This window comes from Amblyraja radiata, chromosome 2 (genome assembly GCF_010909765.2).
Source record: "Amblyraja radiata isolate CabotCenter1 chromosome 2, sAmbRad1.1.pri, whole genome shotgun sequence".
Lineage (NCBI taxonomy): Eukaryota > Metazoa > Chordata > Chondrichthyes > Rajiformes > Rajidae > Amblyraja > Amblyraja radiata.
Genome location: NC_045957.1, coordinates 61,440,241 through 61,578,232, shown reverse-complemented (window position 1 = coordinate 61,578,232; position 137,992 = coordinate 61,440,241). Strand labels below are relative to the sequence as shown.

General features: G+C 40.8%; 4 protein-coding genes and 1 long non-coding RNA gene across 10 annotated transcripts; 1 reads left to right on the top strand and 4 right to left on the bottom strand.

Moving 5' to 3' along the window:
• Positions 1–3,724: 3,724 nt before the first annotated feature.
• hoxa9 (homeobox A9) lies at positions 3,725–13,086 on the bottom strand. 6 transcript variants are annotated; one of them, XM_033047590.1, is made up of 4 exons: positions 12,720–13,086; positions 5,739–6,305; positions 5,432–5,536; positions 5,007–5,121 (listed from the first exon to the last, which is right to left on the bottom strand). In XM_033047590.1, exons 1-3 carry the CDS (start codon positions 12,757–12,759, stop codon positions 5,460–5,462), a joined length of 684 nt encoding a protein of 227 aa, XP_032903481.1. In that variant the 5' UTR covers positions 12,760–13,086; the 3' UTR covers positions 5,007–5,121; positions 5,432–5,459. The 6 variants fall into 6 exon arrangements, with proteins under 6 accessions (XP_032903454.1, XP_032903474.1, XP_032903460.1 ...); XM_033047598.1 differs by having other exon boundaries at positions 5,036–5,121; positions 5,436–5,536; XM_033047563.1 differs by lacking the exon at positions 5,432–5,536 and having other exon boundaries at positions 3,725–5,121.
• A 251-nt stretch (positions 13,087–13,337) lies between these two features.
• On the bottom strand, positions 13,338–20,040 carry hoxa10 (homeobox A10). The gene is made up of 3 exons (XM_033047542.1): positions 17,810–20,040; positions 15,926–16,950; positions 13,338–14,225 (listed from the first exon to the last, which is right to left on the bottom strand). Exons 2-3 carry the CDS (start codon positions 16,683–16,685, stop codon positions 13,951–13,953), a joined length of 1,035 nt encoding a protein of 344 aa, XP_032903433.1. The 5' UTR covers positions 16,686–16,950; positions 17,810–20,040; the 3' UTR covers positions 13,338–13,950.
• A 5,739-nt stretch (positions 20,041–25,779) lies between these two features.
• On the bottom strand, positions 25,780–30,349 carry hoxa11 (homeobox A11). The gene is made up of 2 exons (XM_033047552.1): positions 29,187–30,349; positions 25,780–28,027 (listed from the first exon to the last, which is right to left on the bottom strand). The coding sequence occupies exons 1-2, from the start codon at positions 29,833–29,835 to the stop codon at positions 27,795–27,797; spliced, it is 882 nt and encodes a 293-aa protein (XP_032903443.1). The 5' UTR covers positions 29,836–30,349; the 3' UTR covers positions 25,780–27,794.
• A 10,503-nt stretch (positions 30,350–40,852) lies between these two features.
• Positions 40,853–43,310, bottom strand: hoxa13 (homeobox A13). The gene is made up of 2 exons (XM_033047538.1): positions 42,585–43,310; positions 40,853–42,186 (listed from the first exon to the last, which is right to left on the bottom strand). The coding sequence occupies exons 1-2, from the start codon at positions 43,231–43,233 to the stop codon at positions 41,942–41,944; spliced, it is 894 nt and encodes a 297-aa protein (XP_032903429.1). The 5' UTR covers positions 43,234–43,310; the 3' UTR covers positions 40,853–41,941.
• An 11,025-nt stretch (positions 43,311–54,335) lies between these two features.
• Positions 54,336–114,300, top strand: LOC116990005. Its single transcript, XR_004416390.1, has 3 exons — positions 54,336–54,629; positions 55,042–55,116; positions 114,110–114,300. It is a non-coding gene; the product is annotated as an uncharacterized LOC116990005 (long non-coding RNA).
• Positions 114,301–137,992: the final 23,692 nt, after the last annotated feature.

Here is a 137,992-nt window from a genome sequence, read left to right as displayed (position 1 = left end):
TAGATAGATAGATAGATAGATAGATAGATAGATAGATAGATAGATAGATAGGTAGATAGATAGATAGATAGAATAACAGACAGACAGATAGGCAGAGAGACAGACAAGCAACGAGACAGTAGGACAAATTCACTATGCTGGATTGCCACATAATGTTTTGTAGAATATCTGGCAAATGTCAGAACTCTGAAATCTATATTTTTTGGATATTCCCGCCGGACAACGATGGGTATTTTTCCATCGTATTCTAACAAATTTTTATAATAGTTTTCGAAGCTGCTTGCAAACACACGCAAAAGACTTTATGCAGCATTAAGATGTTGCACAGCAACAGATCATACTGAAAGTGCAGCTGGGAACTTTACACTTCAATAGACATAGTAGAAACGAGCACTTGATCACGGAGCATATATTGGAAATGCGATTGAATAATAATATAGATCATGCCTGTCAGCATATTTTGAAATACATACATATCAATTCCATTACAAGTCATTTGCTGTAGTTGGGAATCTATTATAAGGCTGTAAAACTACCACGTTCCTCTGTGCAGCTTATTAAAAGAATGGGGAGGCTAGTATTTACAAATTAGCATTGCTTTGTTGCAATAATGTGCAAGCCCACGTATACACATATAAACATGAAAAAGAATGAGTATTATTTAAAAAAACAAATAGTGAAATAATTAGCCTTCCTATGGTGATAATTATGGGATATTCGGCGAGATTTTAAATCCAATTAAACTGCTTTTCAGTGTGCTAAAAGACCTCTATTTTGGTCGAAAGGTAAATACAAACATATTACCAATAAAGAGCTGCACGATGTTAACTTTGAAAATAAACGATTTAGATATTCCGCATTCCGACAAGAAATCAACACTATTTGAGGCTGACCACTCCTTCCTTCACTCATCCCAAGATCAATATGGAGGAATTCCTTCAGAGAATGCCCTTTAAAAATTATATGCTTAAATGCCGCAGTTTGACCCAACGATAAATATTATGCATGTGACAGTATATTAAAAAAATGTGTATCCTCCTAAATTACTTTCTTTGGTCACAGTTATTTGAGTTATTAATGATTTTATGAGAATTCTAAAACTAAGTTAAATACATTTATCCTGCATTTCACTACGTACTTATTTCATAACTTTCTATATTTAAAATCCATTAACGTTTTCGCATAGAAATATCAATTTCGCTCTCTCAAGTTCTCTGTGTTTACATAATGCAAAATTATCCCTTATCTTTACACATTTCTCCTTTGCATGCAGTTAAAGAGGAGTCATTTATATCCACATACTCGTGTATCATTACGATAATTTATTCTGCAGCTGGCTGAATATATTTTTCTGGCACTAGGGTTGATTTAAAAAAAATGTGTTATAACAACGTGAAGTCTAAGCACAAAATATAAACAACTAAATTAATGATATAAGTTTGATTTTCTTGCAATGAGTTACATATAACAGATGCCTCCTGCTGCTCTTGAAAAGAAAGGCATTAACAACGTAAATACATTCATATGTATGTAACTGCTTGCGTGTATGTGTGAGTACATGCAATTGTATTATATTTGTTTGCATGGATGTACATGCGTATTCGTGCACTCAGTGTATATGCACAATTTTATGTGGGGTTATAAAAGATTCATTCTCAAGCAACTTTCAATCGCAATCCATTGTTGCAAATAGCACAGTAGGGTTGAGGAATGGATTGGAAGATAATCAATTTAAATCGTCTCAGTATACATTAAAATAAAACGCTGAGATACAAATGGTTTTCTAAACCTTGTTTGAAGTGGAATTAATCTATTCACAAATTAGTTGATGGATACAAAATGAATATACTCCGTCGACCACAGTCCGATTTTACAAGTGTCATTTGTCGTGCATGTTTTCATCCTATTTACAACCTACTGTATAAATAAATCCCAGGATATAGCAGTTATTGCACTTTTTGGCAGCTTGGCGGCACTCTTTTTAAACTCTTTTGTGGATGAATGCTGCCATCTTCTGGTTGTAAAGAGATCCTGCTACGAAGAAATTGCTGACAAGGAATGCCCAGAAAGCCTTTTCAATTCTGTGGCGAATTTAATAGCTGCATAGAGTTTAATCAGGCATTTTATTTTATTTAACAAATTTAATATCAAGTATTATTAACAAGGCTTAACATTAACTAAATGTTGGTTATTTGTCTACTAGACGCAATAAATTGGTAAAGAGATATGTGAGGGGCCCGTGTTAGAGACGAGACTAATAAAGGTCGTTATTTCCGCAGACCCTTTTGTCTAAGCAGCCAGACAAAACAAATGGATGGCCTTCCCTGGAAAAATACTGATTGTAGCTGGACAGTTGTAAACTCATTAAAACCTGAATTCCAGACGGCTTGCCAGACCCTTTATTTTATTGCAAGTCTCCCTGTTTAGTCTTTGAAGTTCCACATGCAACAACAGAGGGCGTCGCATCATTATAGTCCTCCAGACTGAACATTTAAAAATAAAATAATTTCAATTTACCGCTACTTTTAATATTATAATAAAAAATATTGCAAATACTGCAAAGCTATTCACGCGTTTGTTCCAGACGCGGAGAATACTTCGATCGTCAGTGTCGTGTTTATGTACTTCGCCCCTTAACCTCCAGCGTTTTACACCCCATAAACGCTTACAGCAGTCATTTTCTTTTATTGCGGTACACCACTCTGAATTTTACTAACGACAGCCACTGCCAAGACTTGCAGCTACTCGGGCCTTTCCGTACAAATTCCAAATCATTTGAATCTCACTAAATCCATCCAAACTGTCTTCGGGGTTTTAAAAAGTTACCAGGGATCTTACAGTTAGAAAGGAAGTTACATAAATGGTCAAATCGTGTACTTTTTGTTCGTGGTGAAATGCCTAAGATTATTTAACTTTGTTTGCTTTCAAAGGCTCCGACTCTCGTGTGCGATTTGTTAAAGAAATGGCGGCAAGGATTTGTGCCAGGCTTTTTTTTAAATGTATATATAATAATTCACTTCATTATAATATGGTGAAATCCCATAACGTTCCAGGTTTTTTTCACGGGCAACTGGATCAAGGTTATCCATTCCCACTTGGAGAAAAGTACAGCATTTCTTGCATAGGCAGCCCACAACAAATCTTATAAATAGCCAGCCACATTGGAGCATGGCCAAGCGACAAATGCAAGTTGTTAGTGCACTTTTGCAGGTTCTCGGGTTAATTGGTGATAACTGGGCGTTAAGCTCAACTGTATTCAGACTCTGCGTCATCAAATCCGCTTCTAAAACAAAGTTACGACTTCACCGTTTATGAATCCTTCGAGAAACCTCTAACGTTCGTTTTAGTTATCAACTAAACATCCCATGTTTATTTGGAAAAATCTAAACAATGGATTACATTTTATATGTCAGAATTTGAGAAAGGTATATAATAGCTGTGTTGACATTAGAGATTACATTTTAGTAATGAATGGGATTTAAAAAAAAATGTATACATATTATTCTATTTATGGCATCATCCGGGTGTTGCAAAACTTAGGGTGATCTTAAGAATTGAAATCGAAACCATCTGTAAAGAGGGCAATGAAGATCTTGAAAATATTAGTGTTGAGTATGGTGCGTTTCAAAATTCTGAAATTGTGGCGGAATTTATTAAACATAGGCGTGGACGAAATACCGTGCAATGCATTTCCATAAATTGAATTGTGAGAAGCGAAACCACATGTTTTATGTAGTGAAACATATATTTTATTAGACAACAAATAAAATGACATTTCATTACAAACAGTATAGTTTGGTCAATATGACACGAGGTATTCATTTCAAACGTGTACACAAGTTTAAACGTGTTAGCTCCGCAGGTTTACCGAAACCCTATTTAAAACACATTAGTGGTATCGGTTCTTTCTATTGCACCCAGATATTTTCCTTGTATTGTACACATTACATTTATTGACAATATTGTTTTTTTTCCATAGCATAAATGCATCTAGACTGTTTTAAGAGTGACATTTACACACAAAACATAGGTAGTTACTAGTTATACATATAGGTAGTTTTTAAACCAAATCTTATACTTTTCTTTGCACCACAACACCGATAAATACAAAGTGTCTGAGAACTTTATTCGTGCTTTCATCACAATAGACAATAGTATCGTGTAGCAGTATGTTCAGCGCCGCTCTTTTAAATAAAACTTATATTAGCATTCTATGCAATTCAGTTTCATATATTTGCTGAAGAACAACACAAACGTCATGCACCCAGGCAAGGCCGTTACTCAGTCTCACAAAGACAGCATAAAGCCTGGCGATTTTACGTTAATTCACAGTGAAAATAATACAATATATGTCCCAAGTTCACCACGAAAATAACATTTCATATCCAACACATAGCCTGTTAGTTTTATATTAAACATCCTGAGTTGAATTGAGATTTTTCTTTTGTTTGTTTACACGATCTTTACTCAGACACCGCCTAAGCACAGAGGCCCAGTCACAGAGATAATCACAACAGACACATGGATTCAAGTATATAGGCAGCCTCGTTTGCTGCATGTAAAACAAGTAAATATTAAACGAATACAGTATTACTGAATTACTGTCCGCATAGAATAGCGGTGGATTAAGAGAAGGTAGTTTTCATGTAAAGGTAGATTCCGTAGCCACAGACTTAACCTTGCCGTAGATGTCTCCCTCTTTGGTTCCCATCTAACAAGTGTGTGAGTCTTTCCCACCAAGTGTAGTCCAGAACTGGCAAAGGAATAATTTGTGCTAATGGTATGATAAAATGTTCATAATGTCTTTCTAACCAGGGCCCGTTCCGATAGTAATGGTGAAATAGTCCTTTTTTTCTCTTCGAAGATATTTTAATCCATGTCACCGGTCGTCTTTAGGTCGTTCCTTATTAATTTTTTTCATCTTCATTCTTCTATTCTGAAACCAGATTTTAACTTGCCGTTCGGTGAGATTGAGAACCCGGGCGACCTCGTATCTGCGGTCTCTTGTGAGGTACATGTTAAACAAGAATTCCTTTTCCAGCTCCAATGTCTGATGTTTGGTGTAAGGGCAGCGTTTTTTTCTGGTAGATCTTGCATGCAGCCAGTTCGCGGAAGGGTTATCTGAAAGTATAAAGGAAACACATTTACTATATTTCCCTTTCCATGTTGGTCAAATATTGTAATATTCTCAGAATCAAATCACCTTTACACATAAAAGAGGGTGGGGATTTCTGGATTCATGAAATTGTTTACTGAAAATTCATGTGTTTACACAGATTATTATACTCTTACACGCATGGCCCTGGCCAATGAATAAAGTCTATGAATCGAATTCAAATACTAGATTAAATGTCAATGTTGAGACAATTTATAAACAAGGTAAAACGTTGTGCATTTTTCGATCCAGTGAACTTATCTCCATCACGTTTACTTGCATAGGATGCACTTGAATTACGGAGTCAGCAATTACTATCTCCCCTTCCTCTATTATAACGAATTAGTTCAGTATATTCATGGTTTCTGTCCTTGACAATGCCTAAAAGGTACAACATAAACCTGAATCAAATATTTATTTTTATTTTTATACAACCACATACAAAACGGCGAATTGAAAACAGATAAGTCATTGTTTTAAACTATTTTTTTACATAATGAAGATGTCAGTTTTATAAAATGGTTTTAATTTATATGCCTTAGGTAGAAAAGTAAAACAAATAAAAGGAGAGATCCGTACTTACTTGGATCCATGTGCAGCTTATCTGCGTTTGATTCAACCTCTCCATTATTTTCAGAAAAGGAAATCTCGGCCAGACGTTTATCACCAGGAGATGGTCCACAAGAATATTCTGAGAGGGCTAACGTGTGTGTATCAAACGTAGTGCAGTCATTTCTGCGGGCAACTGCAGGCTCAGGTTTGATGCCGTAGTGTCTACTGGAAGGTAACCCGGGAAAGGACAAGGTCCCCGGCATGGGTTCTAGCCAGGAGCGCATGTACCTACCATCAGGCGTAGCGGTAATAGGTGCCTGGTGCATGTATGGGTGATAAACAGTGGGCATGTTGGCAGAGGTCTGAGCATGCACCGGGTTCCAGGACGTGCTGAACACAGTCGCTTTAGACTGGAAGTTACAGGGGGAAAAATCGGGGTGTTCAGTAAGGGCTGCCTGCCTGGAAGCCTGAGCCAGTGGACCCGACGCATATCTGGACGCCAGCAGATCATCGTTCTCATGCATTATGAGAGAGTCGACATAATAATTGCTGATAGTCCCCGATGTCGACATTCTCGGCAATGACACAGCAAGCGCCTCTGAAAATATGAAAGAGCAGAATTCAATATAACAACTTACCGCCGGGACAAGTACAGTCCGCTAATATGGTGCAAGCGCACTTCCACCCCATTGGATACATCACCCACGTGATTCAAAAAACAACAATAAAATATAAATCAGTCCGCAGCTTGTAGCAGGGTCAATCTTTTATAGTCATAATTTTATATAGCAACTCCATATGTTTTTTTATGCATTGGCATATAATCACTTCTATATAAGGAAGTTGATTTCTTTCTGCCAACTGAAATACAAGAAGAAAACGGTTGGATTTCTTTTCTTGAGGGACTACTTTATATCATAATCAATCTTCCCATCAGATGCTCGTTTTTTTTAACGAACACCTTATAATCGTTAACCTTCTCATAAAACGTTATGGAAAGAGTGAAACTATAAACTGCAAAAAAAAACAACGAAGAATAGAATAGGGCCGGTATTTATTATTCGAGCTCAGTAAAAACTAAAATTCATATCCAGTATTAACAAATCAAAATCGTTAACGAAGTTTTAAAGGCCACCACTGAGAAGTGGCGAGTGTACCTGCAGCTGCTATGAATCTTTCATTTTAAAAATAAGGTACACATTAAACCCACTGTGTCAATCTCCGTTTTATAACAGGTTAAGCAATAAAACTACATGTTAGCAAACTATAGCCATTGCAAAACGACTCTTTACCTACAATAAACCATAATTAATTACAACTTCCGCATTCAGCGTGCTATTTTGGTTGACAGATGCAGATTCACGGATGATATTAATTTGTTCGGAAATCCAATAGTTGCCACATCTTTCTTTTCGGATTCGTGGACGTTGTCCTTCATGCATTCACTGGCGAATTATGTGGGGAGGAAATTGCAAAGCTTTCCCTCACTGACGGTATTTGGAAATCTCATCGCTTATACGGTTAACACATATTCCTTTCAATGGTAAATAAAAGCAAACCGTTAGACATATCATAGATTTAAAACGTGTGGGCATTTCTGTGGATTTCGCCAGCATCCGTATTAATGGTTGCATTTATCACATGTTATGTCTTCGCGGCATATTAAATATTACAACGAAGCACTGTGCTTTAATACCTAAATAGGCCTAGTCTTCTCTCTCTCTCTCTCTCTCTCTCTCCACTTTCCCTAACACACATACACAGACACACACATACAGGCGCATATTCTACGGATATATGATATATGTGTGAATGTGCATGTTTAAAACGGTGGACTATTTCACTTTAAAAGAGCAAAAATAACATAAACGATACTTCCGAAGGACGACATCATGGCCTGGTCCACTTTTTAAGTAAATAAACTTGTAATGTATTTAATATAAAATCGTTGAAATAACTTCAAATACATTTTGTAAAGTGATACCCGTTATCTCTATAATAATTTTCGCGTAGAATAACTTATCATCGCTAATCTCATATGAAATATTTTATTGTGTATCAAATAATCAGATGCCAATGCATTTGTTTTTATAGCTTCATGGCGCAGTATTTCGCAGAGTACTATGGTAACGTTTCACTGTTTCATTTGGACACAATTTAAAAATATATTTATATGTAAGCAGCATTTCCAAACCTGTAAAAGAATTAATAACAATTATTTCAGTTTTGTTTTATTTAAAATATCCTTGGATTTTTCAGGCCAAATATTTAGATTTCCCAGCTAAAGCTGCCGGTTCCTATCTGAGCCTTATAGGTCCAATTCTAATTTTCTCTTAGTTTGGCGATTTGACCAACTATATGTGGAATGCTTTCTTTCTGCTGCATAAAACGAAGCAGGAAAAAACCTCGACAGTATAAACAGCGTAGAAATTCAACGTCTTTCCTCGCAATTAACGTGAAGCACTTGAACTGTTGCGTTATATCCGATTGCTCAGAAATAGTGATGAAACAAAGGCAATTATCAGAATAGACTTTAAACCATCGTGCTCCCGCCGCTGTGGTGAATAGCTTGCTCTAAAATACACCCTCCTCAACACAACTGCCCTCGACACAACAACTACCCGCTGATTGTACAAACCTTAAGGTGCAAATAACTGAAATGCAACGTCCTTTTCTTGCTACTTGTTTTTTTTAAATCTAAAACAAAATATTTTTGTTCATTCTTCTTATATTTTTTCACCAGTTTGGGCGATTTGGTCGGAAAAGAGGGTTGTGGTGGGTGGTTATGGTGGGTGGTGGGGGGGGGGGGGAGACTAAAGTGTGAGTTCTTGTGAATGTTGGCGGGGGGTGTCGGGGAGATTCAGCCGTCGCTGGCGTGCCGACACGAGAATCTGAGCAGCGGACTGTTACAATGAAACCGGTGGAGTGATGAGGTCCAGAGCAGAATCAAGAACCATTCAAGTCCAGTGTTGAACCTTAGGGAGAAAAAAAAGACGCTTTGCGTTTCCTGTGCAGATGGCCTGAAATTGGGATTGAAATTTTGATTTTATATATAGATATATATATATATATATCTATATATAATGAAGCCACGAAGCCCTGACTCTGCACTTTGCTAAAAAGAGCTGTTCATCTCATTAAAATTAAGGTTTTTATTTGAAGGAGATTTATAAAAACGACTAGCCATTAAAACAAAGTTGGAATGCGCCGCGTCTAGCTGTGATACTAAAGATTTATTGTTTGTATGAGATGCTTGATTTCAAACTATATACTTGAATTCGTTAGAAAAGGTATAGTGATTACTTAATTCCTCTCATATCCAATCCATTCCCTACCCCCACAACCACATAAAAATCATAATATTTTTATATAGTTTGTCCGGGTGAGATTTTCAGTTTCGACTTTTGTTTGGGCGTTCAAAACGGGAAGAATATCTGTTACTTGCAAGTTACAGCTCTCAAGCAAGGGTATTTCAAAGCAGCAGAAAGAAAGAAAATAATCTCGTTCTTGGATGAGATTCGCTATAATTCCTCAATCAATTGTTATTATGCAGCATCGATACATATCATCCGCATTATAGAGGAATGCAGTGATGCACCTATTTCAAGTTTAAGATATATTTGGTAGAGGGATCCATCATATCACATTATACAACAAGGGGATGGGATCAGGAATAAAGCAACATTGCTCTTTTCGTGCAGTGCAGAGTTCGTCTGATTTGCTTTTACTTAGTAATTACGGTTGTTGCAAATAAATAGAACAATCTTTATTAATTCGTGCAAAATTATACCAATGAAAGGTCTGTCAAAAGTGTTGTATCATTGATTTCCTGTTTTATTTAAAAAAAAGGTTTGTGGAATTACCCGGATAAATAAGATATTCATTGAATACACCTTGTAACCAGAAGCATTTGGCAAAACTATGATATAGCTGACTGATAAAATTTTCAAGGATGACACAGTCAGAAATGTGGCGTTTCTTTTGGCTTTTCGGTCCTATCATTTAAAATAACGCTGACGCCTTTATTTCCGTTCAGATAACATCTGTGTGAAATTGCAATGCTCAATTTGTGGAGACACAGTGTGTGAGGAGGACAGAGATCTTTAATCGCTTTCGCCTCTAATTTGCCGTAAGCAAAATAATTTGACAAAGATTCACCTGATAAATAAAAATAACAGAAAGGGGGAAATCAAATCCTGGAATGTCTGCAAATAAGAATCATCAAAATTGGTCAGATCGCTTTGCCACTAAACATTCACGACGCCCTATAGTCTGGGAATCCAAACGTGATATTGGGCTGTTGCGTTTTTACGAATAATTAGACCATTTTTAGGCCATTCGCAGCAATCCAAAATTAAATGTTCAACTTAAAACTATAGAGTTGGGCAGCGTGCATTGGTCTTTGTCTTTAATGTAAGTGAACATTCAATTGAAGAGAACTACAAAACTGTAGCGAATCCCTTTATATAAGATTATAAATATATGAACCTTGGTGATGATAGCAAGCAACGCGCAAATAATAACATTTAAGGTGCAACCAGAATGATTTTCAAACAAAACATTATTTGTCCTGTTAAATTTGTCAAATAAGTTATATGAGGGGGGAGTGTGCATTAATAATGTTGCTTATATAAACAATATTCGTATTTATTCCGATGCGCAATAGTTAAAGAAACATCTCCAATTACTTGGCAACGTATTTGGTCTATAAAACTAGGCAAATAAAAGCGAATGCGTTGAATCGAAGGGCTGGGTTGTACAGCGTTTTAAACAGGGCCTGGCTGTAACCAGAAGGGATGTTTTGACCAGTACAAACTTGACTTCCTCCGTGGGTCAATAAACCTTGCCGACGATATTTTAAGGTGGTACAGTGGCTTCGGGAGAATATGAACCTGCAATGGTATAACAACGCACATTTTTCGGAACATGTTCATTTATATTTAACTGAAAAAAAAAATCAAGATAAATATTTCTGCTTTGCGTAACACTTCCATCTATAACATGCCGCGTGATATAATTTAACATCACAGATGAATTTTTAGACATATTATTTGAATAATGTATCAATATGTTGCTTGAAATGCTCATTTTAAATCGCTTACACGAAATTCTGGAAAATTGTAGGTTAATACGTTTCCTTTGTACAATGTGCAAGTATTTCGCATTCTGTCGGTTAATTTGTTCGGCTTGCCTTTACCATGGAACGATATCATATGTGATTGTTATATGCAATGCATTTAATTCTGAATTCATAAATTAGGACAAGAATCAATCTAGACATGATCCTTATTCTGCATAATGGCACTGAAGCATCAATTTTAAATAGTTTAATTCCAATGGTTGTTCAACTAACTTGACCAACAATATAAAGTGCCATTGTGCATGTTTACTTGCTTTGCTTCGATTAAAGCTTCTGTTTGTCTCGTCTAGAGAGCCCAATATAATGGGGCAAGTCTGCTTTCTGTGTTTAGTCTAGTTTCTGCAGAGCATGAGACACCGACCAAGCAGCGTTTCCACTACGCTCCGCCGAGGTCGCTGTTTCCAAGAACAAAACAAAATTACGCGCCCAGGCGCCATGTAATGATCATAACCGAGGCCTTGTGCCTTTCAAGTAATTTCTTTGTCTTGCACATGGTAGAATACATAGGTTTAAATGCGTACCCTAAATCATTTTGCAAGGTTCCTTTTAATTCCGATTTTCACCTCGAATTGCAGATGAGCCATGTAAAAATGTACAAAAACAATTATGTGACTTTTTAAGCGATGTTAATATAACTATGGAATATTTATCACTAACAAAATCGAAATCTGCAATGCATCAATTATACCGCCGTACGTATGTAACTGCAGCAATTTACAGTATAATGCAACAGATTAACACCGATCCTTTCAACTAATGGCTCCACAGCGCATATATATTGAAGGGAAATCGAAATGGATCATATTTAATTTAAACATGAACTTGATCCTTATTAGAAAAAAAATCTAACAGAAAATCTAAGGTAAATGATTGTATTTAGGACATGCCAGTTCGCCACATCGTTCGGAAAGCACAATCCACGGTTAGTTTGCAAATGTAGAAGATTCTCTTCTGTTCTTTGAAAAAAATACACAGTTCGATTAATTTCGGGAGGGAGGGGGGACTTGCAGAAGAACTAACTACCACGTCTTTGTATTACACATTCTTAATCCGATTGTAGAACGTGCCACTTTGTGGCTAGCTGTGTCAAACCAAAAGCTTTTACTTTTTCGGAATTATTTGAGTATCTGTGGTTTCTTTCCAAACCAGCACAAGAACTCACTGGCGATGATGATAACTGCAGTAATTCAGACAGTCTCGTGTTGTAGAGTTAGACTTTAGCCCCAACAACATGAAACTACCTAAATCACACATCAGTTCTATCTCAGCTCTTTAGATTCCTATCACTGTACATTAGTAGTGGGACAATCTATATCCACATTCAACAAGCTTACTATAATAGAGGTCATAATCATTGCGCTTCTCGTCAAAACCTCGCATGTATTTACCAAAATCGAAAAGCACTCCTTCCACATGCAAAGCTGTTTGTCTCTGAAATCATTTTCCAAATTATTGAGGGGATTTCGGGTTTCATACCGAATTCCAATTCAAATGAATAAATTGAATTGCAAATTCAGCACAATAATACATGTTAGTTCCCACTAAATATGGCGGGGTTCTTTATTATCTCTGAACAGGATTTCACGCGATCTGAATACATGTCATTCATTCCAGTAATGATAAGCCATTGCAACTTGTGTGCACAGCAATAATCACGAGTTCAAGGTTTGCCCGAAGAAAAGAGCTAGTCAGATGACAGTCAATAGAGAGATATATATATATATATATATATATATATATTTCTTTTCCCCCACGTCCTCCATCCCCCAAAGGAAAATAAACAATGCAGTAGTTTTACGTTTTCTCTGCTAACGCCACCGATTGCATTAAACATATACTAAAAGCACAAGTTTGTTAGAAATGATCCCTTACCTATTGGTCTAAACAGAGGATAATGGATCTCGTTCTTCATATAGATCTCACCTTCAATGTGAATGCTTCCAGATGTTTTATCTGCTAAGATTTTTCGATTCTTCAAACTCTTCTGATTATTGCAGATTAAAAGATCTGGTGCGTATTTTGTTCAAAGAAAATCAATTTCCTACATCCGAGCGGTGCTCTGCTTCCTCTGTCTTCGTGGCTGTTCGCTGAACTGAAACCACTCGTCCAAGACAGCAACAACCCAGATATACTAGCAAGTCATAAAACTCAACAAAAGCCGACAAACGTTACAGCACCATCGCTATATAGCCCAGACAAATTACGACCGTCTAGGTAATATTTAAATAGATTGCAACGGTAATTGCCAGTCTTTAAACCCACCATTCCTGCAGTAAACTTCCTCAACAGATAAGGTAAGAAAAAAACGAACACAAAATGAAGTAAAAACAATGTGCATATACCTATCTCAATGGACTGCGACGAAATACGTTTTATTCACCTTCCAGGAAACACAAGTTTTTGTTAACGTACAGAGAGCAGCAGCAATAGGTCTAAGCATGAGCTGAGTTTTCCAGTACGAGTATTTCATCTTTTCGAAACCAGAATGAATCAATTCTAATTGATTTTATTTTCTTTTGGAAGTGAATCGACGGCATTGAATAAAAGGTCCGACATTCTACTCAGTTATGTTTGCAACAAGGTTTCACATTTAAATGTGCTATGGTGTTTCCATTCATGGCATGTGATATATTTATGTAACAACACACTTTACAGCATATTCACATTTAACTCTTTTTATCAACATGTCGGTATATGGGTAGTAACATCATCCTGGAACTATTTTAACAGCATTAAATGTATTTAAATATTACAATGTTCGATTTACGTAGCTGATAATTGGTAACTAGCACAATTAAATGATTGTTGACATGTTCACCCCCCCCCCCCCCTCACAATCCTATCCCTCCGCAGTTGTTTGGAAAATCCTCATATAGGTTGACAACTTCTGTGCATGCCTTGCTTATCATTGGCAACACTTATTATTATAGATACAGAAACAGACTAGCGCCACAAATAAAAACAAAAACACATAAATCGCATTTATCTACAATCAGCACAAGGCTGAGAAGTCAGAGGTAAGTGGAAAAGTTTTTAGTCTTTCAGTAACACTAGCACAACTTCCCGATGTCCGAGTAAATAGGCAAACCAGTGTCTGTATTTATCATGAAAAGCTGAAGTTAGCTGTGAGCTCCCGAATCCTGTTCTCACGGTTCATTTTCTTGAGTTTCATTCTGCGATTTTGAAACCAGATTTTGACCTGTCTGTCAGTCAGGTGGACACTGCGGCTAATCTCTAGGCGACGCTCTCGAGTCAGGTACATGTTGAAAAGAAACTCTTTCTCCAGCTCCAGGGTCTGATGTTTGGTGTAAGGGCATCGTTTTTTCCTGCCACTCTTTGCAGTCAGCCAGTTAGCCCCATTTTCAGCTTTCACTGCCCCTATTAAGTAAAAAAATGATAGAAAACAAAGGAAAGAAAAAAAACAGACATGCAAAGGCAGAGAGGGAGAGGCAGAGAGGGAGAGAGAGAGAGGCAGTGAGAGAGGGGGAGAGAGGGAGGAGAGAGAGAGAGAGCGAGAGAGCGAGAGAGAGAGAGAGAGAGAGAGAGAGAGAGAGAGAGAGAGAGAGAGAGAGAGAGAGAGAGAGAGAGAGAGAGAGAGAGAGATCAAATGAGCAGAGAAAGAAAAGAAAATTTCGTCAAATAATTTTCAATGATAACTTAATTGTGGTAAAATGGACGTTTTACCTGTGTTCATGTTATTGTGCCAAGAAATAGGTACAATATATAGGTATAATATCAACTATTAAAAATGCTATATTCTCCATTTATTTTACATTTTAATTGTTAATACAATGGCAATATTGTTCCATTTTTGTCCATACATTGGGTACATACTCGCATGGAATGGAAACAATAACATTTTGAACTATATCAAGGTTTAATCAGATTTCTGAAATGGGGGATGATATGGTATTGTAATGAACCATGAGGGCTATTAGGATGAAGATGGCATTGGTTTGAAATCTGTATGTTAATGGCATTGGATATATTTAAACAATTGTCAAGAATCTTATGTACTTGGAGTAACACTGTCAGATTGATTTCACGTCATTCAAGGGTCTTATAATTTTTCGCTTTTAAGATGCTTGGTTAATACCAACGCAATTGGTTATTCGCAAAATGAAAAATTCTCCTGCGATTATCGCAATATTCAATATTTTGCTTTGCACCAGTAAGCATGTCTTTCCTCCTGCTATCATGTACAAAGATTATGTTCTCAGTCCTATTTCTCGCCATGTTCCACACCAAACAAATCCTATCTTCATCCATGACAATATCCAATGAGATTGAGCGGAGTTTTTCGTTTAAGAAAATAACTTTAAATGCAACAGATCGAAATGTATTCGTCTTCAATGTTTTAAGGCTCTAGCCTCTTCAACTCCTCAATTTTCTCACTTGAACTAGCTCACTCAAATGTTTTCTTTGGAAGTTCGTTAGAGTTGCAATTAAACTAATCGGTGGACATTTTAACCATTTTATTATGGTGCTCCCATGTTGTTAACTAGATGGATTTCAAATACAGTAAAATAAAAACTAGGCATCCCCTAAAACTGTCTTTTAACATCTAAGTTTAAACAAAAGCATATGCAATAAATCGACATTGACCTAAAAGCACCAAATGTCTTAAAGTAAAATATGGCAGTGATATATTATATTATTTTGAAAACTTTTCTTATTTTCATTTCATTTTTTTTCTGGAAAGACGCGCTAGATCATAAAACGTTCCTGGGTTCCTTTGAGTATTATTCATTGGCTGTCTTTTATTTACTTTGGACCCTGTGTGCAAATATGTGCTTCTATGCGGTACACTTACATAACTGCAATAAGGATTCGTGGTTTGTAACTTATCTGACAAGTTTAGAATGTGAGTACAATTGATTCCGGAGCGTGGGCTCATGCTATAAACTATAGTAGGCATTAATTTTTACAGCATAGCTCACGCCCAAAAATAAAAAGTTCACAAGGTCAAAATAAACCCCCCTTTGTTAGGCTTGTTGGCTGTACCTGCCACGTCTACTCTGATTGTTAGCTTTTGATTGTTCGCTCTGTAAATCGCCCACTGTCTATTTTGTACCTACCTTTTGTTTCTTTCTCAGGAGAGTTTTTGCTGCTTTCTGAATGGACTGGTGAAGATTCTTCGTTTGGTGAAGATGCCGGAGCTTCTGCCTCTTCTCTCTCCGAGCCGCAGGTTAAATGGCCGGGGGATGTCCCCTCGCTTCCTTTTCTCCCCAATTCACTCGGGGTCGAAGCTGAAGAAGGAGGTGTTCCAAAACGGATCTGGGACTGAGGCACGAACGGAGAGGCCCCAACCTGCCCAGTGTTGGTATAAAGTGTCTGTTTGGTTGTCGGATAGGCTTGGGACAGACGGAAATAGCCGGGCACAGGAACCCCGCCGCTAGTAGTAGTGTCAGTATTGGAGCACGATTCTGATGTTAGCCTTGGAAACGTGGAAAGATCTGTTGCTGCCGCGCTTTTTGGACATTTCTCAGAATCATATAAGCAATATGCATTTTCTTCTTTTATATTCTGGGGGAAGGAACATGCTGCTACTTGCTGGGTTGCAGGTTGCTCCATGCGACAGGACCTGGGAGGATCTGACCAGACCTCCATCCCGCTCATGTAGGGATGAGAAGTCAGGACCATACTCTGAGAGTTGTTCTCACTGCGTTTGCTCAGAGATGGGAAAAGTCCACAGTTTTGGATGCCGTATGATAGATCAGAGGCAGGCGGCAGGTATACGCTGTTGTTGGGGTAATAGGTTCCTTCCCCGCCACGGCCCACGCTGATCAGAGAATCTACTAAAAAGGAGTTTGCAGCCGGGCTGTCTGAGCATGACATTGTTGTGGGGTAATTTGGCGAAAGCAGAAGATATCCAGTTCAGGCTGACATTTCTTGTGCAAACACGTTGAATATGATTAGAGATACCTCCGCAGCACGACAGGCGGGACGAACCAATCAAATGGCATAGCTGGCCATAAGCCCCTCCTTCGTGGTGGGGCTACGTCACCAGAACGGCAATAAGGTCACCATATGTGTTCGGTAAACTGCAAAAACGTCTAAATGCATCTTTATTTATTCAGTTCTACTTTATTAGAATCACGTCCTTCAAATAAAATAAAAGAGGGGCAAAATTGTAATTCAATACTACAAGTTTCAGCAAAATGTGAAGCTACCTAACTGTTTCAAAGTAGCAATTATTTACATATTTCCAATTATTCGCACACGCGGTTGATAAAAAGAACAAAGTTGTAGTTCTATATTGTACACTTTTAATCACGCGTTAAGTTTCGCAGGCGGATACTTGCAAGAAAACAGAAGTAATCTTGACTTTCACGGGTCTGATTGTAATTACCCAGCCGCCTGCTGCAACAGTTTCACAGTGATCACTGTGATTCAGACCCACAATGAGCCTTTCCTTATTGTTACTTCTGTTACCATTCCTTGTATGCGCAGGGTTGAAGAATCACTCTTGAAATACAAGTCCGTGATTGTATATCTGGCCTTTTTTTGTAGTTTAGAGTTTAGTGGGTTAATGGTACATACTGCATCTCTGTAAGTTAAGTGTAGAAGGTCGGGCACAACAAACTAATTCTACAACCACTTCCTTTTATCCATTCATCTATTTCCCGAGCGAGGCTGACTGGGTTGTGGCAATTCTTGAAATTTCTTACCAAATAACAATTTCAAGAAATAGAAAACATTTGGTTCGAAATACTTGATCATGTGTTCTTCAATTGGCTGGGCCAAGAACACACATCGTTTACCACATCTATAAAATCGACCTCATCATATCGTCTTAAAAATAGAATACACTGCAGTTAAACAAAATTTACAAGTATCTCAACTACAATCGGGTCAAGTTTTTTTTTAAAGCGCGCTATAGATGCCTCCTCCAGAGTATGTCACTCCATCCCATCCAAAGATAACTTAGAAATGAAACCAGAGGGGTGAAAATGCTTTACCTTTTTCCATGGGGCCTTCGATTGGTGAACTTTTTATCTCCAGAATTTAAGGTGGAAGATAATTATACTCAATCTACAGCTATTATCATAATATCAGTGCAGAAAGAAAGTAATGCAACAACGATAAGAGCCCCCTCCAAATACACGCACGCACGCACCCACACACACACACACACACACACACACACACACATACATAAATCCTTTGTGATCCAAGGCAAGGGAGGCTTTTAACAGTGTATTTGTGGCATATTTCTTCAATATGTCTCAATGGGAATCTGAATACGAAACTATTCTGTGTGTCGGTCATATTGTATGTATTTTGATCGGCCATCTCCGTAATAAAATGCAGCGCAGCAAGCAATGCCGCCGTAAAAGTCGTCTTTAGATTTGGATGTAATATTAAATCTCTAACATTACTGTGTTTTTCTACGAGCCATCTTTTAGCCGCACTCAAAATGTGAACCGTGCCGCCCCACCCCCACCCTCTTCCCCACCGCCACCACCACCTCTGTACTATTATTCCAATTGCAGTTATTTTAACTTCTGGCGCTGGATTAAAGCTCAGAAAATGTTGTTAATCTAAAGCAGATTATTTAAAATATCGTTTTAGTTAAAGTCAGCGGGATATGAAGGCCGGCTTTACACGCACCGTGTTTGCTAAAGGGCCGTCTCGGAGGATTCCTTATGCATGCTTGTTTTTAAGCACAAACGACTGTTTAGAATTATCACGGCCGTCCAAAAATCATATAAAAACCTGAATGTTCTTTATCGAAAATTTTGAAAATATTCCCGTTTGCAATCCCTCTGAGCCAATGACACGTATGATCATGGGAGCAGACAAAGATTTAATGGGTGAAAATAACAATTACCATCTCTGCCAGAGTCTCATATATAAAGGTCCAGGCTACTGTACAGCAATGCTAACAAGCGGCGCATTTATGTGTTGGAGGCATGATATTTATCTGGTTCTTTTTGCAAATGTTTCATTGCTTAATAAATTGATACCATATTTGGATAATTTTATTGGGGCATTTTTGGAAAGGTTTAAACGTCTATAACCCAATTTTCCCAGTAAAACTGTAATGGGGATGGTGGATTGATTTCTCCTGTTTCTAAGATACTGCAGGCCTTTCTCAACTTTATGGATAGGAATGGAGCGAGGAGCTGGGAGTCTCATGTGAACATTTAAAAAGCCCACACCAGGAAGTAATTGAAGCAGCAAGGATTTGCGGGAAAGAAGTTTATTTTCTAGCTTCTAGTGTGTACGTGACTGTTAATTGCGACATTGGTAACAGTTAAGAAATGTGTTTAATGCCGAGGAGGTTGGGCGAGATGAAATAGCTTTATCGCCTATTTCAGGAATATGGCTAGGGGAAAAATTAAATTAAAGAAATAGCTTTAGAAAGTGCATAGTTATACAATACTTTTAACGGCCATTAATGCGTTCCATTTGGCATAAGAAAGAATAATGAAGACACATTTCTTTGCGCCAAGCTATGTCGACCGTGGGTACTGCAAGATTTCTACATTTCTCCATCAACGCGTAAGCAATAAACACACGTCTTACAACGCTGCAACAATCGAGGTAAATAATACATAGTCCAGTCTGTTATAAAAGGACGAGCATAGATTGCAGTGGCGCATGTATTGCTTCTTCAGTAAATAAGCGATTTCAATGTCTAAACTGAGCAGGCTGCGCCCACTCAGAGCTCGGGCTCGTTGTTAGCCTAGATCGTGAACTTAAGACTGAAGGCCAGACTGAGTGCCTTTCACCATGTTTTCCGGATAAAGTTCCAAGAAGAAGACTCGTATGCTCGCCACCTACACCACCGAGTGAGATTGCTTATAATTATGTAGTTCTTGTTTGCAGTCACAAAATCTATCCAACACTTCGTGAACTTCAAAAAAACCTCCTCGCCCTTCAAGTGTATAGGCCATTGTATGTGCGCAGTGAAATCTTTTCGTAGAGGGGCCAGGGCAAATATTTGCCATCTACGGCGCTGATTTAACATACATAGCTTTTTCAACAAGAAGTAATAACCATTCTCTGTAATTCGCTAAGATTGCTGGAGAAGTTGAAAAGAGATCATTATTTTATGTCTTCGAGATAAATCTGAAAAGAATGTCACCCTTTAACTGTTTATGTATTCAATAATGTTGTAAGCAACCACTTCGGAATCACATTACTTTCAAAATTATTTCTATTTCTTGAAATATTTAGGTAAAGATATTTTAAAATAAAATGCACCAACTGTAAAAATCGATGGTAAATGGATAAAATTGAAAATTCGCTGCATTAAAGGGCTTGATTTCTTTATATTGGACACTTAAAGAATAAAACACGTTGAAACAGAAACACTGTTCGGTAATTTTAGAAAGCCATGCAACACTAACTTTTTGCACAGTGTACAATCAAAATGTAAACTAACGTCTATCAATCGCAGACAAGAAATCTAAAAATCAAGGATATCAAACCTCACCAAATGTTATCATCCTCTAAATCTACAAATTTAACTAATCTGGCTAATTGTTACCACGGAATTGCTATTGAAACACTGATATTTCTTGCTGGATAGTTTGTGATATAATGCTTTATTTCTTTAAAAAAAAAGATAGCGAGTCTAACACTTAAATTTAAAGACATCGTTTACACTCGCATTTGAATGAAAGAGAAACGGAAATCCAGCCAGAAAGCAAAGGATGTCAGCAGTGAACAATAAGTCTGAATGAAGTGCAGAGTAATAACAGAAATAGACGCATAACTGTTTTATCGTTTGGAATGATAAAAATATTAATAACCATATTTTTCAATTGCCTGCTTAAAAAGACTTCCGTAAGCATGTCTCGAACAATTTAAAACTGAGACAAAAGACTTCCATTGAAACAGCGCCTTTCACAACCTTGGGACGTCCCAAAGTGCTTTACAGCCAATGGAGTACTTTTTGATGTGCAGTCCCTGTTGTAACGTGGGAGACCTAATTCGTTTGTTCTATTTTAATTTCATTTCAGTCAGCTATTTTACTGTTATATAGAATTATGTTCCAATATACCCTCTAAAAAATAAAACAAAGAAAGCGCAATTGGATTATACGATTTCAAATGAATAATCGACTTTGAACGTGAACAATGAGCAATATTCCGCAAGGTAAAGGGTTTTTACTAGTGAAATCAAGCGCTTGTATTTATAATGAAGATTACAGCGATGTACACTTCAATTTAGGCCTTATCAACAGTTTATATCGACAAGATTGAGCAATTACAAGAAAAAAGCAGCCTAACAATTCAAAAGAAGTCCAGATAAAAATAGGATGGGGATCTTAAATTTATTTTGTGAATCGAATGGAGTAAATAGTTTATTGTGAATTGAGAGATTACTTTTAATATAAAGTGTCTTAGGTAATCCTAATGTTAATTTCGCTTTAAAGATTACAATAAAGAATGCTTAATTTATGCGGAAACTACGCGTGCAAAATAATTGCAAATAAACACAGAATTGCGCAAAGTCATATTATTCTCCGTCTTTAAAATTAACGAGATATTTATGTTGAATAGATTTTCTTGAAATAAGGAGCCAGATTTTATTCATATGAAATTGTGTTTTTGTTAACTTATATCGTTTTTCATAATCTGACGAACAGATTTTAATTTTACTAATCGTGATTCTAAGAAAACGACGGAAGAGTTTTTGTTTTCACGCTGACAGAATAGCTCACTAGCTTTATAACAAAAAAGCGGCAATTCAGTTGCACAGGCCACGGTGAAGGTGACGCAGCGGGGGTCGAGTCACAAACCAAAATGGTCCATGTTATGTACCACGTTGAAAATAAAGAGTTGGCGGAAAATGTACAATTACAACACATTCCTCACATCAGTGCCATACTCTGACGAGAACGTTTCATTCAATAACTTGATACCTTTAAACAATGAAGGATTCGTGGTATTAATGTTCAATGTAACGCCGTTCCATTGCCTAGCATTCATTTCATATTAAAACAAACACACTGTTCTTCAACTATGAAGTGCACACGCTAGTTCTGTTTTATGTACAGCTTCCACGTTCCAGAATAAACCGGTAAATTTCATTACTGTACCCCCACCCATCTTGTCAAATAAAAAAATTAAAAAACTGTCTGCCCAAACTCTTTCGTATTTTACAATTTGCGATCGCAGAAGTAAACTTTCTTTAGGTAATTTACTTTAAAATATGTTCGAATGTTTTGATGCAAAAGGCTATGCAAAGGGATATCTGTGCCCTGGTTCAATTAAGCAGCGAACTGCACACAATGAACATTATCGGAAAGTGTTTTGTTAGACATAGAAAAAGAAGAGATTGGCCTTTTTAAAACAATGATAAGCCCAACCGAGTTGTCTAGACTGTTTTATTGTCCGAAAAGTTGGGAAGTTGGAGTTCGAGCTCATGTTTATTTTTAGTTCATCCTAGCTTTATCTATTCATCCTTCACTGGCCCACATTATTGGCAATCTCACTCAGAAAATGCCTACCTTTCCCACTGTTTATTTTTCAAGATTTATCCGGTTACATATTATCAAATCATTAGATATTTAATCAGGGTTAATATTTGATGATAATTGAAAGACATGTATTTCAGTAATTAGAAACTGGCTTGCACTAGTTTCTGAAGCACAAATCCTGCCAAGATAAAAAAAGAGGTTGTTGAAATTGTCTCTTTTTAAAAGATATGCTCTTTAACAGATAGGCTGCCGTTGACATTTTGCGTATATCGTTACATCAAATACTAAGATTTAAATTGCCCTTAGAAACTAAGATTTATTTTTCGTTTTTTTTTAAATTAGGATCTGGCTATTAAATTTATTTAGTACTGCAATGCCCGAATACATTTTATACAGCAACCAAGAACAGAATGAATGACCATTGTACTGTGGTGCAAGTGCCAATCCTAGACCCAGAGGGCGCTATGGCCTAAGGTTGCTGGAGCTTTCAAATGGTATGCTTTAAATATTCAAGTTGTACTGGTTCTTGATAGGGATGCATTTCATGGCATTCTTGATAACACGCCATTAAATAATATGAAGATAATAATTGGGAGTAGCCATTTTAGTCAAATAATCTGAAACAAAGGAATGAAGTGAAAGGAATACTATTGGTTGGCAGCATTATTCAAGTTATAGTAAGTAAGAAACATATTCACAGAAAAATTCCATTGCTAACAATTAATGAATATTGACGTTTTAACGAAACCCCTTACTAACTTATCACAATCCCATAATGCAATATATATATTATTTACATCACACACACACACACACACGCACACACACACACACGCACGCACACACACACACACACACACACACACACACACACACACACACACACACACACACACACACACACACACACACACACACACACACACACACACACACACACACACACACACACACACACACACCAAAGCATGCAATGAACTACACTACAGTATATTCATCCACCACGATAATTTAACGCAATAAAATTTGTCACAAATATCATGTTTATACATTGTTCAGTCAAACTAGTTTTATAGGACATCGTTACCGAACCGCAAGTCTGCACAAGACAATTTAAATCTCAGTATTCCCACAGGAAACGATCAGCAAGTATGAACTTCATGTGAAATTTACTTAAAAATGCACACAATCGCGTACTTATTCTTAGTTTAACAAGCTCCGACATAAAAATAGGGTTTGGTAAATTTTACATAACTTGGCACAGTTGCTAATTAGCTTTCTAACCTTAAAAAAACTGGTCAACGGTCATCAACAAATAAGAGGTATAATCTGGAACAATAGGTTTATTTAATTTCTGCGTTAACTGTCAAAATTAAGTAATGCGAAAAAGAATCAATCGAATATACTTTCGAAAAAATGCACCAATGTTTCAAAATCTTTCGTCATCATTTAAAAACGAACAGTTAATTGAAATGACACTATCCCGCAAAAAAAAAAGAAAGGAAAGCGGGCAAATAATTAAATCTCGCCAGTTATACTTTTTGGTTGAACTGTTAATGTTCGATCAATATTTAAGAAACATAAAGCCACCATAATTTGATTGTTACATTTCAACGAACTGTTCGATATTTTTGAAACAGACATATATGCGCATTATTTCGTTAAATATGAGAAACGCATAAGAACAGAGAACAGGAAAACTGCAAAAGCGCTCTGAATCTTAAGTGCCAAACCAAAGATCCACGGTTCAGCACATTTAAACCCTGTTAATGCTCAGAATAATACATATAGTCATTGCGGGGATAGATTTCCAAAAGCTGCATTATGTGTCGGTTGTTGAGGAAACAAATCAAATTTGACAATTGCCGATCAAACGTCAAGATAAAATCACTTGGTGCCCCATGATAGTATTATGTTGATAAAAGAAACCATGTAATATCAAGCAAAAACAGAAGGGATAAATGAAAGAACGAATATGAGCAACCCAGTTCCAGGAATAAACCTTTTCTTCCTAACCAGCAAATCGAATAGTGCACATATTGTATCTAAATATAAAATGTGGTCCGTGGTTTATTCAAGAAGCAAATACATTGTATTTTCTAACCAATTTCCAATGACAATTAAAGTATACTGTTTCTGAAATGAATATCCTACACTTTCCCTTTTCCGGAGGTTTTTTTTTCTTAATGAAACAAAAGCGGTTTAACAAAGAACTTTCACTCCATCCGAATTCAAATCTTTCGTTAGTTGTAACGTACACTGTCGAACCGCTCTTTGATAATTGTGAAGCCACATTTCTCAATTCAAGAATCCATGTCGTATATACATGGATCCCGATCACCTACCTTTTGTTAGAAAGATTGGTTATTTTGGAGCTCTTTAAGATATTCAATGAATATTGAATTTAAATTGTCAAACATATAGGAACTATATTATTTTGCCTCAAAAAAATAACATACCTCTTTAACTCGTACTTTGGAAGAGCGACAAAGTATTTTTCATTATAATTATTTTTGCTGCCCAAAAGCGGCTTTGACATTGATCTAAATGGCGCCACCATGTGGACTGAGGGTCCAACTGGAGGAATTCATTGCCATAGCTCCCTGGTGCAGCAGTGCAGAAACATTGAACGAACGCACAACGGTATTAAGAGGGAGAAGAACTAAACTCAAAATATGTTTACGTTCATAACATTAGGATTATAAAATCTACTGCGGTAATATTCAAAAAACAGATAGCCACAAATTTTTTTTTAATGACTTGTCCCGCTGTTAGTAACCACAGCAACAGAGACGATCCCATGTCATTTGCCTTGAATGCCACAGCCCCTTAATATGCTACTTCACTGGTCTCAACTCCCTCTTCTGCAGATATAAAAGCTTCCACATATATTTAACCACCTCCAGTATCACTCATTATTAAAACAACCTCACACGCAACATTGAACTTCCATGATACTAGAATATGTCTCGCTAGTTTCTCTGCCAATTCAGTTGATCAACCTCTTATAATCTGTTTTGGTCTCCCGTCACCTCCGGCGGGAGTCTAACCAGAGAATGTAAGCTTCAGGGCTGATTATCCCTTCACCCCCAAGGTTAGAGGTGACGTCCACGGCGCAACAGAAGTTCAAAGCCAGGAAACAAACAGGAAAACAGAATGAAAATCGGCATTAAAGATATTATAATACAACTGCAATGCAATGCAATTGTTTCTAATGTACGCCCCTATGTATCCAAACAAACGTCGTCGATAATTTGCCAAACCGATAGTTTTGATTCACAAAATTTCCCAAAGAGAGTTATTTGTGCTGAATAAAGTTCTAACAAATACAATTTTTGACATCTTGGCTAATTGTTCCCATTTGAGCATGCGATTATCAATGTGAAATTACTATAGCCCGTGCCAAGGGAAAGATAATTGTAATTGCATTGTCCGAAATTTGATATGAATGCCTCGGCTTCCAGAAAATAAACTAAAGAAAAACGTACCAATGTATGTAGACAGATATGAATGTTATCCAGCTTTAATGGTTGCTTATTACGTACATGAAACGAACAATATTACAATACTTTGCAGGTGTTTTAGTTTTCGGCTTGAATACCCAACGAAGTTCGCCCTCAAGAGAAAGCACCTTCATTACTTTTTCTACATGAAATCCAATTGTGCGCTCTCTCAACATGGACATGCACATTTACCCCACTTTAGTCAAATTGATAAATATAAATTATATACAAATGTTAAGCAAATGTCGATTTCACATTTAATAAAACAGCATCTGATTGCTCTTAAAATAATTGGTGCTACATTTCAAAATCTAAATGCTTAATGTAAAAAAAACACCACTTCTGTGGTGCATATTCCAGCCTTTTAATACATTTCAGTGTTTTGCAAAATAAACTAGAATTACAAAAAATAAAGATAACGGCGAGCAGCCAACCGCTGTCATCTGTCATTTTATGAGAATGAACAATAAAATAAGCTATTTTGATGATGTTAATGACAAAGGCCACAACGAAACATTGAATTTAAACTGATAAAATAAACAAAAGTGATTTTGAAGGCTGGTATATGTCGTTAGGTAAAGTGTGGGTGATTTTTGTACAATACGGCCTATAGGTATATCGGCCTATAAAAAGCTTAAATGGTGAATGTACAGCAAATGTTACCATTGTGCAATAAACACACTTATGTGTTTAATGAAAATATTTTTCTGTCTTTGGTTCACACGGATAAAGATGGCTTCAAAATGGTGAATAATGTAGACTTGTTACCCTTTGGGGGAATCCGTGAAAAGGATAGATGCATGAGCAGCAGCTTTCAAACCCAATTCCTATACACATTCATAATGTACCAAAAGAGCGACATATTTACAATACTTTGTGCTCAAGTATGCCATCGCGGGTAGCATTTCTTCCTTTTGAAAATTGAAAAGTAAAAACCGCATTTGTAAATTACGAAGCACAATGGGTCAAGTACAAATAAACACACACGGATTGCTTCAGCGAGCATAAAATAGCCGGTTTTCAAATATCTTATTATTCCGAGCTATGTATTAAATGGTAAGGTGTTTATATATCGAGGCCAACAGCTAAAATATACAGATTTGTACATGTTAAACAGAATTTAACCACACTTGTTTATTTTAATGACTAATATAAATTCCACACTCATTAGAAACGGTGTTTCTTTTTGCTATGAATTTCAAATTGGATATTTGCATGCATGTTACCTTTTGGGGTAATAATGGAGGTGGGGGTGGGGAGTACTGATTGATATGTATGGAAATAAATGTGGATCTATTGTGGAGATGGAAGTTGTCATCTGCCTTTTCTAGAGACGAGTTTTAGTATGCTGAACAGCGATAAGCAGGCATTATTTGTAGAACTGCTGCGCTACGTTCCCTCCTTTCAGAAGGCTCAGTTGCAAAAGAACGAGACTGCTTGCTACTAGTTGTAACCGAAGATAACAAATATATATCCAATGAGTGCCACTGTAATGTTCCTAATCTAAAGCATGCGCTTCTTATCGCCTTATTTTTAAAAATACGTTTATATTGCAGCTGGTCCACAACAGTCCACTCCTTCTCCCAGACCTTCAGTACACGTGTCCGTTCATAGATAGAAGCTGCCTTCTTCCTTGAATTTAAAAAAAAATCGGTTTCGCTTAACTAAGTCCAAACGTTCACCTTGACATCTCAAAAGTTAATCTCAAGAGATACTTTATGTATTAAATATATAGAAGACGTGTGTGTATTAATAAGTGTGTGAGTGCGTGTGTCTGTGTGTGGCTGTGTGTGAAGTCAACGATGAGCATTAATTCCAGTTACTTTTTAAAGTTGAAACTAGACGTCCCCATTAGTTTTGAAAAGTTGTCTGGCCCGTCAGAGTTGTATTAAAGTGTCTGCTCACAAACTCGAACTTGAGCTTTTTTTTACCTCTGCCTTCTGGCCTGGCCGATTTCATCGTAGAAGTTAGGAAGGTGGAATGCCTCTTTGTAAACTCAGTCTAATCTCAGAGCAATGGATTCGTAGTGTAATATTGAAGGCGGTCCCTGTTCAACTTCTTTTCCTTCATCCTCCTGTTCTGAAACCAAATTTTAACTTGGCGGTCGGTTAAATTGAGCATGCGGGAAAGTTGTAGGCGCTTCTCCTTATTGATGTAGACACTGAAAAAAAATTCTCTCTCCAGCTCCCTGATCTGGTACTTGGTATAGGGGCATCTTTTTTTACGTGTACGCTGGCCACCTGTAACAGGTAAACAGTACGTTAAAACATTGATAAGTCAGAGTAGCCAATGTTTTACTCAGGAGCAACATATACTTTGCTGTAATTCGGAGCACCTCTACATAATTCATACTTTTTACACAGCAATATCTACCACCAATGACGATATACAGAAGACTTCGCGAAAGCTTTAAAGCGCATTTTAACATGTTGAATGGGTCTTGAAACATAAGATGGCTGCCTCGGTTACCATAATGCTTGTGGAACTTCTGAAGTTAAAGCTGTGATACTCCCTTTCCAAAGAGTATTTGAAATTACAAAAGGGCTTTCCGTACCCAGGAACTACCCACATTTGGAAGATAAATGATTTTTACAGATGAAACGCCCGAGTATGAGAGCATTAAAGACAGAAAATAAACGAAGAGCACGACGTTTTATTTAATTTAGGTTGTTAAATCTAAAAGGATTTGAAGCATGACACAATCGCCCTGTCATTATAAAGGTGCTGGGAACAGGAATTGGGTTTCTTAAGGGAGGGGGCTTTGTTGTGTAGATATTCCGTGTTGTAAAAGTCGACATAGGCATGATCCAGAAGTACTGCTGTAGCGTTAAAGCTGTGCTTATCGCACGTCCAGCTATAAAATGTGATTATTAAATAAAATATGGTCACTCAATCTGAAATAAGTTTTTATGATGGAAAACTCTGTGCTTAAGGTACTGTACTATTTATGTTGCTGTTAAAAATGTCATTTTACCCTGTTATGTTTTAAAGCGGTTACTTATGGAACTGAATACAACCTATAAATAGAGTTTTTGTGTCAACACGTGTTTTATAGAATTCGTGTGCTGTATTCATACACTCGTAGATCACAACGGCCAAAAGGCTATGTTTTATGAATGCACACCTAATCATTTAAATGACCATATTTTTAATCCAAATTTCACATTTAGAGGTGCTAGTTGAGCTATTTTAATGCAGGGATTGGCTGGTGTTATTTCACGGCCAATTTCAGAGCGGAACACGTGATCCTGTCATTTATTTAAAAAAAAGTTTTGTTGGGAAATCTACAGGCCATCCATAAACCCCCTTATATGCTTATAAAACAGCACATAAAATTTTTAACAGCAGCGCGCGAGATCGCAAAACTTTCCTTCATAAGTAGGCACTGATTCTACCTACTAGAGTTGCTGCTTTTTTCCTCATTGTTGCCGGAAGAAGATTCCGGGCTGCTGCTCCCGGGACTCGTCTCCTTCTCCACCGACACCCTGGAAGTCTCCGAACTTGAAATTGCCGCAGACGGCACTTTACCTGGGCTCTTCTCCCCGCAATACTCCGACTGCTGATTCTCACTAGCACCGTAGGCAGTCTCGAAGAACTGATCAAATCCTTGCGGCAGGACACCGTTCCTACCCACCGGGTTGTAGAAGCTGGAAGTCGCGTTGGAACTGGGGTGGTAAACGCTGGCGCTATTTTTCATTAACATCTCGCCCATGGTGCTGGCAGGCAGGCATTCTCTGTGCATCAGCTCCTCTGCGGAATAGCAGTGGGGGAGATTGCTTCTGTGATGCCACTTATTGGAAGGATCGATGGCATAGTCTCTGAAGGTAACTTCCCGCACAGGTTGAACCTGGGGGATATTAGACGAGTAAGAATATGTCATGGGACGAGAAGCCGGTGTTTGGGGTAAAAATGAAGGCAGGCTGGAGAAATCCGGACCGGAGACATAATAGGTACAGCTAGGCAAATAAAGATTAGAGCCACAAGAAACCCGCTCATCAAAATCCATCATCGCTTTCTTGGGGTCCCCTAGCGCAAGAATAGCTTGCATTCGCACAGCTAAACATGGTCCTTAGATGCTGCTGCCTCTTTGAAGCTGATCCGCGGAGTAAAAATTTGGAAACGTAAGCTGACGTGGAAATGTATCTCCATACATCGCAGGAACCAGCCGGTCATGTGACCAGATGCCTGGAGAAATTGACATGCATCACTTTGGATTCCCCCCTCGCACCAGGAGCGCAAAGCTCTTTACAACTGAGCTCTGCACATTTCTAAACGGGGAAAGGAAAGCTCGAATAATACTGTGAAGGTGTTCAAGCTTCACACCAGAGACGCATTTGGCACATTTACTCCATGCCGCTCCAACAAGCTGACTCGAATCAAGAGTAGACATGGAAAGAACTTATAACCATTTCCGCAGCAAAAATGTCAAACACTGATTTTTTTTTTAAAAGGGCGATTTTTGAATTATTACGCACATTGGACGAAAACCCCAGAAAATTACATTATGTTGGAAAATACTCCCCTTATCTTTTTGTCTTGTCATTTTAATGAAAAATAACGTACAAAATATTTATTTCACCAGCAGAGAATGTGTGTATCTATACACGAATAATCACAAACTATGTAAGAATCTTCCAGAGACGTGAAGTGGGAGCGGATTTTTTTTAAATGAATAAATCATGATTTATCTACCTATATCTTCTCTGTTTTCAACCCGAATACCCTCACTTCCACGTCCCCACTCAACAGAAATAAACGACGGAAGCATACAGTCATTTGTAGACCCCCATAAAAGCCGTGGGGAAGATGAGTTAGACTGACTACAGGTCCGGAATTGAATATTGGCTTGTTTGTGTCTTAGTGAGTGTCGCCGAATAGCTTTTAGGTGATTTTCTTCATAAAAATTGAATCCGCACGGAACTGCCACATTGCGTTTCAGAAATGTGTGTTGGTGCTTCTAATTTGAGGACAAATGGGCATGGTCACGTTCAACACCACATACAAAACCATCGCCCTCTCGATACAATTCTCTAAGCTAGATGCCATTTAGCTGGATTTCAGGAAATATTTTCGAAAACAGTCTATTGGTCAATCAGCTTTATATTTCAGGCGGAGTTCTTATGAACACGCTATTTTCGACAGAACACTGGTAATTATATATTTGAAAATGTTTAGGTGAAACAGGCGTGAACAAAGACGGAAAAAAATCCATTTGACATTGGCCGTGGGCACATTGTTCTGTATTTCTATGAAATCTCAACAAAGTCCTATGAATATGAAGCGGACTTGTATTTACTGTGTTTAGGGTTAAATAACAATAGTTTAGTTTGGCCAGGGAAAGATTAATTAAAGAACAGCCAATAAAAGTGCATTTTATTTAGATATATTAGTGCCATCTAACAAACTATATGGTTTAAATGCACACTAGGAGTTTGAAAGTGATGCAATGAATTCCGATGCTGTTGAAAAGAATGGTGTCATAGATAAGAGTTGAAGTTAAACTTTGCTTTAAGAATTTGTCACATATTAGCTTATTGCTGTTCCAAAAACAATTGCGCGGTGCCAAAACAAACAGGTTTCCTGGGGATAAGGACCTTTGCCATAAACATTTGCCAGAAAGACCTTACTCTGAATTGTTTCACGTACAAAAATACTCTTAACGAGCAACCGTGTTAGTTGCAAGTTAATAAGTTAATCTTTTTTTCTAATTGTTTCTTTGCTATAAGCATACAGCAATGATATGAAAAGGTCTACAAAACACTCGAAATATATATGTTATTTGTTTTTCTGGTCCGCGCAACCGAATAAATCACTCGTTGTAAAAATAAGGCCATCTTATAAAAGAATAACAGTAGATTCCGGAAACACTAAGGATATTAATAGGATTTTCGATGCCATAATTCGCAATAAGGATCAGCAATACTCGGTGTAAATATTCTTTGTGGCATTCAACCGTTCGGCAATCCGGCTATCTTTATATTACACTATAGGACATATCTATATTTTATTTAACTTATATATACATACAAATATTGAAAACATTATATGCACCGAATACAACGAAACTGCGAAGCCATACAGTGAGATCGCAGTTCTAAATTAAGATCCAAATTAATTCCTGTTCAGTCGTTTAAAAAAAAAAACGATTCACATTTGGGACGTTTAGTAACTGTGGTCAAAACTGCAAATGTAAAATCTGAAATTTTACAGTTAAAAGAAAAACATAGTGAAGTCCAGGAGGATATTGACACGATTTGTCCCTGTACGGATGGACAAATTCCGATACAGCGCTTTTCATAATATAATTAAATATAATGCGCCTACGAGAACCGAGAGCGGTTTAGCTTGACCTGTGGTTTTAATAGCAGTTTTGACAACCAGCTTCACTAGACGCCCGCATAGACATTGTAGCCGACCAGGGGTTAGCTAAAGACGCCACCTACATGGAATCCCTGACATTCCCAGCTAACGTGAGCAATCAGGCGTTCCCAAAAGCGACAAGGACGCGCTCTTTGTCTGATAAAAATCGGGCAGAAATTTGAAGGAGTAAGCTTTTTAGCCGGACATTGCACGTTTTAACCACCAGTGGCACAGAATCTACTTTCTTGTCTTTTTTCTTTCTTACCGAAAGGTTGCATTATACGTGAATGAATTGCTATACAATTTCCTAAACAACGCAATCTGCTATAACAGTGTTAGAAGAACAAGATTAACAAAATTACAACTATCTAATATACCTCCAAATTAAAAAAGGAAGCTGGGGATGGCATTTCCGTTTAAATAAAAGCCGAAAATGATCTTAGATACAGTCACTATTTAATGGCTGCGCCATTTTCTAATCGTTTGTATTTCTCACCTATCATACTATCTTTGCAGTAAGTATCGCCCTTTCTCATAGCTGATTTTCAATTATAGATTTAGGATCAATTTGACTTTTTAATTTCGTTTTAGTTGTATTGCAGCCTTTAGGAACACATTTAAATAATGCCCAAGAGTTAATTCTAAAAAATAAAAGTACCTACCTTGTTTATCTTTAATTTAACGCAAACTCTGGCCATTTGGTGGATATTTGATGTGAATGAAATCTAATGTAAATGCCGAAGTTTAAGGAGATCGGTGAATTATTGCGGCGCAGGCTATTTTCCTGCAGGAGTCCAACTCCGTGGGAGAGCTGAGACCCGGATGAAGTTAATTTTTCTTCACACTGAGGTGTATTTTAAAGCTTTGTTGAAGATATTGTCAAAAACAAAATCGGGTTAAAACTGTTCGTGTGAAGGTTTGAACACAAAAACAAGTACCCTAATAAGACAAGGGCTAGGGAAAGTTTACATCTGAGTTTTGTGAGGAATTTACGCTTAAGAGCTCGCAGCCGACTTAACATTGAACTTCAACTTTGGAAAAGGCTGCGCACGCGAAATGTATATACTTGACAAAAACAAGATTTGTATCATGCGAAGTTAAAGGTTTAATGAAAGGAAAATATCTTAAATCAATTGGTCGTCTTGGAAAAAAAAAGGATCAAGGCCTTCCGCCACTTGCGGTGTCGACTGTGTCATTAAAAGAGACGGCCTGGAAAAGTAAAGGAAAATACACTGTGTCGCGCTTAGATGCATTCATTTTGATGTTTCACTATCCACGGGTTAAAAGCTGAAAATTGTACTTCCAGCTGGCATACTTATATTGTCACTGTAAACCAGTGTGGGATGAAAACGGCCAGCCATATTGTTCTTTGCAGGTTTTATAAGGGATAGTATCCGCATTACTTCTTAATTTCTCCCACGAATTGCATTAGACCCTAATTATCGTTGGCAAATGAAACAACATAGGTTTTAATTGCGTGTAACAACAAAGTATGTTGCTATATTACGCCCCAAGCCATTTCTCTAACATGGAATGGTTCAACTCATTTCTGCAATATCTCCCCTTGCCCTCCTGAATGACAAATGAAAATAGCATCTTCGTGCTTAAAGGGAAATGGACAGTTTCTGCTGTAATATGAAGTTACAATCTGGATTTTTTTTTAAAGAGCCACCGTCTTTAACGGTATTCGTCTATTTATTGCAATATCTGCCTTTATTAACTTGGTCAAATATAAACTGATTTTGGAATTAGTTCGATAAACTGTGAAACTTAAAAACTCCCCCCCCCAACAATTCTACATTCTAGGCCAAATCAAATAAAAACAAATTCCTTCTTGGTAGTGGGGTTGGGGAGACATGCAATGTCTTTATTTTCCTTTTTTTTAACCACAGACATTACGAATCTCAAAATCTAAAGTGAGAATCACTGGTTTCAAATGAGTGCGTTACTTTTCAACGAAAATCATGTCGATTTTTTGTGTGCAGGGTTGTTTTGTCCTCTAGTTCAGTGGCACTGACAGTGACAAGACAACGGGAACCGGCGGCCATTTTTATGCCTGATGTCTCCGAAATGTTGTAAAGTTCAGTTAAATACTTGCAGAACCTCGTTCCTTAGTCGAACGAAGAGTTGAATTGCTAAAAAGTCAGTCTTTTAAGATGTGAAAATACGTCGAGAATTAATAGGGTTGAGATCCCAAGCGGATTGTTGTCCTTGAATTTGAAAACAATGCTAGATCTGTATCGATTTGGTTTATTTAGATTTTGTTGACCCGCAGTGGGGTTATTGAAATTAACTATCAAATATCATGCACATTGAATATTATGGCCCTAATTAAGCGAAAAATATATGTTCAATTTGCTCTTCTATTATACTTTTTTTGTTCCCTATGAAAACCAGTGAAACACCGCAATGAACGTTCGGCAAGTCAAGTTCGGCAATAAAAGCAAAACGCACTCCGCACCATTCGCCGAAAATGCACATTTTATATCTTTTAACCACTATATGCTATTTCAGTTTTTTGAAGAAATCAATGTTTTGTGTAATGAAGGTTTTTTATTAATGTTTCTGTCATATTTACTATTCGGAATATAATACTTCAATTTTGATAAATATTAGATTAGCTAGATTCCAATTTCTAACCTACCCATGGTCCCAATAAAATTACAGAAAATGAATGGTAAGTTTCATTGTGACAATTTTGTGCCTTTTTTAACACTAAATCCCACAACGTGGAGCTCAACTGTATCAAGTTGTCCAGTGATGCAGGGCAAAAAAACCCTCAGCGGTGGTTTTTCAGCACACCACGGCAAAATAAATGACTCGTTAATTAATATTGAGGCTTCTCTTTTGCACAATTAGACCTGACCATCGAAGAATTAGCATTCTATTTGCAAATAACCACTTCGTTTCGCTTCCGAGCATTTTTTAGTCTATTCTATGCGAATTTATTTAGAACTAATCCATTATCGGTTTCAAAGACATGCGTATTTGAAATGTACTGCTGAGTTCACGGGATAGATTTAATCCTGGCACACACAATTTGACAAGTTGAAGAACTACCCTTTAGACACAATAGCGTTTCAGGTCTATGTTAAGAATTTCAAAGGCAAGAGTCCTCGACTATAAAGATAAAGATAATTCAGCAAACCCATCACTAGTTCTGTAGTGATTTTCAGTAATATATGTTTCACGAATTTACACAAAAATGTGATGTTCCATGCTAATCGGCCCACTATTTGATTTCAATATATAAGCCGTTATATATTCTTATGTATTCATGAATACCGAAATATCTACAGGGTATGGGAAATTTTATCCGAACTGTCGAATTTGAACTTGAAAACTTACGTTGAACTTGGCTTGTTGTCACAGACCGGAATTGCAGAACTTATTTCGTTAATTGCACTCCATTCGCCTGTAACTATCCCTTCTGTTTTAGGATGAATTCTTCCAGCTTTCTTATCCTCTGCCTTTCAATAAATAGCCGCCGCCTCAGATATGCTGGGCTCACAACATTTCCCGCAGTCTCATGCTATAAGTATGCCCATTTGGCATACTTAGATAAACAGAGACGAGGCAACAGTTTAATTGCATCGAGTCTTTGGTAAATTAGAATATAGCAAGTCGCGATGCAATTGTCTCCCAGATGAACATTCAGGACGCACACTCGTCTCGCATATGTCCACTAAACCTGCAGTACGGCAAAATGTATTAATCCTTTCACCAAGTGGAGTAAATAAAATCAAAGTGAAATGCTGAAAATACGTGAAGTGTCAACAACAGGACAGGCCCGCGACTGCGTGCGTTAAGGATGGAGTCAGCAATGTTATATCATGAAAGTTAAAATTAACGAATTTCAACTGCATTCATTCTGATGTTGATGATGCTTTGTTGATGAGTCGTGTAAATTAATTTGAATGACTGTAGTTCTGAATGCATTTTATTTTCTACCCCTAATTGCAGAACGTCATAAATGTTTGAAGCATAATGGGCAAAGTTCTAACCACTATATGCTATTTCAGTTTTTTGAAGAACACTTGCTCACAGAGCTGTGAACTCAGCGACCTTTGGAACTTGTATTTGATCTGTTTACACCCAGCTATCTGTCCCATTTGGAGAAGGGAAGTGAACATTTCACTGCTAATTCATGAACTATTTTAAAACAACGTACATTAGAATGAAGCCTTTCCACTTTCCGAATTGAGATTCAAAAACATAACACTTCACATTAATAAATATGAGGACTAAGCTTCCAAGTTGAATACTAGGAGGAGCATTGCTATCTGTATTATATTTTGTAAAACATCAAAGAACACCACTACCCTACTAGACAGCTGATTTGCAAGACGATATATAAAAATGTATAATGTAAAAACATCCAATATTTCATAATCTTGACTGGAAATTAGATTTATTTTCAGAAACACTGTGCACATATGTTTTAATAAATTATGTTTCCTTAGGTATCATCCAAATTATTCAGGGCATGCATTTGGCGTTGGAATGAATAATAATGTAATTGAATATTAACTTACCATTATTGCTCAGCAAAGAAAATCTCGTACATTGAACAGTTAGGTTTAATTTCAAAGAAATTCTAAATTAGAATATAAAATACACTTTAAACATTGTGGCTGTGTGAATTTATATTGTTAATGCAATTACACTGATATAATTGAAGAAGGGTCTCGACCCGAAACGTCACCCTTTCCTTCTCTCCAGAGACGCTGCCTGTCCCGCTGAGTTACTCCAGCATTTTGTGTCTATCTTCCGTTTATATATATACTTTGTTTTAATTTAATATCGGACACTATTTTAGTGAAGTGAAATATGAACATGAAGTGAAATTATATTTTGTATATAAATATTATATAATATATACAATATATTCCTTCTGAATATCTCATAATATATAAGACGCATGTTATCTTAATCGGTCCAACTGTTATTTGGAAATTGTACAAAATTGCACCAGTTGGTTGTACAAGAACGGACACATTCTACACACGAAATGCCCTTTGACATTATTTGCCAAACATAATAATGTAACCGTTATTAATTCAAATGCCGCAACTTTGTGAGTGCATATGATTAAACAAATATTTAATGTTAATCTATAAAATGTTTGTTTCCTTGTTGATATGTATCTATTACAATGCAGAGAGTAATTGTTTTCAACTATTATGCTGTGGTACCCCATAAACCGCAAACTCAAATGTCTGGGTATGTATGTGATATAATGTTTTGTTTTATGAAGATGTTTCGTTGTTTGCACCATACACTAGTTACGTAACTGACTTAACATTGGAATGCCATTACATATTATTCACAAAGAGTTCCATATTACGATCTATATTGTCAGCAATGTCAAACCAAATATATGTTATCTTTGTACTTATGCATAGTCCATTATAAATGCCTAACCTAGGCAGTCGCAGGCGTGCCCTGCTGTTGACATTCAACGTGATTTCAGCATTTCAGTTTAGTTTTATTTATTCTAAAACAACGAACAATTTGCTTATGTGCATTGAAGTGCCGTTGATCCAATTATAATATAAAACGGCCACACAAATGCTTTATTTCATTGCCCATTTGAATAATACATTTAGTTTCGAATTGGAGTGGCGCAATAGTATTTAATAGTGTTTTTAAAGTTAATTCAACAATTTTGAAGACAATTTGGCGTGATTTGCAAAGAGCCACATAAGCAAGTTAGGTACAGCGTACATTTATTTAAAATCCAATTCAATTAATTCTAAGTTCATGTTTGAATTCGGTATGGATTTGACATTACACATTCGATTGGAGTAATTCTCAATAAATATTTAAAATATATTTTGGGGGTTATTATTGCGAAAAGTAATAGTTTTGTATACACATTAATTTCACGATGGCAAGTTATGCTTAACAATGAGCGCAAAGAAAAACGGGCTTTGCACGATTCATACAAATGTACGCAAGTGTAGCTACTTCCTGCAGTGCATATTGTTTTCCCTTAGAATTTTTAATACGGCTTCAAATCGATTGAAGAGAAGGAATAATTCAAGTAAACAATTTTACCAAGACAACATACAAAATCGGTGATGTGAATGGATACATACTTCTAAAAAGTGGAAATCAGCGAAATCAAATCCAAATTTCTGCCTTAATGCGGCTTTGGTTTTCGGAAATGGTTTACAGATTTAATCGTGTAACGAGGGGCTCTGTTACAATTGTAGATTATACCGCGTATAAATGTCTTTAAACATGATTCTTGCCGTTCAGCTTCGTGCATTAAATTATCATAATATATTTTTACTGACAGTCTGCAGTAACGCATGCGAAATTATCCCTAAGAACTAACCCAAGGTTGCTGGCGTTATTCCTTAAGGCAATTTTAGGGGGGGGGGGGGGGGGGGGGGGGGGGATGCATTATCTTTTCCCAATAAATTATTTTATTCGCTCGGGGCTGCGCTGAATCCACTAGAAGTACATTAAGTTACGATAATTTACGCAAAATATGTACAGTTCACGGCGAATCATATGCACCAACAGAAGAGCGGAAGAGCCGACGCTAAATGAACATTATGGAAAGCCAATTCTATGTTGTAGCATTGTTTTATGTTTGGTTATGATGGTGTTAACGTTGACTGTATGGCAAATTTTGCTTGACTATATATTTTGCTATAAATAACAAGAAATGGCGAGTCAAATCTGATACTGACGAGATAAATCTGATTGTTTGAAGGGTACGAAGCACCATTGTTCTTGCATTTGAGATACTTAAGACTGAAGCAAAACGGATAATAACCGAAGTAAAAATGTTTTGCCCAGAATGTATTTATTTGGAGAAACTGATAACTGTTGGTTATACCTGCTTTGTCTGCATCAATGATTACTGTTAGCTAATAACACAGTGTTTGGTTCTCATTTCCTCGTAAACGAAAAAATCGCCTTTTTTTACACAAGATGCAGTAGAAAAGTATAATCTAATAATTAGACCAGCCTTGATCAGAGACAATGTGGGTGGTTCTCCTCGAGTATTTCCCAACCAGCGCACGGATGAATGTTGCAATAGGATGTCGTGATTGGTTCGCTACGTCATGTGATGAATGTAGTATTTTATAATCCCACGACATTTTGACAAATCAGCTTGCATGTTGCAAACAGCAGCCCCCGAGTTGTTGATTCGTGTGCATTAGGAAAAAGGCACTAGAAAAATAAAGTATGGTTTAAGGTTCACTATTAGAAGTGCAACATTATTTAGATGTAAATGCAACAAAATAGATCGGAGACTTTAATAAATTTGCTTACCTCAAATAATAATTTCAAGGTAGACCACTTCCAAGATACCACTCTCTGTAATATCGAAGATAAATCAGAGTACTCTGCATGACTGTGGAATTTATCTGTAATTCTATATTTTGAAATGAAAAATTGAGGAAATTAATATTTTTAGTGCAGATCAAGTTTTAGCTTTACACGTCCACAGCCCTCAGCGAAAGATGGATTATGCAATACCACACATAATTTCATGTGCTTCCTATTTATAACGTATGTAGACTATATGCTTTAAAATTCTAAAAAATGCAGCGTAAAATTCCTTACTCAAATATTGTGTAGAACAGCTCGGTAATTCTTTTAGTTTTGCAAGAATAGAGGCGAAATTTCGCAAATATTTGACCATATACAGTGTACCGAATATAAGTGAATAACCATTATATCCAGAGCAGTTACATACAGCTGTAGACAAAAGTGAAATGATGGTTACATCATAACAAACACATAAGAGATCGGCTGATCATAGATAACATAAAGTTGACTAAATGCCTTTTATACGGTTTCATACAGTCTTACAGTTTATTTGATCAGCTTATCTACTCTTTTTTTTGGTTGCACAGGTTGAAATTTAGATGCAGCTAAAAGTTAATTTACAAAATTGCAGCCATATATCAATATTCATTTGCATTGTAAATTTAAGCTTTGGTGATGTTAGTAAATTACTAAAGCTTCGCTGAGCAATACATAATTCATGATTAGTCATTGAAATTCAAACATTTAAAATAATTTAGCCGAACCTTTCCACAATTTCGACAATACATAATACTCGGTACAGTTACTGACCTATGTTTGATAGTCCTTGTTCAACTTTACATGCTCATTATTGAAACACCCACGTTCGGTTGGTTGTGTGTTCAAAGCCCTTATAAATGATTCTCCGCAGATGTAACAGTAGATGGCGTACTTGTTCTACATATACACCTCATGACTATTCATGAGCTGTTAATCGTCAAGGTCAAAGACTATCTGTTTTCGTCAAGGTCAAGGTTTAAACCTCCCCCACCCCCATCGCTCTGCAACCGGAGCCAAGTAATGGCAGAGAATGTATTTTTATTCTGAATATTTAAACGCGTTTAGTTTACTACACTAAAACATTCAGTATTTTAATACATGCTTAGATATAACCTAAAATATTTCCATCAACATCCCGAATCTTTATCTGGCGGTGATGTTTTCCTTGAAGAAAGGCAGGACATACTTACTAAGACTTCTTATTTTTTTTGTAAGTTCCTTGGTTGTTTCTTAGAATGAAAGCTCTGTTTTCACACATCTTGAATAACTTGCCACACAACAGGAAGAAATCTAATTAGCCCATTTAAAAAAACTTTTTTTTTGTTTTGAAGTTCTTAGCCGGTCTCATGTTTCTTCATAAAAATATGCGACGCTGTAGTTTATGAAGACTTTTATTCGTGAAATAATTTGTTTTAATGCAAATAATTCAGAAGATGATAAAAAAAAGACAATAGGCTATACAGATTAAAAGCTGCATAATAGCAATGCAAGACATTTCTTAAATCTTTGATTATCATTCTTGATTTAACCTTGCAACTATAATTGGTTTATATATACCAAGCAAGAGGGGGGCATGCAGGTATAACAATGCGGTATTTAAAAAAAATACAATTGCACGCAAATGCTGTCATCTTTAGGAAGGAGGCTGTATGTCTTAAGACTGGATGGAGATTAATGTAATGTGTGATGTGTAATATAAGTAGCAAGCAAAAAAAAAGGCTTCGTATTGAGTTCATTTTCACGGAATTGGGTCTTCCACGTTTGCAATCAGATATTTTTTCCACTCTGTAGAAACTGCATTTTAATTACGAAAGGCAAGGATGCTCCTAGGTATGTACATAAGACGAACGTAGTGCTGAAATTGTACGCATTCACGTTCCCATTTACACTGCTATTTAGAATATATTCTCCCTTCTACCTGTACATTAATATCTTTAGAGATAGCGTATCCCTTCCAAAGAAACCTTAGTGCGTAAACATTCTTATTATACATTTCACGATATATCCCATAGCTTACCTGAGGAAACAAAAATAGCATGCACTCTAGTAGCGTTTTTATTAACTAAAACCCTTTCAGCAAGTTTTCTTTAGGTGCTTTGATAGCATTTATGCGAAGGAACGGTATGAATCAAAGTTTTATGATTATTCTTTTTGAGTGTTTCTGTCTATATGCACTCGACAATGTTTTTGCCTCGAAAATAGCAACCCTCTAGATTTTTCAATAATGGGTTGATTTATTTCTGGCGAATCTTAAACGATTTTAACGTCAGTTGCACCATATCTCTCTTGAAATATTATTTGTGAGTTGTTTGGGATTGTTTTTAAAAAAAAATAACGTGCAGGCAGAAATGTAAAAAAATCTAGCATCAAAAAAATGAGCTGGATTATTTTTTCTCCAGGCTGAGATTAAATATGTTCTAAACATTTGCAAAGTAAGTCCGAGTGTTTCTGGAATTGTCGCACTAGCTGTTACTTTTCAGTTTGGTGAGGACTTTCTTTTCTTTGACTCGTCTGTTTTGAAACCAAATAGTGACTTGTCTTTCTGAGAGGTTTGTTGATGCCGATATCCTCCTTCGCTTGTCCTTGGTGATGAATTTATTGGTAGCATATTCCCGTTCAAGTTCTTTTAACTGCACCTTGGTATAAGGCACCCTTTTCTTTCTTCCACGCCGAAAAGAGCTCGCATCCGAAGGATGAGAAACGACGTCTATAAAGAAAATGAAACACACCTTTACTATCCCATGCAGTTTAACGTCCGTCGACAGAAAAAAAACAGAGAATGTCACTGGTGTCAAGTTCAACATCAGTGCGTGGAGAAATTACTGGGATTTATTTACTGAATTAAATGACATACCAGCAAATGTAATTTTAATGCGTAATAAGTTGAATGAATGATATTTTAAAATATATATATGTTTAGGCAGTACATTAAAACGTGAAAGGCATATTTATGTTGGGCACATCCGGAATATTATTTCTTAACTGTGGTTTAATGTATATACCTTTCAGTTACCCGTACGCATTTGCAAGTCAGACAGAATGCTTTCCCCCTTCATTGGACCGATTTCGGTTATGGGGACTACATTACGTTTTATCTATATTTACCTGGCAGACTCGACTTCCAGAGGTGGGTGGCTTGAGGTTGCTCTTTTGAACAGCAGACTTGACCGTTCCACCCGTTGGTAATAGCCCAGGGCTGGTAGCTCTCCATGGGTAATAATGTTTCGTGTCTCGGTTCTCCCGGGGCGCTGATCGTGGGGACAACAGGTACATCCAAATAGCTAGGCATGGGTTGGTATGGCCCCGCGTAGCCTTGGTAGAAAGCAAACTCCTTAGCTCGGGTGGTGAAATCCTCGCCGGCGGACGTGTCCATATACTTGTCGGCAGGATAGCCAGACAAGGTGGAGGGCTGCGCACAGGACTTAATGCTGCTATGGTGGCTCATTCGGCATGGATAGTAACTGCTCCCAAAGTATCCATAAGGAAGAGAAGCACTGGAGGAAGTTTGAGCAGCTGGACAAGGACTACATTGTTTGACAGGTTCGACAATGCCAGAGGCTGGTAGTTCACTCGACGAGTAGGCAGAACTGGGGGCTAAGGATGCTGGATGGGCCATCAAATTCCTGCATTGGTTTGCTGTGAAGTTCCCTCCTGAAAATCCATCCATGCTTTTATTAATTTCATCCAAATTATTGTCGTAGACGAACATCACCGTGTCGATCCAGCGGGGATGAAGTATCACTGACGCTGTCATATCACGTCCAACATTGAGACTAGTGGCCGTTTTAAAAGCCCCCAAGACTGAAAAGAGATACTGAATCTCTCAGACTTACCAGCATTGACGCGCCAGTGTCGCTGAAAGCCACCCCCTCATTGGCTGCCACTTTTCCACGTGATATGCAAAGTAGATGATAAACATCTGAAGAATTAAAAAGGTAGATGCTACACTCGTCTAATATAGTAACGTTGGGGCATTTAGGTGAAACACTAATGGGAATTAAATACGTATCACACAATATTGAAATACCATCGGTGCACAAAATATACCAGATTATGGGATTGATAGTGGGTTTACATGAAAATGCCTGACCATGCTGGAAAAGGCAATATTTTGCACACACACACAGATGCTCGATGTTAAATATGTTGTTGCTGCGTTTAGCAAAACAAACTAATCATATTTATTGGCTTTACGCCGTAAAATGTTTAAAATATCGGTTTTCTGTGTTGGCGCCCGATTATCAGGCGAAGTTTCGTTTCTCTTTGGTTAGATGATTTTACGGTTCATCCTTGTTATCAAACGTCTCATATCAATTCAATTAGGCCTTCCTTTTCAAACAGGCTCTCAGTTAACCAAAGCGGGGCGTTAGGATGGGTTAGCGCCACACCTTATAGTGTATAAATAACATTACGAAGTGTTTTTAACTAATAGGAAAATAACGTTTGGAGAAATAGGTAGCTGCAGCAATTTTATAGTGAAAAGGAAACATCTGTATGACCTTTATATTGCTTCATGACATAACTCGTTAAACCAAATAGTAATAATGCCCAAGCAAAGTCCAAAATTATACTGAAGTGGATGTTTGCTAAAAAGTGATAATCATTTGAAAAAAAAATCCATCTGATCACTCTCGCTATAATATTTGTGAATAAAATAAACACCGGAGCAGTGTATGTTGAAATCAATCATTTTCAATTTTTGAAATATTGCAGAATAAGTCACTTTGTATTTCCATTCGCCCGAACAATTGAGATATTTACCCGGAGCAGTAATGGTGACATTTCCAACTAGCTTAAATACACTTAATTTCAAAGGACATTCATAACACAGATAGGAATATTGACGAAATATTTTCTTGCCATTTTAATATCTGAATTATTTCTCCCCCCGCTATTGCAATCTGTTCGTGATAGCTCGCTTGCTACAAAATGTATATTCTCTGAACATTCTGATCAACAGCATTCGCATAATTGGATTTCACATTAAAAATATCAATGAATGTATTTTACGAGTAACTGGCACATTCAAGTACACGGTGAAGCGATGGAATTGCGAATTATTTAATATCTGCCACATCTGTGAATTTACTAAAACTATAAATATTATTTATTTTATAACATCTATCGCGTTATTAAAAGCATTATTTGATAAATATACGCCTAAATAGGCGATGCATTTAGAATTAACGGTGAAATTTGGCGGAAAGCATGGCCATAATCCGCCCTACTAAACGCAGATATCACATGATGAAGAAGAGCGGCTGGTAAAACGGAAACAACGGTAACCAATACTATTCGACTGTAATAGGTCGTCGTAAAGAGTGATTTTAAATTCAATTTTAGCCATTTAATGGGACCTTACGGTAAGTGGAATCAAACCCATATCGTGATGAGCGACCTCATCAACCCTGTTTCAGAGTCGTTGGTCTTAGGTCTCTGGCTGGAGACCCAGTTCCTTAAGTGATGCAGCTGTCTCGAGCAATCTTTTTACTATTGAAATGCTTTTTATTCTTTATATTCACTACCTTACCCTCCCCCGCGGTCACTATCTCTCTATCGTTCTCTTTCCTGCTTTACTTGCTCTTCTCTTTATTTTCTCGCTCTGTCTTTTTTATCGTACTCTTCATATACAGGGGCCAGGCAATCGCCAAAGGAGTAGTTAATGGCGTTCATTTAATCCTATTTTAGGAAGTGGAAGTAATACGAAGCCTAAGTATTTGGGGACGCTTTCAGATACAGACGATCGTTATTTCGGCAGAGAGGCTGATATTCAAATTATAGGCAGTAAATACTCTCCGTCGGTTCCCGTTGTATCAAATCACGTAATTAAAACATAGTCTTTCAACCGTCCAGAAATATTATGAATTAGCTTTCCTTTCGGTATCCAAAGCGTTCAACAGTTTACCAGTTTATAATTGCCGAAAATTGATTGAAATTAATTCAAAAGATACAGTGCTGCAGACAAGTTAAATTAGGACTTTCTCACAAGATCTTGGGCGATTATTCTTTCACATCCTTGACCAGAGTACTCGGTGGGGGATCGTTTAATTTATACCCCAGTGATTATTATGTGATAAGGCGATTGGTACTCGTGTGTATCTGTCGTTGACTGACAAAGATTCGCTTCCTTCCATAATTATTACTCGATCGATCTCTTCAGTATCAGCATTGATTACATTTCCCCATACATTGTAAACAACGGTTATTTTTAAGCTTTGTTCTAATTTTGCAATATTTTTAAAAACATATTGATTCCACGTTAATTCTTAATAACGCCGTATCTGTTCAGCTAATCTCATCGTTTATACCGAAGGTGGATTACATTTAATTATGTAGTATTTGTTCCACTGTAATATCCATTTATCAGATAAATAGGCAAGTTTGTGAAAGACTGGATTGTTTTGGAATATGTTTCAAGCTGAATTCATTTAAAAAAAAAGTTTTATACGGCGACAATTTTTCATTGAGCATTAATTAATCGTGTTGACTGCTACCTCCCCCCCCCCCCCCCCCCCCCCCCCCCCCCCCCCTCCAAATGCACTTTGAATGCAACCAAATTCTGCGCTCTTCGGTGTAGGTTGGACCTTCGGTGTCTTCCGCTTTCAAAGAGTATTATTTTAAGGAAAGGGTGCGATATAAATACATTCTGCACTATATACAAACTGGCACATTGCAGATTATGCTACAAAATGGCAGCAATCAAATAGGCAGCTCTTTTACATACGGGTTAGACACGGCTAAAGGCCAAGGTCAAGTTGAAAGTTGCAGTCTAGCCAAAGTGAGTGCTGTCATTCACGCATTGACGACCATGTCTGAATTCTTATAAAAGCACGCCGTGAGAATTGACTTTTTCATTACCGTTTTGTTTGTTTTCTTTTGTTTTCACTCACAACCTTCTAAATGAAAAAAAGCCCACTGACCATACCGTCATCATTTCCAGGCTGTTTCTGCATGGTTGGTAAAGGATGTGAAATGGATGCAGTCGCTTTGAGATACATTGCAAATTATACAACATTACATCCGGTTTAAATGCACTGTTTACGAAAGCTCTTGTTTTGAACTGAGTGCACCATAGGCACGTCTATGTTACTTGGAAAGGTAGGGGCAATCGGAACACGCTTAACTATACTGATGAACACTGCGCCAAATATTGAGGGCCATGCTGCGGTGCCAGGAGTTATCTCCGGGCACGGTTTCAAGCTATTATTGGATCCGTACATCAGCAATGAAAAGCTTACACTCTGACAATGTGCAATATCGACATGTCTAAAAGGTAACCGTGTCTAAGAGATAACTCTTAAGAAGTAAATGCTTACGTCTCGTAAGAAAGGTATCTTTGGAACCATGCAAAATATCAATTTAGTCTTATAATCGTTGTCTACCGTTTTGCTTTCAAGTATTTTACAGTATTTCATGCGTAAGCACACGACCTCGATATTTGCAATGTGTTATCAACCGTTTTTTTTTTTGGTTTGTCTTTTCGGAACGATGTTGTGAATAATATCGCTTAATTGCTCAGAATGTGTGTCTGCAACCCAAACTATCGCTGAAGCAAAACTTGAAGTAACCAAGTTGTGAGAATGTAATACTAATTAATGAGTTAATAAATCGCTACCGCTAAAACACGTCAACAACTGTTTTCCAATAAGAATATTAGTTTGAAGTATCAATTCATAGCATTAACTTGTCGGTTTCATTTCCAACATTTTTTGGGGGTGGTTGGGTTCATTGGTAAATTGATTTCCCATTTTCGAATAATAAAAATGTTTACGTGATCAGGAATTATTAAATCTCCAAATTGCATTGGTCAAATATCTCTGGGCACCTATCTGTCATAGTTCTTTGAATCAATACTACGTGGCTGTTAGAACTTAGTTTTCCTACATTTTAAACCATCTATCCAAAGTCTGCAGAGTTAAAACTATTTGCAGCATGCCATAAAAATATGCTTAGACCATGCGTTCTCAAAATTACTGCTTTGTTCTTTAGGAAAAACTGTCTGGTTTATGCCTTTCAAGGGGAAATATCACCCGCTTCTTCTCGGGACTGAGTCTAAAGGGATAATCAACATGCATGTTTTTTTTCTCCCACCTTTATTATTAATTAATGCTACAAATTACATATGACAATCTAATAGTTGTTTGATAAATAATTTACTGGGCAACAATTTGATATCAGATTTTATGTCACAAAGGTCATATGGTAAGTCATTCCATTTATAAAATACAATCATAATGTATTCACTGCTCCTAGAAATATCTCATATCGTTTTATACTCCTGTTTATAAAGGTAAGGCGATGTGTTAACTCCACCAAAAAATACGTTGTGCTGCTCAATTATGCATGTACTACATTTAATAAAGTCATTTCTCCATTTTGGCCGCATTCATTGCAGTAACATATGTGATGGTATTTCCTAAATCAATTAACTTGCCATACTTTTATATGTCTGTGTGTGCATCTTACGAGTCATATTTGGGATATTTATACGACTGTTTATTCAGCACTGCACATTGATAACTCAAAAGACCCTGCACATGATTCCTTTCTGAAATATTTTGAAATATCCTGGAGCCTAAGTGAGATCAAAGAAAATGATTAATTTGTTTTGCTGCCCATGAACAATTTTTGCAAAATTGTAACATTTGTATCAATAATTGTATGTACAATACAGATTGAACATGGTTCCTCTTTCATCGCTTAATACTTATAGATATAAGAAACATGCATTCATCGTTATATTGAAACATGTCGTCAAGATAGACTTTATAGATATATTGATATCACTGGAGAATCACGGTCACTTGTGAGACTCAGATTTGGCAGGGAATACGTATATGCCATAAATGTTTGCATTACTGCAATTGTCAATCTTATTGTACAGCAATACACAAATATTTTGCTTGGGAATTTGTATCGTATTGGTCACTGTGAAGCATTGACAAGTTTGAAACTAACAATTCCCATTTAATCCACATTTATTAATGTCAGTCCAATATTCAACACAAAATGTCATTCACCTACATTGGCAAATATAGCTTAAGGATACAATTTATTGAATTAGAATTAATGTGATAATTACATTCGTATATGTACTTTACTTGGTTTTTCGCGCAGGTATGCACGTGAGGAGGGGGCTGTTTACACGTGGTATTACCTTATTTATGCATAGTGTATGCAAATGTCTTGTCAATGTTGCCATCTGAAATGGGTGAACATTTAGAAAAAAAGATAGTTGTTGCACACTGACAACTGCTTCATAATAACCATTACCCATTGCTATACGGTTATCATTGATATTATTACATGTAAATTAGCCCTTTAATTAAACAACTCAATTTGCAAAGAAAACACCGGCTTTTCTGCAAATGTATTCTCACGAAGTACAACTGGAATCTTATTTATCAAACAACTTGCTATGCGTAATAAGAAACCCAATTGTGCACATGTTTTGTTTTATTCGAAATTTGCCGCTAATTTAAATTTTAGCCATCTGTTCATACCTTTCCAGGGGTGGGGGGCACCTTTTATACTTTAAACTTAACTACAATGTCATTTTTTTCGGCTTGAGGACGCTCTTCGTAAACATTCATCAAAGGTACATAAAAGGGCATTTTCTGTGTAACAATAGACACAAAAAGCTGGACTAACTCAGCGGGACAGGCAGCATCTCTGGAGAGGAGGAATGGGTGACCCTTCTTCAGATTTTGTTTTGGAACTGCAGTTCATAACTGCATTATTAGTTACAGTTAGTTGGAAGCTAACGAGCCTTTTCTTCTCTGGCGCACATCTTCCCGAAATCGGAGGTACACAAAAATGCTGGAGAAAATCAGCGGGTGCAGCAGCATCTATGGAGCGAAGGAAATAGGCAACGTTTCGGGCCGACAGAAGGGTTTCGGCCCGAAACGTTGCCCATTTCCTGCGCTCCATAGATGCTGCTGCACCCGCTGAGTTTCTCCAGCATTTTTGTGTACCTTCGATTTTCCAGCATCTGCAGTTCCTTCTTAAACATCCCGAAATCGGAATTCGGTCTGCCATTACAAATTGTTACTCCCATTTAAAAAAAGCTTGGACCCCTTTGAGACATATTTTCGCTTTTGCTTCTTATTCTAATAGCAACCCTCCCTGGTTTGTTCGTCTGCTATCCTGCTCAAACGTCACCATTACCACACCCTCGCCCATACCCCAGCAAACAGAGACAAATGCACCATAATCGCTACTAATTTTGCATGTTCATTTTGTCGTTGTACTTCAGGGATCAGAAAGCAGGTTTCCTCGACAGAACTGTTGGGTTTTGCCATCTGGAAATTGATATTATGGATTCCCTACTTTTAACTGAGTTCTTGGGTGGCCAGGCCAGGGCAGGCCAGGGAGAATCATTGCTTCGAGCTGCGAATGAATAAGACTTAATTATTTGATTTAATTGGTCTACTGTCTTATAGACTTTTACTTAGCATGATTGAGTCTAATGTATAATAGGATCGTCACTGAATTGAATGGAAAAAATAAATTTCACTGTACTTAGGTGTACATGACAATAAAGTACAATTAAACCATTGTTATATTCACTATGACGTTTATAATTCTTACCTAAAAAATCATAACCAGCGATTAAAAGTACATGGTAGTATTTAATGCATTATTTTGCGTCAATGGGCCAAAATGTACAATATGTGCACTTTTGATAAACAAAGAAGGTTTATCAGAGTTGTAACTATCAGCTTTGAGGTACCGAATCTCAATTTTCTATAAACTATAAACTAATAGCTAAAACTCCTTAGGTAGTTTTACATACATATATGTGGAGTTCTGTCTTCCTGTCTACACTCATAATAAACTCAAGGGAAACGATTCAAATATTATGGACATTTAAAAAATCATCCCTAGGTTAAGACCCATATTTTATAAATATGGAACATCAATAAATTTAAGTATATACGAATTACGATTAAAAAGGAAAAAATGTTTTTTGTGATGTTGTGCAACTGGTACCCACACTATATTAAATCAACATTTTATGCATTGTATACATGTATTAAGTGCGAAGCTAGACTAAACGCCAAAGGTGCTTTGGTATAATTCATTGTAAATGTCTTGGACGATATTAGGACACGTCATTCATTTGGTACTGTTGCATTAGCATTGATTTTAGTACACAATGTACATTAATTGCAAATATTTAATATATTGATAACTATGTTTCTTAACTTTAGTTGCTGTCGCTTTTTTCCTATACACCATATTGGTAAGCTAGATATATGAATTAGTTTTGGACATTAATATATCTTGAAAATGTCATATCTAATATTTAACTCCCGGTTATTGGAACGCATATTTGTGACTGCAAAATCCAGAATGGACATCTGCGATACATATATAGATATGTACATTTTCCAGAGATGCTGTCTGTCCAGCCTTTTGTGTCTATCTTCGGTTCAGAGCAGTTCCTTCTTATCTATCTATATGTGTGTGTGTGTGTGTGTGTGTGTGTTTGTGTGTGCGTGTGTGTGTGTGTGTGTGTGTGTGTGTGTGTGTGTGTGTGTGTGTGTGTGTGTGTGTGTGTGTGTGTGTGTGTGTGTGTGTGTACTTGATTCTTTTTATTTTGTTTTTTCCGTGCTAATAAATCATTAATTCTTGGAGAATTGTCGCATTGTATACTATCCAGCAATTATTTACGGTGCACCTCCATTAGGTAATAGCTAAATGTATTCCCATACGAATACTTATTCAAAACCAGTTCATCGTTGCTCCTGTAATTTGTATTATGACATAGAAACATAGCAACATAGAAAATATGTGCAGGAGTAGGCCATCCGGCCCTTCGATCCTGCACCGCCATTCAATATGATCATGGCTGATCATCCAACTCAGTATCCTGTACCTGCCTTCTCTCCATACCCCCTGATCCCGTTGGCTACAAGGGCCACATCTAACTCCCTCTTAAATATAGCCAATGAACTGGCCTCAACTACCTTCTGAGGCAGAGAGTTCCAGAGACTCACCACTCTCTGTGTAAAAAATGTTTTTCTCATCTCGGTCCTAAAGGATTTCCCCTTTATCCTTAAACTGTGACCCCTTGTCCTGGACTTCCCCAACATCGGGAACAATCTTCCTGCAATCTTCCTATGACAAGACATAGTTACACACATTATCTTCTCGGCGACGGGCTTCGTCTTTGAATTTATGTGGAAACATTTCGAAACAAACATCTGCACATCCTCGTTTACAGTTGCCTCCGATAAAGGTGGCACAAAAGGATGGTCCGATTATTTCCTCTTTCTCCAACAAAGATGTTTCCTGGGTAGTAAAGCTGTACCTAGTCAGCTTACCTACAGGCCGTTGAAAAACTGTCATAACATAATGATAGCATGTTACTATTACATTGTACGGTCGCTTTTAGACCCCATCCCTTCTTTATGTCAGCTTATGTACCCCAAATGTAAAACACGGTCGACTTGGTACTAAACTCGGTCCTATAGTCGTAGATTGGCGCTCTTTCTGCTGCATGGAGGCAGCGTGAAACTACAATAATCAGAAGATCTAAATGAAGTCTTCCATGTCGAAAATTAATTGAGTATTTGCGCGAGGTAGCTAGTATCAGGCAGTGTAGTCCAATAGCATGTGAGGTCTTCTATTTCATAATATTTCAAGGAAAGATGAGACTGCTATGATTCGCAAATGCATTGCATATTTTCCGACTATTTAATAGATGGTAAATTATTTTAATTAACACAAAATACTGCATTTATTGATACAAAACGCAACACAGATGATTTTATTTGGCTTTTGTTTTTGGTTGATCGACAATTTACTGAATCTTTCTAAATTAATTTATCCTGAAAATGTTTGATTGAAAATGTTTTAAATCGATCGTAAACTGTCTCCAGTGACTAACTCGTTCTCTGTGCATCCCCACCATACCGACAGAAGGCAGGTTATGAATTATTTCCCGTTGGATTAAAGAATCAGGGATGCCACCAGGATATCGTCAGTCTCTTCATCGGGATATATCTTAATCTGACGAGTCAGATGAGAAAACCGAGGAGTCTCTATATCTCCACAGAAACCCTGTCTGACCCTTGCATGTTCAGCCAAGTTCCAGGCCAGTCAAGGAGCTCTCGTGAATGACTGCAACTCAACTATTCTGATACACAAGAGCAGGGTCTATACAAACTCATGACTCGAAAATTCGATCACAGCCGTAGGGAGTCACATCAAATCTTTGATATGCCTAAGAGCGGACCAATAAAAATAGTCACTGTCACTTTGGGAAGAAGTAAAAGCTAGATACGTACAGCTCATATTTCTGAGCCAAATTATCCCTGTAATTGCATTGTAGCGACACAACTTTGCCGCTAGATGTCTTCAAAGTTAAATGGGAGACTTTCAAGAATGCTGTTCTTTCCCGAATTAGGAGTTTCGCCCACAAGCATCGTTGCTGTTAGCTGATTGCTGGTTTTGTGTTTACCTGGACCTAGTTGAACAGCACGTATGAATGCAGAATTCAATCTTTTTAACGCACTGCACAAAGTTGTCAATGTTGAAACAGGGCGCATCCTTCGCTTATACAATTGCATCATTATGGTACACTAACTGTGTTGAAATAGAAAGGTAAAACTGCAAACAGGCCTCCAGTATTCGAAGCAAGAACAGCGAGGTAGTCACCAGATTTACATTGCCAGATGCAGAATATGAGCCAACGTCAGAAATGTTATTTCCATCGAACTCAAGATTTACATTTACTTTGCAGTAGATTTGCGCAGTTTACCTGCAGAGGGACATCTGTGCTGAAACGGAATATATGAAATATGGTTGGGCAAATGGCCCTGCTCCAGCTAATTTAGCAAAATGACACGGGAATTTTGAGATTTATTGATCATTAATTACATCTGGCAGAGCACCTAGGCTTTCATCAAAGGCACCTAAATTACTTTTAAACAAATATTTAGTCCCTAAGCAATAAAATGCTTAGTGCCGAACAAAAGGAGTGTCCTTGGTGTCCTGACCTAGTTAAAAATATCCAAAGTAGTCATCCGTTCTCGTACTTTTTAGTTGGCATTGCCGATTCTTTTGCACGACGTTCTTTCACCAAAATCCCCACCCCAAATATCTCTAATAAAACAGAGCGAGCATTTCCTCTACCGAAACTATATTTTGCCTTTCAATTTTACATCGTTTTCATCTGGCGACTGAAACAGTGCTCTTCGCTCTATAAATATTCCTGCATCATTACTTAACTTAAGCTTTGGTGTTCGATTTCATTGATCACAGTGAAATAAATCATTCCAAATGTTCGAAGAGAATAGGAAAGTGAAACGAATCCAGAAATTGCTGAACGTGTATTTCACCTTAAATACGTTCTTTAAACAACAATTTATTTTTCCTAGGACTGCGTTTCAAGTTTTTGATATCCTGAAACAAATTAAAAAACACCCGCATTGAAACGAATTAATGCCTCATAGCTGGATCTCTGAATTATTTAAGATCATATAGTTTTCAACGAATCATTGTCGGAAACAGGAACGAGCTAAGCGGGTGTGGTCTCTCAACATATAATCGCCCGGGCTGAGGGTCGAGGTGGTGATAAGGGGGGGGGGGGGGGGGGGGGGGGGCAGATAGCTGAGAACAAAAATCAGCTCACATTAAAATAAACCAAGCCTCAACTTGGTTTCGTCGGCTGGGGCAATGTATTATTTTTTTTTCTGAGCGCATCTGATCATTGCATGCATAAACTCCTGTTCCCGTTGATTTCGTTAGATCCAAAGAATGCATTGCTTGAAATAAACCCGAAAACATCGATCGAAATATGGGTTCTGGCAAGTCAACTAGCAGCTGATTGGTTTAAACGCATTCGACCACTTCCCGAAGGTGTTTTATTGCTTCAGTGTGTTGTGGGTAGATTGGAGTAAAGGGCACGGTGTAAAGCATATTGCTCCTTTCATTCTCTCCAATGCTTCTTATCAGCTGCACTCCAACCTCTCAAAACCTAATAATGTTTGACTGGTCTCGTGTCACAAAACGAGTAAGCTTATGCCCATTAATTGAAATATTTTAGTGCGCAATTATTATTGCCAAATACGTATTTTAGTTGGCTCTACCTTGCCTTCACTTTTCGAGAATTTGTTAATTATACCATTTCAGATAATGCAGGTAAATTCTTTGAACAAATAGTATTTGTAGTTCAAAGGCACGGTCACAGTCACACTGCTTTCCATTCCAGGAAGTCAAAAATATCCCCAGTGACAATTATAGACCATAAAAATGCACTAAAAACCATGAGCTATTACCAAGATTAATGTCAGTGTGTAGTGCAAATGAAATTGGACTGTTTTAACGTTGGTTTATGCATTGTGGGTGTGTTGTTTTTAAACTGTACATGTTAAATAATGCTAAAGCGGTGCGGTACCGATAAAAAAAATCCCGTAGATTTTGCTCTATGTCTTTTGAAAATCGTGTTAACGTTACGCTTGTATCCATTGGTTCGAAATGGTAATGCTAGAAATCTCAAGACTCTTCCGACATAACACAGGCGAACGCATCCTCATTTTTCAATCAACTACAGATTTAAGGCACTTTTGAAAATGCTGCCGCGACAAGCACAAGGCCCCCCAGCGAGAAGTCTAACATTTTCTATAAGGTAAGTCACCGTTTTTTTCTTAAACTCACAGCTCACAACGCAAGTACCTAAACCTGTAGATTTTACAAGGCAAGCAAACTTGCGTAAATACGCGTGCTTTAATTAGTTTAGACGAAGATGAAAACCAGTTTAAAAATGACATAGTCTAGCCTATTTCACACTGCAGTCAAATCGTTTTCCATTTAGATCACTTACTGGAGAAGCAAATGTAATTATATAAAAATCTTTAATATCCATTAAATTGCTTCCTGAAAGAGTCAACAATCGAATCACAACCCACTTCTACCATTGCTTCTATGCTATTCCAGTGGTTCTTAAATAAATTCCGGAATTCCTTTATTTCCGTTTTGAGTTCGGTTGCTTAACGTCACGATCATTTTGTGTTCCCGAAAAAAACCGAACATCAGGGTTATATCAATATCAAGTATATCTTCATTGTTTTTGTATCTTACCACAAAAATATAGAATGGAATGACAACAATCTAAAAATTAAGGAAAAGGTTAGTAAATATATATTGCTTTGTCAACCACAATGACGTGCAAAAACTCGGGAAAATTTCAATAAATTATTTTTCGTGACAGAAAAAGGAAATGTTTCTGAGAATAAAAACCAGTTCAATTTGTGCGAGGAAAAGGTGCAATACGAGGCACATAGCCTCTGCCAACTGGGGTTCGGTACCATTATGGGGTAGTAATGTGAACCAACAGGAGGGGGAGCAAGAGGACAGCGAGTGACAACCAGAGCACCCGTGGAGCTCTGCGAGGCGTGAAACACAGATGCAGCGAGAGCTTCTGGAGTTTTCTGAAACAGCAGGCAAACAACGTTTGGTGTATTGCTCGCCTCGTTCTAATCCTTCCACAGTATATTCAGAGATCTTATTTCACCTCGAAACATATATACGCATCGCCTTTTGTTGTACATATTTTATTCGCTGCTTCAGAAATAATTTAACAGGGTGGCTATTATAGAAATATTGTTTATGGTCATATTTGACTTTTGTGATTTCGGTTTTTACTGCTTTGTGAAGTCTACTATGCAATGTGAAGTTTTGCACATATTTCTGAATGATTATACATAACATGACAGCTTTGCAAATACACGCAAAATATTTATTTTTGCTTTAACCATAAACAAGTGATTTAGATAAAGCATACATGCATTTCTTTCAATTACAAAGATCTTCCCTGTTGGAGGGAATCTGAAAATGACAATCTCGGCGGTGCGTTGTGTCCATTTGACTGTTTCCCTGTCACCAGCTGTTACGACGTGGAACTAATTAAGCGTGTACAATTAGAATCGATCCAGAGGGAAGATGACTAATATCCAACCAACCCAACAGACCATGTACAGACCATGAGTAGTCGGGAATACAACTAATATGCGCCAAGCCTCATCCACAGTTATTGAATGAGGCCCAGCTAGGGTGCTTGTCCAATCTCTTGCCTGCTTGTTACAACTGCTTGCATTTCCCTATCACAATTAAATTATTTAAATGTCCTAAACTGCTTTATAGGAGCATTGTTGGACAAAACGACAGACACAGAGACAATGACGGTGATGGGCTGCTTGGTCAAAATAGGAGATTATTAGTTTCTAAGAAAGGAGGTAGAAAGGCCAAGCAGCTGAGGGAGGAAGAGTCAAAACTTGAGCCCTTTGGGCTGAAGGTGCAATTTCCAAATAACTAAGGAATGGACAGGACGCCAGAAATGATCAAAGGTGGAGCTTGGAATGTTGTAGAACCTGATGAGGTTGCAGAGACAGAAATGAGAGAGTCTTACATTCTGAATGGGACCAGCCCAGGTGCCAACGGTGAGCATGGATAAGATGGGCCGAATAGCATGTTTCTTTGCTGTATGGTAGCTGAACAATTCCATAGAGGAATTGAAACGGAAGGATTACGTGATCTATGCACTATAAACAGCTCGATTGTAATCATGTTTTTGTCTTTCTGCAGACTGGTTAGCACGCAACAAAAGCTTTTTACTGTACCTGCACTGCACACGTGACAATAAACGGAACTGAACTGATCTTCAAATGTGATGAGGGCAATGAGGGCAAAACCCTTGATCGTGCAAACTCATTCACCCTGTCCAGATTTGGTGTTCACAGTCCCTGCCTGCAATTATTTGGCGCAAATGCAGAGGATCTACGTGGATTGCTGTCCACAGCCTGGAGTCCCACTGCTTAGCACACATGGTGACAGGGCCTTGGGTGGTGCTGTGAGGAGGTCCCAACTCTAAAACTCCCTTGACGGCTGTAAATGGGTTCAGTAATTTCAACACCTTTAAAATGTCAGATATTCAGACTAATTTAAAGAAATATTATTAAAATTGAAATAAATGATTTAAATGTACATATTTTAAAATAAAAAGTAAGTTAATTAAAATGCAAAATGTGCATAAATAATTAAAATCTTAAAAATAATGCACAATAATTTTGTTTTAAACTTACCCTCTCCCTTGCCTCCCAAATGTTTCCTCTGCAATTCCCACTGAAATAATTGAGTTAATTGATCTGAATAACCATTTCCCTGTGCAGTGCAAGGATATCCTCAGCAAAAATGGGATCTGTGGTTGATTTTACTTCGGAGTCACGTGAGTGACTACGTGAAGAACCCCACCAGGACGCATGCGTGTCATATCGCTACACGCATTGCAACGAGTCACAGCAGGGGGAACGATGTTCCCCTTAGCGGCCGAATTTGAAAGCCGGGAACAGCAGGTAAGGAGACTCTGCATCCCTTCCACTTACCTTACAGGTGGAGACATGGACCAGATCTACGAAGGCTGCGAAAAAGCTGGCGGGGGAAAACCGCGGAGTTGCGGGCAGCCAGCAGCAGCAGCCAACGGCACGCCAATCTCCCGAAATGGGAACAGCTGTGCCCGACTTCACTCCCGCACCGGCCACGGCCGGGCGGTAGAGCGAAGCAAAAAACTAACAGAGTCGTTGACTCCGATGAGTCCGACTCTGAATAGCCACAAGCGGCCAGTGCCTGTGAGCATTGGGGCCGGTTGGAGCGGCTTCAGGAGCAGCCGCGAGCGGCCAGTGCCCGTGCGCATTGGAGCCGTTGGAGCGGCTGGGAGCGGGGAACAAGAGCAGCCGCGACGGCCAGTGCCCGTGAGCATTGAAGCCGGTTGGAGCGGCTGCAGGAACTGGAGCAGGAGCGGCTTCAGGAGCAGCCGCGACGGCCAGTGCCCATGAGCATTGGAGCCGGTTGGAGCGGCTGCAGGAACTGAAGCAGGAGCGACTTCAGGAGCAACCGCGACGGCCAGTGCCCGTGAGCATTGGAGCCGGATGGAGCGGCTGCAGGAACTGGAGCAGCCACGAGTGGCCAGTGCCCAGAGAGCATTGGAGCCAGTTGGAGCGGCTGTTGGAGCAAATACTCCAAAGTGACAGGCTCCGGGAGATGGAGACTAGTCACAATGGGCAGCTAGTAAGTCCTACAGCAGTACCTCTTGTAGGGCTGCACAGTGTTTCTCCCTCATCAGAGGGGAGTACAGGGGGTCAATTCTGGGCTGACCCTGAAGAGGGGTGCAGAACATGCCCCTAGTGCACATGGGGTGCAAGAAAACCTATTGGATATGGTGTCCCAGTTTATTCAACCCGACCAAACTGGCCAAAACCTGGATCCTAAAATAGCTGCAAGTATCGACTACTTGTCATTCAACCAGCTATAAGGACAGGCATTATTGGACACCACAGCAAGACACTTACCACCAGGGAACTGCAAAACACTGAATGTTCCCAGTGTCAACCAGTGTATTTGAAAACATGTCGGAGCCTCAATCAGAGCCAGGGACTTGAAACTACAGAAAGTTCTGAAAGTCCTAACAGCGGGAATTACGGTTTTCGCCCGCACAATAAACAAAAAAGACATGACACAAGATCACCAGGATGCACTGGCTTTATTTTGCAACTACCAATACGAGTAAACAACATTAGGAAGAAGTGCCATCCAACCGGCTTTAGACCCTAATTTGCAGGCCTATGCAAACCTGGAACCTCCAAACCACCAATATTACTATTTGGAGGCAACTTATCAAAACAGGTAAAAGAACTTGACGAAGAGGGTAAAACCCTGGGGCTCATTAAAGACTTCGGCCAGGAAAAAGCACCCCAGTCGGCCAAGACAAACTGGTGAAAGCTCAAAGGCCAGAAACACTCAACATCGGTCTTTTTAGTCCATGGCCCAGACCGGCCTTCCTGGGGAATGCGCTAACCCTCAACATCGACCCAACTACAGATCCAGACACCGGCGCCTCAACGTCCACGGAGGATGCCGAAAAAGTAACAAACCTACCAATAGTAACCATGGAGGTAGGTGGGTCTGGTTCCTTACGAGGTTGGTGGGAGATTACAATTCTATCTGGATGCATGGAATAAATTAACTACCGACACTTATATTTTCAGAAGTATAGGGTTATACCATAGAATTTATACAAAAACATAATCCTCTAGATCAGCATGTACCGAACCGAATGTTCATGCTTACAGGCAAAGAAAAATCAAAAGCGCATGCTGAACTACAGTGGCCATATAAAAAAGGAGTAATGGAGGAAACCCAACACGAATCACAGGAATTCGAGTCCAAAATCTTTATCATAAACAAGATGGTGGTTGCCGCATCATCATAGATTTGACTAATTTGAATACTTTCGTACTATATATTCATTACTAGATGGAAACCTTTGTTACTGCTAAGCTATTGATTTCCTAGGTTACTACATGGCAAGCATCGTTTTAAAAGATGCTTACTATACAGTACCCATTAGAGGTGACCACAGATGTTATTTAACACAGTGGATCATCTGAGGTTCACCCTTAACTCAGTTCACATGTCAGTGACTTTGCCGAAAGAAAAGGTTACAGCCTTCATGGAGACTTGCAGCAAAATCATTGACATCACAAAACCATCCATCAGACTGGTAGCAAGAATAATTGACATTATAGTGGCTGTGTTTCCAGCCACACAAATCGGACCTTTACATTATCAAAAATTACAGAGGGCTAAAATACGAGCACTCAAAAATTATGGTGGTCATTTTGACAGACCAATGAAGCTACCAACAGAGGCCATAATGGAACTAAAATGGTGGAAAGATAACATTAGGCATTGTTCCAATCCAAACATTATCAGCTACCCGTCTATGGAACTACAAACTGATGCCAGTGCACTTGGATGGGGTGCTACCAATTCCATCTCCAGCTGTGGGGGAGATGGAATGCACAGGAGGCATCATTATTACAAACACTGTGCATAAACTACCTGGGAATGTTAAGTGCATTCCATGGCCTTAAGTCATATTGTTCTGGGTTATATCACCAGCATGTTAGACTACAAATTGACAACACCACCGTGGTAGCATATATCACCCATATGGGTGGAAACAAATCGACATTATGTGACAATCTGGCCGACACAATTTGGCAATAGTGTATCCAGAGAGAGATATTTGGATATCATCTACCTATTTACCAGGCAAACTAAATTTAGTGGCAGACAACAGGTCACGCAAATTCAATGAAAACACTGAATGGATGTTGGATAAAAATGTATTTGCTGAAATTACAGCACGGTATGGAACACCAGATATCGACCTATTTGCATCCAGGCTCACACCAGCTATCGAATTATGTTCATGGGAACCAGAACCTGGGGCAGTGGCAACAGATGCATTTTCGCTGCATTGGGGGATTGTTTATTTATGCATTCCCTCCTTTCTGCCTCATCAGTCGGGTATTTAGGAATATACAGCAAGACCGCATCTGGTATTTTGATAGTACCCGATTGGCCTACTCAACCATGGTGATACTCGACATGGTATTAGAACCATGCATCACCATCCATCATAGACCTAATTTACTGGTTCATCCCGCAACAAGGGGAAGTTACCCATGTCATAATTATATAAACCTATTAATTTGTAGAGTTTGAAAGCACCTCTACTACACCTGGGACTGACGGACCGAACAGTGGATATTATTTCAGCGGCCCACAGACAGTCCTCCAAAAAACAGTACTTGGTGTCATCAAGAAATGGGAAGTACTGTCACAACAATAAACATCACCCACAGATCTATGAACATCCCGTCTGTTCTGGAATTCCTGGCAAGCCTCCATTACGATGAGAGGCTCAGTCATAGTGCCATCAACTGCGCCAGAAGTGCTCTGTCAACATACCTGTGGCAAGGAACAGAGCGGCATTCTGTTGGGACACACCCTGGTAACCAAACTCATGAGGGGCATTTTTAATGTTAATCCCCCAAGAACCAGGTACTCCCAAATATGGGATGTGAGCATTGTACTGACCATGTTAAGAAACTGGTCTCCAGCTACAGCTCTGTCCCTACAGAAACTGACTATGAAAACAGTCATGCTGATGGCCTTGGTCACGGCACATAGGGTCCAGTCACTACAGAAACTAAGGTTGGACAACATGACTATTTCATCTGGAAATTTAACTTTTCACATCAATGAATGAGTCAAACAAAACAGACAGGGGTCAGCAGGCCTAAATACAGAATTCAGGGCCTACCCGACAGATGATCGTCTCTGTATTGTAACACACTTACTATTATATATGGAGTATACTGAGATCATCAAAGGGAAAGAATTGTCACTTTTAATCAGCTACAAACAGCCACTCAAAACAGTGACAGTCCAGACCATCTCTAGATGGCTAAAACAGGTCCTAATAAAGGCTGGAGTAGACACTAGCATTTTTAAACCTCACTCCACCAGGGCTGCAGCTACATCGGCAGCTATGAAGTTGGATGTTCCTATGGACCAAATCCTCAAGACAGCAGGATGGTCAACGGAGAAAACTTTCCAACAATTTTATAACAAACCAGTCATTGAACCTGGAACATTTGCAGAAACAATTAAAAGTTCTGTAATATAATTTACCCCATAAATAGGGGCTATAATTTGGTGTTAATATATTTATCGTTGGGTTTTCAATATCGTATCGATGTCTAATTATGTTAACACTATTCTCCCCATAATAAGGAGATGTGATGCATGGACTTGTTTCCACGGCATGAAATCACAGAGGTTTAAAATCTTCACGTAGTCACTCACGTGACTCCGAAGTAAAATAGTAAGATTAAACGAGAACTTACCAGTTTGAAGTTTGATCGTTATTTTATGAGGAGTAACGTTGAGGGATTGCGTGCCCTCCGCTCCCACCCTTGATCATATACTCAACTGGTATCTCTTCTCTAATCTTACTATGTTTAGTCATTACAGTTATCTGTGATTTCACACCGCTGCTTTGAAGAATGACACGCATGCGTCCTGGCGGGGTTCTTCACATAATCCCTCAACGTTACTCCTCATAAAATAATGATCAAACTTCAAACTGGTAAGTTCTCGTTTAATCTTACTAATTCTATGGAGATCACTTCTATGGAGTAAACGGACACATTTAGCCGTTCACTGCAGAGATATCAGACACCAGTACTGAGTTTCCTTTCAAAGTTTGACCATTGACTGGCAAAAGTATATTGGGCAAATCTGGCCCAATATAATTTGATCATTGTATTTAGCAAAAGAAACACTGTCTTAATGTCTCCTCCAAAGGATGCTAACAATGCTCTATGCTACACTGAAATGTCAGCCAAGATTATTTGTTAAAATCTGTAACGGATGTTGAGGCTGCAACCTACTGACTCAAAAGGGAAAATGCTAAAAAATCAGCCAATCTGACATAGTAAATGAGCTTAAGGATTTAAGAGCAGATTCCATGCTCACTATTCCTAGCAGGGAACAACATCCACAGGGACAGCAATGTGGGAAATAGTGTACATGGGGCCTGTGGTTTCTCATCCATTCATCTTAATAGATGGAAAATCACCGACTGTGCACCTACAATTTCCTGCATTGTGCTTCCTGTGACTGCTGCTCCCTGCTGGGAGTGCAGGATCAGCCTTTAGGGTACAGGTACAGAAATCATTAAAAACTAGCTTGCAGGTGCAAACAGAACCATTTAAAGTTGAAAGAATGCTGGACCAACGCAGTAAGCATCAAATCTAAACGTCTGAATGTAGCAGATTTGGACTTAAAATGTTTTGTTTTGCTTTACGCATTTTTAATTCACCAGGAGGACTGTGTGTGTGTGCATCTTGGTGCTACTGCTGCTGCTGTGCATAATTCATTTTGCTTTAGCTATTATTGTTGTCATTGTTAGTTTTACTGCTGTCATTATCATCTTGCCCTTTCTGAGCCAGAATCTGAAGAATACGAACAATTGATTCAATTTCAGAATGGAAGATGTACTATGCTTGAGCTGCAGAATATTCTGCTTGACATTTCCATTTATGTTTAATCATGTCAATTCTTTTGTGCAATAATAAGCCACATTTCAAAATTAGTTGTGATTAAATCAAATGTAAACAATTGCACTTGATTAATTTTAAAACATCTGAATTTTAATTGAATTTGAATATCTACTTTTAATTGATATGACCTGGGATGTGGATGAGATAGTGTCATCTGCAATAGTACAATTGAGTAAAAGGTGTATATAAAATAATTCATTCATATTTTATAATTATCTGCTAATCAGCAGGATTCTTACTCTAAATTAATTAATTGCCTTTATTAAGGGAAGATTCAGTCATGAAAATCAATAGTAAATAGAAATGAAAAAGAAGCATTGTATGTAATGTTAACGAGAATTGCTATCAATGTGAATTGTATTCACATGATAATGGTATCCAGTATGAATGACAATTAAATACATGACAATGTACCATACAGCTAGCTTATGTCACAGTATATTTATCTGTGAGACCGTACCATTTTTACCCTATGGGTAACTATGTTTGCAATGTTTGTATGGGGTTATGGCCAGCAGGAAAATGTTAAATATGCTGCTGGACCTGATTCTGAGGCATTGATTGAACTAAAATGAGTTCATAGTATTCTGCTGAGTTGGTATATATCAATGATTATGTTCTACACAAGGCAACCCATGCCCCTTTGCATTTCATCAGATTCTGATTCAGATTCAGATTCAAACTTTATTGTCATTGTGCAGTGTACAAGTACAGAGACAACGAAATGCAGTTAGCATCTCACCCAGAAGAGCGAACACAGAATAATGGAACAGTAAATATATATATGTACATACAGTAGCAGTAGTGCAATTTTTCTGGGGGAAGGAGTGTCCAGGGGGGAGTGACTGGCAATCACCAAGGTGCAGAGTTAAGTTGTGTAACAGCCGCAGGGAAGAAGCTGTTTCTGAACCTGCTGGTCCGGCAACGGAGAGACCTGTAGTGCCTCCCGGATGGGAGGAGGGTAGACAGTCTGTGGCTGGGGTGAGAGCAGTCCTTGACGATGCTGCGCGCCCTTCGCAGACATCGCTTGCTCTGGACAGACTCAATGGAGGGGAGTGGGGAACCGGTGATGCGTTGGGCAGTTTTCACCACCCTCTGCAGTGCTTAGGACTGTCATGCTAGATTCTGCAAAGTCACTAGGGACAGAATTGAATCCACATCTTTCTGAATCTGGGGTAAAAGTGGATGTGAATTCAGTTGCATAGGAATCGAGTAATAAGTAAATGCTAACTATGCTGAATGCCAGTTGGAGACCAGTTTATTTCTTGTGTGGTGAAAATTATTCAGTTTAATTGGTTAAGCATGCTAAATTTATAAATTTTAAAGTAGAGAAAGGTATTTTTAGTTGCCAAGTATCTTGCATTAATCCATGAAAATTATTTGACAGTGAACGTCTGTAGTATACTAATGTGAAAAAGATAGATGGCATTTACACTAAATATATTAACAATTCATTATGTGAATGCTGTTGATACTGCATGCTCATGAATAAAAAAAAATTTTTTTACAAAGAGAGCCTCAAAATGAATTCAGTAGAAGAACTGGTAAAACGGGTATCTGAATGAACAGAAGGAACTATGCAATATTTTGTTGGCTTATTATGTTTATCTCTGGGTCACGTCAACTGGGGAATATATGTTTTCTCAGGAACAGGGCGGAATTGTGCTTCAGTTTATGCTACACTGAATAACCAGACACAATAACTCTTAAGATAGATACAATGCACTCCATAATGCTTGGGACAAAGACCTATCATTTATTTATTTGCCTCTGTATTCCACAATTTGAAATTTGTAATAGAAAAAATCACATGTGATTAAAGTGCACATTGTCAGATTTTATTAAAGGCCATTTTTATACATTTTGGTTTCACCATGTAGAAATTACAGCTGTGTTTATACATAGTCCCCACATTTCAGGACACCATGATGTTTGGGACACATGGCTTCACAGGCGTTTTAAATTGCTCAGCCTCCTTAATGCAGGTATAAGAGAGCTCTCAGCACCTAGTCCTTCCTCCAGTCTTTCCATCACCTTTGGAAACTTTTATTGTTGTTTATCAACATAAGGTCCAAAGTTGTGCCAATGAAAGTCAAAGAAGCCATTATAAAACTGAGAAACAGGAATAAAATTGTTAGAGACATCAGCCAAACCTTCGGCTTAACAAAATCAACTGTTTGGAACATAATTAAGAAGAAAGTGAGCACTGGTGAGCTTACTAATCGCAAAGGGACTGGCAGGCCAAGGAAGACCTCCATAGCTGATGACAGAAGAATTCTCTCTATAATAAAGAAAAAACCCAAACACCTGTCCGACAGATCAGAAACACGCTTCAGGAGTCAGGTGTGGATTTGTCAATGACCACTGTCTGCAGAAGACTTCATGAACAGAAATACAGAGGCTACACTGTAAGATGCAAACCACTGGTTAGCCGCAAAAATAGGACGGCCAGGTTGCAGTTTGCCAAGAAGTACTTAAAAGAGCAACCACAGTTCTGGAAAAAGGTCTTGTGGACTGATAAGACGAAGATGAACTTATATCAGAGTGATGACTTCCGGAAGTGGCGGCGCTGTGATACGGCAGCGGCTCGCCTGCAGTCTGTCTGTTTTTACTTTATTGTGTTGTTTTTTTTGTCTAGTTTAGTAATTTTTTTGGTTATTAGGTGGTGTTATGTGTGTGGGGGGAGGGTGAAACAGGGCTTTCTGTCTCTCCCTTCGGGGGAATGCGACTTTTTTGTCGTATCCCCCTTCTCTTCCCCCGTCTGATCTGAGGCCTAATGGCGGAGCTGGCGGCCTCCAACCTGCGATCGACCTCGAGGATCCGGAGGTAGAGCCAGCCAGGACTCACCAACGCGAGGCTGGCCGTCTTCGAGCTGTGGCGACGTCCGGGCAGCGGCACGACTCGGCGCTCCGGTGAGGGCGGACGGCGCGGGGCTGAGACACTCCCGTGTGAGCGGCCTGGGTCCCGGCTGGAAGGCGCTCCCGTGGGGGCAGCCCGGTGCGGGGCTGAGACGCTGCCGTGTGGGTGGCCTGGCTACCGGCTGGAAGGCGCTCCGGTGAGGGCGGGCCGGCTCCCGGCTGGAAGGTGCTCCCGTGGGGGCAGCCCGGTGCGGGGCTGAGACGTTGCCGTGTGGGCGGCCCGGTGCGGGGTGGAGACGGTGCTCCGGCGGCTGAGGCGGCGTTCTGGCGGCGTCAACCTGAATCCGGGGCTCGGCCGCGGGCCAGTGGTTGACAATGTCGGGAGCTCGCAGGTCACAGGTTGATGCCTGTTTTCCAGAGCACCCGTTGCAACAGCTGCGTCCGCTGGACTGGAGGGCGGCAGCTTCGACCACCCCCGGGCCGCGGAGCTTGAACCGCAGGACTGACTTACCATCGCCCGGTGGGGTATCGCCTCGGCGCAGAGGGAGAAGAGGAGGGAAGAGACAGTAACTCTAAGACTTTTGCCTCCATCACAGTGAGGAGGTGTTTGGTGAACTCACTCTGGTGGATGTTAATTTGTGTTTATTGTGTGTTGTTATTATTACATGTATGGCTGCAGGCAACAGCATTTCGTTCAGACCGAAAGGTCTGAATGACAAATAAAGGATTCAATTCAATTCAATTCAATTCAATTCAATTCAATTCAATTCATTCAATTCAATTCAATTCAATTCAATTCAATTCAATTCAATTCAATTAATTCAATTCAATGGCAAGAGCAAAGTATAGAGGAGAGAAGGAACTGCCCAAGATCCAAAGCATACCACCTCATCTGTGAAACACGGCAGTGGGGGTATTATGGCCTGCGCATGTATGGCTGCTGAAGGTACTGGCTCACTTATCTTCATTGATGATACAACTGCTGATGGTAGTAGCATAATGAATTCTACAGCAAGAAAATGATCCTAAACATACTGCTAAAGCAACAAAGGATTTTTTCAAAGCTAAAAAAATTGTAAATTCTCGAGTGGCCGGCAATCAGCCGATCTGACCCCAATTGAGCATGCCTTTTATATGCTCAAGAGAAAACTGAAAGGGACTAGCCCCCAAAACAAGCATAAGCTAAAGATGGCTGCAATACATGCCTGGCAGAGCATCACTAGAGAAGACACCCAGCAACTGGTGAAGTCCATGAATCACAGACTTCAAGCAGTCATTGCATGCAAAGAATATGCAACAAAATACTGAACATGACTACTTTCATTTACATGAAATTGCTGTGTCCCAAACATTATGGTGCCCTGAAGTGGGGGGATGATCTATGTATAAACACTGCTGTAATTTCTATATGGTGAAACCAAAATGTATAAAAATGGCCTTAATTAAAATCTGATAATGTGCACTTTAACACATGTGATTTTTTTAATTACAAATCTCAAATTGTGGAGTACAGAGGAAAATAAATAAATAATGTCTTTGTCCCAAACATTATGGATGGCACTGTACAAAATGCTGGAGTAACTTAGCGGGGTAGGCAGCATCTCTGGGAAGAAGGAATGGGTGATGTTTCAGGTCAAGACCTTTCTTCTGAAGAAGTATCACTCCAGAGATACTGCCTGCCCTGCTGAGTTACTCCAGCATTTTGTGTCTATCTTCTGTGTATAACCAGCATCTGCAGTTACTTCCGACACAATAGCACTTCCATGTGGCTTGCCCAATCATCAACTAAGAATGCTATCACACAGGTTTCAGTTAAACAAACCTATTCCACCCACAGTCCATACATGTAGAGTAGCTCTGTCATGTTTTGAATTTAGCTTTATAGACTTTCTCCATAATATATTGTTCAATATCAATTGAAAATGGAGTTTGTTTGGAGTAAAACATGATCACAACCATGAATGGGTTGAATTAGTCCGAAATTTGACTGGCATATCTGTGTGCATCACATCCTTGTGCAGATGATGCAATTTGCCAGCTGCACTCAGGAACCTATCCTTGTCTCGAATGGTGGAAGGCAAATAGGATGCACAAGTGATGGTCCTGGGAATGTCCAACACTGGTCATTACACTCATGCTTCATAGTGCTGCTGCAGAGACAGAGATGTATCTTAGAAAGGCCTCAGGGAGATTGCCCCACCCAACACTGTGAACCCAACACATTGTCTAAAGGGCCTGTCCCAATTAGGCTAATATTTGGTGACTACAGGCGACTAAGCTGTTTTCACATGGTCGTGGGGTGACGCCTGTATGGTCGTGAGTAGTCTCCTCAAGTCGCCTAAAGAGTCGTAACGTTTTTCTGGTCGCTGCTGGATTTTGCAATGTTCAAAACTTTTCAGTGACTGTGGGCTGGACGTAGGTCTTCTTCTCCTGTCGTATGTGCTGTTGCAGGTTGTCGCCAGGATGACGCAGGTTGTCGCCAGGTGACGTTGGTTGTCGCCGGGTGCTGACCGGTGAATGCCATTGGCGACTACCTACGTCAACCTACGTCAATCAGCGACAGGTACCGGCAACTGAATTGTCTTCAGTTGTCTTCAGTTGTCGCCGACAGGGTGTTGCTTGTCGTAGCTTGTTGTGGGTGGACGTAGGTTGACTTTGGTTGTCGTAGGTTGTCGCCTGTGTTGTCGTAGGTAGTCGTATGTGTGGTTGTAGGTGGACGTCCTAAGTCACGACGATTGGGTTGTTGGTAGCTTGCCGTAGCTTGACGTCGACTAGGTGATAGGTTGTCGTAGGGGGGGATCCAGTCGCCGCTTTTTCGGTGACCTGCTACAATTGTGACAATCACCGGCAGTCGCCGAAAAAAACGCTTATGTGGGACAGACCCTTAACTCTTTTCAGTTTCCTTTTCCCTAAGTTAACCTACCTTAATCTCCACACGTTTTCCACTTTCACAACTCTGCAGACCCTCCCTATCTCTCCTCATCTCCACTATCTTCCAAATACCCACCTCACTCTAAAATAGCCTGAACTCTGAATCCAGTGTTGGATCTCTTGCCACATAATTACCCATCCCACATCCTAGCCCCAAAACATCAGCCACTAAACCTCCATCCAGGTATCCAGTTTTTGCCAGGCCCTATTCTCCTGATATCCAGCTCCCATTAGGGCCCCGATTACAAGAGCTCTGACTCTCCTAGTCCAGTCAGCAGGACTGGCCACTCTGTATTTTACATTGCCTTTGAGCTGGTGCATTTTGCAGCAGCACACCTATAACCACATCGACCCCGCGCATGCAGTGCCCCTTCAGCATCCTTTTAATGACAATGGTGAATTACTCGGCTTATTCCTCTGATCAAAGTTTTAAACAATAAACTCTGAAAGATTTCAAAGCTTTATGAGAGAGACACTACATGCCTCACCCAGCTCCATTTATCCATTTCTATCTTATTTACATTATAAAGCTTTCTGCTGTTTATATATGTATATCTGTGTGCTTAAGTCATTAAATCATAAGCAGCTAAGAATAGCACACCTTACAATTTCATAGCCTATACTGTCCGGGTGAGAGAACGCAGGGCATACTTTAGTGCTCAACCTTGAAAAGAATCCTTCAGCTTAATCATCTTTGCTCCATTTATGGTGGTTTGTTAACACTTCAAAGTTTCTTATAATAGCAGGGGTGCTCTCTACCTCTTTAAACCTTGGTATTATTGAATGTTGTGAAATTATTCCCTCCAAAATTAGATGCAGAATCAACTTACTCCCACTGACCCTTATCCTTATATATGTTTAAGAAAGAACTACAGATACTGGAAAAATCGAAGGTCAGCAAAAATGCTGGAGAAACTCAGTGGGTGAGGCAGCAGCTATGGAGAGCATTCATTTACATGGATCAAGAGCATAGTGAAATTGGTTTAACGGTTCCTTTTGCCCTGAATTTGCAAAATGATTGTTGTCATTCTTGCTATTTACCCTGTCGAGTTTTTTAAAATCTGGGTGAAGGTTACGAAAGCACAATATGCCAGTGTGAGAGGCTTTAGTGTGGAGCAGAGACATTAAAAAACGGCAATTATTTAACTCGAACATCTATCTCGATCTATCTATCTATCTATCTATCTATCTATCTATCTATCTATCTATCTATCTATCTATCTATCTATCTATCTATCTATCTATCTATCTATCTATCTATCTATCTATCTATCTATCTATCTATCTATATCTATCTATCTCTAAAACTCTCATCTTGACCACTTCTGGTCTACGTGGTAAATATATTTGCGCAAAAACGCTGCCCTATATCGCTATGATTTTTTTTGCTATCTTACTCACTGTTCTCCTCTAATCCAAGACACTAAATTTTGTTCCGATCGGCGAAATAATAGAAAAGTTATGAAGGTGTAAAAAATCGTGAGGTCAGCAGATTGGTCTTCTCGCCTGTCAGTCACCATGGGGGCCAGGAGAATAAAGCCCCGGAGGCCTGTCGTAAGTCAGTCAGCCTGCCCGGAAGACCATGAGTGAGAGTTGAGTGCAAGGCTGTGAGTCTACGCCTTGCTGAGTGAATTGTGAGTCTATGCCATGAGTGACTGAACTGTGAGTCTACGCCTTGCTGAGTGAACTGTTAGTCTACGTGTGCTGAGTGAACTGTGAGCCCACCAGCCGCAGCTGAGTTCAGAGGTCGCGCTCATTCTGGAAGTCCTGCTCAGTCCACAGTCGCGCTCATTCCAGAAATCCCGCTCAGTCCAGTGTCGCGCTCATTCCGGAAGTCCCGCTCAGTCCAGAGGCCGCGCTGTGTGTGCGATGGAGTGTGTGTGTGTGTGTGTGTGTGTGTGTGTGTGTGTGTGTGTGTGTGTGTGTGTGTGTGTGTGTGTGTGTGTGTGTGTGTGTGTGTGTGTGTGTGTGTGTGTGTGTGATGGAGGGTGTGTGTGTGTGAGTGTGTGTGTGTGTGTGTGTGTGTGTGTGTGTGTGTGTGTGTGTGTGTGTCTGTGTGTGTGTGTGTGTGTGTGATGGAGGGTGTGTGTGTGTGAGTGTGTGTGTGTGTGTGTGTGTGTGTGTGTGTGTGTGTGTTTGTGTGTGTGTGTGTGTGTGTGTGTGTGTGTGTGTGTGCGTGTGTGTGTGTGCGTGTATGTGTGTGATGGAGGGTGTGTGTGTGTGTGTGTGTGTGTGTGTGTGTGTGTGTGTGTGTGTGTGTGTGTGTGTGTGTGTGTGTGTGTGTGTGTGTGTGTGTGTGTGATGGAGGGTGTGTGTGTGTGAGTGTGTGTGTGTATGTGATGGAGTGTGTGTGTGTGTTTGATGGAGTATGTGTGTGTGTGTGTGTTGGAGTGTGTGTGTGTGTGTGTGTGTGTGTGTGTGTGTGTGTGTGTGTGTGTGTGTGTGTGTGTGTGTGTGTGTGTGTGTGTGTGTGTGTGTGTGTGTGTGTGTGTGTGTGAATGTGTGTGTGTGAGATGGAGGGTGTGTGTTTGTGATGGAGGGTTTGTGTGTGAGTGAGTAAATTACTTGAATGGAGAGACTAAATGTACTGTTGCCAAATTTGCTGACATTCCCATATTCTGTTGTGCTGCAGCAAGTAAGAATTTCATTGTCCCGTCCGTTGACATATGACAATAAAACACTCTTGACTCTTGACTTGACTAGAAAGAGTATCAGAAGGATACAAAGAGGATGCAAATAACCACAGCGGATATTTATAGGTTAAGCGAGTGGCAAGAATTTGGCAGATGGAAACATGTGTACAGATCCAGCCTCCATAGCTTAAGGAAGGATATGATTCACTCGGTTGATTCCTGAGATGGAGGAATAAATGTCTGAAGAAAAATTGAGCATGTTGAACCGATACTTTAGGCTATGCAGCAATAAAAGATAATTTTATTGAAATACTAGACTAAGTGGGACCCATTGGTCTGGTCCCCCAATGCAACACATTCCCCCAACGTAATATTCCACCACTCACCTATAGCCCCCAACTGCGCAGGTGTGGCTCATTTCCCCCTATCCCCAGCATTCTTTCCCCCTCTTTTTCACCCTCCCTCTTCTTTCTCCTCTCCTCCTCCCCTCCTCAATCCCTCCCTCACCTCTCCTTCCCTCTCCTTGCCCCTACCACCAGAGCCTCCCTCCATAACTCCTCTCCCCTCCATACCCCCTCCTATCCCTCTATCCACCACCTCCCCATTCCTCACCTCCCCTTTCCCCCCCACTAACCCTCCTCACCCCCCATTGCTCTCCTCTCCCTCTATTTCCCACACCCTACCTCTCCCACCCCCCTCCTCTCCCTCTATTCCCTCCTCCCCCACTCTCCCTCCTCACCTCCTCCATCTTCTTTCCCCTCTCCTCCTACCCCCCCCCCCCCAATCCCTCCCTCATCTCTCCTTTCCCCTACCCTCAGTTACTCCCTCCCCACCGATCAGAACAAAACTTAGTGCACTTGCAGCACAGGGGAATGGTGAGTAAGGTGGTGAAAAATTGTAGCGCTATCACGTACCAATGTTGCGAAAATAAAAAAATAATGCAAATCGGGAGATAACAAGATGAGAGTTTTAGTTACAGTGGCTTGCAAAAGTATTCATACCCCTTGAACTTTTTCACATTTTGTTACGTTACAACCACAAACGTAAATGTATTTTATTGGGATTTTATGTGATAGACCAACACAAAGTGGCGCATTATTGTGAAGTGGAAGGAAAATGATACATGGTTTTCAAATTTTTTTACAAATAAAAAACTGAAAAGTGTGGCGTGCAAAAGTATTCAGCCCCCTTTACTCTGATACCCCTAAATAAAATCCAGTGCAACCAATTGCCTTCAGAAGTAACCTAATTAGTAAATAGAGCCCACTTGTGTGTAATCTAATCTCAGTATAAATACAGCTGTTCTGTGAAGGCCTCAGAGGTTTGTTAGAGAACATTAGTGAACAAACAGCATCATGAAGCTCAAGGAACACACCAGACAGGTCAGGGATAAAGTTGTGGAGAAGTTTAAAGCAGGGTTAAGTTATAAAAAAATATCCCAAGCTTTGAACATCTCACGGAGCACTGTTCAATCCATCATCCGAAAATGGAAAGAGTATGGCACAACTGCAAACCTACCAGGATATGGCCGTCCACCTAAACTGACAGGCCGGGCAAGGAGAGCATTGATCAGAGAATCAGCCAAGAGGCCCATGGTAACTCTGGAGGAGCTGCAGAGATCCACAGCTCAGGTGGGAGAATCTGTCCACAGGACAACTATTAGTCGTGCACTCCACAAATTAGGCCTTTATGGAAGAGTGGCAAGAAGAAAGCCATTGTTGGAAAAAAGCCATAAGAAGTCCTGTTTGCAGCAAACATGTGGAGGAAGGTGCTCTGGTCAGATGAGACCAGAATTGAAGTTTTTGGCCTAAATGCAAAACGCTATTTGTGGCGGAAAACTAACACTGCACATCACCCTGAACACACCATCCCCACTGTGAAACATGGTGGTGGCAGCATTATGCTGTGGGGATGCTTTTCTTCAGCAGGGACAGGGAAGCTGGTCAGAGTTGATGGGAAGATGGATGGAGCCAAATACAGGGCAATCTTGGAAGAAAACCTGTTAGAGTCTGCAAAAGACTTGAGACTGGGGCGGAGGTTCACCTTCCAGCAGGACAACGACCCTAAACATACAGCCAGAGCTACAATGGAATGGTTTAGATCAAAGCATATTCATGTGTTAGAATGGCCCAATCAAAGTCCAGACCTAAATCCAATTGAGAATCTCTGGCCAGACTTGAAAATTGCTGTTCATAGACGCTCTCCATCAAATCTGACTGAGCTTGAGCTATTTTGCAAAGAAGAATGGGCAAAAATTTCAGTCTTTAGATGTGCAAAGCTGGTAGAGACATACCCCAAAAGACTTGCAGCTGTAATTGCAGCGAAAGGTGGTTCTACAAAGTATTGACTCATTGAAAACTTGAATACTTTTGCACGCCACAATTTTCAGTTTTTTATTTGTAAATTTTTTTTTAAACCATGTATCATTTTCCTTCCACTTCACAATTATGCACCACTTTGTGTTGGTCTATCACACAAAATCTCAATAAAATACATTGACGTTTGTGGTTGTAACGTGACAAAATGTGGAAAAGTTCAAGGGGTATGAAAACTTTTGCAAGCCACTGTATGTACTAGACTAAATGGGACCCATTTGGTCCCAGTCACAAAGGAGGCCTGATCCCTCCAACGCAACCCGTTCCCTCAAAGCAATATTTCACCATTCACCCATAGCCCCTAACTGCGCAGGCGCGGCTCATTTCCCCTCATCCCCCAGCACCCCCCCCCCCCCCCTTCCTCTTCATGTGTGGGAGGGGAGGAGGGGAGGAGGGGAGGAGGGGAGGCGGGTGCACGGTGGGAGGGGAGGAGGGGAGTGGGTGTGGGCAGAGGATGGAGATGGGGCGGGAGAGTGGTGTGGGGGGAGAGGGTGGGAAGGGAGGTGAGTATGTGTTGCGTCTCTTGTTGCGTTCTTCAGGTGGGGCTGTCGGGGGCTGGTGGGGGAGGGGGAGCATCCTGCACCTGGGGGAGGGGCACGGCTTCAGGCAGAGCCTGTCGAGGGCTGAAGAAGGGTCTGGACCCGAATCGTCGACTATTCCTCCTCTCCATAGATGCTGTCTCACCCGCTGAGTTTCTGCAGCATTTTTGTCTACCTTCGATTTTTCCAGCATATGCAGTTCTATCTCACAGGCAGTTATTATTTTCAAAGCTGGCTTTTTTTAAACTTTAAATATCAATAACTTCAGGGAATAGAGGTCATTTGCCCCACACATCAAAACAGGTGATATCATAGACAATGAAGAAGATTATCAATAATTCCAGCAGGATCTTGATCAGCTGCGTAAGTGAGCCAAATAATGGCAAATGGAATTTAATAGTAAGATTAAACGAGAACTTACCAGTTTGAAGTATGATCTGTATTTTATGAGGAGTTACGATGAGGGATTACGTGAAGAACCCGTCCAGCACGCATGCGCGACATACTTCAAAGCAGCGGTGTGGAATCACAGAAACAGCACAATAATTGAATAAACATAGTAAAGACAAGGAGAACTAAGTTATCAGTTGATCTCTATAATTGAGGGTGGGAGCGGAGGGCATGTAATCCCTCATCGTAACTCCTCATAAAATACAGATCAAACTTCAAACTGGTAAGTTCTCATTTAATCTTACTGTTTTACTTCGGAGTCATGTGAGTGACTACGTGAAGATTTTGAAGCTCTGTGATTTCAAACCGTGTAACAGTTCATACTTCACTCGCTGCCGAAGTCATTCGAGGGAGGAAGTATGTTATCGTAATCAACCATGAATCTGTTTGTAAAACAATAATGGTGTTATTAACAATAACTAGACCAAAATGCTCCCCCGGGCTTAAATTATATATTTTTTGCAGATTCTAATACTTTTTCTGCAAACAATACAGGTTCTGCCAGCGGCTTGTTATAAAAATTTGGAACGTATACTCCCTAGACCACGCCGCTGTAGCCAGGATGTGGTCCATAGGCACGTCCATCCTCTTAGTCACCGATGTGGATGCTGCCCTGGTGGAGTAAGATTTATACACGTTAGTATTTACTCCAGGAACTCCCAGTACCTGCTTGAGCCACTTGAGATAGTTTGGCTCATCACCCGACCATGAGGTTTCTTGTGGCTGACCCATAAGGCTTTTTCTCTCCCTCGAGGATTTCTTATTGTGTCGATGTAATTCAATAAGTGGGTCTTGACACATAGCCGTGGTTCAGGTGGGTATGCCCGGAATTCCATGACTAGACCTGATGTTCCTGGTCTGCTCTGTTTGACCAGCCCCTGAATGGTAAATGTAACATGGTCTAGTGTTATAACCATATTGTCCAATCGTAGTAGATGGAGGAACTGGACTCTTTGTGCTGAGACAAGGCCATCAGCATGACCGTCTTCAGGGTGGGCTGTTCCAGGGTGAGGGACCTGGCTGGTGACCAACCCCTAAGGTACGTCAGGTCCACACTGACATCCCAGATTTGGGTGTACCTAGGTCTGGGGATTAGAGTTGAATATGCCTTTCCTGAATTTGATCACCAGCGGGTGGTACCCTATGGCCTGTTGTCCTGGTGCCCGAGTTAAGTAGGCTGACAGAGCACTTCTGGCTGTGTTGATGGCGCAGTAGCTGAGTCCTTCATTGTGGTGAAGACCTGCCAGGAACTCCGGTACAGGTTTTGTTGTAGTTGAATATGTAGTTCCTGTATTTGAATAGTATCTTCCCACTTCTTGATGTTCGCCAAGTATGTTCCCTAGTGGATATGCGATGGGATGCTATCTTCATGTCGATAGTGCTGTTTGACAATCCAGGCCCAGCAGTGGTCTTCCCAATTCTGCAACCCAGACCCAGTAAATGGTCTTTTCAAATCTGCAACCCAGTAGTTTAATTTATCGTGGCATGGGTGGCTTATGTCTGGAACTGGGTGAGTTGATAAGTCTGGGCTATTGGGAAATCATTAGGGTTTTGATGACGATGTCGAGGACCACTGGGAACCATGACTGTGGGTTTGCGTAGTACCCGACTGATGAGGCCGTAGTACCTGACTGATGAGGTAGAAAAAAGGGGAGAACATAGAGATTAGATTCCCCCCTCCCCTAGTTCAGCGGGAATGTATTCATTGCCGCTGCCTCAAAGTTTGGTTTCATGCGACATACATCGGTACGTGGTGATTCAATTGAAATACAGGGAAATCTGGTGTTCCATATTGCTTTGTAATTTCAGCAAATACTTTGGTTTAATATGTCTGTTTACAGTATTTAGTTCACCTGGTAGGTAAGTTTGCTGATGGTCGAATATGTTTGACGGCATACGGTTACCAATTGTTAAATAAATTGTCAAATGATATCGATTTTATTCTGCCCAAGTGGTTGGTATATGCTACCACTGTGATGTTGTTAATTTATAAACAAACATGCAAAATGGTGCACTACTGAATAATATGCTTTTACCAATAGAACGTACTCAATATTTCCAACTAGGTTTTATGCCCAGTATCTATAGTGATGACGACTCCAGATTAGTCAATTTGCCACCATGTTCTGGGTATGGGTATTTAGTTTAAACATTAGCACCTTAGCTCTAATGGAAAGGTTCAAGTTAAGTAGCTGGTAATGCTGCTACTAACTCCCAATTACTCTAGCCACTAGTTGAATGGTTGGTTGATTGTTACCATTAATTGTTACAGGTTGTGCCATATGCTGACTCTCCTTATGGCAATGTTATAGATGAGTGGGTAGAGTTATTTGAATACCAGATAGTCAATAGTTGTGGATGGTGTCAACGTAGATCTATCTGGATAGTATGACAGAGCCCAGGCTAAATAAGTTTTAGAGGCTAATGCTGCTGATTAGCTATTCCCATAGATAGTCTGTTGTTAATATCATAGGGACATTGTTACGACTCCTGAATGCAGGTGCTTCAGAGCCGCGTTACATAAGTCAAAAAACCAGGTTCAAGTTCAAAAATCTTTTCATTTCAATGGAACGCAAAACCCAAACCTGATTTAAACAACCCAGTCAGGGATACGGATGGACTAACAAACAATTAAACAGTGCTCCAGCCAGCTACGTAATGGACCGTCGAACCAGAGACTCTAAAACCTGCCTAAAGAGATAAAATCCTGAAACAAAATACATGAAAACACTAAGGTCAGCCCTTATCCGTCCCAATTCAATATTTGTTAACAAGTAATGGTGAAAGTACACAAAGTTCTATGCCATGTGGCCAGGCCCTCTGCAGATCACACCAGCAGACTGCTCACAAGTCAGGGTCGACGAAGAAGAGAGAGAATCCTGGGAAACTCTGGTATTTAAGCTTCAGATGAGTCACATGATGCAGCTTGGCCAATCGGGTACAGGAGCCTTTATCCCCTTGATTCCAGACTCACAGCCACGAGGCCTGTACTCGGGAGAGAAACAGAGAAAGGGAAGTACATAGCATTCACTAGGGGAGGGGGGGGAGCGCATAACACCCCCACCCAAAGATACTGAATAAGTTTTGGAAGAAGAGAGAAAAAAAACACCACCAAATCCCAGAAACTATTCAGGAGCTAAAACACTACTGGCGCGACAAGGCGTCAGCCAAGACATTATCCTTGCCACGGATATGCCTGACCTCCAGGTTGTAGTCTTGCAGCTGCAAACTCCAGCTCATTAACCGCCGGTTCTTATTCTTCATACTCTGCAAAAATACCAAAGGATTATGATCCGTGAGTACGATGACAGGGACATTCGAGGAGCCAACATAAACCTAGAAATGATTCAGAGACATTAAAATAGCAAGGGCTTCTTTCTCAATGGTGGAGTACCACTTCTGATGACGATTAAACTTCTTAGAGAAGTACGAAACTGGATGCTCCACCCCATCTGAATCATCCTGTAGAAGCACTCCACCAACCCCACGATCACTAGCATCCACTGCTCAATGGACGCTCAAAATCAGGTGCCGCAAGCACAGGTGCGCGCACCAGAAGACTTTTAGTATGATCAAAGGCTTGTTGACACTCTGCGGACCACACAAAAGCTACCTTCGGACTCAGCAAATCCATCAAAGGGGCAGCCACCGCAGAGAAGTTTGGACAGAATCCTCCATAGTACCCAACCATAGCCAGATACCTACGGAGTTCAGTCCTAGAGGTTGGAGCAGGAAATGCGACAATATGCCCCACCTTTTCCTCGAGAGTGCGAACCTGACCCCGGCCCACCACCTTACCCAGATACGTTACCGTGGCCTGGCCAAACTCACACTTCCCCAGATTGATCGTTAGGTTTGCCTCTGCTAGACGATGAAATACCTCCTTCAGATGACCGATGTGTTCGATCCACGACCTGGAGCACACAACCAAATCATCAAGGTATGCCTCACAGGAGGACAAACCAGGAGGACAAGCCAGACAATACAATGTTCACCAACCGTTGGAAGGTTGCCGGCGCATTGCGCATCCCAAATGCCATTACCGTGTACTGAAGAAAATCATCAGGCGTAATGAACGCAGAGATCTCCCTCGCCCGCCTAGTCAAAGGGACTTGCCAATAGCCTTTTAACAAGTCCAACTTAGACACAAAAGATGCACTTCCCACACGATCCACGCAATCCTCCATCCATGGAAGAGGATAGCAATCCGGCTTAGTTACACCATTCACTTTCCGAAAGTCCATGCAAAACCTGTCCTCCCCATTAGCCTTCGTAGCCAGTAGACACGGAGAACTCCATGGACTACAACTAGGTTCGGCAATGCCATGCCGCCGCATATAGTCAACCTGACTCCTTAGACGATGACGCTTGTCAGGGTTGACCCGATATGGATGCTGTTTAATTGGCGCAGCACCGGCCACGTCAATGTCATGCTGCAGCACAGACGTCTGAGAAGGCACATCCGAGAACAGTGACCCATATGACTCCACCAAAGCAAGCAGATCACCCCGCTGACTTCCAGTCAAATGAGACAACCGCAAGGGAAGCGACTCCAAAGCCTCAGAGTTACACAGCTTTCCCTGCGTCACTGCCACAGACAACCGTGCCTCACCCACATCACCACCCGTGTCAGGGGGCAGCACCACTGCAGCCAAAACAGGCTTAGACAAAACCGAAGGACACAGCTCCTCCCCATCAACCTCCACAGGCTCCTGCTCATGGTACTGCTTCAGTATGTTGACATGACAGAGCTGAGTCTTACGCCTCCGATCAGGGGTACCAATAACGCAATCCCTCTCACCAACCTTCTTAACCACCTGATAGGGACCGCTATACCGAGCCTGCAGACTGGAACCAGGAATAGGCAACAACACCAGGACCTTGTCACCTGGAGAAAAATTCCTACTAGAAGCCTTCCTGTCGAACCAGTCCTTCATCCTAGACTGAGCAGAAGCAAGATTACCCATTGCCAGTTCGCATGCCCTCCTCAGTCTAGAGCGAAAAGTACAGACGTGGTCTAAAATACTACGTTTTGTATCCTCCTGCAACCATTTCTCCTTCAGGACCCTCAACGGACCATGTACAGTATGCACGAACACCAGGTCAGCAGGACTGAACCCTAAAGACTCCTGCACGACCTCACGCACCGCAAACATAACTAGATGAACCCCCTCATCCCAGTCTTTTTCAAACTCCAGGCAGTAAGTCCTCAACATAGATTTCAAAGTCTGGTGAAACCTCTCGAGAGCCCCCTGGCTCTCAGGATGATACGCACTGGAGTAACAATGCTTAATATCTAACAACTTCATTACCTGACCAAAAACCTTCGACTTGAAGTTGGAACCTTGGTCACTCTGCACAACCTTGGGCAAACCGAACAACGAAAAAAACTTAGTGAGAGGCTTCACAATGGCAGGGGCCGTAATTCTACGCAAAGGGACCACCTCCGGAAAGCGGGTAGACGCACACATAATTGTCAATAAAAACTTGTTGCCCACCCTTGTCCGAGGTAGAGGACCCACACAATCAACTAGAATCCTCTCAAACGGCTCACCGACCACAGGGATTGGATATAAAGGCGCAGGAACAATCGATTGGTTCGGCTTTCCTGCCATCTGGCAAATGTGACAACACCTGCACTGCTGTTTCACGTCCTTTTTCAACCCTGGCCAAAAGAAATTCCGTAAGATACGGTCATACGTCTTATTGACCCCCAAATGTCCACCCAGAGGACCATCATGAGCCAAACAGAGTATCTCGTCCCTATACCGACGAGGCATCACAATCTGATCAACCATGCTCCAATCATCATGCCCAGATATATCCAAGGGAGACCACTTTCGCATCAGTAAGCCCTCCCTTAGAAAATACCCCTTTGCTGTGGAATCCATATCCCCCTCAGGCACCGCGCAGTCGAACAGATCAGATAAACCTGGATCACTCTTTTGCTCCTCAACCAGCCGGTCACGTGACAGTGACACCGGCACATTTCCAGACACTATCCCATCTTGAGATGGAGAAACACCCTTCACAACACAGGATCTATCATCCTGATCCCCAAAAATGCTCTCACTCAGGTCTACCACATCCTCAAACTTCGCCTGGCTCTTAGCCATAGCCCTCGTGACAGCACAAGCTGCGAAGACCCTCGGATGCTGCATAGCCAATCTATCAGGACTCTGCACCATCGGAACAGCCGTCACCTCAGGAGTAACTAAAACTCTACCTCCTGCCAAGTCATTGGAGGAGGAGCCATCTTGGGGAGCGGCTGCTAACCAGCAGCCGTCCGTTTACTTCGCTTTTTAAAAAAAGTTTTGAGTAAGTCCTGTGTTTCGTCCGTTGGAGAAATTGACTTTTTAATGTGGGGGGAAGGGGGCAATTTTACTTCTAGGTCCCTACCTGGTCGGTGAGGCAGCTTTTTCTCCGGGCTGCCCATCGACCCGTCCTCGTGGCCTACCAGCAGGCTTGGATCGCCGTTTCCTGGCGGGGACCGCCCAGCACCTCGGCCTCGGTGGCGGCGCAGCGCTGGGGCGCTGTCGCGGAGTGGAGCGGGCGATGCCTTGCCTGGGTCGCTGCGCTGGATCGACGCGCTGGAGCTCCGGTGAGCTGTGTCCGCCGTGTTCGACACCTCCGGGCTGCGGGTCTGCGGAGCGGAGCGGGTGGCGCCGATTTCAACATCGGGAGCCTGGGAGCTCCAGGCCGGCGCGCCCTTGTCGGCCTCGGAAGCCGCGGTCTCCAGCTAGGAAGCGGCCGTTCCAGGTGGCCCAGCCGCTGAGAGGACTCTCCCGACGCCGGGGCAAGAACGGCCAGGAACATCGGGCCTCCGTAGAGGCAATTGCGGTGGCCTCAATAGGCCTGACTTTGGGTGAACTTGGGGTTGGGGACTGGACATTGTGCCTTCCCCCACAGTGGTATCCATTGTGGGGGGATGATTTTTTTGTCTGTAAGTAAACCTGTTAGTCTGTGTCCAAGATGGCTGTCGGAAGGGAGAGTGGACGCTGGCGCGCTTTAGCTGCCGCTACTCTCTTTTCACATTGTGTTTTTGATTTTTTGTTTTTGGACTGAATTCTGTTTTTAATTTGTGTTTCTGTGATGTCTTTATTATTTATTTTATTCTGATTATATGTTTTTTATTCCTGTTAATCTCTGTAAGGTGTCCTTGAGATTTCTGAAAGGCGCCCAAATTTTTTTAAAATTATTATTATTCCCCAAAATCACAGAAACTCCCCCAACGGGAAAACACGGCCGTAACCCAACAGTTAACCGGCCTGAAACCAACTCGGACTCGAGACTCACGGTATGCAAAGGCACTACCATGTCATCCATCCCGAATCCTACCACTGGGACACTTGACCCAACCGATGATTTCCCAGAAAACGGCAGTACACTATCCAATATAAAGGACTGAGTAGCCCCAGTATCACGCAAGATGGATATTGGAACTCTATCACCCCCATCCTCCAGAGAAACAAAACCATTCATGATGAACGCAGAATAATTCCTACACTCATCAGACTCAGGCACCTCAGGTACCACAGGTGCCTTCTGTGTACCCACCAAAGCCACAGGCTTTGCATTTTTCTGCTTCAGAACGGGACACGACTTTAACATGTGCCCTCTCCCTCTACAACAGTAGCACACAGGACCTTCCTTAGTCCTCAAATTTCCGTCAACCTTATCAGCTCAGACCTCCCCCTGTATCAACGTGCTGCCGCTTGCAGGCACAGAAACACCTTTGACACTGCCACCGGCGACACCACCACGATCAACCGGCCGTGCACCAAAACTATAGGATCGCCCAACAAAATCAGTTTTATGAGTCAATACATACTCATCTGCCAACACCGCGGCCTAAGACACCTCATTCACCTTCTGCTCATTAAGGTAAGTAGTAACCCTCTCAGGGAGACAGTTCTTAAAGTCTTCCATAATCATCAAGGCCCGCAGTTGCTTCTTCACTCCTTGAGAAGCGCACCACCTGTCAAAAAGTGCCTCCTTCTCCCTAGCAAACTCCACATAAGTCTGACTATCAAACTTCCTAAAGCACCGGAATTTCTGCCGGTACGCCTCTCGAACTAATTCATAAGCCCTTAATACTGTAGACTTCACACACTCATAGTCCAGACTGCTTTCAACAGACAAAGACGAGTACACCTCCCGTGCTTTACCCACAAGGACACACTGCAATAGCAAGGTCCACACGTCCCTAGGCCACTTCAAGGACAACGCCACCCGTTCAAACACTGTGAAAAACTTGTCCACATCCTTCTCACTAAATGGGGGAACCAGGCGGATCTCTCATATCAAACTCCATTTCCTTAGGAGAAACCCGGGAGGCATCCAATTCCTTCTCCCGCAGCCTAATCTCTGCCCTCTTGGTTTCCTCCTCAGCCATTGCCAGCTCTAACTCCTTCAACCTAATGACTGCCTCCATGTCCTGACCAGGCTGAACAGAAGGTGGGGGACTGTCTGCACAGCCAGGCAAAACCCCACCCTCCACCAACGCAGCCCACAACACCGATTTAATGGACTGTTTCTTTGAATGCTTGTCAATAGGCACGTCATAGTTCTCTGCCAGCAAAATCAAATGCTCCTTCGTACATCTATCAAACAACTCCCGACTAGGAGCCTCAACAAAGTCTTGCACCTTAAATTCCATATCAAATGTAGCACCAAACCACCAGCTAAACACTGGGCACAAATGCTACCACAAACAGGGAAGCCACATAATGGACCGTCGAACCAGAGACTCTAAAACCTGCCTAAAGAGATATAACCCTGAAACAAAATACACAAAAACACTAAGGTCAGCCCTTATCCGTCCCAATTCAATATTTGTTAACAAGTAATGGTGAAAATACACAAAGTTCTATGCCATGTGGCCAGGCCCTCTGCAGATCACACCAGCAGACTGCTCACAAGTCAGGGTCGACGAAGAAGAGAGAGAATCCTGGGAAACTCTGGTATTTAAGCTTCAGATGAGTCACATGATGCAGCTTGGCCAATCGGGTACAGGAGCCTTTAACCCCTTGATTCCAGACTCACAGCCACGAGGCCTGTACTCGAGAGAGAAACAGAGAAAGGGAAGTACATAGCATTCACCAGGGGGGAGAGCACCTAACAGACATGCCATGACAATATGTTCCTTAACAGTGTCAGAGCTGGTTTGAATATCTGGAAACAGATTTGGCTCATATTAGCCATTGTCAATAATTTATACTGCCATAGTTACCCCATCCAGGTAAATTGTGGTATCTCCGAAATCTTTATGAATGGGTACTGAATAGTATGCATCTTTTAAGTTGATATCTACCATAAAGTATCCTAGGAAATCCAAGGTTAGCAGTTACAAGTTTCCATAAGTGTGTAACCTGGTGAAAATACTCAAGTGGTTAAGTCAATGATGGTGCGACATTCACCATCTTTGGGTTTTTTGGTACAAAAGGTTCATATTAGGCTTCTTTATGACCCCTTATATATCAATGATGGTGCGACATTCACCATCTTGGGTTTATTGGTACCAAAGGTTCATATTAAGCTTCTTTATGACCCCTAGTATATCTTCTCCTGTTAGCTAGTCCCTCATGTTCTTTTTTAGTGGGAGGGTAGACCCCTTTGGGGTGCATGCTGAACTGGTGGTAGGTTTCTTAATTCAATTTTTATCCTTGAATACTTTTGGTATATAACTATCAAGTGTGATAGTTCTTCATGTTCCCAACCCAGGTGTGATCCCCCCCCCCCCTGTTAGTACAAACCCTTCACCTTTTATGTGATGGTAGGAACCATACTTATCTGTCTTCACTGTTGTTTAGTGGTGTGTTCATTTCTTCGGTTTCTGGTTCCTTGTCTGTAGGGATGATGTTGTTGGGGGGTGGCGCATTTTCCATGGGGCCCGCTCTGGACCCTGGCCTGAAAGGGCTTACGGGGGTTGGCATGCGGGCCCCGAGCTTTCACCAGTACCATTAAGTAGATGCCTACTGGTGGATGCATAGAGGTACTGCTGCCTGGTTTTGTGTGGTGCTCATTCCAGGCCCTGCCCTCTTGATGCCGAATATTTTGGATACTTCGTCCAGTTTCTTAGGCTTGGTTTGGTAACTTTGCCAGATAGAGGATCTGTGGTTGTGAGGTCGGCGTTCTCACAGTCCTGTGAATTTTTTAGGTTGAGGGCAGGTTTTATAACTTCCTTCGAGAAGTTGCGGAGCATACTGTGAACAGTAGGGTCAGGTGTTTTGCCATACTACCCTGCCCCTCTGGAATGAGCATGCGAAAAATGATAGCCGACGTCAGGGGTATCAAATGCAATTTAAGATATTTGGGTTTTTTAAATGCTATGCTCACTATACCCCCCAATAATGGTGGGCACTTTGAGTAAATGCAATTTTGGGGAGGCGTGATGAAATCCAACGCCTCATGACTACCTGTCTTGGAGAGGTTTTTTGAAAGAACAGGTAGTAAGCTGGCAGTCAGTTGAGACTGAAAAGCCATCTCGCTAGTGGTGGAGCCACATAGCAGCCACACCCAGCAGCTCTTCCTGATCCTGTACCTCAAGCATACTCCCGATGTTGTTCAGCCAGTGACCCCTCTTCTTGACCAGCCCAGCCCTGGTCACCATCAATCCCTCGATAAGGGAGATGGCCAGTGCTGTAGTGCACTGGAGCGGGAGTGTTATGCTCCCTTGACGAGCTTGCCCCAGCTCCCGAGGCAAGTCTCGCTGGAGTTTATGGCTCCATAACCTCACTCTAGGCTTGGAGAACAGACACTTACTTGCTCTTGGGTGGTAGTTTGATGTGCCGATTCCATCTTCCGTGTCTGTCTCCAGCCCGAGGTTTAGTTCTGACGAGGCTGCCTGACGTTTTCGGGCGGCATTTTTGCGGTTCTCGGGCGGCGAGTCTCCTTGTCGGGTGTATGCAGGGATTACCGGATGGTTTTTGAGTTTCCCTCCAGTCCGCTGCTGTTGGTCAGGCAGCTGTTAGCGGATTGGGCATCGGCTCAGTACCCTGACTGTGGATCACAGCGTGTGCGGTCCCGGTGCCGCCTCTCCCCCCTCCACTGACGGAACGCTCCTTCCCTGGAGTCGAACGGGGGCCGCTTCCCTCTGTTCTGCTTTGCTCACTCCAGTTCCCCTGGAGCAACAAAGAGGAGCAAAGTAGTAAATTAGAACCTGTTGGTAAGTACTTACCTAACGGTCCGTTCCTTCAGGCTTGTAGCGGGAGCGCCCGTACTCCAGTTCGTCGCAGTTGCACTGCGTGAACGCTCATGCCGCGCATGCGTGCTGGACGGGTTCTTCACGTAGTCACTCACGTGACTCCGAAATAAAATTCAGATAAGTGTAAGGTGTTGAATTTTAGAAGTGAAGCAAGGACAGAGCATTCACAGTGAATGGTAGGGCCCTGGGGACTGTTGTAGAGCACAGGAATCTAGGAGTACAAGTACATAGTTCCCTGAAAGTGGTGTCACAATGGACAGGGTGGGAAGGAAGGTTTTTGGCACAATGTGCTCTCACCTATTTAACTGAAACATAATCTACAGTTTTGTCTTCAAGCCCCTCTCAATGAATAACATTCTATTAGCTATCATAATTATTTGCTATAATTTCATATTAGCCTTTTACTACTCATAAACTAGCACATACACAACAACCAGGTGCCTCTGCACCTCAGAACTTTGCAATTTTTCACCATTTAAATAATTTCCTTTTTAATACATTAAAAACACATTTTCACACATTAACCACTTGCCAAATTATTATCCATTTACTTAACCTATCTACGTCAATTTGTCCTCTTCGCAACTTACTTCCCTATATATTTTCGTGTTTGGCAAACTTAGCAAGCCATAGCTTTTTTTTTAAGTCAATTTTTTTAAATTATAAAACATTGAAAATTCAACAACGATCCCAATGGCACATCACGTATCTGTCCAGAAGGAGACCCATTTATATCCCAGGCAAGCTTCTCTCCTCTCCTGTGTTACCTCTTTCGCTACTTCGATATAATAGAACTATCCCCAAAATTTGGAGAGGCTTGAAGAGAGGAATATTGCTCTCCAATATTTATATCCAGGATAGGAATGTTTTCAATGTGTCCATGCAATGTAATTTTATAAATAGCGCTTGAATATGATCTCTGACAAATGTTTTTTTTTAAAATATTGGTGATAATCACAGGAAAATGCATATACTTTGGGTCCACTTTTCCAAACTGATGACATGGCATTTGAAAATAACCAAAAATCATAACAAGCTGAAAAAAATTATCAACCGGTGAAAGATAAAGCAAAACCATCTGGAGGAGCAACTGTAAGTTCCATGTTTAGGTGGAATTTGGCAGGTGAAGCGCTTAGAGATGTAGAATTCTCGGAACGGAGCTTACCTCAATTTATGGGACCCATTTTTCACTTAAGCATGCTATGCCAGGCCATCAACTTCCTCAACAATGACAAGACCAGAATGAGCGAGCATTGGATTCGCACATACTGATGCACTGTTCACCATGTACCATTAATGAACCAAGATTATTTGTCAGAAGAAAGGTTTTTCTTTCCATCAAAGTGGGATTGCTGTGCATCTACATGAACTTCACAATCCTTTACATCTTCCTTGAGTTTTAGTTTGAGTTTAGTTTATTGTCACCTGTATCGATGTACAGTGAAAAGTTTTAGTTGCTGCAAACCTGTCAGCGGAAAGACAATACATGATTACAATCGAGCCGTCCACAGTGTACAAATACATGATAAAGGAAATAATATGAATAATGCTTTGTACAAGATAAAGTCCAGTAAAATCCGATCAAAGATAGGCTGAGGTCTCCAATGAGGTAAATAGTAACTCAAGACTCTCTCGTGTTGTTGATAGGACGGTTCGGTGCCATCGTACACCATCTCATCAAAACAAAGTCACTCTTGTAGTTGCTGGTTCTCCATTGACTTCAGTCATATGATTCCACTTCTCACTCTTCCTGCATGTCCATTTCCACCTACCGTGACTGTCTCTCTTCCTATCTTATCTCCTTTAAGGATGCCATCACCTTCTCTCAGAAGTGTCTGCCACATCTTTTAAGATGAGAATTTCTATACTCGGACATCTGATATGTCCTCCTTTTTCCAGAAACATAGCTTCCCCTCTACATAGTTAATGGAAACCTCACTCACATTTCCTCCATTTCCCACACACCCAGTCTCTCATTCAAAGACAGAACAGAGGTAGAGGTCTCAACTTTCACCCCACTAGCCCCCACAAGCAGCATATCACCATTTGTGACTTCTGGCAGCTACAACTGGATACCACTACCAACTAACAACACCTCTCTCCTACATCCTTCAGTGGTAAACAGGGACCATTTTCACTGTAACTCAATGATCCACTGATCCCTTCTCACTCATCCTGCCCTGTCCTCAAACACTTTTACCTGCAACCATACGCAGTGCACCACTTGTCCTTCACTTCCTCCTTACCACCATCCCGGGACCTTAGCAGCTCATCCAGGTGAGGAAGGTGTTCACCTGCGGCTCGTCCAACCTAGTATATAGTATTCTGTGCTCACAATGTGGCCTCTACATCGGTGAGACCAAGCATAGATTTGGCAGCCATTTTCAAAAGCATCTGCACTTTATCAGCAACGGTCTTCTTGAGCATCCAGTTGCATGTCATATCAACTCCCTTTCCCATTTCTACACCTCCTCAGCCTTCATCATTGTCACAGTGAGGCCAAACTCAAACTGGAAGAATAATACCTCACATTATGCTTGTGTAGTATATTCAGGTCACTTACAGCTCAATGAAATGAACACAGAACTTTCCAATTTCAGTTCATCTCCTTCCTCTTTGTTCCTTTCCCACTGCCGCAGTACACCTCCATTCTCAATCCCTCTTGCCTCATTGCCCAACTCATCACCCTCTCCCACCTAGTACTATCTGCTCATCACCCACATACCATTCTATCTGTTTCATCTCCCTTGGTTCACCTTTCTTATCCCCTTCCCCATTGGTCCCATCTGTCTTTCACCCCTTCCTTATATGGTTCCACTTATCACCTACCAGCCTCTATCTCCATCCTTCCCTCTCCCCTCTTTCACCCGGTTCCATCTATAAAATATTCTATTTTGTATCTTATGTTTTCACCTTGCACCTTCCAGCCTCTTTTTCGACACTTACCCCTCCTCTTCCCAACCCAGCTCCATCTGCCTGCTCATTACACTCCTCTCATTTGATTCCACCTACCACCTTTCAACTTCTGTCTCACCCAGTGACTACCTCCTTACCAACATAGATGCTGCTTTACCTGCTTTACCTGCTGAGTTCTTCCAGCAGTTTATTATCTTTCTCCGGTTTCCAGCATCTGCAGTCTCCTCTTGTGTCTTCATATCACTCTGTCTTATTTTCCGTCTTCCCCCTCATCTTGTCCCTGCTGCTGCCATTGGAGTAAATTATTTTTCCATGTATTCCAACATCCCTATCCTCAGAAATGGTGGGCCCAGCATATGGCTTCTAGAACAAGGTATTGGCAACCATACACAGTCAAAACATCTCTGTGTATATTATATTTGAGTTTCGTCCTGATGGGAGGAAGATCCTCACTATGACAGAAACTAAGTTCAGTTATGACACAGCTATCTACCTGACACTGTGGAGAATTGTTTAGATATACCATGTTTAGAAAAAGCTAGACAAATCCAATCTGGTTATATATTGCCCAAATCAGTCTACTCCCTCAATCATCAGCAACATGATGGAAGATGTGATCCATATTACAATCATGTGGAACTTAATTATCAATAATTTAATTACCACTAATTCCAGTTTGGGTTTTGCCAAGATCACTTGACTCCAGACATTATTGCTTAGTGCAAACGTGGACCGAAGATCTGAATGACAGCGAAGAATTGAAAATGATTGCATTTGTATTTATAGCAACATTTGACTAAGTGCAGCATTAAGGAAACCTAGTAAAATTTATATGTTTATATACGTTTATATGTTTATATAAATCCTGGGAAAGAGTCCAATGGTTGGATAATCCATTGGTTGGAGTCCTCCCTCATACAAAGGAAGATAATTATAGTTGTTGGAAGTTAATCATCCTAGCCCCAGGACATCACTGCAGGAGTTCAACAATCTTCAACAGCTTAGTCAATCACTTTCCTTCTATCATGTCAGAAGTGGGAATATTCACTGATGATCTACAAATGAAGCAGCCCATGCCTGCATGCAGCAAGCCCTGGGACACAATTAGACAAAGGGTAATACGTGGGTAATGATACTAATATTACAAAAACACCAACAATTGACCATCTCCAACAAATTGAACCACGTACCCTTGATATTGAATGACATAACTGTCATCGAGCTCCCATCAACATTCTGAGAGAGTCAATGAATCATACTGCACAGAAACTGCCCCTTCAGCCCAACAAATCTGCACTGTTCATAAAGCACCTATTTACACAAATCCTGCACAAGCTCCATTTTATTCTCTCTGCATTCTCATCAACTCTCCCCAGATTCCACCACTCAGCTACATACAAGACATAATTTACAGTGGTGATTTAATTACAAACTCACTGTCTTTAGCCTGTGGGAAGAAATCAGACGACACCTGGAGGAATCCCATGTAGTCACAGCGAGAACAGGCAAACTTCCCTGAAGATCAGGATCAAACTTGGATTACAGAAACTGGGAGCAGCTGCTCTACTACCTGCCAAACAGAGAGCAACATGACAAAAAACTCAAATGGGCCAAACACGTAAATACTACATCTACAAGAACAGGTTGGATGCTGGGTATGGTGCAGCAAGTGATTCGTCTCCTCAAAGTCTTTCCACCACTTATGTCAGGAGTTTGATGAAATATCATCAATACAAACCAGAATAACGCATTCTGCTTGTTTGTGTTTCATCAAACACCCTTAAAATTATTTCCCTCCACCATGAATGCAGTGTGTATCATTTATAAAATATACCTCACTTCCAGCTACAAAACGGACAAGGTCTTCAGACACATGGGAATATTACAGACTGCAAGTTATGCACCATTTGAGTTGGAAATACATTGCAATTCATTCGTCGTCACTAGATCTAAATCCTGGAACTCACTTCTCAATAGTATTGTCGAGGCTACCTTCATCAGAAGGACTGTAATGCTTCACAAAGGTGCCTCACCATCATGTTCTCAAGGACAATCAGAGGGCCAATAATTGCTGACATTGTCAAAGATGCAAAGATCCTGATAGCTCAATTAAAAAAATCTTCCAGGTTTAGTCAATAATGAAATAAAGTCAGCAAGATAACAATTATATTTTAAAATCTGTGACAAAGTATATGTGTGTTGTCTATATTTGTGCATGATGGTGGGGCTAACTCCCAAGAAAGACTGCAGGGAGGATGGTGATCCATATATATATACAAATTAATGCGCTATTCCTGCTCTGCCAGTTACCTGCCTGCATTCAGGATACAGTTAGAATATTTCTGCTGCTCACCTCCTCTGCTACTTTACATTATTTTGATGAGAACGCAAATTTCTTCCTCCCAATTCTGGAGAAAATTGTCTTCCTCCGTAGTAAGTCAAGGTAAGTCGAGGACAATGGGGTTGAGAGGGAAAGTAGAAAAATAGATGATTGAATGGCAGTGGATGATGGGCTGAAGGGCTTAATTCTGTGCCTATGTCTTCTGGTCATGGTAAATATTATTAAATCGTGATACGTAGGAAGGAACTGCAGATGCTGGTTTACACTGAAGATAGACACAAAATGTTGGAATAACTCAGCAGGTCAGGCAGCATCTCTGGAGAAAAGGAATGGGTGACGTTTTGAATCAAGACACTTCTTCAGACTATTAAATCTGGATATTGGTTTTGATCATCCTGTATCAATGATAAATACCTCCCATTCTCTCATTAAATCTTCTCCTTTTATTTTGCCTATTTAAAGAGACAATTTGAAGTTGTAGTAAGTTGATGTTCATTGTCCCGACTTCCATATCAGGTGAAGAATCGACTTAAATTCAAAGATTCGAATCTACAATTCATGCACCAGCCCAACCCTCTCCCAGCCACTAACCATCGCTCTTTGAACCCCACACCTAATATCAGGGCCAATCAGTGGTTAAATTAGCCTTAAAGGAATTGCTTTTTCAGAATGAATAGAAATATCCGCATTTCTATCCATGAGATTTGTATTAAATGTTCTCTTGAACTCTTTTCACAGCTTGTTTTCATTACAAATGTCGCAAGAGATTTGAAACAATTTTGATCTTTGAGTATAAAATAAGGTAGCACAAATGAACCATAATACAAACTGTGAAAAGTATATGGCCTTATCACTTGACAGTGTTGGAGGATGAAACTGCCTCCATCTACATTCATTATTTCAAGATTATGCTTCATGCAATTCAATACTTCCAATTTTGTCTGTACCTCCAACTGAATTTCAAAAGAAATCCACTTCCATAGCAAAGCCAATGACAGACACAAAAAGCTGGAATAACTCAGCATTCCTGGAGAAAAGGAAGAGGTGATGATTCGGGTCTGAAGAAGGGTCTTGTCTCGAAACATCACCTATTCCTTTCCTCCAGAGATACTGTCTGACCCGCTGAGTTATTCCAGCTTTTTGTATATATCCTGGTCTTTCTGTTCTATATCCTGTTGTGAAACCTGTTGAGTCACCATATGCAGTTTGTGTGCCAGGAATTCCTATCTTTGTGGAGCAGGAACAATAAAAACATGCATTCTCCACCCATTTGCTAAAATATGCTTGCCCTTGATGTGCACATTGATCATTGCAGTGTTTGAAACCCTGCTGGACTTGTCTCGCACTGCACTCTAAAGACTGGATGGTCAATAGCTGAGCTAGAACTGGTGATCGTCAGATCAAGTGATGTCTTATCTTAAGGAACATTTAGTCACGTCCTTCACTGCATGCAGCATGTTGATATTCTGCTTAGCTTGTTGAGGGAGGGAGAGAGGAAGAAATAAGATGGGATTGAAAGCATCAGCAGGTTATTATGTGGAGCATGTGGGCTGAGGCAGATGTTGGAAAAGGAAATGGAGTAAAGCAATCCAGAGCAGCATCCCCTGTAGAAGCACCAGGGCAACAGACTCAGTATGGCTGGGATGATGTATGATTATTGGTATGGTGGATGTTTTCCACGGTTCATTTGTAGAAACCTTAGTCTTCTGCGGAAGTAGACGGCAATGGGTTTTCTTGGTCATAGGATCAATATGGTTGAACCAGGACAAATTGGTGGTGATCTTTACACCCAGGAAATGAAGCTTTGACCATCTCCACTTTAGCACCCGTTGATGCTCACTGGAGTGTGTACTCTACCTCATTTCCTGAAATCAATGACTAATTCCTTCACCTTGTTGACATTGAGGGAGAGGCCCCTTTTCAGCTGAATGAGTTGACCCAAAACATCACCTATTCTTTTTCTCCAGAGATGTTGCTTGACCCATTGAATTACTCCAGCTATTTGTGTCTGCCTTCGGTTTAAACCAGCACCTGCAGTGAATCCCAACATTCCACATCAAAGCCACTTTCCAACCAACCTACTTGGAAGGAAACAATGATATGTTAACAAAGTAGTAAACAGAGACCTCGGTTATTAATTAGATCTTCTTTTGAAAGGTCATCAACAAAAATCATTTATTCTGTTGATAATCAAAACAAAATTGCTGCAAACAAAGGAGATAAGTATAGAAAAGAGTGTAAACACTCAGCAAATTGGGTAGATTGCGTAGAAAGAGGAATAGTGTAGAGTTAATGTTCGAGATTAACTGTTTATCTGTTGATCTTTTTACAGATGCTGCATGACCTGCTAAGTGCTTCTTTGGAGTTTCTATTTTAAATTCATTAATGCTGCTTCCCTCCGCATTGATTCTACCTGACCTGCATAATTTGTTTCAGTCCTTCAGGGAAAGAAAATTGCTTTCGTTGCCTGTTTAACTTGCATGCATAATATACCAGAAAGTACTGGGAAAAGAATTGGGGAGGGTGGGCTCTGAATAGAACTGAAACAATATTGTCCTACATAACCCATACTCATGCCTAGAGGTATTCCTTTGAACTGTAAAAGATGAGCGGAATAATAGGAATAGCTGTGTTGGTAAAGTAACCATGGAAGACCCGAACATTCCGGCAGAAATATGCCAATGGTTTTGTGTCCACATTCCAATGCTGGACTCATAACATAGAAACATAGACATAGAAAATAGGTGCAGGAGGAGGCCATTCGGCCCTTCGAGCCAGCACCGCCATTCATTGTGATCATGGCTGATCGTCCCTTATCAATAACCCTTCCCTGCCTTCTCCCCATATCCATTGACTCCACTAGCCCCTAGAGCTCTATCTAACTCTCTCTTAAATCCATCCAGTGACTTGGCCTCCACTGCCCTCTGTGGCAGGGAATTCCACAAATTCACAACTCTCTGGGTGAAAAAGTTTTTTTCTTACCTCAGTCTTAAATGACCTCCCCTTTATTCTAAATCTGTGGCCCCTGGTTCTAGACTCGTCCAACATTGGGAACATTTTTCCTGCATCTAGCTTGTCCAGTCCTTTTATAATTTTATATGTTTCTATAAGAACCCCCCTCATCCTAAACTCCAGTGAATACAAGCCTAGTCTTTTTAATCTTTCCTCATATGACAGTCCCGCCATCCCAGGGATCAATCTTGTGAACCTACACTGCACTGCTTCAATCACAAGGATGTCCTTCCTCAAATTAGGAGATCAAAACTGTACACAATACTCCAGATGTGGTCTCACCAGAGCCCTATACAACTGCAGAAGAACCTCTTTACTCCTATACTGAAATCCTCTTGTTATGAAGGCTTTCAGATTCCATTAGCTTTCTTCACTGCCTGCTGTATCTGAACGCCAACTTTCAGTAACCGGTGTACAAGGACATCCAGGTCTCGCTGTACCTCCCTCTTACCTAACCTAACCCCATTGAGATAATAATCTGCCCCCTTGTTTTTGCCGCCAAAGTGGATAACCTCACATTTATCTATATTATACTGCATCTGCCACGCATCTGCCCACTCATTCAACCTGTCCAGGTCACCCTGCAACCTCCTAACATCCTCTTCACAGTTCACACTGCCACCCAGCTTTGTGTCAGCCGCAAATTTGCTGGTGTTGCTCCTAATTCCCTCTTCCAAATCATTAATATATATGGTAAACAGTTGCGGCCCCAACACTGAGCCTTGCGGCACTCCACTCGCCACTGCCTGCCATTCTGAAAAGGACCCGTTCAATACTACTCCTTGCTTCCGGTCTGCCAACCAATTTTCTATCCATGTCAACACCCTACCCCCACCCAATACCATGTGCTCTAATTTTAGTCACCAATCTCCCGTGCGGGACCTTATCAAAGGCTTTCTGAAAGGCTTTCTAGAAAAACCTTTTGTATTTCGGTTTGTGGAGTAGGAGTGTGGAATAAATTGAACGGGGAATTGAAGCAGTGCACAAACATGAATCATTTTAAAATTATATATAAAAAAATAATTCTCAAGGGGTACAGGGATGGAGGGGATGGTTGACAAGTGGGGGTTAGTGTTTATCTATTGCTTTACTATTGTTTACTTATGTTTGGGTACTTCAGTTATGAAGTTTGTATGTACATAATAGTTGTATGTATATATATGTCTGTAGGTATTATGGGAAATTGCCTAGGGTAGTATTATTATTAGTAATGAATTGATTTTTAAATATGGTAGAAGTGTTGGGGAAAAGGGGTGAGATTTAATAAGTTATTCTTCTTCTCACTCCTTTTCGAGCTTGTACAGACACAGAGTTGGACATTGGAACTTTGATTTTGTTCTTCTCATTGCTTTGTAAATATTGATTGTAATGTCCAATTGTTTGATAATTTCGATTTTGTTAATATTAATGTCGTTAATGTCTTTACTTGTTCGGAATAAATAAATAAATAAATAAAAGTCTAGATACACTACATCCACTGGCACCCCTTCATCCATTTTACTTGTCACATCCTCAAAAAATACCAGAAGATTAGTCAAGTTTTCTCTCTCGCTCCTTTCTTGAAAAGTGGGATAACATTAGCTATCCTCCAATCCACAGGAACTGATCCTGATTCTATTGAACATTGGAAAATTATCACCAATGCGTCCACTATTTCTAGAGCCACCTCCCTGAGGACCCTGGGATGCAGACCATCAGGCCCAGAGGATTTATTATCATTCAGTCCCATTACCCTACCCAATACTATTTCGCACCTAATGAAAATTTATTTCAGTTCCTCTACCCCCTTAGATCCTTTGTCCTCCAGTACATCTGGGAGATTGCTTGTGCCTTCCTTGGTGAGAGCAGATCTGAAGTACCTATTCAACTCTTCTGCCATTTCCTTGTTGCCCGTAATAATTTCACCCGTGTCTACCTTCAAGGGACCCACATTTGACTTTGCTACTCTTTTTCCCTTAACATATCTAAAGAAGCTTTTAATGTCCTTCTTTATATTCCTAGCCAGCTTACCTTCGTACTTCATCTTTTCAGCCCGTATTTCCCGTTTTGTTTCCTTCTGTTGTCCTATGAAAGTTTCCCAATCCTCTGGCTTCCGGCTACTCTTTGCTGTGTTATACATCTTTTCTTTTAGTTTTATTCTACCCCTAACTTCTCTTGTCAGCTACGGTTGCCTCCTACTCCCCTTAGAATCTTTCTTCCTTTTTGGAATGAAATGATCCTGCGTCTCCCTGATTATGCCCAGAAATTCCTGCCATTGCTGTTCCACCGTCATTCCTGCTAGGATCCCTTTCCAGTCTACTTTAGCCAGCTCCCCTCTCATGCCTTCATAGTCCCCTTTGTTCAACTGCGTCACTGCCACTTCCGATTTGACGTTCTCCTTCTCAAATTGCAGATTAAAACTAATCATATTATGATCACTACCTCCAAACGGTTCCTTTACCTCGAGTTCTCTTATCATATCTGGTTCATTGGACAACACTAAATCCAGAATTGCCTTTTCTCTGGTCGGCTCTAAGAATCCATCGCGAAGTCATTCTACAAACTCTCTTTCTTGGGGTCCTGAACCAACCTGATTTTCCGAGTCTACCTGCATATTGAAATCCCCCATCACCACAGTGGCATTACCTTTGTTACATGCCAGTTTTAACTCCTGCTGCAACTTACACCCTACATCCGGGCTACTATTTGGGGGTCTGTAAATAACACCAATTAGTGTCTACTACCTTTACAATTCATCAACTCAATCCACAGTGACTCTACCTCGTCAGTCCCTATGTCTTCCCTGCAAGGGACTGAATTTCATCGCTCACCAGCAGAGCTACCCCCCCCCCCCCCTCCTCTGCCCACCAGTCTGTCCTTTTTATAGGATGTATAACCCTGAATATTAAGTTCCCAGGCCCGATCCTCCTGCAGCCACGTCTCAGTAATCCCTACAATGTCATATCTACCAACCTCTAACTGAGCCTCAAGCTCATCTACTTTACTTCTTATACTTCGCGCATTCATGTACAATACTTTCTTACGCATCTCACCTTTCACATCAATCCCTATTACACTTGGCCATACTCTCCTATCCCTTTGTGAGCATCCTTTCCCGTTAATTCTGGGGTCATTAACCATCCCTTTACTCTCTTTATCTTTAACTCCATCCTCGACTATCCCATTTGACTCCCCACCTCCCTTATTCAGTTTAAAACCACCTGTGTAACAGTGGCAAACCTGCCTGCCAGAATGCTGGTTCCCCACCTGTTAAGATGCAATCCGTCCCTTTTGTACAGTTCCCCCTTACTCCAAAACAGATCCCAGTGATCTAAGAATCTAAATCCCTGCCCCCTGCACCAGTTCCTCAGCCACACATTCAGGTCCCACACATTCACTCCTCCATCAAAGGACAAGGTTGACACAATTCCCTGGCATTTATGCTGGGTGAACAACTTGTGCCGAACCTGAGCAGCACTGGTTTCAGAACAGCACTTCATCTTCCTCCTGTGTAGTTTGTAATTCAGCAGTATGAAAATTGAATTATCCATTTTCAAGTAACAATATCTCCTCCACACTCACTAATCTCCTCCAATTTCCCTCTCCCCACCTTCATATGCATCTATTTCTCCCACCCCACAATCCTTGTCACCCTGCTCCTTTCTTCTCCTCAGTACTCAGCTTCTATCACTGATTCCCACATTTCGTATCCCCTCCCTTTACCCTCCCCATCTCTTCCTCCCGTATCCTTTCCCACAGCTTTACATTGCATCCCTTCTCTTCTTTCTATACCTGACACATTTTTGTCTCCTTTTCATCTTTTGCTTTTGTCACTTACTCCACCCATCTGCCAATCAATCCTGCTCACCTGTATTATCCTGAAAAGGGGTCCCGACCCAAATTGTGACCTGTCCATTCCTTCCACAGATGCTGCCTGGTCCTCTGAGTTACTCCAACACTTTGTGTATTGCTCATTATGCCAGCAACTGCAGCTCCTTTTATCTCCGTCTCGCACTTGCCCGGCTTTGTTGCACCTCAACTGCTCTTTTACAGCTTTCTCCCTCCTGCTCCAATTAGTCTGAAGAAGGGCCCAAACCTGACACATCATCGGTAGGTCCTCTCCACTGATGCTGCCTGACCTGCTGAGTTCCTCCAGCACTCGAATCCACAGTCTGCAGTTTCTTGTGTCTCTGTTTTTTTAATTCAGATTTCTTAATTGTCCAATTATGTTAATTGTATGATTTTGACCATTTTAGTTGTTTTCATTTTTTGAACAAATGGTAAGATCGTGGTACCCTGCAGGGAAAAGTTACTGAGACTAGGGCCATCATTGCATGTTTTCAATGGGACATGAAAATAATGACAGAAGATATCTTTTCTTGCAGGTCAGTGATGAACACAAGCAACTTGCAAACTTAAGGCCAATTTTGTGTAATGTCATTATCTAAAATATAGCTTGTAAACTGTTGGTGCTTTGACTGGATCGATAATTGTTTTGCTTCCCTAAGACACTTCAAACTGTGTCTCAAATGGGGTATATAATTATGCATTAAGATGGGAGACCAGATAAGCTCCAGTATGGGAATCATCTGATGCATCACCTGGAATATGATCAGGGACGTCACCTGGAGTACATCAGTAATAATGTGAAAGAGTGATTGCCAGAAATAAAAATGAGCATGGCTTCAGGTACAGTGTTGGGAGATAAAAATCAACAACAGCCTGCAGTCATAAACTGCATTCCAAAATGTTGCACGGTCTTTCACAGATGAATAGCTATTCAAAGTTTTTCATTGAATTGCAAATGAAGATATTAAAGCATGTGATATGAATATTAGAAAGCATGGAAGAAAGTGGGGATGTGAAGAGTTTTGGGGAGGAAATTCATGAACTCTGAGCACTGGCAGTGAAGGCAAAATTACCTATTGTGATTAAATTAAAATGAGAATTTGCAAGAGGAATTTTGGAGGAGCACAAATATCTTGGGTGGGTCTAGGAATGAAGAACATTTCAGGGATAGAGTGGGGTGAGGCTATGAAGAGAATGGAACGTGGAATGAGAAGTTTAAAAAGAATAATGTAAATCAGCAAGTAGTGGAATGATAGGTGTGTGTCAGGACATAAAATATAGAATCTCAGTTGTGCCTAAAATTATGGATATGGGATGGAGAAGACCAACAAGAATGTATTGGAGTAGTCAATTCTTGAAGTGGCAAAGGATACGATGAATATTTCAGCAGCAGTGAAAATTGGATAAGCGCGGGAACGTGCCATGTAGCAAAGTTGAAAATATACATTCCAAGCGACTGAATGGAAATTTGGTACTCATCGTGAAATCAAACATGGCACAAATGTTGTATTAAATCAGTCCAAGTTTGCACCAGAGATCAGATGGAATTTCAGAAGAGGTTTAGAGAGATACTCTTTCCAATTCTTTCTGGGAAATGAGCAAAGCTTCATTTTCCATTTATTGCCTACGCTGATACACGCGAATAAATGGTGATAGATCAATTTCTTGAACCAATCTGGTGGCAGTAATGATGATGGTATTGCAATGTTGAATGTAATAAGTTTCATGATTTGACCCAACTGGAACGGTGGAAGGGTGATATATGCCATAGTCAGGATTGTGCAAAATCCAGGGTTAACGGTGTCCTGTATCTTGATGCTGTTATCATTCTCAGCGTAGATGCGACAGAGATAAAAGATGCTGTGAGAGTTCCAATAATGAGTTGCTGGAGTACTAAAAATAAAACATTTCATACTGTAACAAAATACATTAAAAATGAGGTCTAGAAATAGAAAAAATATTGTTCTATGACATTTGGCCAATGACACGTCTCAAACTAGTTTGGTCCAGCAACAGAGAATAATCTGGCCAAACTGTCACCTAACATGTAAATCCCCAAATCTTAGGTTTGTTTATGAGCTACAACCCCCACCCCAAGAGAATTTGAATAAATGTGTAATGGAGTAGCCTAATACTAGTCAATGAACTTAGTTTGAAAACATTTATTCTGAATATTTTCAGTTTCATTCTCTGCAGAGTTGGTAACGTAGATTTCTGCTTCGTTAATTAAACAAATAGTAAGACTCAGCCGACTGTTGCTGATGCTATGCTGTGCTGATGCTATGCAGTTCCCATGAATGTGAATAAATTGTTGTTTCAAAACGGCAGTAAAAATCAAATTGTAAGCATCACCCTTTTTGATCAACAGCCATTTCAGATGACCAAAAGCAACACTATTAATTCAGTAGGAAAGAAGGAAACATTCTCTATAATTACAAAATAAGTCCAAAGGTGACTTGCCAATTTGCATTTATATAACTCCTCATCTCTCAGGCCTCTTAGGAAGGTCTCAATGCACTTAACACTCATTGTTTGAAACTTCTTTTATTATTATACATATAGTCTAGGATAAAACACATTTATTCACAGAGGAAAAATAATAAAGTTAGTTTAAAAGCTTTTATCTTGATGCAAAATTAAATGGATTTAGCATAATAGATTTTAAATGTATTTTATTTAATAGATTTTAAATTAACATTGTTCACCAAATATGGTTACAATTTCTAAGTTTTACTTGCACTCATTTTTGGAGTAAAATGGAACTAGAAGAAGTTGACACAAAATGCTGGAGTAACTCAACGGGTCAGGCAGCATCTCTGGAGAGAAGGAACGGGTGACGTTTCGGGTTGAGACCCTTCCTCAGACTGATGCCAAGGGAGGGGGCGGGACTAAGAGAGAATGTAGTCTGAGACAGTAAGACTAGTGGGAGAACTGGGAAGGGGGAGGGGATGGAGAGAGAAAGCAAGGGCTATCTGAAGTTAGAGAAGTCAATGTTCATACCGCTGGGGTGTAAACTACCCAAGCGAAATAAGAGGTGCTGTTCCTTCAATTTGCGCTGGGCCTCACTCTGACAATGGAGGAGGCCCAGGGCAGAAAGGTCAGATTGGGAATGGGGGGGGGAGTTGAAGTGCTGAGCCACCGGGAGATCAGATAGGTTAAGACGGACTGAGCAGAGGTGTGCATCGAAAAACACTCGCCAAGCTTGCGCTTGGTCTCGCCGATGTTGCGAAGTTGACAACTGGAACAGCGGATACAGTAGATGAGGTTGGAGGAGGTGCAAGTGAACCTTTGCCTCACCTGGAAAGACTGTTTGGGTCCTTGAATGGAGTCGAGGGGGGAGGTAAAGGGACAGGTGTTGCATCTATTGCATCAATTATACCGGTGCTCAAGAAGAGCAAGGTGACGTGCCTCAATGACTATCGATCAGTGGCATTAACATCGGTGGTGATAATGTGCTTTAAGAGGTTGATCATGGCGCAAATCAACTCCTGCCGCAACAAAAACCTGGACCCACTGCAGTTCGCCTACCGCCACAACAGATCAATGGTGGATGCGATCTCGCAGGCTCTCTACTCCGCTCTGGACAACATAGACAACAAAAACTCATATGACAGGCTGTTATTCATTGATTACAGCTCAGCATTTAATACAATCATCCCCTCCAAGCTGGTTACCAAACTCGCAGATCTGGGTCTCTGCGCATCCCTCTGCAATTCAATCCTCGACTTCCTCATTCACAGACCATAGACTGTTCGAATTGTTGGAAAGGTGTCAGCCTTGATAACAATCAGCACGGGATCACCTCAAGGCTGCGTGCTCACCCCCCTGCTGTACTCACTCTATACTCATGACTGCGTAGATGGTCATAGTGAGAACACCATCATCAAGTTCGCTGACGACACCACTGTTGTGGGACGTATCACTGATGGGGACGAGTCAGAGTACAGATGAGAGATCGACCGACTGACCAAATGGTGCCAGCACAATAACCTGGCCCTCAACACCAGCAAAACCAAGGAACTGATTGTGGACTTTGGAAGAGGTAGGATGGGGACCCACAGTCACATTTATATCAACGGGTCGATGGTGGAAACGGTCAAGAGCTTCAAATTCCTAGGCATGCACATCTCTGAAGATCACTCTTGGTCCAAGAACACTGATGCAATTATAAAGAAAGCACATCAGCGCCTCTACTTCCTGAGAAGATTACGGCGAGTCGGTATGTCAAGGAGGACTCTCTCTAACTTCTACAGGTGCACAGTAGAGAGCATGCTGACCGGTTGCATAATGGCCTGGTTCGGCAACTTGAGTGCCCAGGAGCGGAAAAGACTACAAATAGTAGTAAACACTGCCCAGTCCAACATCGGCTCTGAACTCCCTACCATCGAGGGGATTTATCGCAGTCGCTGCCTCAAAAAGACTGGCAGCATCATCAAGGACCCACACCATCCTGGCCACACACTCATCTCCCCGCTACCTTCAGGTAGAAGGTACAGGAGCCTGAAGAATGCAATGTCCAGGTTCAGGAATAGCTACTTCCCCACAGCCATCAGGCTATTAAACTCAACTCAAACAAGACTCTGAACATTAATAGCCCATTATCTATTTATTTGCACTTTATCTGTTTATTTATTCATGTGTGTATATATTTATATAATGGTATATGGACACACTGATCTGTTCTGTATTCATGCCTACCTTATTCTGGTGTGCTGAAGCAAAGCAAGAATTTCATTGTCCCATCTGGGACACGTGACAATAAACACTCTTGAATCTTGAAACTTGAATCTATAGAGTCAAAATGTTTAGGCACTAAAAAACTCTGAAATAGGCATGCAAAAAGGCATAATAATTTTTTTTAAAAGGCACGAAAAAGGCCTTAATTGACAAAAAAAAAGGCTTAAAAAGACATGTATTTCCACCACTAAAATATGGTTAAAAATGATAATATAAAGGTATACTACATTAAATGACCAAAGTTGCCTGGTCGCACATAATTACCAGCAATTTTATCAAATTATCTGGTGTTAAACTATGCCGTCTGTCAGACAGAATATGCTTCAGTTGTGAAGAACTTCTTTCTACCTCAGCTGAGGTCACTGGTGCATACCCAAAACAAGCTACAGACTCTATATCATGTCGATATCTTGTGCATTACAACTACCTTTGAGAACTTTAGCTATGCTTTCTATTTCTTCAAGATCTTTGTTAGCTAAAATCACTCTCTCACATTTTCCTTGTATGTCTTTACTTACTTCGCCAGGAACTTTACGAATATCGTCAGTTACTTTGTTGAAAACCTGCAAGTTATTCACTAATGTTTCGCCACGTTTCGCAAGGGAAGTGATGATAGCTTGTGGGAAGTTTGCAACATTTGGAAGCAATAAATAGATTTTGGAGAAGACTGAACCAGTGGGCAGCGGCACGAATGAATGAATGACCAACGGTGGCGCCCCCGGTTTTGCCCCAGTGGTGGAGATTTTCTTGTAATTTATACTATGTTAACACGTTAATAATAACATTAATATTAACGTGTTAACATAGAAAACGGCATTGTAATCACAGTACATCTAGAGAAAATAGCACGACCTTTTAGCAAAACGGCAAAAAAAGGCTGATTTAGGCGCTCGATCGTGAAAAGGCATTCTTGGTGAAATCATGAAAAGGCACACGGCATTTATGGCAAAATCCTGGCTCGACTCATCTATAATGGAAGAGGGGAACCCCCATTTCCTAAAGAATGAGGACATCCCCAATACCCTGGTATGGAACACCTCATCCTGGGCACAGATATGGCGTAGACGAAGGAATTGTAAGTAGGGGGTAGAGTCTTTACAGGAAGCAGGGTGGGAAGAAATATAGTCAAGATAGATATGGGAGTCAGTAGGTTTGTAGTAGATGTCAGTCAATAGTCTGTCTCCTGCGATGGAGACGGTGACATCTAGAAACCGTAGGGAGATGTCGGAGATGGTCCAAGTGAATTTGAGTGTAGGATGGAAATTAGTGGTGAAGTTGATAAAGTCAGTGAGTTCTGCATGAGTGCAGGAGGTAGCACCAATGCAGCCATCAGTGTAGCAGAGGTATAGTTCGGGGATAGGGCCAGTGTATGCCTGGAACATGGATTGATCGACGTACCCTATAAAGAGGCAGGCATAGCTAGGGCCCATGCGAGTGCCCATAGCTACTCCTTGTATTTGGAGGAAGTGGGAGTAGTCGAAGGAGAAGTTGTTGAGGGTAAGGACCAGCTCTGCTAGGCGGTGGAGAGTATTGGTAGATTCGGGGAGAGGGCCAGTGTACGCCTGGAACAGGAATTGATGCATGAGATAAAAATCGGGGCCACAAAAATACCTGAGTTCCTTTGATATTAGATAAAGGAGGATTTGGGTTTTAGAAAAACCTAAGGAGTAGTTTGTTAAACTCAATTCTCCAACAGCATAAATTGGGAAATTAAATATTTTAAAGCTGTAATTCAATTTTACCAAATTTATACTACTTTGGTGTATGGTGAACGGATTAAAGTGTGTGACAGTCAAGGGATTTGTTAGTCTCAACCACAACAGTTTTTGACATCTTCAGTTGAACAATTCTTTTAATTTGATCCTCAATGGCATACCGAGGTGTGCTGATCATTAACATGTAATCCTGTGATTTACTGTGAAGTACTGACGTTATAAATAATTATATGTATAACAGTGCAAATATTTAAAATAAAGAAACACATTGATTGATTACATAATGGATTCAAATTGCATTATTGTCCATAGCAAAATGAGTGATAAATGAAATTCGGTGTGATATGCTACACCCTGGCAGGAACAATTGTTACAGTTATTCTATTAATAGTATTGAAACACATCAAGGTGAAGGAGAAAAATATTTGTATGTGATAGATTTCGTATGATAACAGATTTATGCCCCTACCAACTGAGTTTAAAGCATTGCTTCTAGGAAAGGAGTAGACACGTTCTGATGGTTTTCTAGCTGTGATTCACTAATCCATTGCCACTAAATGTATCAAAATATAATAACAACAACAAATAGAGCAATTAATTATCCTGGTATGTCAATTGAGATATATCCAACAGTTTTATGAGAAACTTGTCCCGTGCTCAGGCTAGATGGTACCTATAATGAGTTTGGTTGCATAACTATGAGGCATCCATTCAACACATGGAAGCCTTGCTACAAGAATATATCCATGTACAACAAGGTTAGAGTTAAACCTGCAATTGTTGAAATTCTTTAGTGCTGATCAAAATCCACAGAGGAGTTAGTAGATGCATGCAAGCCATTATGTGACATTATTGATCAGATTGATTTGAATCAAAAATGTACGGCATCCAAGAATAAGAGACATAAACGGAAACTGATGAAAGAAAATTTTGGAGGATATTTCAGGAAGAATACATTTTTGACCAACAATTAGTTTTGTGTCAGTAAAAAAAGAAAATGCTGTAAAAACTCAGCAGGTCAAGCAGCAGGAAAGAAAAAACCGTAACATTTTAGTTCACAGACACAGTCATAGCATCATAGATCAGCACAGAACGGAGACAGTCCTTTGCCCATCCTGTCCATGCTGATCAAGTTGGTATTTTGGGCTAGTCCCATTTCCATGCATTTGGCCAAAAGCACTCTAAACACTTCCTATTCATGTATCTATCCAAGTGTCTTTTATATTTGTAATTCTATCAATTTGAACGGCTTCCTCTTGCAGCTCATTCCAAATACAGAGCTGAAAAATTGCTCCTGAGGTCATTCACAAATACCCCCCCTCTTATTTTAAGACCATGTCGTCTAGTTTTAGAATTCTCTACTCTGGGTAAAAAACTGAGCGTTCACTTTATCTGGGCCTCTAATTTTCTTGTGCACCTCAATAAGGTCACGACTCAGCCTCCTAGACTACGAAGAAAAATGTCCCTATAACTATAAGCCTCTCCCTATTACTCAAGCTCACAAGCCCAGGGAACATCCTGGTGAATTTCTTCTGCATCTTTTGCAATGGCACCTTTCTTGTAGCTGGGCAACCAGAACTGCACTCAGTATTCCAAGTGTGGTCTCATGAATGACTCCTACAGCTGCTTCATGATGTGCCAACTTTTGTACTCAATACCCTTCCCCATTAAGGCAAGGGTGCCAATCACCTTCACCACAGTGTCCACCTGACGCACCACTTACTGGAATCCATGCACTTGTTCTCTCAGACGTCTCTATTATCAATCCATGCAAACTGAGGTAAATCGGTTTTCCTTTACATTAGTATTTGTATCTTCAACTATCCAAACCTAATGATATTGAATTAGCTCCCTAAACCTTTCCATCTCTCTATCTCACCCCTCCTATCAGGGCCGGATTTACCTATAAGCTAGACAAGCTTAAGCTTAGGGCCTTGAGATCTAGGGGGGCCTACTCACCTCGCTGCCTCACTGGCCATCCGCCCACCGGGACCTCCTACTCTTCGCCCGCTGACTCTGGCCACTCTACCGCCCTCCAGCAGCCCGCAGCCGTTGCCTTACCTGCAGCCTGGACTCAGCACCGGGCCTGAAGTTTCCACGCTGCAGATTCCCACTCCCCTGGGTTTGTCTGCGCTGGGTCTTAGTGCTAGGCCCCCCTAACCCTGGTAATCTCAGTGGCTGTTCCACTGGGTCTTCCCCATTCCCCTCAAACCATGTGACCCCAGCTCTTCCCCACACACACTACAGTCCTCATACCCTCCTCCCCCCTGACCACCCACCACCCCTCCACCAGACATCGCCTCGGCCTCAGTCCACTCACCTGCCTTCCTCCGGCCCCAACCCCCATCCCTGCCACAGGCCCAACACTCCAGCTTCAAACGGCGATCCAGGTAAGGCATCGCCCGCTCCGCGGTGAATCCAACATGTATTTTAAAACCAATTGTTTAATGACAACATGCAGTAGGATTTAAACGTGTCACACTGTCACTGTCGGGTAGTCATGGTCTTCTAGTCGTGGGGGTGGGGAATTGGGAGGGAGGGGGCCTCACAAGTGAAATAGCTTAGGGCCTCTCTTTATCTAAATCCGGCCCTGCCTCCTATGGTGCTGTTAAAGTTTAACTATTTGTCCAACTTGTCCAATATATCTTGGCTTAGTTCACGTTTATCTGACAGTAACTGAATCATTGTACAATGTTAAATACATTTACATAAAAACTCATTCTTATTTTGCTATTGTTGACCATCTTTTAGATGCAATATGGAAAAGGAGGGCAGGTTGAGATGGAGAAAATCAGAATATTAGGTTTGTTGAAGATTCCTGGTGTTCAAAATAAATCATATATTGTGTTTACTGTTTGATGCAGCTCCAACACTCAACTGGGATAAAAGTGCAGGAAAAATATAAACAGTGACCAGCTGTCAAGTGTTCAATTAACCTGACTAAGAAGTACATGAATGCTGTCATGTGATTGATTGCCATGAGATTAAATGTTACACGATCAGATCTACAAAAATACATTAGAATAACGTTGTGAACCCTTGTTCCCAGAGATGAGGCCTGCATAATAGCATGTGAAACTGACTGGGGAAATAGATTTTGACATCTGAAGAATAACAATCTTTTGAGCTTGGAGAATGCAATCTCCGTTTGATTTTGGGTTAATTCTATCCATGGCTATCTTTTCATGGGTGCACAAGTATTATGCATAGTATACTTGGCTAATACATGTTTGGGTTCACTAAGCCAGCTGGAACAAATACTGGATTTGCAGGTTTATGCCTGTATTGGTTTGTCAAGGGTTTGGCCTTAGCCTGCTATTCCAGTCCTGCAAATAATTATAAATAATAAATCATGCAAATGTAAGGTCACAAGAAACAGAAGTCGTAGTTCAGTAACATGATGGTTTATCCTTTACTTGAAGGGCACTCAATTCCTTGCCTGTTCCACATATCTCTTGGTGTGCAAAAAATGATTAATCCCAGCCTTGAATATGTTCATCACATGAGCACCCACAAATCTCCTGGAATTCAAAAATGGCCCACCCCGTATCCCGAAATGATTCAACAGTTATAATGTTAATCCTTCTCAGAATTCCTTCAATTATGTAATTTCTCATTGTTCTAAACTCCAATGAGTATAAACCTAGTGCTACTTAATCTCCCCTTAAGGACAATGGTTTAATTTGAGGAATCTTTGCTGCCTGGCTCCAAGCTAAGTAATCTCTACATTAGTTCAGAGAGCAAATCTGCTGACAGTATTGCAGTTGTGGCCTTGCCAAAGCAGCAATTGCAGCAAGGTTTTTATTCCCCAAGCTGTTTGCAAAGCAGGCCATGGTAGCCTTGGCCTTCCTTATTGCTTGCTATACTGGTCGGATGACTTTCCGTGATCCATGAACTGCCACTTACAGATTCTTCCACACTCCCACATTTACTGGTTTCTCGTCATCCATATCCCACTTGAGGGAGGAAGTTAAAGTGAACAGTGTCTATAATTAGTGTCTATAATTAGGTTAACGCAACTCTGAACTTAACACCTTCAGAATGTTATTTTTCCCTGTGCAAAAATGTCAGATTTGGACTTTTGAGTGGGATTCACTACGTTTAAGAGGGAAGAAATGACCAAAAACATGACCTTCGGTGAGGACCACGTCCATCACAAACCACTTGTGATCACACTGACCTTACACTGCTGCAGTTCTATAGGCCTTTTTTCAAGTAGGCTCACCCCCTGCACCTTAGCAAGTAAGGCTTTTTTTCTAGTTACAATGGCCTGCCATTTATTTAAAGGTTCCTTCCTTCACAGGTATCCATAAGAATTCCATATCTATTTACAGCATTGAGACACCTTATAAAACTGGCTGTGATGGTTTTTTCTGGATCATATAGATGTTACAGATGATGGCAAAATGTAGTCTCACTTCATTGCCTCTGCAAAAATTTAGATCCTTACAAAAGCCTGAGCGAGGTCCGGTTTGTGATCAGTGAATGAGTTCCAAGTGAGAGTGTTATGATTCTATAATTCTATGAGAACGTAACATGCTTATTTCAGCGAGCACATAACCTGAAGCACCTTATTGTTGCCACAGGGCTCACAAACAGTTTTATAACAGTTCACACCTACTTTTCACCTCCTGATGAGCCCATTAAATATTTTACAACACTGCACCCATATCCTGGGCACAAAGCGGCAGCTGCTGATGGCCTCGGCCACTTTCTGTTGCATCTTATTTGATGGTGAACAGGACCTCTCTCCCCTGTTCTACTTCCTGTCCCTGCAGTACAATGACCTAGCCATCAAACAAGGTGCGTTAATGTCAACAGCTTACACTAATGCTATGCCTTTGAATGGCAGTGTTTGAATTTTATGCCCTGCTTAACAAACATTATGAATTAATTTCAAAATCATCTTCTGGAATAAATCATTTCTCAAAGGTTGTCTGGAATATTGACCTAAACATTGCAAGCTCCCACACTTTACCCAAGTTCAAGCTCCCTCGTTTTTGTCGGCTTTCCCAAGGGCTTGAGGTACTTAAACTCCTTTAAACAGCTGCAACCCTTTATGGCTTTCTGCAGTGGTTAGAGTTCTTGTCTTCTTGTGGTATCATTCAACCAGTAACCTCATTTCTCACCCACTTGAAACCACAGTATATAAAGAACTCTTTAAAGGAAAATGGACTAAAGGAAAATAATATTAGCCACCTTGGTCAAACTGTGAATTTTATTTTGACCCTAAAGTATTTGGCCTCGACTTGATCCAGTCAATTCACAGCAGCAATCAATGAGGCATGGGGCTATATTTTGTTATCGAATCACAAAAGTACAAATACCAAAACAGAATCTGAAGCTGGAGGCTGTATAGTAGCACATTTAGGTATTAAAGGTTCATCCTTGCTCTATGACATCGTGGTTTCCCAAACTTCCTGTGTGCTTTTTTTCTCATGATTGAATCTTTTTGAAAAGGATGCAGCATTGCAGATTACAGAAGGTCAGGTGGTTCGACATGAAGAGTTCCTCTGCACATTGGTTACAAAAAGGCGTCAGACTGCCATATTTCTAACTTTGTTCTCTGAGTACTGTCTCTATTAAAGGACGGCTAGCTTATATTTTTTATGTAAAAGAAAGTCGGCATTTCTACCCCATGTAAAATACTTGGATCGTGCAGCAGATTTGGAGTTTAATCATTCTGTGGGTAAGTCATGAAAACAGGGTTAATCAGAAACTGCATAGTTCCCAAAATTCAACCTGACTAACCCAGTTGCCACAGTCAGTAATGCATATCAGGTGTTTGATACAGACTATGCTCATTTTGAACTTTGGCAGCCGAAAGCAGGTCACAGTTTTTTGCTCCAGAATATATCTTCAACCATGTTCCATCATGATCTGCACACTGCAGTTGTTACTTAAAAGGCTACATAGCCATTTGGCACATATGTCTGCCGCCTGTCACTGAACATTCTGTACCTGCCTGTGCATGCTTGTTCAAGGTCTTTGAGTGGTGCATTTGTGTCATTTCCAATCCTACATTTGTAACTTAGTTCCAAATGTTCTAGCAATAACCTAGACACTTTAAAAAAAATCTTAATTTTTGAGTAGTTGGGAAATCTCCTCAAGGTATGTCTACTTTGAAGAAATTCTCCCATTCTCTCCGACAAGAGTTCAGCAACATCCTCTCTCGCTGCACCCTCTCTGTGACTCCTCCTGCTCTCCGATCTTCTCCCAGCTAACAATGATCTATTCTACATTTTCCTTGATCTGCTTCTCTTTGTCCTATTTTCACACCTTATACTTCCTTATCTATGTATCTCCCCCTCCCCTGACATCAGACTGAAGAAGGGTCACGACCCGAAACATCACCCATTCCTTCTCTCCAGAGATGCTGCCTGTCCCGTTGAGTCACTCCAGCATTTTGTGTCTATCTAGGGGGGGGGGGTCTAGACATCTCTGGCTTGCCTATTATTTAATGCCAACCTCTCATTGGCCATGAGAAGTTGGTGGTGAACCAATTTCTTGCACCTCTGTCACGCTTCTGATGAAAATATCCCAACAATACCCAAACTCAGAAAACAACACAAAGTGCTGGAGTAACGCAATGGGTCAAGCAGCATCTCTGGTGAATATGGATGTGATGTATTGTGTCAGAATACTTCTTCAGACTGATTGTGGTGGGGGGTAGGGAGAAAGCTGAAAGAGATGAGGGACAGGACAAAAATGACGAGTTATAGGTGGATACAGATAAGGGGAATTTTGATAGGTAGATGATTGGTCAAAGGCCAGAGAAGACAAAGTGTGTGAAGTGAGGATAGAAGAGGTGAGAATTGTGAAGCCAGAGGAAGAAATACAGATGGAAAGGGAGGGTGAATGGTAGAAATTGGTGTAAGTCCGAGAAGAGTAGTGTAGGGAAGGAAGGAAGAGTTGTTTGTAGGTGGGTTATCTTAAATTGTAGAATTCAATGTTAATGGTATGAATGGATATGGTCTCAATGCAAAACATCACATTTCCATGTTCTCCAGAGATGCTGCCTGACCCATTGAGTTACTCAGGCACTTAATTTCCTTTTTTGTATACCAACATCTGTGTTCTTTGTATCTATATGTCCAACTTAGAATGATGTGCAACTTGGAGAGGTATGAGCAGCAATGCCATTCTCATTCACTTGCTGAAAGTTAGGAAATGCTTTTGGATTGCATTGACCAATTACTGCAGTGCATTGTGTACATGATGTACTCTGCAGCTACTGCAGAGGAGGAGCGAATGCTGGTGGATAGGGTACTGAACAAGTGGATGATTTATCTGGATATTGCTCTGCTTATTGAGTACTATTGGAGCTACACCGTTCCAGGTGAGTGGACATTACTTTCATGTTGTTGCTTTCTACCTTGTAGACAGTGGAAAGGTTTTGAGCGTTGGGGGGTGAGTTACTGACTACAGCATACCCAGCCTCTGAGTTTTTCATGTGACCACAGTATTTATGCAGCAACAATCTGTTGGAGGAACTCAACGGTTCCAGCAGCATCTGTGCAGGTGAAAGGAATTGTCAATGTTTCAGGTGCAAACCTTCCATTAGGATATTCTTGGACCGAATGCAATGTTTCAATTCAAAACACTGACAATTCCTTTCCCCAACAAAATTTGCTGGACCAACTAAGTTCTTCCAGCAAATTGTTAGTTGCTTCAGATTCCAGAATCTGCAGACTCTTGTGTCTCCACAGCATCTACGGGGCTGTTCCAGTTATTCATCTTTGACCTCCCCGCCTACCACCGCCCCCCCCCCCCCCCCTCCCCCCCCCCCCCCCCCCCCTTACCAGCGGTTCGATAACTAAATGTTGTCCAAGACCTGTTCCATGCAGGTATGGTCTGCCTAGGGTTGCCAACTTTCTCACTCCCAAATAAGGGACAAAAGGTCAAAATAAAGGACAAATTCCCGACGGCAATTCTTCGACCAACTCGACCGTGGCTGGGTGAATGACGAGTTGCCAAGGTGCTGAACTGTACACAAAGCCCAGCCGGCGGGCCAACTGCGGATTTTTGGTCCGGGTGCGTGACATCGTGCGCAAAGTCCGGCACCCCACCCAACTCATGAACCGACGATCGGCCATGAGAAGGAGGGGTGGTGGTGTCGGCAGTAAGCGAAGGTCCGAAGGTCGGACAGCTGGCCGGGCTGCCGAACGACAGGGCCACGGACAAGGCGCTGCTGCTGCATTCCATGGGCTGCACTACGTCGGGACGGGTGAGGCGGGGCCAGATGCAGCGCTCTGACCCGACAGTCCCCTCGACCCGAGTAGTAGCAGTCAAATACGGGACAATGGTGGTCCCGTATGGGACAAACCAATTTAGCCCAATATACGGGATGTCCAGGCTAATACGGGACAGTTGGCAACCCTAGGTCTGCCCCAATTGCTGAAAAATTGTAGTGTCATGGAATTTATTTTTGCACACTTTAGGAGCTGGTTGGATGAGGTGGAAATTACTCAGGTCTTGCAGCTATCCTAGGAGACAAAAGTACTCCATGCACATCCAGCAATGCAGTGGCTAACTTAAGAGTGTTCTTTAAGGGCAAGAGCCTGAAGTTATATAGTGCAGAAATGCATCTGTGTAGTTAATGACTTAACCTAAGAAGAATGCTGCATGTTTAAAAGGTGTATAGATAATATTTTGGTAATTGTAGTCCAATGGTAGGTTAAAATTGGCTCTGCAGTATTCACCATGCATTAACAACATGGCAATAGTTTAGTAGAGTATCCGGTTTCTAGGCTAGGTCATGAAAACATAACAGCTCTTTACATAAGTGCAGACTAATGGCTTTATGAATCTCTGCCATTTCTTCATGACTTCCCTGCTCTAATACATTTATAGCTGGTAGTCCTGTTATATGCCATGGGCCGAGGTGCTTTTTCGTTTCATTTTGTGACCCACATCCCATATCTACCTAAATTTATAACATATTGTGTAAAAATATTATATAAATCATATCTGAAACTCATCAAGAAAAAAACCTGCACAGATTTTTAAAATATGGTAAAAACCTCCAATTTTCTGAGTAGTAATTGTCCAATCAAAGCACGTTTGACATTGAGTTGGATGCCTATTGACCAATCACGCACTTTGTTTCAGGCTAGCTCGGCAAGGAGCACACTGGGATCATGGTGATGGGAGATTACGAGGAAGGTTAGTGCAAGAAGTTTTAACTGTCAAAACGATAATACAAATAACCTCACATGATTATCGTACCCCATAATAAACCACAACAGTATGATCGATGATTACTGTGAACTTTCAGCAAGTTGTCATCTAGTTTTTGCAAGAGAGTGCATGCATACGTTTGAAAGATTACAACTTTGAGGAAGACTCTGGATAAGAATACTTTGAATACCCAACTGTACTGAAGTAACGATTGTAGATCAAACAGTATTGCTGATTTGATCCGTGTCTGGTTTTGCTGCTGATGGCCTGATTCATAATCCACGTCAGGTTTTCCACACCACCACCACCTCGTGGCATGCGGGCAGCCATGTTGTTTTTTAGTTTTAACTTACGATTCGGAGCCTACAGTACTCATCTCGATGGTCTATGTATGTATACAAATTAAAGTACTAGTTTTGATATACAATGACTCTGTATCATAAGTACTTCGCACATGGTGTTGGAGGTGGGATTTAGGTTTGACTTTGGCTGTTACTTACAAGGCTTTTCATAGTCTCAGACATGGCTGAAGGTTTCAGAAAACCTGACCCACTCGTTTTCGATAGCAGAATCGGGCAGTGGTGGCGTACCTTTGAGCGACAGTATGATTTGTTCATTGCTGTAACTTCTCATGACAAGCCTGCAGTGGTCCGTGCAAGTATGCTCCTTCTACTCGCAGGAGATGAAGCTTATGAACGAGCACAACAGTTTGTGTATGCTGGGGCAATATCACATCAACCAGTCGATGATGGAGCGCCTATCGTGACCTCGGCTGAGTCACAGGAATGACCCGGAGTGTCTCAAGAGAAAGTTTCGACAGTTTTGTAACCCTCAAGCTAATCCACTCATCGAACATGTGACATTTTTCTCAAGATGCCAGAATGAGAACAAAACTATTGAATCTTTTGTTTGTGCTATCAAGAAGGCTGCAGGTTTGGCGATCTCAAAGACAAATTTATTGGAGACCAGTTGGTATGTGGTCTTTTTAATGACAAGCTGAGAAGGAAGTTTGTCCACTATCCTGCAATAACTCTGGATAGAGCTATCGCAGTCTGTGAGACTTATGAGCTGTCGATTTGTAATGCCCAAATATTCACTCAGGCACAACATTCCAACGTGGGAGTTGATTGTACACATTCCACTGTAGGTGTTGATAACGTTCTAGCACAGTTTCCAAGGCAACGAAGGCAGCAGCAGATGGCACTCCAAGGACAGCTTGGGACCACTCACTTCTTATCTCCCAGTCAACCCAGGCAAGAATTAACAAGGCAGAGACAGCTTAATTATCCAGCAGTTAATTTTATTCAAGAATATAGCAACTGTGGTGGGGGGCACTTGGCTAAGAGAGAGAAGTGCCCCACCTTTGGTCAAGTTTGCTATGGGTGTAAAAGGCGAAACCATTTCTGGAGATGTTGCAGTTCCCGACCTAACTGAGGGCAGACAAAGCAGCCAATAAATTTGCTGCAGGCTGAGCCACTGTCAGATTTGTCCGATAGCAGCATGGACAAGAGGCCAAAGGTCAATGGTATAGTTCTGCAGGCACATTCTATTATCACACAAAATGTGCCGAATATTGAGCAAATGGCCACCATAACAGTAAACAATAAAGTAATCGAGATGAAAATCGACACTGGAGCGAAATGCAATGTTCTGTCTCAGGAACAGTTCAATCGTCTGTGGAACGCAGAGCAATTAAAGCCCACTAATGTTACTCTTCTCGCATATGGGGGAAGTGAGGTCAATACGATCGGTATTGTGAAGTTGCAGTACCACTTAGGGGATTAACCATACAGGTTGCGATTCTATGTTGGCGACGGCAATGTTATTCCACTTTTAGGCTATGATGCCTGCAAAGATGTGGGACTGGTTACCTTCAACAATGCTGTGCATCAACGAACTCCAGTTCCGGATTCTACACAGAGTATTCTCATGGATTACCACGATCTTTTCACTGAAGAACTTGGCAAGCTACCAATAGCTTACTCTGTCTTTAGACCCGGAGGTAGCTGCTCACATGGGTAAGCCAACGGTATTCTCTGTATGAGACGCCAAGAGCACCTTCTGGCAGATTCCCCTGGATGATGCATCATCAATGCGTACCACCTTCGGCACTGCTTTCAGCCGCTACAGATTTTTGCACACGCCGTTTGGCATCAGTTCAGCCTGTGAGGTGTTTCAGTGCTCCATGGAGCAACTGTTTGACGTATACCCTTGTGCTATCATCGTGGATGATATAATTGCTTGTGGCAAAGACATGGAACAACATGATGCCAACTTGAAGAAGGTACTCGAGTGTGCCAGGGAAGTGAACTTAAAACTGAATCCCCAAAAATGTCGGTTCCGTGTTAACCAGGTGAGCTACGTGGGGCATATTTTCATGGCTGATGGTCTCAAGGCGGATCCTTCTAAGACTGTGGCTGTTAGCAAAATGTCCACACCCACTGATGTTGCAGGCCAATTACCTCGGAAAATTTGTTCCCAACCGCCGAGATCTCAGCTCCCTTGAGGCAACATTCACAAGGACACTGCCTGGACATGGCATGAACAGCAGCAACATGCTTTTGATACTAAAACATCAGATGTCATGCCCACCCACCCTGAGTGTCAATAAACCTGTTACTTTGACCTGTGATGCATCTCAGTACGGCCTCAGTGCAGCATGTCTGCAGGATGAGCGAGCGGCCTGTTGCTTATGCCTCCAGGACGATGATGACACAGAGACGAGGTATGTTCAGATTGACTAAGAATTACTGGCAGTGGTCTTTGCATGTGTCAAATTCAACGATTACATTTTTGTCAAGGCTGCTACCATAGAGACCGACCACCAACCTTTGGTTACCATTTTAAACAAGCCTATACATGCTGCTCCTGCATGGCTGCAAAGAATAATGCTGCAGCTCCAGAAGTATGATATCTCTCTCACTTACAAGCAGGGTAAGCACATGTATCTGGCTGACACATTATCCCATGCTGACAGGAGGTCGAGCACCCAGCACACATCAGAAATAGACACGTTTGTCATCATGGCAATTGATTTCACTCATCCTTCACATCTGGATACTTTGGTAGTTCGTACGGCAGATGATGCCACCCTGCCAAATTTCAGGTAGATACCAGACATGGGTCACAAAAGTTAAATTCTAGACGCTTTTCGATGCTCGGCCCACGGCTTATTAATCCTGCACTCATTCCCTCCTCCCTGTGAAAAGTTGTCAAAGGGACATGGCCATGCACCCACTTGCCAACGTCTGGAGAAATGTATCTTTCACCTGAACCATTCAGAACAGAGCAAACTTGTCACTTCATAGCATAGAACTACTCCAAGCCAGAATCTGCATTAAAATGAAAAATATATTTTGCCTACCACTGTACTTCACTGCAGGCAGACTCCATTTGCAGATTCTACCTTATCTGCTGTTGACTTCACATCAATAAAAGGCTAGAGATTTACACAGGGTTAAAAATCTAAAAATAATCAAATATCTTGCAGATGGCAGTTATGACATTCCTAATTATTAAAGTGAAGCTGCCAACTTATGTGTAGCATTGATAAACAGTCAAATACAATGTAGATTGATTAATGCATGTGGACCAATCATAGTAGAATAGCATCGCTAACCCCACCTTCTTGTATGATTCATACTAACACCCACTTCCCACACTGGGCAGTCTTAGAAATTTAAATCTGCCAAATGGAGTAGCAAATGTGGTCAGATTTGACGACTCGTCATCTAGCAGTATCTGCTAAAATGAGCTTTCTGCGTTGAGGACTGAAAATACGGCGGTTCATCTGATCTGCGCAGCGACGTCCTCGACAGTCCTCATAGGATAATGTGGACGCCTGATGGCAGCGTTCAAATCCTTTGGGTTGATGCATACACGGAGCTCGTTTTTGTCCTTCTTGAGGGTGGCAACCATAGTGGAAACCCATTCAGTGGGTTCACTGATCTCATCTAGTACGCCTAAGTAGACCACGTTCTTTAGTTCAGACTCAATCCTGTCTCTCATAGCGTGTGGCACACGGTGAGGTGCACGGACAACTGGGTCAACATTGGGGTAAATGGATATCTTGTAGGTCACGGGCAGCTTGCCTAGTTTGCCATCGATGTCAATTAATAATAATCTTGTCAAGGCCAAGCTAGATACTGGTGCAAGAGTTAATGTAATGTCTGTGCACATCTACACCAAGATAAGAAATAATGAGGCCTTGACTAAAGACAAGTCTACTCCACATGCTTACGGGGGGGGAAGTTTTGCATCCCCTGGGAAGAACCACTTTTAAATGTGTGCTGAAAAAGACTACAAGGAATCTGACCTTATATGTTTTTAACTCTGACTCGGTGACTCTACTGGGCATCCATGCATGCCAAGACTTAGGGCTGGTTTCCTTTGACCGGTCAGTTCACAAGCTACTGATATCTGCGGACCTACTAAAAGAATACCCCGATCTGTTCGATGTCGCCTTGTATCGTCGGAGCCGCCAACACTTGCTGGCTGTGTAGGAACCACGTCCACCACCAGCTGATCCTTTCGCTCCACCTCTACTGTTCCAGCCGCCTGCTGCCGCATCCACCACCAGTCCCAGCATGTCCCTTACCCCACCACAACCGGCGGCCATGACTAACAACAATAGTACCTCTAACGCATGTTCCCCCTGTCGGTCACCACGGGTGTCCCCTGCTGCTTTATCATTTCCGGATTCTAATTCTCCCTCTAATTTTTCTGGCGAAGGGGGAGAGGGCTTGATCCGTGCGCTTTCGGGCCGTATTAGTGGACCGCCTGACAGATATGGCGAGTATGTTTAATTCTAGCTGCATGTGTGTTTAATTATATTCACTCTTTACGGGGAAGGATGTAGATTGATTAATGCATGTGGACCAATCATAGTAGAATAGCATCATTAACCCCACCTTACTGTATGATTCATACTAACACCCACTTCCCACACTGGGCAGCCTTAGAAGCGGTACCGATTAACTAACAACTAATAACCTGCTGTACCGTTATAATATGGGTACTGATTAAAGATGATCTTGAACTACAGATTGTGTAGGTTACTTATTTCGAGACAAACAAATCTACACCCAGACCAGAGCTGTTACTGTGGGGCTGAAGGTGCAAGGACAACTGAGGAACTCCTATGTATTCCTGGTTTAGTTTTGTGCGTGGCAGAAAAGAAAAACATTGGATGGAGCCAGTTCGCTGGGTATCATCTCCTGTTTATAAGGAGGGCAAAGAAAAAAGGGGAAGAAGGCCATTCTGCCCATCAAATTCATGCCAGTTCCGTGCAAAATAAATCCCACTAGTCCCACTCCCTCACCTTCTCCTGATGGACCAACATGTGATATCAGGACTATTAAACAGGAATTAACACGGGTGACAAGATTTAAAAAAATGTTACACAATTAGTAAAATTAATGAAAAATTCAGATAACATTCAAAATATAATTTCTAATAATTTCTAAATTAATATTTCTCCTCTGTTTTTACAATGAAGAGTGTTGTAGAACAGAGTGACCTAGCGGTACAGATGCATAGTTCCCTGAAATTGGCCACACAAATAGATAGCGTGTTGAAGAAGGCGTACATCATGCTTGACTTTATCGGTTTGGACAGCGTTTCCCAAAGTGGGATATGCGTACTACCAGTGGTACGCGAAAGGTATTCAGGGGGCACGCGACAATTTTCAGCTATGTGCTACTGAAACATAGATTCATTATTAGAAAAAAATACTGTGGTTACGAATATTTTATACATACATATTTGCATTGTATACATATTTGCAAATAAATTATACAAGACTAGGTGGGACCCGTTGGATTCCATGTTCACACGGGAGAGCTGGTCCCCCAAGGCAATATTCCACCTCTCCATTGCTCAGGGGGGGCATTCTGGAGTGCTAGTATGGGTATTGTGGGCTGAAGGGACTGGTTTCAAGAGGGCTAGTATGGACATTGTGGGCCAAATGGATACTTGGGGTGGCAGCTCAGTCACTCAAGCCTGATGTGCTGGCAGCTCACTCACGGTTGTTGGGCTGGCAGCTCACTCACGGTTGTTGGGCTGGCAGTTGACACGGCTATTCCTTGAAATTCCATTTCAACCAGGGTGCAAGGCCACCAAATTCAAATGCAGTTTCCTCCCATTTCAAGCAGGGTGCAAGGTCACCACATTCAAGTGCAGTTTCTTACCACTTCAAGCAGGGTGCAAGGCCACCAAATTCAGGTGCAGTTTCCTACCACTTCAAGCTGGGTGCAAGGCCACCGAATTCAAGTGCAGTTTCCGACCACTTCAAGCAGGATGCAAGGCCACCGAATTCAAGTGCAGTTTCATACCACTTCAAGCAGGGTGCAAGGCCACCAAATTCAAGTGCAGTTTCATACCACTTGAAGCAGGGTGCAAGTCCACCAAACTCAAGTTCAGTTTCATACCACTTCAAGCAGGGTGCAAGGCCACCAAACTCAAGTGCAGTTTCATGCCACTTCAAGCAGGGTGCAAGGCCACCAAATTCAAGTGCAGTTTCATGCCACTTCAAGCAGGGTGCAAGGCCACCAAATTTAAGTGCAGTTTCATCTATATTACTAAAAGTCTGATCTTGACCATGGCTACTGAGTGCATTGGTTATCTATCTGAAAAGTGCACAGTGAATTTCCATATAATGTGAAATGTGGGATACAGCTCAAAAGCTTCCTGCAGAGAATAGACCATATTTGTATCTACAAAAGCAAAAATGAAACATATCATTATCGCAGCTCTGTCAGTTTCATTAGGTTCAGATTACTGGTTTTTTTCTGTGAAATAACTGCTTCAGTGAAAGTTCAGCAAACCACTTTCCTGGCTGAGGAGGCCCCTGTGGTATGTGGTTTCCAGAGTGTGACCTAACTCTCGCACTCTGTCCACTGAAAGTACCTGAGGAGTGCTGATGTGCTGCCCATGAGGGTGGTCTTGATTCCATGCTGTCATCGCTCAGAATGAAAGACTGCCTGGAAAACAAGTGTTGCTACCAGAATTTATAGCCCACTAGGTTCTATAAGGTATACAGAGATAAAGTAAGGCTGTTAAATTACTGTTGAAAATATTAATTGAACAATGCATAAAATATTCATGCAACACCATATTCTGACACAAGTTAAAAAAAGACATGTTCACCTATTTATTTTAAATGGGCTGATGGTTATCTTTAAAGAGGACAGAAAGATATTACATGAATATCACATGCATTTATCTGCTGATGGTATTAACACTAAATTCTAGGCTAAAGTGTCAATAGGGCACCTGAACCAGATGGTACATGTTAGAATCCTCAAAGAAATGATTAAAGGAAATTATTTTTAGAAATCCCATAAGTGCAAGATTTCTATCCAAGTACTAGAGGATAAAACATGTTATGCAAGTGTATAAATTAGAACTAAACCTTATAGTTACTACAATTAATTAGGTGTCAGCTTAGGCTTGCAGAAAAATAATATGATCTGACTAAATGCATTCTTGAGCATTATCAGGAAACGCAGGATCAGAAATTATTGACTACAGCATCCAACGTAATCATTCCTGAACTATTAGGACAATATAAATACAATGCCAATGAACAACGGACCATCGGCAATGGCAAGTGCGGAAGGTTCAGCCTTGACCACGGGTGAACAAAGAAGGAAGATGACTGAACTTTATTGCCTTCCATCACAGTGAGGAATGTGGATTCCACTGTGGTTGATGTTTATGTTAAATTTTATTTTATCTGGCTGAATTGTGTATTGTTGTTTTTCTCACTTAGTATGGCTGTATGGCAACTCAAATTTCACTGTACCTTAATTGGTGCATGTGCCAATTAAATTGAATCTTGAATCTTGAATTAGTTAAGCATAAATAATGCAGGACATACGATTAGACAAATATTATGGTTTCACTTGGGTTACTTTTGCAACTTCAGAAGAATTTTCATTATTGGTGGCAAAGTGGCACAGTTGGTAGAGATGCTGCTTCAAGCACCAGTGCCACAAACCCAGGTTCAATCCTGACCTTGGTGCTCTGTGTGTGGAGTTTGCATGTTCTCCCTGTGATTGAGTGGGTTTCCTCCAGGTGCTCCAGTTTCCTCCCACACTACAGACATGTGGGTTTGTAGGTTAATTGGCCTTTGTGAATTGCCCCCAGTGTGTAGGGAGTGGATGGGAAAGTGGGATAACATTGAACTAGTGTGAATGGGTGGTGGTCATGGATTTGTTGGGCTGAAGGGCCTTTTGCCAGGCTGTATTCCTAAACTAAACAGTAAATGATCTGGGTAAAAGAAGGAAAAGGGACAGTTGTTATTTTTCCTGGAGTGGGGAGCTTCCATTAGTCAGGAGGGAATCTTTTAATAGTTATCTAGGTCCAGCTCTTTAAAAACCCTAAAACATTCCCACTCTGCAGTAGTCATATTCAGATTTCTCCCATGGTGCAAGGTGGAATACAAGAGGTGATGATACCATTCTTGAGAAAAAAATGATGTCTTACTGCTTAGCAATATAAAAGGAAAGAAGAGTCAAGTCAAGTCAAGTCAAGTCGTCAAGTTTATTTGTCACATACACATACAAGATGTGCAGTGAAATGAAAGTGGCAATGCCTGCAGATTGTGCAAAAACAACAGAACAGAATAGAACAGAATCAGTATTTACATATTAGAGAAAAAACCCAGCAATTTAAAAAAGACACAACACAACACAACAGTAAATTAGTACAGTAAATTAGTCCCTGGTGAGATAAGAGTTTACAGTCCTAATGGCCTGAGGGAAGAAACTCCGTCTTATCCTCTCTGTTTTCACAGCATGACAGCGGAGGCGTTTGCCTGACCCTAGCAGCTGGAACAGTCCATTGCTGGGGTGGTGGGGGTCCTTTATTATATTGCTGGCTCTGGATCTGCACCTCCTGGTGTATAGGTCCTGCAGGGGGGCGAGTGTAGTTCCCATAGTGTGTTCGGCCAAACGCACTACTCTCTGCAGAGCTCTCTTGTCCTGGGCAGAGCAGTTCCCAAACCAGATTGTGATGTTGCCGGACAAGATGCTTTCTACAGCCCCTGAGTAGAGGCACTGAAGGATCCTCAGAGAGACACTGAATTTCCTCAGCTGCCTGAGGTGGTAAAGGCGCTGCCTTGCCTTACTCACCGGTGCGGCAGCGTGTGTTGTCCATGTCAGATCCTCTGTGATGTGGACTCCCAGGTATTTAAAGCAGCTCACCCTGTCCACAGTAGCCCCATTTATTTCCAGTGGCGTATACGTCCCCAGATGTTGTGCCCACCTAAAGTCCACAATCAGCTCCTTAGTTTTTATGACATTCAAGAGGAGGTTGTTGTCCTGACACCAGAGTGCCAGAAAAGCTACCTCCTCCCAATAGGCCTTCTCATTGTTATCGGAGATCAGGCCCACCACCACAGTGTCATCAGCAAACTTGATTATAGAGTTGGAGCTGAACCTGGCCACACAGTCATGTGTCTACAGGGAGTACAGTAGGGGGCTGAGGACGCAACCCTGGGGGGGATCCTGTGTTCAGGGTGAGGGTGTTCGATGTATTTCCTCCCATCTTGACTACCTGGGGCCTGGCGGTGAGAAAGTCCAGGACCCAGGCACATAGAGGAGTGTTAAGCCCCAGTTCCAGCAGCTTCTCAGCAAGTCTGGTGGGGACTATCGTGTTGAAGACTGAACTGAAGTCAATGAACAGCATCCTCACATAGCCCCCCTTCTGACTGTCAAGGTGAGAGAGAGCGGTGTGCAAAACCTGGGAGACCGTATCGTCTGTGGATCTGTTTGAACGGTATGCGAACTGTAGCGGGTCCATGTTTCGAGGGAGGAAGGAGCAGATGTGGTTCTTGACCAGCCTCTGGAAGCATTTCAGGTGAGGGCCACCGGACGGTAGTCATTCAGACAAGCTGGAAAGGCATTCTTTGGTATAGGTACAATGTTGGTCTTCCAGTGCAAGGTGTTGTCTATGGCCAAGAATTGCAGACTGATTCTTTCCAAAATGACTAGAGAGCTAGAAAGAAAGTCACCCAGAGGAAAAAAGTAAAATTTGGGATGGGATGGTTGCTGTACTGTGAAAGGTAACCTATGAATATATTGCAATATATATTTGGAAATATTATGTGTGAAACAAATGTTTGGAATAAAAATATATTCTATTCTAATATACAATAAAGCCCAATTCCCCAAAGAGCCTTTGCATCTGCTACAATAATCTTCATTGCATCCCTTCGGCTTGTACTGGAAGACCGACAAGTATCAGACTGAGTTCATAATCTGTTAGCAGCATCTATGTTTGTGTGAGTATGGGTCCTTGGGAACTTGGGAACACCCTGCTGGACATCGACTCCCTGTTTACAGGTTTTGTAGATGGGTTTATTTGGGTTATGACAAAAACCACAGCTACTCTTTGCAGAGTGTGGCAAAAGCACATCTCAGAAGGACACAAAGTGCTAAAGTAACTCAACAGGTCAGGCAGCATCTCTGAAGAACATGGATAGGTGATATTTCGGGTTGGGACCCATCTTCAGACTCTGGAAGTGGACAATGATCTCATTCCTGCCATTAACAACTCAAAGTCAATGTTCTTCAGTCCTGAGACTCCAGCTGTGCACAAAGGATCTGACAGGAGAACTCTTCTCACCAGCAGGTCTGGATGCTTGTTTGAGCGCTCTAGTAATGAAACATTCTGCAAAATGATTTTACCAGTCTGTTCAGGGAGCCATTCACAACTTTGTTGCCCACAGGGACTTGAGAATGTTTGGCACAGATCATTGCCTTACTGTCATTGCCTGAGCATGAGAATAGAATGATTGAGTGATTGACTGCACCGATAATGAGCACAAGCATTGTTACACAAGGTACAGTAACTATTAGTACTTAGTACAGGCGTTTGAGAACGTTATCATTTCAGAAGGTATAGACAGCAGAAAGAGGCACAGAAGTAAGAAAAATCAGAGACATTTTTTGTACAACTGCATATTTTTCCCGGTGTAGAATTCCCACAGCAAAGCTATCTTAGTATTGTAAATCAGGGAGGGTTTTTTTTTTAAAGCACCACAAATGACGTCTCAAGGGACTCTGACATCAATGAATTTCTAGAAAAGTAATGTTGCAATTAAATACCATTACAACAAAATCCAGATGTTCACTGTGAGGAAATTTTAAAATTATTGTTCTTATTGAATAAATGGAGAATGCTCCTTCAATTTGTGCTGGTGAGCCTTGTTAATGAGTTCCATAATAACCATCTATTAACATGTAGGATTCCAGAGCACAGTGTCCACTGTCAAAATGTTGCTGAAATGAAAGGAATAAACAGATTTGTTTTCATACTGCACTGGAAAATGTTATACTCTGATGCTAGATTCCACCAAACAACAGTCGCTTACTTTTGTTATGTAATAAATGGAACAATAGGTTTTCTAACAAGGCAGAGTATAAATTTAATGCGAAAGTCTTGACTGATGTTGCTAAGTGCTGCTGTTTCAGAAACTTGATGTTCTATAACGTTGCCCCACAAACAATAAACTAGGGACTTAGGTGGACTCATTTGAATGTTGCCACCCCCACAGGTAATTTTATTTAATTTTTCACATGCATTAGATAAATATTCATTAAAATACTCTTTCTGGGTAGGTGTAAACCAATGAATTAAATTATTCACCTATAATGATATATTTGCCTCAAATGTTTGCTTTGTTACAGTTTTTTCCCCCCATTAATCAGAAATTGAGGCCAAGTCAACATACAGGATGTATTTAAGGTGGACTGTAGGATTTCAATTGTTTCTAGGAATGTTGTTATGTCCCCGGTAGATCTGCATTAGATTTTATCAATATTTTTCATTTGGCTACATTAATCCTGGTATAAGGTGAAAAAGTATTTGAAAGATCTGGCATCCAAGGTGTCTGTGTTGATTTAGAAATTTAAGGCAGTTTGAGAATTTGCATAGTTCAGCTCTTTTGATTGTCATGAAGTTTCTGTCACTCTATAATGTACCCTCTTGGTAGGATGATACTCAAAGTTCCACCATTGTATTATGAATGGTATGAACATTGGTTGCATGCTATCAGCCATCTAAATGAAACTTCTAGTGGCTATGGTGAGACAATACAGTCCAAAGCCAGCATTCTAGACCCAGATATGCTCAAGGCTATCGTTCCTAGATGTCTGCAACCTTTATCACTCTAGCAAAGACCTCTGGAGACACAAGGGACTGCAGATGCTGGATTCATGAGCAAAACACAAACTGCTGGGGGAACCCAGAGGGTCAGACAGCATCTGTGAGAGAATGGTCAGGCAACGTTTCAGGTTGGGATCCTTCTTCTGACTGATTGAAGTAGGAGGAAGAAAGCTGGAATAGGAAGGTGGGGGAGGGACAAAATCGGGTAAGTGATAGGTGGATACAATAAGGGGGGTTGATTGGCAGATTGGCAGAGAAAGTGACAAAGGCCTGAGATGAAAAGAAGACAAAACAGTGTCATATATCGCCATTCCCTGTAAGTATATTAAGGGGAAAATGGTAACCGGGAGGAAAATAAGGCCGCTCCAATACAATAGTTGTCTTCAAACTGTGGAACCACAGGAGGTGGGCAAAGTCCTTAATGAATATTTCTCCTCGCTTTTATCACCAAGAAAGAATGAAAATTAAGCAACTTGGGAAAGTTTGTGGTGATGTCTTGAGGACATTCTGTATTGAAGTTGAGAAGGTGCTGCATGTTATAAAACATATGAAGGAAGATAAATCTCACAGCCTGGATCAGATATGGACACTGTGGGAAGCTCCAGAAGAAATTGCAGGAGTCCTGGCTGATGTATATGAATCATCATTACTCAAGTGTGTGGTGCCAGAAGACTGGAGGGTAGCTAATAGAAAATATATAGAAAAATACATTAAGGGAACAGGTCCTTCGGCCCAAAATGTCTATACCAAGACCAACCCTTATTTTGCCCCTTTCACCTATGCTCTCTAGTATTTGATATTTCCATCTGCAAAATATGTTCTGACTGTTTACCCTATTAATCCCTCACATCATTTTATATATTTCTATCGGGTCCAATGCAACCTCCAACATTCCAGATAAAACATCTAAATCTGTCCACACTCTCTCTCTGTAGCTCATACACTCTCATCCAGGCTCCTCTGCACCATTCCTGTAATGTTGCGACCAGACTGGACACAATACTCCAAATGCGGCTGAACCAAACTCCTATAAAGCTGCATCATATCATCAAATGTTGTGGCTCTATTAAAGAAGGGCTGAAAAGATATCCCTTGGAACCATAGATGAGTAATCCCAACCTCTGTGATAGGAAAGTTACTGGAGAAGATTCTGAGGAATAAGATATACATGCATTTGGAAACACAGGAGTTGATTCGGATAGACACAAAATGCTGGAATAACTCAGCGAGACAGGCAGCATCATTGGAGAGAAGGAATAGGAGATGTTTCGGGTCGAGACCCTTCTTCAGACTGATTAGGATAGTCAGCTTGGTTTCGTATGTGGGAGACTGTGTTTCATGAATTTGAATAAGGTTTTTGAAGAAGTAACCAAGAAGGTTGATGAGAGCAGGGACATAGACATAGTTCATGTGGACTTCATCAAGGCTTCCGAGGGTTCCAGACCCGAAACTTCATCCATTTATTTTCTCCAGAGATGCTGCCTGACCCACTGAGTTACTCCAGAATTTTGTGTCTTCCAATGAAAATTGCAATATCTGCTACAAACACTGTGCAGTCGCAATTGCATTTTATTATTGATTTTACTCTATGATTCAGTCATGCAGTACATTAAAAACATGCTTTAAGCCATTATACTTTTCAGTCAATAACTTTGGGATTAAGTCTTTAAATTGAATCCAGTGACCCTTGGTTTTAAATCCTCCCTGCAACCAAACCATTCTTTTTTTTCAAATCCCATTACATGTAAAAGGATGAGCAAAGGAAAAGATAGTGAAAAATCGTACAATTATGAAATACACGAGAAGATTGCTTTTATTGCGGATACAGGAAATGTTAAGAGATGACCCTTAAAAAAGAAGAATTATGATAAGATAAATAATGACAGACAGGTCATCATTGTATCTCTATAGTCTAAAGTTTGAAAGTCTAAATCTTCTTTGTTACTGAAAGCCACGTGTTAAAATTAAATATTTAAGATTAAAGAATTTAGAGGAACATATTCACACTTTAAATGATTTCTATATAGATGTCTCTGCCATAATCCTTTTTCATACATAGCATTACATCGAATTAGCAGTGCACCACAAGAGTGTTCAGGCCATAATTTCCACAAAACTGTTTGTGTGCATAAACTTTAATACATGCTACTCTCTCTTCCTCCTCAAATGGTAAACCAGCTTTCCCTTAGAGTGATAGTATCACAGAGAGATATAGCACAGAAACAGGCCATTCAGTTCACTGAGTGCTGACCAAAAGCCCATTGGCAAATCTACATTTTAAAAAGTTGTCTGCGTTTCAATATTCACCTTCACAGCCAATTAAGGCTGTAAAACACTTTATATTTTCCACTGAAAAGAGATTTTAACTTGGTTGAATTGAAATAATTCTATTCTCAATGTAAATTAACATATATGTTAGCTAAACCATGCAATGAACACATTATCATTTGCAAGGGGTGAATGTTGAAAATTATTGGCCTTGCATTGTTTAAGTTCGCATAATTTCTGTTACTCAAATGCAACATTCAGGGTTGAGATACAATTGTCAGTGCTTCATTGGGCCACTAGATGGAGTGTTTGATGTCTGTAACTAATTCAACTAAAATGGTGTTGGGAGGTGGTGTGGTGGTGGGTGGGGCTTGGTGGAGGAATACTGTCTTATCATTCGTATCTACCATAAAATTCTTTACGTTGTAGCAATGGTATAAATTATGAAAAGGTCCCAGACCTACACATGTAGTCCATCTGTTTGAAAGACTAGAAATTAGATATTAATTAACAGTAATAAGGCAAGAATTAATAATATTGAACTAGGAAAACTGGTGAAAATATTAAATTTAAAGATACTTTTACCTCAATCCACAATGACTGAGTTGCATGTGAATGGGTTAAATATGTTTGGTCATTACAGAGACTTAGGTTGTGAGCCTCTTTTGAGGTACCTCATAAATTAAAATTCAACAAAATAAAAAAGAATGGTGATGGTTGAGAGAGAATAGAAATTGGAATATGTTTCAAATAACGATAAACTATTAACTTTTGGTATCCTGGGGGATTAAGGACTGTTTTATACTTCCAAAAAAGACATTTGAAGGTACCAGCATGTAATTAGAAAGGCAAATAGTACATTGGCCTTTATTGCAAGAGGGATATATTACAAGAATAAGGAAGCTTTATTGCACTTTTAGTTTTCTTATCTGAGGAAGGATATACTTACCTGAACATTGATATAAAAAAGTTCATTGAATTGACTACTGAGAAAAATGACTTGTTTTATTTGGAGAAAATTGGAAAAGAGAGGTAGGGGTTGGGAAAAGACTGACAAGTGATAGGTAGATACAGGTGGGTGGAAGGGTGGTTGGCAGATGGGTGGAGTATGTGACAAAAACAGGAGAATGAGGATCTGCCGCAATGCCTTGATGCTTTATTCAGCTAAATACTCTCTTAGTGGTAGTCACTCTCACCTCATCACTTTGAGATCACGTGGAGTGAATCAAATTGGCTGGAAACTGGTTTCTGTGATGGTAGGGATCGCAGGAAACAGATGAGATGGATCATCTGTCATTTCTAGGTGGACATGGACTGAAAACATTATGAGTGTTTTCCTTTGCACACGTGCTTGCCCCAACTAGAATGTAGATGATTGTAGAACTTTCTCCTCCAATTGACCACTAGCCTTTACAATCTGATGTGGTAGGACATGTGATAGGATATATATAAGCAGAACTTTCTACTGGTAGATGAGGTGCTGTTCACAATTCCTGCAGTTACCAGTCTGAAGCTGCTGTTGCAATTCAACTATATCCATAGAGTACTTGCAGACAAAATACTTATTCTACTGCCACACCCCCTTATTGTTCATAATTTGAATTTATATGTTGTGAGTTATATGGTGTTTGGAGCAAAGAAATAGCCTATTCAGTCCAACAAGTCTATGATTCAGTTTAAGCTTGATATGAGCCTCCTCTAAATCTATCAAATCCTCCTTGAAATTTTCATCTAACCTTCCTAATGCTTACCTATTATTTGTCCCAACAACTCCTTTTACTAAGAACGTCCTTATTGAAACCACTCTCTCATTTAAATAGGTATACCTGAATTTTCTGTTGAATATACTACAAACTTCTTACATTTATTGTAATGTAAGAAGTTATTTAAAAAGTTATAATATGGGAGGCTGCAGAAAGTGGTGGCTATTGCCCAGTCCATCATGTGTATTGACCTCTCCACCATCAGAGGGATCTACGGGAAATGTGCCTCAATAAGGCATCTATGTATTATAATCAAAGACCCACACAACCCTGGTCACATTCTCATCTTCTTACATTCCTGTTACCACCAGTAAGAAGGTGTAGGAGCCTGAGAACCAGTAATTTCAGGTTCAATAATAACTTGTTTCTATCAACCAGCAGGCTCTTGAACACTACTCAACACTAAACACAACATGATCTCAGCACCAAACTAATGAAGATGCTGTATAAAGTTGCACTGAATACTTTGGGTAAGATTATTATGTCTGTAAAGCTACATCATTGTTTGGGCCTGGTGTATATAATAATTATTAAACTCTGTCTTGACACTAACTTTCTAACCCATAAGCACCAATGTTTCTACCCTGTCACTGTCAAACTCTTTTACAAATGTAAAAACCTCGTTCAGCTCACAGTTTAATTTGTTTCTGAAAAACCGAGACCCAATCTGTTTAATGGACATCAAATTCTCCATGGGTAGCTTACAACCTAACAGAATGAACATTGGATTCTCCAATTTTAGGCAACTAATCTACAAACAACCCCCCTTCATTCCATTCAGTTCAGTTTAGTTTATTGTCACGTGTACCAAGGTACAGTGAAAAGCTTTTGTTGCATGGTATCCAGTCAGCAAAAAGACAATACATGATTACAAACGAGCCATTTACAGTACACAGATATATGATAAGGGAATAATGTTTAGTGCAATGTAAAGCCAGCAAAGTCCAATCAAGGCTGGTCTGAGAGTCACCAAAGAGGTATATAGTAGTTCAGCACTGGTTTCTGGTTGTGGTAGGATGATTCAGTTGCCTGATAACAGCTGGGAAGAAACTGTCCGTGAATCTGGAGGTGTGCATTTTCACACTTCTATACCTTTTGCCTGATGGGAGAGGGGAGAACAGGGAGCGGCCAGGGTGGGACTCGTCCCTGATTATACTGCTGGCATTGCCGAGGCAGCATGAGGCATAAATGGAGTCAGTAGAAGGGAGGTTGGTTTGTGCAGGAAGGAACTGCAGATGCTAGTATACAGTATCTGGGCTGCATCCACAATTCACTGCAATTTCTTGCGGTCTTAGATGGAGCTATTCCCAAACCAAGCTGTGATGCAAATCCTGATAATATGCTTTCTATGGTGCATCTGTAGAAATTGGAGAGAGTTGTAGGGGACATGCTGAACTTCCTAAGGCTTCTAAGGAATTAGAGGCTTTATTGGTCATTGCTTCAATATGGGTGGTCCAGGAGAAGTCCTTGGTGATATTGACTACTTGGAATTCAAAGTTTTCAACCATCTCTACTTCGGCACCATCGATGCAAACTGGGCTATGTGTACCGCTTCGCTTCCTGAAGTTGATCACCATCTCCTTTGTCTTGCTGACATTGAGAGAAAGATAGTTGTCTCGATACCAGGACCAGAGGTTCTCGAATCCTTCTCGTACTCCGTCTCATCGTCATTTGATATCCTTCTTCACACCTTTCCGCCTCTCCCCTCTCATCCTTGTGCCACACCAGGATTTGTACCCATTCCTCTCTTCCCCCTCCCCTTCCACCTATATTCCTACCTCTGGCTACACAATTCTCACCTGTTCTATTCTTATATCACACATTGCCGTTTTGCCACTGACTTTTGACCAATCATTTGCTTATCAACCCCTCCCCCCTCACCCTTATCCACCTATCACTTGTCATGCTTTGTTCTGGCCCTCCACTATTCCAGCTTTCTCACCACCCCATCACAATCAGTCTGAAGAGTCCAGACCTGAAACATCATCCATCTGTGTTCTCAAGAGATCTTTTGAAGTGTCTCGACCTGAAATTTCACCTATTCCTTTTCTACAGAGATGCTACCTGATCCGCTGTTACTCGAGCATTTGTGTCTTTTTTTCCTATCTTTCCAGGCATCTATAACTTCTCAAATTGTCTATCATTCCAGTAAAATTCTCTTTGCATCTTGTCCCATTCCTCTCATCAATTTTCACTGTATGGAGACCAGAACTCTTCACATCACTCTATAATATAAAGTCCTGTTATTACACTGCAATTCATGTTTAACCCCCAGAAATGAGCCTCAGTGATTTGTTTATATCACATTAACATGCATTTTTCTCTTTAATGGTGCATACGTCAGTACCCCTATTTCCTTCTTCTTCTGGTACTCAGACATCGCCTAAGGAGTATAAGGGCCTATTTAAGCTTATTTCCAATAGGTACATTACTAGAGCCAGGATTTTGCCATAAATGCCATGTGCCTTTTCATGCCTTTTTTGATGATTTCACCAGGATAATGCCCTTTTCACGATTGAGTGCCTGAATCAGCCTTTCTTTGCCGTTTTGCTAAAAGGTCTTGCTATTTTCTCTAATTGTACCGTGATTACAATAAAGTTTTCGATGTTAACATGTTAATATTAATAAGATATTATTAACGTGTTAACATAGTATAACTTACAAGTAAATTTCCACCACCAGGGTGAAACCGGGGGCGCCACCGTCGGCCGTTCACTTGTTCGTGCCGCTGCCCGCTGGTTCAGTCTTCTCCAAGATCTATTTAAGAAAGAACTGCAGATGCTGCAAAAATCGGAGGTAGACAAAACATGCTGGAGAAACACAGCGGGTGAGGCAGCATCTATGGTGAGAAGGAATAAGCAATGTTTTGGGTCAAGACCCTTCTTCAGACTGATGTGGGGGGGGGAAGATAATGACAGGAAGAGGCAGAGACAGTAGGACTAGAAGGAGAGCTGGGAAGGGGGAGGGGCAGGAGGGAGAAGGGCTATCTAAAATTCGAGAAGTCAATGTTGATACTGCTGGGGTGTAGACTACCCAAGCGAAATACCCAAGCTTGCCTCCTCACTACATTTACTGCTGGCTCCAGTCGCAAATCTGAGTTTTCAGGTAATCTGTGCAAGGCATTTATTGATGCTGGAATTCCACTGTGGAAATTGGAAAACAAATCTCTCAGAGGTTTTTTAGAGAAATACATAGATGAACATATACCAAGCGAGTCATCATTACAGAAAAATTATGTTGACAGCAACTTCAACATTGTTGTACAGAAAATTAGAGATTAAGTTGCATGCAACAAAATATTGATCTCAATATACAAGACAACCGATGCTGTGGGGAGATATGTTGCCAATGTGGTCATCGGTACACTGGAGGCAGGTCAACCATCAAAGGAGTATTTGTTGACATCGGAAGTATTGGAGAAGTCACACAGCTCAACTATTGTTCAGTTGTTTACATCTTTACTTGCTCTACTTTGGCTAGAAGGTATAAAACACGAGAATATTCTTCTGTTTGTGACTGATGCAGTTCCATACATGAAAAAAGCTGCTTGTGCTCTTAAAGTATTATTCCCCAAAATGTTGCATTTGATATGCTTAGCCCGAGCACATACGTAGCTTGTTTCCAAATGTTAATCGCCTAGTTTCCAATGTCAAGAAAATCTTCCTCAAAGCACCGTCACGTGTGCAGTTGTTTAAGAAAATGGCACACGAGCTTCCGCTATGTCCTCAGCCTGTTTTGACTAGGTGGGGTGCATGGCTCTCTGCTGTACTCTACTATGCTGCAAATTTTGAAAAGATAAAATAAATCGTCAACTGTTTTGAAGAAGAAGAATCTGCTGCAGTCAGGATCGACAGTGAAATCATGCAGAAAAAGTCCCTCCACCACAATCTCGTGTTTATTGCTTCCAATTTTTCAAACTTCCCACAAGCTATCACTTCCCTTGAGAAACGTGGTGAAACATTAGTGAATAACTTGTAGGGTTTCAACAAAGTAACTGACGATATTCGTAAAGTTCCTGGCGATGTAGGTAAAGACATACAAGGAAAATGTGAGTGATTTTAGCTAACGAAGATCTTGAAGAAATACAAAACATACCTAATGTTCTCAAAAGTAATTGTAATGCACAAGATATCTACATGAATATAGAGTCTGTAGCTTGTTTCAGGTATGCACCAGTGACCTCAGCTGAGGTTGAAAGAAGTTTTTCACAACTGAAGCATATTCTGTCTGACAGACGGCATAGCTTAACACCAGATAATTTGGAAAAAAAATGCTAGTAATTATGTGCAACCAGGTAACTTTGGTCATTTAATGTAGTATACCTTTATATTATCATTTTTAACCATATTTTGGTGGTGAAAATACGTGCCTTTTTATACCTTTTTTTGTCAATAAATGTCTTTTTGGTAATTTTCTTATGCCTTTTTGCCTGCCTATTTCAGTTTTTTAGTGCCTAAACTTCCTTGCACTATACATTACACTTATAACAGTTGACATTTTCACACCATTTTTCAAAATTCTTCTTCCATTTTTTTTTTTTGATGTAATGAACAACATGGTCGTATCATCAATCAATTGTAGAATCATTGAATTTTGCAACACAGGCAATTATGGGCCAATTTGTGTCTCTGCCAATCAAAACATGACTACCTGACAATCCCAGTTTCTCTCTCCATTCTCGCATAAACAGTCCTCTGGATTAAGAATCTTCTCCAGTCCCATGGGTCCTGCAGTGCCTAATAAGGTTATGTGAGAACTCTAGACTGTGCAGGCAAGGAGATAGCTTGAGAGGCGGGGCGTGCCTTCTGCCACTTATGTTGGGCTTCTATGTGATCGTGAAGAATAGACTTATGGTTCTTTGTGTTACCCCAGTTCTCCTTTGTTTTGAAAATCATGAGCCACAGATTCTCATAGAAACATAGAAACATAGAAAACAGGTGCAGGAGTAGGCCATTCGGCCCTTCGAGCCTGCACCGCCATTCAATATGATCCAACTCAGTATCCTGTACCTGCTTTCTCTCCATACCCCCTGATCCCTTTAGCCACAAGGGCCACATCTAACTCCCTCTTAAATATAGCCAATGAACTGGCCTCAACTACCTTCTGTGGCAGAGAATTCCAGAGATTCACCACTCTCTGTGTTAAAAATGTTTTCCTCATCTCAGTCCTAAAAGATTTCCCCCTTATCCTTAAACTGTGACCCCTTGTTCTGGACTACCCAACATCGGGAACAATCTTCCTGCATCTAGCCTATCCAACCCCTTAAGAATTTTGTACGTTTCTATAAGATCGCCCCTCAATCTTCTAAATTCTAGCGAGTACAAGCCGAGTCTATCCAGTCTTTCTTCATATGAAAGTCCTGACAAAGTCATGAATCGGCAAGTTTGTTGCACATCTTAAAGATGCCTTGGAGAACTCCTTGAATCTGTTCCTCTGTCTGTTTGTAAATCTCTTGTTGTGATGACATTCAGAATAAAGAGTAAAACTTTATTGCTTGGATATTTATATGGTAGAGGTCAGCTTCAGCTTGTCGTGCTGAAAGACCTAGCCTCCAGGTGAATTAGGCGATTTTGTGAAAAGTGTTGGTAGTATTTCCCCAGTGCTTTGAGGTGCCTGTTGTATGTAGATAGTTAAGGTCTCTGTAGCATACAGGATATCATGGATCACAGCTGTCTTATAGACCATATATTTTTACCAGGATGAGGTTCTGATTTTCAGGCACTCTTTGCCTCATATTTCTACAGTTTGAGCTGATAGACTGAAGATGAAGGAATTTCCTAACTGATTCCTGCCTTCATTAAAAGATTACTCCAGAGACCTTAGAGGTGGCTCGCCCTTCCAGTTCAACTCAACAGCCCTTTCGTCATATTAATGCAAGATTTTCTCTGCCATACATTTATCTAATTCCATATTGAAGGCTACAATGAACCCTGCATCCATCACATCTGCATGCAGTGCATTCCAGGTTCCAACATGCACTGTATTTGTTTTTCCTGTGTCACTTGAACCTTTTATTTTATACCTGTCTCTCTAGTCCTTACTCACTCCACCAAAGGAAATAACCTTTCATTATCCTGTCTATACAATCACCTCATTATTGTAAATATCGCTATTAAATATCTTCTCATCCTTCACCAATACATTCCAGCCTCTCTAATCTATCCATGCTACCTTTCCAGAACACTAGATGATGCCTGTACATCATTCCTATAATGTAGTAAACAGAATTGAACATAATATTCATTTTGAGATCAAATCATTGCTTGATGAAGTTTCATCAAAACTTCCTTGCTTTTATATTCTGTGTCTTTATTGAAAAAGCTCAGTGTTGTGTTGCCTTGTTAATTGTGTTGCTAACCTCCCCACCACTTTCTATTACCTGTGTCAATAGCCCCAAGTCCCACTGTTCCTGGATCCCTTTTGGAACAGTATTTTGGAACTTATTCTACTTTCCCTCACCTCATTATTTCCACCAAATACATCATCTCTCATTTCTCTGCATTAAATGTCATCAGCCATTGTTCCTACTTACTACCTGAAACATCGGGCCGCCGTTGCGGCGACAGCGGAGGCCTCACTAGGGCCCGACCACGGGTGAACTAAGAGGAAGAGGACTGAACTTTATTGCCTTTCCTCACAATGGGATACGTTGATTCCGCTGTGTGGGGATATTCATGTTAAAATTCTATCGTGTGTTGTGATCTATTTTTTTATTGTATGGCTGTATGGTAAACCAAATCTCACTGTACCAATTGGTGCATGTGACAATAAACGTAAACTTGAAACTTTTAACTTGAACTTGAAACTTCTGCTGGCCATACTCCAGGGCAATAATGGCAATAAGGATGTGATAGTGGATCAACATTCAGTTTGGTCACAATTTGGCCTGACACTCCAGGTCATACTGACTAGTTGAAAGTACCTACTAACGACATACTTTAATGTGAGTTGACAAATCACATGGGCTTGTTGTTCCTAGGGCAGTAGCAATGGGGTCCAAGATGAATGGAGACCAGACTTTATTACATGGACATAAGAATATAAGTGGATTTGCACAAAATATCTTTCAGCATGTGCACGCTCTCACACACATATTGGTGAGCTCAAAGTCTGCTTACCCTGCCCATTGTCTGTTTCACCCCCTTACCCACTCTCTTAATCCTCCTTTTTTAACCACTCTCCCTTTGCTTTCATTCCTTCCCATTCCTGAATCCCCATGCTTCTGGTATATCCTAACATTCCCTAAGCTCTTCGCATCCATATTCAGTCTTCCTTCTTCCAACCCTTGTCAAAGCAAAATGGTAGCCCACACTATTCACAAGCCTGTGTGTTTTGACACAGGACACCCTTTTCAATAAGCTATGTCACTATCATTCTAGTCTGATGCCTATTCTGAGGAATTGCTACGTAGAGAGGTAGGAACTGTCAACTCACACCATTCCACACAGTTCACCCAGGTCCAGTGCCCAAGCAAATACTGCATTGGTGGGTCTTGCTTCCCAGTCATCAGCCTTCACACATCCCTGCTTCATCCATCCCACCTTCAACTGAAAGATATATTGTGCTGTGATGTGACTCTTCAATTACACATGCAAGCTCATTAAATGCTATG

Excerpts from the sequence above, each read along its gene's own strand:
- hoxa9 (XM_033047563.1), bottom strand. The coding sequence starts at position 12,759 with ATGAAGAACGAGATCCATTATCCTCTGTTTAGACCAATAG. Across the intron at positions 6,306-12,719 it reads TCCTCTGTTTAGACCAATAG|AGGCGCTTGCTGTGTCATTG; the intron begins GTAAGGGATCAT and ends TCATATTTTCAG. Across the intron at positions 5,122-5,738 it reads TAAGCTGCACATGGATCCAA|ATAACCCTTCCGCGAACTGG; the intron begins GTAAGTACGGAT and ends TTATACTTTCAG.
- hoxa10 (XM_033047542.1), bottom strand. The coding sequence starts at position 16,685 with ATGTCATGCTCAGACAGCCCGGCTGCAAACTCCTTTTTAGTAGATTCT. Across the intron at positions 14,226-15,925 it reads TCCTGAGAAAGAAACAAAAG|GGGCAGTGAAAGCTGAAAAT; the intron begins GTAGGTACAAAA and ends TTTACTTAATAG.
- hoxa11 (XM_033047552.1), bottom strand. The coding sequence starts at position 29,835 with ATGCAAGCTATTCTTGCGCTAGGGGACCCCAAGAAAGCGATGATGGAT. Across the intron at positions 28,028-29,186 it reads GGAAAAAAGCAGCAACTCTA|GTGGCCAGCGTACACGTAAA; the intron begins GTAGGTAGAATC and ends TACCTGTTACAG.
- hoxa13 (XM_033047538.1), bottom strand. The coding sequence starts at position 43,233 with ATGACAGCGTCAGTGATACTTCATCCCCGCTGGATCGACACGGTGATG. Across the intron at positions 42,187-42,584 it reads CTGGAAGTCGAGTCTGCCAG|ACGTCGTTTCTCATCCTTCG; the intron begins GTAAATATAGAT and ends TTTTCTTTATAG.